The following is a 123,231-nucleotide window of genomic DNA, read 5'->3' on the forward strand; positions in this document are numbered from 1 at the left end:
TAGGACCACGATTCATATCTTGGGACTCACTTCACTATCTTGGCTTCTCTGTTTTGAATACATCAGCCCTACCCATTCCGATCCAGACGCACTGCTCTGTGTGCTAGCAATCAGATTCTAGTAAAGGGGAGGCTTTCAAAAACTTCCAGGGACAGAACTGATTTAAAGATAGTTAAAATCACATGTTTACGGATCTGTTATTCTAACTAATAATAATATTTGGCCAAGAGACGAGGGATGAGGACCAGTTATTCCAAAAGCAGAGCTGACCATCAACTACCCGGGGGGGGGGGGGGGTTTCTCTGGAAGATGCTAGCATTGTCCAGAAGATCTTGTGGTGGTTTGGTGAACAGGAGACTGCATATTGCATTTACAGATTCTGTGGAAAGATTCTGCGTTTTCGGCATTTCAAGCAGAAATACGGAGTGCCTCTAAATTTCGTCTGACAGAAACATTATGCCTGAATTCGTGTATCCCAAAACAAGAACAAACCTAAAGGAAGACTACCACAAACCTCTAACCTCAGCAAAACCCTGTATCCCGAGGGAAGGAAAAATCAGCAAGAGGAAAATACCAGGTTTGTCTAGAAATCTGAGGACCTGACAAAGGCACAGCCTACCATAAACTTAATTGCTCACAGAGCAAGCAGGAAAGTGAAAAATATACCATGAACATCTGTTGTTTGTGAATGAGGGGGGTTGAGTCAAGTAAGATTAGCCACATAAAATATCAGCCTCATAGCATTTCCCAGGGAAACACCTCACGCATTCAAAAGATCAGCAAAGGGACTACAGCGCACTTTGTTTTTAAAGAATGCCCAGTTCGATTATTGATTAAAAAAAAAAGACGTTCACAAATGTGAAAAGAACATGGGATGTCATGTTCTCACTACGTGTAACACGGGGTTTGTTTCATGATGATGGAATTCAAAAGCTGAGATTTTTTAAAAAATTCAATTAGCCAACATATAGTACATCATTTGTTTTTTTTTTTTTTTAAGATTTTTTATTTATTTATTCATGAGAGACAGAGAGATTGAGAGAGAGGCAGAGGGAGAAGCAGGCTCCCAAGGAGCAGGGAGCCCGATGCGGGACTCGATCCCAGGACGCTGGGATCATGACCTGAGCCGAAGGCAGACGCTTAACCATCTGAGCCACCCAGGTGCCCCATTTGTTTTTTTGATGTAGAAAAATTGGGATTTTATTTAACGTTGGACAATATAATAAAATTTTAAATAGTTCCAAAAGAGGCATTGAGGGCTATTCGTTCAATTGAATCATTAAAACCCTTAAGCCTTTGAAGGGTATGTAGGTACGAGCTAAGGTGATCCGAACACTCGTTCTGCTTGCAAAGTAGAAACATTGGCGTGTGAGGATTAGTCTACAGAATTTACTCTAAGAAAAAAAACCTGAGAGCCTCTGGTGCCTGAACGTTTGCGTCTTTGGGTTATGTACTACAATGTCCTCAACATAAGTCTCATTACAAATGACTCTGTGGGTTACCAGAGCAAACATACACATCACTCCATAGTCGTGCTCGCAGTCCTCTGAGCCAACTCAAAAATGCATAATGGAGAACTCGAGTCATTTCCTAGACAGAGGACCACCAGCAATAACCCTTAATAACCCAGGGTCCCCAGTGGCACATTTAAAGCAGGATTCCTAGAGCCTGCATTTCAGCAGCCACCATGGAAAGAAATAAACATTTTGGAACAGAGCTGGAAACCCTGCTGTTCGGAACTGGCTGGTTCTGCGCCAATGGTTTCTCATCTCAACGAGCGGCAGCTGTCAAAGCCACTCTGCGGGGACGTCTTTTTGAAAGTTCTTAAAGATCTTAATTGTGACCGTCCCCTCCGGCTCCAAATAAGATTCTTCTCGCTCACTTGTCAGATTATTTGGGAGCACTCAATTTCACGATCATCCAACAGAACGGAGTGGAGAATAGCCCCCTCTAATGAGCTGGATGAAAGGAATCACCAGAGAGAGGGCCAGCGAGGTGTGCTGGGAAAGAGAACCGGTCCTCCCGACAAAACGGGGCTCAAAGGACAGGGTGCTGCGACCTTGTGCGGGTGAGATCATATCTCCAGGAAAACGGGCGAGGTCGCGTCTATCAGTCATACGTCTGTGACCATACCATAAGATTCTCAGTGGATCTACTCAGCCTGCCTCTTTGAAAAATATCTTTTTATGAAAATAAGCACGAGTCAGTAAAGGGATTGGGCCGTTTTCACACCTCCGCATAAAACCCAACTGCAAAAATTCTTATGTGGAATGATTTTGAGTCTACTCCAGCCTTTGGCGTGGTGATATGATATTCTGCACGTAGTATACACACACGCATTTGTACACACACATACGGAGACGGCTGGTGAGATTCAGTGGGGCATTAGGTGCAGTGGAGAGAACCTTGGACTCGCTATCAGAAAGCCCCAGTTCTGACGCCTGCTGGGCCACTGGCTGGCTGGGTGACTTGGGACCCACAAGACAAGATTAGAAGACAAATTCTCTCTGAGGCTGTGAACTAAGTGTGCCTCTTGCCAGAGACATTCCCAGAGAAGGCAAGGCTGGAAGACGAAAGGAAGAACGTGCCCCAGATAAATTGCAATGAGTCGTTGCAAAGGCTGTTCTTCTTTTATTCAGAATGCTTGTTTTAATGTACATCCTTGGTTTTTAAAAATGTAATAAGCTGTCCTGAGATATGGTGGGGGGGAAGAAAATTCTACTGTGCAAAGAGAAAGAGGATCCTGTGGGTGCGTGGAGCCGGGGGGCACCTGCTAGAGCATGCTGGGAAGGGCCCGGCTCTGCTCCAGAGATTCCCGGCCAGGCCATCCATTGTGCAGGCCCCTGTTGTCGGGGGGATATCCCCAAAGCATGGCGCTCAGACTGTCCATTCCTCTCTTCATAAGAAGCTCCAAGATCTCCCTGCTTAACACAGAAAGACCAAGCCCTCACCCTGGTGTCCAAGGCTCCCTGCATTAAGGCCTCCACCCACCGGCTAGGACACTGGCCACGCCCCGCCTGGCCCACCTCCACCCTGCCTCTGATCCTCCGCCCCTCAGCTCCGCCCCCACGCACACCCCCCACACCACCTTCCTCACTCAGCTCAGATGCCATTTTCATTAAATTCTTTACCAAAGGGGTTGGAGGAAAGGGGAAGGGAGGGAGATGAGAGCCACAGAGAGATGGGCCAGCGCTCGATGGCTTTAGCAAGGCAAAGGCAAGCGTATGCAGGGCTTGAGTCTGAAAACCCACATTGTTAAAATTCTTGAACAGTGGCACAGACAGCCTAATAAAGTGGTGAAAGTTCTGCCACTGAGGTGTTAGAACAGAGGCTGAGTGACCATTTGCCCAGGCTGTCACATAGAGAATTCCCATGCTGGGCGGGGGGTTAGAGTGGATGATCCCATGTCCCCTTCCATGATCCTAAACCGCGTTGTGGCCATGGGTTCAAAACCGCTAGGTTTCAAGTTAGAGACAAGTTTTGCTTAAGGTCCATTTGAGGTTTTCTAATCTCACCTACTTGGTTTTAATTTTTCTTTTAAAAAATCAGACCCAGGGGGCGCGCCTGGCTGGCTCATTTGGCAGAGCACATGACTCTTGTTCTGCGCGTTGTGAGTTCAAGCCCCGAGTTGGGTATAGAACTTACTTTTTAAAAAATCAGATAATCAGGTGCCTGAGTGGCTCTGGTTAAGCGTCTGCCTTTGGCTCAGGTCATGATCCCACGGTCCTGGGATCGAGTCCCCCTCGGGACTCCCTGCTCACTGGAGAGCTTGCTTCTCCCTCTCCCTCTGCCTGCCACTCCCCCTGCTTATTCTCTCTCTCTCTCCCTCTCTCTCTGTCAGATAAATAAAGAAAATCTTTTTTAAAAATCAGATACAACACTTTATGAAAAAGTGGAAAGGAATGAAGAAAATAGCAAAAAGCAAAGATGTCAGAGTCCGCATAGGGATAGGTGTAAACCCTTGCAGTAGGCAAGTTGCAGTACCACCAACCTCTCATTGTCCTCATCTGTGAAGTGGGCTGGTAATGGAACTGTCCTGAGTGGTTATTATGAGTATATGAGCTGGTGCCTATAAATCAGTGAGTAGTACATGGCACATCATAAGCATGCAATCGGGTTTATTAATATTAACCTCATTACCATTATTGAAGTGCTTTGCAGTCCCAAGCACAAGGAAAGTGTTCAGTAAATAAAAGCTACTGATATTATAATACATTAAGCTTATATATTAAGTAACACTCATTTCAAAAGATTCATTTTAGATTCACTTTAGAGCAAATCTTTAAAGACATAATTCCAAAAGCAGAATTTGGTAACCAACCCCCAGCCCCGTTCTTAACTGCAATTATCATTTTATATATGAGGAAACTAAGACTCAAAGAGATTCCATCACTTGCCCAAAGTCACACAGTGGAGGAGCTGGGACTGGGCCACACCTTTCATCTCCAAGCTCATTTTCCTTCCATGAATGATATGGACACAAATAAAACAAGTTGGAAGCGTGGTGGTGTGCCAACAGTTCATCTCCTCACCCCACGGAGAAGTGTGTTTCTTCCTCCACCTGCCGACCATCCCTAAGTCATTTATTCCCCTTATGCGAAAAAGAAAAGAAATCTCTTCTGCATGTAATGAAGGATCTCCTCCAGTTAAATATGGCAATCCGAATACAGGCAGTGGATTAGCCAGGATGCATTAGCAGATGAACATTTGCAATCGGTTTTGCTAATTGCAAACACTAACTTTGAACCCCTGTTATGAGAAATGTTATCACCCCTAAGATAGAATTCCATTCTTTCATTTGGAGACCTGTGTTACAAAAAAAAAATTGTATTCTACTGTTATTATAGTCAACATTTTATCAATAAAAATGTTATGGAAATTTCTTTTCTCTCTTGTTATATGGGTACCTACATGTTAACCTCCGTTTTGCCTCATGATGAAGAAGCCTAAAATATTTACTGTCGGGCTTATGAAATAGGTTTGTCCACCTCTACTATAAAGGGAGGAATGCAATTTTCTCATAACAATGGAACCAGAGCTCAGCTGGTGAGGACAGGAGCCTGGGACGATGTGGGAAAACTGAGTCAGCATTAGCTAACTTTTGTTTGTTTTGTTTGTTCCCTTTGAGAACCTGCCAACGACATAAGATGGATCTTCTCAACAGAAATGCACATTGACACAAAACATTCCAGAACCCCAGTTTCTTCCAAGAGCCCTAACTGCTCCCTGTGGACCTCCAAGTGTCCAAGAACCTAAGCTAAGAGCTTCAAAGGGGAGGGAAGGAAGAAAGAGAGGGAAGGAGGGAGAAAGAAAGAGAGAAATTTAGGTGGAAACCTCTATGAATAGCAAAGGTGTGAGTGACTGAGTCTCCTTTAGCGTGAACTCCCTCCCCTCTTGCCTTGAATACTCTTTCCCAGCACAAATGAAACCGAAGGAATAATTAGGTGAGGCGCGAAGTGGTGTTGAGGCCCAGGAGCCGACACAGGATTTCCTCTATAAAGGGTAGGAGAGGCATAGGCAAGTGCTGAAAGCCAGAGCTGAGGAGGCCACAGTTCGACAGCTGTAGGAAGCCATGAGCTGCCCCCAGCCCCACTATCCCACAGTCCTAGAGCGCCTTGGCTCTATCAACCTCCTGCCCATGCAGCCCCCAGAGCAGTGTTATGCCCGGGCCACTACCCTCAGATTCCCCCAAGGGCTGGGCTGAGGCCAGCCTCCCAATGGCAAGTTTGGCAGCCCAACCAGAGAGTGGCAGCCCTAAGTGAAGGCGACCCTGCCCGTGGACCCCAGCTGCAGAGGTCCCAAGTAGAAACGCCCGTGGCTGTGATCCCAACCAAAACCACCTCGTCATTTCTGATGTCCTTTGCAGTGTGGAGCTTGGAGGCAAACAGACTCAGTCTAACTATCCTGAGAGACCGGTCTACATGATGGGGGTCCAAGGCAGTGCTCACTTGATCTCTAGCACCATTACTGGGAGGTATTTGTGGGAAATAAAGCTGAGTGGCATCTGGGCATCTCCAAGGATCCATCAGGAAGTAAAGGGACAGTGCTCTTATCTTCTTATCTTCAGAGGTGGGATTCTGGGCTGTCAGCCTGAGAGACAAAATGCATTTTGGTGCCAGTTGTGTACTTGAGCTTTGACTGATCCCATGTGCGGACTTTCCTAGGTCTGGAGAGCAGCGTCTTTCCCTTTGCAGCACTGACGGGAGATCCCAGATCTATACCTTCACCAGGGTCTTGTCTCTGAGCCTCTGTGTCCACTTTTCTGCCTGAGACCTCAGCAGAGAGCAGTGCATGTGCTAAGAGTCTGTCCCCTGAAGGACTGAATACTAAGACTCTTCCAAAGTCCAGGGAAGACAGATAAGACCTCTGTCCACAAACAGGGAGAAAAGTACATGCTCGGAAGGACACCTAAGGAACGTTCCTTTGGCTGGCTGCCTGGGGGGGTATAGGGGAATGGACCCTATGGATTGTCGACCTAGGTACTTTGTTATTTTTTCAAATATTACCTATTTTTAAAATCTTTGAAACCTAAAAAATAAATAAAAAGTAAGTAAAATAAAATAAAACATTTGGGGGGGAATCTGGTTTAGCTAATTTTAAGAATGCTTTGGAAGAATGCTTGTAGGAACTGGTGTCAATTTAAGAAAGGTGTCCAGAGACAAGGTAACCCCTGACCCTTGTTAACAGTTTTGCATTGATAATTTCAAGGTGATTTCTGTACCTACTGCCATTTCCTCAGTTATCAGATAGATGGCAAGCTTCCTGAGAAGAGAAGATTCCTCTTTGTACCTCTCGTGTGACCTGGCCCGGTTTCTTGCAGAGAGGGCCCATTAAAAAATATTAGGTTCCATTTGGGAATAAATATTAATAAATATTCACTTGAGTGTCACCTTTGTGTACAGCAGATGGGAGCAGGGGGTCTTCCCTCCTCTTCCATATCCCTCTCTCTCAGCCTAGAGACCTTGTTCCTTTTAGTATTACTAGTGAGATCTAATTTCCAATAAGGGCCATCAGTGGTGCCTAGAGATCGAGTGGCCAGGGTCATTCAATAATGATTTGTCCCCTTGTCCTCCAAAAAGGAATCCAATGCTTGAGTGCAAGCCCATGTCCCTACCACCACCCATCAGAGCAGTGAGCTACCATGTGGCCAAAGCTCTCTGCGTACTTTTATTTGGATTTTTTTTTTCCCAGAAGACACATGTGTTTTTCATGCAATAATCTTAATAAATGCAACTGGGCTCCATTTCTTGGCTTCGAGGTAATGAAAATTAATTACCATACTTTACAAGTAATAGTTTCCACTCACAGCACTCCTGTAGAAGTAAATATATCATAAATAGTTACTATTATACCAATGGCTGGTGGATTGGGCAGCCTGTCGTCCATAAATCCTTTTTCAACAGACATGTTATTTCTTTTGGGGGAACAAACAGATTTGTTTTAGATCAGAGAGTCAACTGACAGATGGCCTTTGTAAAAACACACCATTTGTATAAATAAATTACAGTTTTACTATGGTATTCTGCTTTTGTGGATTTGGAAAATCTGTGCCCCCATTCTCTAGAATGGGTCTAAATTGCAAAGAGCAATTTTGTTTGGGTGTGGGTCCACATTGCATAGATGTCCCAACACAGATGTTAAGGTCCAATCTCTCTAGATGCATGCTGCCACTTCCCATCACAATCGTGGCAAAGAGCTCTGCCTGGAGGTAAGGGGATGGTCTCCCAGAGGAGCTCTGGCACCGAACACAGCAACATCCCAACTGGCACACTCCCCTTAGCTCCGGGTTCTGTTTCCATTAATAATGCCACCCTGCACCTTCTCTTCCTAACCACAACTTTGCATCATCAGGGCTGATAACATATTTCTCTTAAAAACCTGCAACATTTAATTTTCTTTTACAGGACAGTTCATCATCGGTTAAATGCTAAACATTTGGTAGAGTCCTTTAAAATCCAAATCACCCCTAACTCTGAGCCTACTGCAGTAGCCGTCATCACCCATCTCATAACATAGTCACACATAACACACACACCAAATGTTTATAAATTTATAGAGAGATGTGTGTACATAGAGACTCATCTACACACACACACACACACACACACTCACTCACTCACTCATATAAATCCCCTTCTCCCGGAACCAAATGGCCAGGGCTTAGCATCAAAAAGGACATATTTTGTTGCTGTTTTAAAAAACCTGGACTATTAAGATGTTCTTTTTGTGAGGAGACGAAGATGTTCATTTTAACCAGCACTACTAAGAATAGGCTTTGTTGGCATAATAAGTGTCTATGTGTTTCTTTAAAGACATCAATCCCTTTCATAAGTGATTAAGATCCTAAAGCCACCAGTTTTGATTAAGGAAATCAAATGTTTAATTAACTGTTAATCAAATGTTCACTATTCAAAATATAACACCAGGGAAGACTTTGCATATTTCTAGCTAATAAAAAATTTTAATTCAGATTGCCTAGTATTTTTCAGGTTCTAGGGTACATTTAAAAGCTGTGTTCATTTCCTAGAATGGTGGGGTACTTTTTAGCCTGGTGCTTTGTCTGCACTCATAACCTCAGGCCTCCGAGTTGCTATTTCGAGTTATGCCAGTTGGTGCCTTGATGGAATTAATAGAGCATCTAGAATTGCCTAACTTATATTCAAAGAAGAGCTTAAACCAATGATTTCCATCTGTTTTTATGCTACTCCCTGGGAATCTCAAGTTACTTCAAAGGGGATCAGAAATTCTCAAATGAAATTAATCTGGATATATAAATCTTATACACATAATACACATACACTCACGTAGGCCAGATATAAATATGTACCCACATGATACAGTCCTTCTGGAAGAGGCGAGGGTCAAGAAATTAATAGGGTAATTGCATACCAAGATCTCAGAAGGGTAAAATGATCACAAATTATAATAGGTGTCATGAACTAGATTAGAACAAATCATGGAAAATAAACATCCACTCAATTCACATAAATTGGGATCATAAGAAAATAAAACTGGGGGGCCAAAATCGATGAAGCTATCTTTAAAATAGATGATTTTGTGAACGAATGACTAGTAGGCTCCACAGAATATGAATCTAGTTGCACGGCTGGTTCTTTTTTTTTTCCCCCATCTCTAAATCATGTTACATGACTCCCTACGTGGAGAAGCAGTTCATCCTGCATCTCAATAAAATGTTTGCTAGACATCCTTGTCGCTGATGGAGTCAACTCACAATCAACCCGTTTATTCATAATGTTATCCATACATACAGGTCGGAGTTTAAGAAAATGTTTTCAGTGCAGTGGTAATCAACCGAACCTCCTGAAATTAGGTTTTTCGCTGATTCCTCGAGGATATGTATTGGGAATGGTCAAGGGACTTTCCATCCTGTGACCAATCACAAAAGTTCTTTGCCTAAAGTGAATGCACACACCCCTCGCACCAGATTAGCAGAGGGATTAAGAACCTGATACCACCACTTTCTAACTCCATAACTTTAGGCAAGTTTTGCATACACTCTCTGCCTCAGTTTCTCCATCCGTACAGAGAAGGAAATAGTGCCCAACCCATAGAGTTGTTGTGAGGATTAAATGAATTAGTAAGGGTGAAAGTATGGTGCACTCTGGAAAAATTCGTAAGTGTAAACTCTCGTTATTACTATTTATTATTCCCCTTGTCTGAGATTCCCTGAGCTAGAGGCCACTGCAGAACTTACAATTACTGATGAATTTCTAATAATGTTGACCATTTTAAATGTATTTTAACTACACAATATTATCTGGCTTAGGTTTTTGTTCATGTGTCAAATGTCCACTAAAAAATATGTATAATTTAACTAGATCTGCATATTAGGTTGCTTATTTGTCCCCTATACATCCTCTGAAGTTTGGAGTCGGGGGAAACCACTTTAGGCTGGGTATCCGTAAGTGCACTGGAGTTTCACCCACGTGGCCTTGACTAAGTCACCTGACGCACCTGAATATCAAATTTCTTCCTATAACATAAAAGCAGGTGAACTCTATGATCTCTTCTATTCAAGGAACAAGAAGAGCCTTATGAAGCTGACACCCCCTCGACTCCCTGAGTTGTGACTACATCATCTATTGGAAGAAAACAACCAGTAGGAAATGGGAGAATGCTGACCAGTAAATACTTAGACCAGCCTTTGTGTAAGATAGCACATAACAAAATGCTAGGATGAAATGAGTTACATAAAATGCACATAAAAATGACCACATGTACCATTTTTATTGCAAAGTTACAGGGAGAATGTGAATCTAATATATATTGATGAATTATTCAACTATAGCTCAGTCAGCCTGGCTGAGTGGGTCACAGGGTAGGAGTTATTTTTCAAACACTCCCATACAGCTCCTGAACCCTTTTGAATGTTGGCCTGGAAGTTATTTCTGACCAAGAATGGACACCAGAAATCTATATAAGAAGGGAGATAGGCACTTCCTCTAGAACGGGAAAGTCGAAATCATTTGAGATGCCCCAAGGGATCATTTGAAACCCTTTAAATATATGTCTCAGGAAAAGAGAACTTTATCCTGACTAGATTTCTGACCTGGAGAGTACCTTCAAAGACAAAGAACAGTGAGGTCATACACAGAGAGGGTAAAAGGGATAGGAAGAAGAGTGAAGGAAGTCTCCATAAACTGAGACCACTGTGTCCAGGAGAGTTTGAGAAGCCATATGAGCTTTAAACAAACGGAGATTTGTTTATACCTTTCTGATACATGCATGATCTTTTGGGAAGTCGATAGATTTCTCAGCAAAACACTTGTTCAAAATGCATATGGTCTCAAGCGCTATCTACTAATTCCATCAACAGCCCCCACCGACTAGTGTAAATCCAGAGAGCAGCTGGGCATTTGGGTTCTTTCCCACTCAGACAATTGGAGGCTCTCAGTCACCCCAATATTCCCCACTGCCTAAACATTTACAGGTTTATAGGGGCAAATGTACACAATATTACCAAATGGGAAAGGCTCTGAAAAGAAGGCTCTGAAAAGCACCCATTTGACCAATGCTGGAGAACTGTGTTTTCCTGTCGGTTTCTCTTTTTTAAAGAGGTCAAAATTTTGCCTCTCACAATCCTTTGACTCACCCATGAGAAACCAGAGGAAGCATGGATGGCCCATAGCAAGTGAACATTTCTCCCAGCAATAAACACATTCCTTTGACTCACCCCCAGCCATGGAGCCCCGGGCTTGCATCTCCAGTTACAAAGGACAGCCCTGGCTTCCAGTAGAACAGAGCTACTTCTAATCCCATGATCACACCTGATATTGTCCGCCACATCCCTATAACAATACATTTCCCGGAAACTAACATTTGGTCCTTAAGACAATAGCCCCGTGCCAATCTCAATACCTGCTTCGATATTACAAATTAACACACGGGAAAGCAACCGAATTAAAAATTATGTCCACGCGCACAGTCTCACCCACCAAAACATACATCTGCGAATATTATGCAACGCTGGAATCTAAACTGGTCTGAATTTATAAAAAGCCAACAGGCATGGATACACACTCTCAGTTCTCGTGGCCGTGGCCACCCTATGCAACAGCCCCAGTGGCAGACACGAATGTTCCTGTACAGTTATTTGTTATTATTTGAGGACACGAGACCATCGAAGGGGGCCGTTTGGGGCTTTCACCTTCTAAGGCTCTGCCCAGAACTGCCCGGTGATGAACGCCCACGCCGTCTTCTTCCACCAAAGGTGGATCCTGCTATCGGGAGCCTCCGGATCGTGACCGTAGTGCTTCTGTCTGCGGCTCTGGGGAAAGCCTCATCTTAGCAAGTGGCCCTCAGCGCATCCGGCTGATCCGCCCGCGACGCGGAGGCCGCGCGGTTTCATCATTAATGCTCCTGAAGGACAATAGCTCATCAAGCCCCACCGAAAGCCCCGGACCCGTCGCGGAGCCTGGGCTGGCGGGGGATGAGGCTGAGCGACTCCTCCTAGAGGTGGTTATGTGGAGAAGGAGCAATCCCTTCTCCCTCCTCCTCCTCCCCCCGCTACTATCCGCGGCCCGGAGAACTGCCGCTTGCCGCCATTGACAAGCACCGATAGAACCCAAAGAAAGGCAAAGAGTCCTGCCCGGCACCGGCGCCGCGCGGGCCGAACCTGCGCCCCGGGAGCGGCGCGCCGAGGGCACCGGGCGCCCGGAGCAGGCGGCGCAGCACCAGGTGAGCCCGCCATGGCGATGGCATTATTGTTCGGGGGGCTCCGGGGGCTGGAGACAAAACGCGCCGCGGGGGCAGTGCCGGGGCCGGAGAGAACCCCTGCCTCTCCCGCCGCCCGGCCGCTGCGGGCGCACCCCGATAGCCGACCCTCCCCGCAAAAGAAAGACAGAAGAATTAATAAATCAAGCTGCCCAACTTGCTTCCTCGCGAAATAAAGGCGGGGGGCGGGGGGGTGCGAAAGAAGCGGTAAAATTGCCGCGGCCGGCGAGGAGTGGGGGGCATCCTGGGCGAGGAGGGAGGAGGCGGCGGGATGCGGGGTCCAGCGGCGGGCCGCGGCGAGGCCCGCCCGGGAGGGAGCCGAGGGCTCCCGGGATGCAGAGTTCGGGGCGCCGGAGCGGAGGAGGGAGGCGCCCGGCGGCCGCGGGGACTGCTCCGGGGCGGTGGGCCGCTCGAGGGGCGGGGGGGGGCCTCCGAGGGTGCGGGGCTGCGCGCCGGCCCGCTCGGGGCTGACAATGGAAGGGGCGCGGGGGCGCGGGCCGGAGGGAAGGGGCCGGGGGCCGGGGGCCGGGGGCCGGGGGCGGGCCGCGCCGCGGAAGGTCAGGCCGGGGACGCGGGCGGCGGGGGCGAGGCCGGGAGCTGCTGCGCGTAAGCCGGGCGCCGCGAGCCCCGTGAGCCCCGTGAGCTCCCGGCCGGCGCGGAGGAGGGCTCGGGGCCGGGCACTCCCCTCCGGTTCCCTTTCCGGGGCGCCCGGTGCCGCCGCGCGCGCTGCGTTTTCCCGGGGAAATGGCGGCCCCTCCGCCGCTCGCTTGGGCAGTCCCCGCTTCCCGCTTTGCGCGGGAAAAAAATATATGATAATAATAATAATAATAATAATAAAAGGAAAAAAGGGGATAAAAGTAAAGTGGCCGCGATGAAGGCAAGGGCTGCGGCGGGCGCCAGACGGCGCGCGAGGCGCGTGCGGGGCGCGGCGGGCGGGACCGGCCCTGCCTCCCCGGCTCGCAGCCCGCTCTCCCCGAGCACCCGCTTCCAGCCTCGCCCGCCGCCGAAATCGCGCCGGTCGGTGTCCTTCCCCGCCTTGCCTCATGGGGGCGCCCTCCGCTCCTGCCCTCTTTGTTCCTCCCAACAATGGCCAAAGGACCCTGAGCCCCCAAAAGGCCAAACGCGCCTCCCTCTCCGGGAGTTTCCAGTCGCTGATGGCTGCGGCCGCGACCTGGGCCACCGCGGGCTTGATTTCGGCCCGGTCACTGCTGGGATTTAGTGGCAACGGTCCCACGGTGCGCGAAGGGGTGAAAAGGGCCAGAAGATGCGAGCTGAGAAACGAAAGCGCGGGTCCCTGGGTGTCTGGGGCGGTGCAGCCCCGACGGTAAAGGGGGTCCCGGTATTCCAGCGGTGCAGGTGAACTGCGGTGCCCGTCCAGCCCAGGGGAGTTCCAGACAGGGCCCGCGCCTACGCCCCCCACTGCCCTGGAGGCGGTCAGTCCACCCTAGCAAACGGTTTCCTCACTTTTCTCATTTGTGTTTGTGTCGAAATACAACTGTACCCGACCTGGGCTGCACGGTTGAAACGGTTCAATAGGCGAGAGATGCAGAAACGTTATCAAGAGTGAAATGCGCCTCGGTTTGTGCGGTTTCTTATCTAGCGACACGCAATTCTCAATTTGTTCATATTTAACTGAAAGTTATCTCTAGCCCCTTTGGAAAACTCCTTTTTTTCAAATGAGTGTTCAGACGGCAAGATTTGGAACCACGCTCATGGATTTTTAGAATCGCTTTAGCCCAAGATTATCATATAAATAAATATAGGCTCTGCCTGGAGGAAAAGTTTATCTTGCATCCAGTAATTCACACCTCTAAAACCTCCCTTTCCTGGATCCAAATTGAAAATACATTTATTTCCAGTTCTCCACTCCAGTTCTGCTAGCCTGTCACAGGTCTTCCTCACCTGGATCCATTTATTGCCGGGGTTTGGACATTATTAATGGTTTCCTCTATTTCAAAACTCTGTAAAAGAATTTCCCTCCTTGGATCCAGAATGTTCCAAAGAGTCTGACCTTACTCCCTCCCCATCCCATCTTCTATCTAGTTGCCAGGGATTCTGAGGCTTTTCCCAGTGGGTGGGACACCTTGCTAGCTATTGTCTGAGACAGCCAGGTCTGTTTTCACTGCCTCCTACCAGCAGAGCAGGAGGGAATCCCGTTTTCCGCAGGCAACTTTAGATGAAAGATATCTGTAACTTGTCCAGGGGGAAGGATGTACAAAAATCCAACCAACTTTTTTAAAAACGTTTTTCATTCTTAAGAAATCGCCTAAAAGATGCGTTCTGGGTAAACGCTTTTTTTTTTTTTTTTTTTTTTTGCACAGAGATGAGCAAAGATTGTGGTTGGAGATCACTCCACAAGTATTTACTGAGAACCAATTATTAAACACCTCTGTTTGGGGCGGGGGGTGGGGGAATGCACATATGGGAAAGTCATGGGCCCTGCTCTCAGAGAGCTTACATTCCAAGCCTAGGAGATAAAATATATATGCAGGTAAGACAAGGTAAAAAGTGATTAATCTTGGCAAGCTGAGTGGGAAACCGGGTACTTTCTTACACTGCTAACAGGTGTGTAAATTGGTACAGCCAATTTGGAGGGCACTGTTAAAATTAATAATGTGCACACTCTGTGACCCAGCAGTTCCATTTCTTGGTATGTATCCTAGGGAAACAGGCACGCGTATGCTCAGATTAGGTAATTCCCTCCCATTGTAGAGTTTTGGTAGTTTTGAAACTGAAAGCAACCTAATGGCCATCATTGGGAATGGCTAAATAAAATCCGGTACATCTATCTTCTGGATAAATTAGGCAACAGTTAAAAAGAATGAAGTAAGCCTGTATATAGTGAGACAGAAAGGTCACCAAGACATATTATTAATGAAAAAGGCAATTGCAGAACAATACATACTGTATGGTACTATTTATGTTAAAAAAAAAAACAGAATAATACTATGCATTTCTGTAAGTAAAAATGCACACATAAATAGATAGGAAGGGTATAAAGACACCCACTGAAAGAGACAAGCACTGGAGGAATTGTCAAGGAAGAGTTTAGTCATACAATTATTCATACCCATCTGTAACCATTGTTACAACATTTGAAATTTTACAATTTGAATTAATTTCTGTATTACTTGCATAACTAAATACAATGAAGAAGTTACAAGTGATTGATAATGTGTAATAACAGCCGCAATAAAATGCTACAACAATTTTTAAAGGGAGAATAGAATTTTAATCTGGAAGAGAGCTGGGAGTAGGCTTCAACAGAGAACGCAGGAGGATTGGAGGAGAAGGGGAGAGGGTCCAAGGTAGGCGCAAAGAAGCCTGACCACACAGAGCTCCTCCTCTTTCTTCAACGTCATCGCGTCATCATCACGTAAATTCCCTCGCTAGGCTGAGGTCGGCCTGGGCTGCTGAGGTTCAAGTTGAGCGAACTGAACAAACAGTTTACAATTTGTTTGATCGCTATGCTTCTGTGAATATCTTAAATTAGATTTAGAAGAGAAAAAAAAAAATGAGCCAGTAGAGGACATAACTTCTAACAACGATACTGGAAAGTAGTATTTTAAAAAGGAAGATCGTGAAAGCTTCAGGATGGAGGGTTTTTGTTTTTTTTTTCTCCTGGGTGCACACTGGAATGTATATTGGGAATTAAGTTGGAGGGAAAGATGAGTGTTTGAGAGGATAATTCATTTCTCTTCCCCCCCAAAAAGTCACAAAAGGAGCCCCCCAAATGCTTTTGAAACAAATAGTTAAGGGGCACCTGGCTGGCTCAGTCGGTAGAGCATGCAACTCTTGATCTCAGGGTCATGAATCCAAGTCCCACACGGGGCGTGGATCCTACAAAAGAAGGAAGGAAGGAAGGAAGGACGAAAGGAGGGAGGGAAGGAAGGAAGGAAATATTTAAGGCTGGTTTCCCTTATTCACTCATTCAAGGAACATTTACTGAAGGTCCAATGTGTACTAAATAACACTGCCAGGTATAACCGAGTGCAGGAAAAACAGCCCCAGACCAGGGTTCCAGAAGTGGGGGTGAGGGGGCTGGTGGTAGGTCTGGTCTCTCTCACATGGACTGTGTGGTCATGGACCAGCTGTTTACTGACCACCGCCCCTCCCATGCCACACCTTCTATGGTGGCTAAAATCAGGAGGGGGCACTAAAAATACTTGATCCCTCTAGTCCCTTTCAGTCTTAGATCATGACTTTATGAAATCCTAGGATTCTAACCATGTGATGATTGTGAATTTCCAGACACATGGAATTTGGGGAATACGGGATTAGACGAGGAGGGGCCCCAAAGTGCCCTGCCTTGGAAAAAACAAAAGTACTCACTGTCTTGAAGTTCTCAGTAGATTGGGTAGCTCTGGGAGTTTCCCCAGGGTGGAAATTTCATCACCACCCCTTTACATAAGCTCCTAGGAAGATGTTGCTGAGCTCAAGCCTCGTGGTGTAGCACACCCAGCACTACGGTATTGTCATAGTTGCTTTTGAAATAGAGGGGAAATGCCAGGCTGCACTCCATGAAAATCGTCCTCTGGAACCGTTTTCTTCTGTGGAAATAAGTCACGATGGCTAATGTTTATTAAACGCCTTACGGCCTGCCAGGCACTGTTCCAGACACATTCTGTGTATTCACCCCTTCCGTTCTTCCAACAGCGCAATAGGTAGCTACTATTATTAGATCCATCTCACGGAAAAGAAAAGAGAGGTCAAGTGGGGCCCACAGCTGGAGGTAGACTTGGGACGGCAACCCAGGCACCCTCACTCTGCAGCCCACATCCTCCCCTCCCTGGGGTGAGAACAAGCGGCTGCTGCCATCCCAGCGATTCTCAGATTATGTTCATTATGCAAAGTCTTATTTTAAAAACTTCTCTGCATCACCATTTTACCTGCCTCTGTCCGATGAAAGATAAAGATTATCCGATTGAGCCGCACAACACTGTACTTTAAACTGTCTTGTCACAAAGTATTAAATAAGATAAATTTGGTGGTTTCTCTGAAGCCCTTGCTGTTCATTTATCCATCCCACCATCCATCATACTTTGCCCGATTTATTTGACTGGCGTTGCCAATTTGGACTTGGAATGGAGTAAGTAATTCAAGTCAGAATTCTTATGCTTTGACAGAAGTGTGTGTGGAAATCCGCGTCGGACCACCAGCCCCAGCACAGGGACGTTCGCTCCAGCTCATTCCGGGAACGCCAGAATTAGCTATGGCGACAATATTGTTTAACCCAAAATTGCAACACACGATCTGATCAGAGATCTGGGGCTTGTTTCTGGATAAAAGAGGCAGTCCTGATGATATAGTTTGGATGCTTAGATTTGGGGTGTTTCCATAACAACTGGACAAAAACATAACAAAGTAAAATCAAACTGATCCTGGGAAACCCAGGCCCTGCGTTTACTGGCCTGGCCCTAATAACGGCATATATTATGCGACGTGTATTTTGTGCTGCTTTCACTATTCAATAAAGCCATTAAAATTAAATAGTGGTAGTAGAATATGAAAAGGCAAATTCCAATAGCTTTTATAATATACAACATAAACTTTTAGATCAGATGATAATTCACAGGGTCCCCCACCAGTATGCTAAACTTGCAAATCGACCAGTCTTCCAGAATTTCCTTGCCGTGCTAACCAACTCCAGCGTTCTCCCCTTGCTCCAAAACTGGATTTCACCCCCGCTGCTCTTCAGTGAACACTGTAGATTATTGTCTTGGGGTGGAGAAGAGGCAGTTCCGGAACAAAGCAAAGTAGAATTTTCAAGTCTGGTTTTTCTTTTCTACAATTATTGTGGATGACAAGATAGTCACTTCAAAGGGAAGATCATCTGGATATGACTTCATTCTACCGGGTTGTTCCATGTCTGTGGATGTAACAGAGAGGGGTCAGAAGGAGGGACCTTTTGAGCATCTTCATAGAATAGGAGCATCTTTCAGGGCGGAAAGGACCTCACAGGTCAGCAGGTGTAATGGCTGTCATTTCTCAGAGGCCCAAAGCAGGAAAGGTGGGAACCCAGCCATCAAGGTTCTCAGGCACATCCCAACTCCATCCAGGACTGCTCCCCTTCCTTCCATCTGTTTTATATGTTGGAGCTCCTGAAAGATTGTTCTTTTTTGTTTGTTTGTTTGTTTGTTTGTTTGAGCAAAGTTGGCGGGGTTGGGGGGGGAGGTGTTGAAAAATCAGTGGGTTTGGCTAAGGGCCACAGGTGGTGGGTGCAAGACTGGACCCCCCACCCCCTCACACACACACCCCTCCCCACTCTGGTCCCCTGTACCTCCCATCTGCCATTGTGCTGCACCCTCAAGGTCTAGCAGCTTCCACCCATAGATGGAAAGGCACCTCATGGCTGCCCTCACCTGGTGCAGCGATACAGACTGCCAAGACCCAGTCCCCTGCAGCCATAACCAGGGAAGGGCGCTGCGTATCACCAGCATAGAACACGGCCACAGCCGTGGGGGAGCCACAGCCCCCCCAAGTCCCACTGCGCCCACATTGCAGCCGCTGCCTTAGGACTGACAGTAAGGAAAACAGGGTGGGAGGTACAAGCAAGGGAGGGATGGAGGAAGAGGGCTTCCGGGGCAGCTGCCTCTGCCTTGAGCACCCACAGCCCCCCCCTTCCCCATGTACTCAGGGGCCCAGCAGTCATCGATGTCTCTGGAAGCCGCTGGTGGATCAGGCAGCGCGGGGGGCTACAGTCTACTTGCTGTCCGGTACTGGTAACACTCACTCCCAGCCCCAAAGCAAACTCCCGCATCTCCTCACCCCTCACCTGAGAAGCTCATCTTGGCTCAAAGTCGATCCCCTGCTCAGAGAAGCAAGAGGCCACCGTTGATAACAATAAACCTCACTACTAATTTGAAACTGTTCGATTTTAAAGCAACAGGACAACTTGCCCACTTTCTGTTTGTCAATTCCCAAGAGCAAAAAGATAAGAGACCGGGCTGGACCCAGTAAAGCGTTTGTTTTTTATTTTGTTTTCCATGAATAAATAGATTCAGGAAGACAATTTTCTTCCGGGCTGCATGACTAAGATCCAATAAGAATAAAAGTTATTTTTATTCATTCACTTATATTCATTTCTCATCCAGCCGATACCATAGGTAGCCAAATATACTTACATTAGACAATGGCAGGCTAATAACGAAGAGACTAAATATATATCAACGACTTGTCCTTTTGTCTTTTTTAAAAAGAAACTTGAGCTCACGTTTAACAAAGGTAACAAAACCTGTTAAAAGTCACTGAATAGCGCCCTGGCAGCATATACCCTAAATCCACGCCCTATCTGCGCGCCCCCATGCTCTGCTCTCCTCTCCCCGTCCCCTCTAGAAGGAGTTGGGCACACATGCTCTAACTCTGGATTATAAAGAATGCACTGGCAGTTGACTTCCTCCTAGATTATTCCAGGACATGACTTGAAAGACTTTTTAAAAAGGGAATGATTTGGGGTGCCTGGGTGGCTCAGTCAGTTAGGCGACTGCCTTCGGCTCAGGTCATGATCCCAGGGTCCTGGGATCGAGTCCCACATCGGGCTCCCTGCTCAGTGGGGAGCCTGCTTCTCCCTCTCCCACTCCCTCTGCTTGTGTTCCCTGTCTCGCTGTGTCTCTCTCTGTCAAATAAATAAATAAAATCTTTAAAAAAAAAAAGGGAATGATTTGTAACCCAATAGTATAATTTAAATAAATTGGGTTAATGCTTGGTTCTAACGTTCACGGTTGGTTAATTTAGTTAATTTGATCCGTGTGTCATTTTGATGAAATTGCATTTGATATAGCTCTTTACATTATAAATTGTTAATGTGCTCTAACATATATGACGATAAAATTATTGACTCTTCTCATTCACTTAAAGATGGCCTTGGATGAAAACGGTTTGGAAAGTATTACTTGTGCAATAATGATTTGCCCTTGGACTTCATAAATGGAAATGTAATGGAGCAGGTGATTTAGCTAGTGTTACTGAGAATGGTTTTTACAGCTACAAAATAATACTATTATTATTTTAATACAGTACATAGTAGGGTAACACATAACACACCAAAATACATTAGAATTCTATTAGGTGTGAGGCTAAGAGGGTTTTTTTTTAATGTCCTTTAAAAATATATTTTTACATATAGTTAATACATTTGTATTGAATTCCCTTATGTCCTACCGAATTTTATTTCATCTCATTTTATTCTCCCAAAGGAGAGTTTTGAACTGACAGAGTGAAGATGCTTCATTGCGGTGTCTACTTCATTTTTCATAAATATTTACAATATGAGATATTCCAAAGCACGATACTACAGATTAGAGAAATATCATGGGGATGAAAAAATGAATACATCTCAGCAATTTTAAAACAGTACTTAAAGTTAAAAAAAAAATCATTCCCATCGTTAAAAAGCTACAAGACCTCTTATTTCCAGTTTTAAAGTAATATATAGATGAAAGCATTTTGATTCATATACTTTTTTATGGAGACTCACTCTTCTGCTCACTTATTCAACAGAAACTTCGGGAGAATCTTCTAGGAGCCAAGGCTTGTGCTAGTGCAGGGACAGAACAAGGTCCCAGACTTGCTGATGTCCAGGGGTCAGGCGCCTCTCCCCTGCCACCCCCAGGGGCCCGCCTCACTAAAGAAGAGGCAGCTGGACCCCTGCTCTGCCTCAGATTTTTCCACCCCCCGGGAGCAGCCTGCAGGCAGATGGGGGGCCGAAGCCCGCCCTGTGAGCATTTGCTGCTCCCCGTCACTCCCTCCCTACAGCCCCTGATCTGTATACTTCTGAAGAGAACAAGCTCGAAAGAGTACTTTAAAATAAGCTGTCTTGTAATTCCAGATCCTTTGTCAAGGTGGTTCTTCAGCCCAGCCAACCCTCACCTGTGACACGCGGCCCACAGTGACTGTTCCCAATCTCAAATGACTGCTCTCTCTTTTTAAAAGCCGCTTTGCGGCAGCTTAACAGCAGAAAAATGGTCATTGAAATCAGGATTGCTGGCGGCTCCTAATGGACCGTCTTGCGGATTGGCTAGAGTGTCATATTCCTCACCAGTTTACATGTAATACAAATTTCAAGAAGTTGTTTGAGGCAGAAAAAAAATGGGTTCCTCTTGATCAGCTCTTTATGCTTGAGAAAGAACGTATTTAAATTAAAGGAAATACTGGTCCAAAGAAACCAGACTATTTTGTCTCTTCATGAAGGCAGGCAGTCAGTGTGTTAAGCAAAGTTTGCTGTTTCCCACCAAAAGCAATTCATTCAATAAGGGCAAATGCTTGGGATTTTTCTTTTCTTTCTTCTCCTCCCTTCTGGGATTACAGTATAATTATAAATATTGTTTATAGGAATCCCATATGCTACAGTCGGGCAAATACAGACACACTGAATTTGATTCGGTTATGCTAAGGGGTCTTACATAATCTCTTGATATGAAATTTTATATTCCTCAATTATCTCAAGACCAATGACTCACCTGGTGATGAAAGTGATCTAAATTTTTCAATATGACATTATTACTCAATTATAAAACAGTTGAGCTTTCTCTCCTTACCCGCATACTCCCTCCTAGGCTGATTCCCGAATGATGTTTGCTAAGATGTTAAGTTAAAATGACACCTTCCATTTCCAGTTCTACATGATGGACAGAGCGCAGGTGCTTTCCCTCTCTTGGAGGCCCCAAAATAATGGTAAAGAATTTCAAGGAAAATAAACACCAAACAACAAAGGGGCAGGGGGCTGGTGTGGGTCTTCAGCAGGTGGGAGATTTCAACAAGTTTCTGGAAGACTGAAAGTGCCTCGGGCCATGCAGACAGTGTCGCACGGGAGGCCATGGGTGAGAGTAAAGGCAAGAGGGAGCTGCACTGCAGGTGGGCAGGGTGAGAGATGGGGGCTTGCTGAGAGTCTGTTTCCAGAACGACCAGCTGAATGGGTCCCTCTCCCTCCCCTCCTCCCAGTAGAGTTTCTGGCAATCGCGCATTTATCCCCCCAACTAACAATCTGAGGTTTCCTCTCTAAAGAAATTGAACAACTATGTGGGGCGCCTGGGTGGCTCAGTTGGTTAAGCGTCCAACTAGATTTCGGCTCAGGTCGTGGTCTCAGGGTCCCGAGATCGAGCCCTGCGTCGGGCTCTGCACTGAGCATGGAGCCTGCTTGAGATTCTCTCTCCTTCTCCTTCTGCCCCTCCCCCGCCAAAATAAATAAATTTGTTTATTTAAAAAAAGAAATCTGTTAAGGCTTATTTTTTTAAAAAGAGAGAAATTGAACAACTACAGGGCAGGTCTAGAATTTCTAGGACGCCTGCAGCTCCACAAAGTAATGCTTTCTCATTCTGGCATTTGGGGGCTCTCAGTCCCTGACTGGGCGCGCAGGCCATGTCTGCTGTATGGCAGGCCCTAGGCACGCACCCAGAGGTCCCAGGCAGGATCCATGCCTAGCTGACAACAGCTGAGGAAAGCTTTTCTATCTGCCTGTAATGATCAGCCTGTCTTTCATTCTTAAACATGAAGCCATGACCAGAGCTCACCAGACATTGAAGGAAAGCTGACATGAAAGAGAAAGATGAAAATAAATACATGGGATGACCGACCAAATCAAATAATTTCCAGAACAGACGATCACGTAGACACACCCTAACTAGTCTCAGAGAGACTTGAAGACATGGTGCACTCATAAAAGAAGGGGCTGGTGTGAAAAAGGAACAACCAGAGAAGAAGAAAGAGCTCTTGGAAATGAATAATATGATTGCCAAAATTAGATGTTAAGAGGCCTGAAAAAAAAATGGAAGGAAAAAGATGAGAGACTTGGAGGAGCAATCCGGGAGATCCAACCTCTGGTTTACAGGCATTCCAGTAAGAGAAGGGACCGGCAGGAGGAATAAAGAGATGGGGCGGAATGATCAAGTCTGTAACAGGAAATGCCCGGAGTTATTAAAGACACTAGTCTTCTGATTGATTTAACAGGCTTATCGCCAAGTGCTGAGCAGGGTGAATGGGGTTGAGGAAGATCCACACCTAGATACATCCTTGTGAAATTTTAGAACAGAAAGAGACAATCTAAAAGCTTGGGGGGTCGGGGGCACCACACTTATCTGTAACACTGGATGAAAAAAAACAATGGATTGATGGTTTCAAAATGTTGAAGCAAAATGATTTTGATGCTAAAAATTATATTCCCTACCAAATGATCATCCAAAGATCATTCAGTAAAGACAGTCCCATATATGTAAGAAACCAAAGTGTAGGGATGCCTGGGTGGCTCAGTCAGTGAAGCGTCTGCCTTCGGCTCAGGTCATGATCCCAGGGTCCTGGGATTGAGTTCCACACTGGGCTCCTTGCTCAGCAGGGAGCCTGCTTCTCCCGCTGCCTGCCCTTCCCCCTACTTGTTCTCTCTCTCTGACAAATAAATAAATAAAATCTTAAAAAAAAAAAAAAAAGAAAGAAAAGAAAGAAACCAAAGTGTCCTTCTCTGTACTGTCTCTGAAGAATGACAGGAGGCTGACCCCAAGCAAACAAGGCAGTAAACTGAGAAGGAGGAGCAGTTGGGTGAGGGATGAGCCAGGAAGACAAGTCCCAGGATGACCACTGGGTGAAGCAACCGTTCCAAACTGGAGCATGAGGTCAGAGGTCAGAAGACTTCAGGATAAAAGTCTCTGGGAAGAAAGTGGCCCCTGCAAAGAACGATGACCGAGAAGCTGGGTGATTTTTAGAATATGGCAAAGCCACACTTCTCTTTTGTCATCGAGAACAAAGGAAAGCACAGTTGACCCTCGTTATTCACGGATTCCGTATTAGGGAGTCTGCCTGCTTGCTAAACTTTATTTGTCATCCCCAAATCCATGCTTTTTCAGTCTTGCAAAGACACACTCAGGGCAGCAAAACATTTGAGCCGAATCACTCACCTTCCCCGCTGAGTTCTACCGAGGCTGGCCTTCCTCTTTCATCTCTCACTCAGTAAATTCGTGCCCTTTCCATGGCCTGTTTAGTGCCATGGTTTGCACATCTATGTGCTTTCCATGGGTGATTCCACTGTTCAAAATGGCCCCAGGCATCGTCCTGAAGTGCCGTCTAGTGTTCCTGAGCACAAGAAGGCTGCAAATAAATGTGCCTTCTGGAGGAAATGCGTGTGTTAGAGGAGGTTCGTTCAAGTTTAAGTGATAGTCCCTAATTCCCGTGAGTTCAATGTTGATGAATCAACAATACATATTATATAAGGTGTCTTTAAACAGAAATACACATAAAACAAGGTTGTGTATTGATTCTGTTGATGAAAAAGTGGTGACCAGAGGCTCGCGGCCACCTAACCCTGTTTCCCCTAGGAGCCGTGTTCACTATTCACTAGTTCGGTGTTCCCGGCTGCTACTGCCCTCCTCCCCGAGCCTACAGGGATTCGGAACTTGGGGGCGGCGGGGAGCCGTGTAAGAAAGACAGGATCTAAACGTGAAGCCAAGTGAAATGTGGAATGATTTTTGAACAACACGTTTTCAGAACAAAGCGAATCCACTCGTTGATACTGAGACACGAGGCGCCCGGGGCCGGACCACAGAAAGCAAATGAGAGCCAGCACCCACTCGATTCTGAAGGGCAAGTCTTTACAAAGTCTTAATCATATAAATGCTGCCTATGAGCATTTCATTTTCAAAATCAGCCTAGAGCCAAAATGAAGATTTCACTGTGATTCTGGAACCAAACATAAAGGTTGTGCATGGGACAACAGCGGCAGGGAGGGCAGAGGTAGGAATGGGGAGGGGAGGCAGGGAGTGGAGGGTCAGGGAGAGATCAAGGTGCACAGCCCCATCCTACATTACAGTGGCTCAGGAGGGAACACCTGAAGTTGGGGCAGTCAGAGCTTGAACTGTGTTATTTAAAGTGCCCAAGGTAGGGGCGCCTGGGTGGCTTAGTCAGTTAAGGGTCCGGCTTGATTTCTGCTCAGGTCCTGATCTCACGGGCATGGAATCGAGCCCCAAGTCAAGCCCCGAATCGGGCTCTGCGCTCAGCATGGAGTCTGCTTGTCCCTCTCCCTCTGCTCCTTTCCCCCCTGCTCATGCTCTCTCTCTCTCTCTCATTCTCTCTGTCTCAAATAAATAAATAAAATCTTAAAAAAAAAAAAGTATAAACACTAGAGCTTGGGAGGTGACCACCAGAACTAAAATTATAAAACTGTTACAGAATAACTTCTGGAAGTGAGATTGGGGTAGAAAGAGTGGGGTGGGAGACCATTGCTTTTCATTTTATGCATTTCTTTACCTTTTTGCTTTATATTACTTTGTGCAAATATTACTTAGATTTAAAGATAAAATAAACTCAAAATTTTATTTTAGATTTTATTTTTAAGTCATCTATCTCCACACGCAGTGTGGAGTTCGAACTCACAACTTCGGGATCAAGAATCACACGCTCTACTGACTGAGCCAGCCAGGCACCCCTAAACTCAAAATTTTAAATAACTTGTTTAACTTTTTTGTTTTCCTTGCTTCAGAGTGACCTTGAGCAAGGCATAATTATGTTTCAGCCTGTTGGTGATGGGCCCTAACAGAGAAGTTCCCAGACTTTCTCAGTTCACAGAGAAATTAGTGTCTCCACCATTTTTCCTCCAAGCGCCTAGGCCAGAAGAAATGCCTATCAGTTCTATTTATGAAGTGGTGACGTCCGAACAACTTAGTATTTATATCCTAACAATTAAGAGCTACTTGAAAAAAAAAACTAATACATGAATAAGAAGAAAAAAGAATATTTGTATCCCGTTCTTAAATAGCCACAATGAATTACAAGTAGGGTGCGTGCACCTGTTGAGCACTGCACAACTTCTCAAACCTTAGGATCAGGTTGGACACTGCCACTCTCATTTTCTGTTCCACATTGATTTCTCCCTGGCTTTTGCTTTAATCACAGCAGCAACCAAAAACTCAGCTTTGTAGGATATGGAATCATGAGAAAGAAGATAGTACAATCTGTCATGAACCCCTGGTAGGAACACTTCGACCTGGTAGTTGCAGGGTCCGACAGAGGTTGAGTATTACTCTATTTCCCTTGAAAGCTTAAACATTTGCTGACTTGTCCCAGGGTACCTTAGTGCACAGTTTGGGAACAATGTCTCTAGCATCTATTTGAAATTTTGTCATGGTCTATCTTGCAACTTCATTGGAAAATATTTGAGGACAAGGGCTGTGTATATTCCACAACTAATGTAGTTTCTTGTTCAATAATAAATGCTTCATAAATACTATCTTTCATTGAATTGATGATGTCATAGATTGGAAGATGCATACTGATTTCTAGAGATAGTAAAATGTAAAAAAAAAAAGCATCATAAAATCAATGAAATACAGTAGTTATTTGAATAGGCTGACATGAGTTTATTGCCCGTGTCTGAGTCAACGCCACAATTTAATATTTATCCTTGTGATATCTGTAAAATCTAGCTCATCAGTGTCCTTATGGGCTTATAAGCCCATCATAGGAATAAATCCTAAAACAACGGAGTCTGAATGTGCCTTCTGCCCAGCGCACACAAAACCAGTTTTGTTCTTCCAACTGTGCTTTTGGAGGGAAAGGGAAATGAGCAGGCAGCAAGGCATGCTCTGGCCTTCTTCCCCGAGTCCCCACTGTTAGCATGCTGAAAACTCTCCTCTTTGCTTTGCAAGTAATCACGAGACTTTATATCTTGGTTTTTCTAGGTCTCTCCGAGATGAAAGGACAGATATATTGCAGATCTAGGTTATCTCTGGTCTGGTTCCCAATTCCTCTTAAGGACTCCAAGATACCCCAGGATTGGCCTGGAGGGTGGGGCGGGTAGAGCTTGGCCACATGCAGCCTCCAGGGGGCGCCCACGTGGCGCCTGTAACCACTGGGAGAGCTTCAGCCATATTCTTGTCTTCAAACTTGTAAACAAACATAATGTACTGTAGTCCTTAGCTTTGCCTAATTAGAGAAGAAATTGTTTTAGAGCAGAAGGTAAATAAATATAAACATTTAAGTATTAGTCTGATGGAAACACATTTCACATTGCCATAGTTCTTTTCTCTTTAAACGAGTGGCCCTCCACAGAGATTCGGAGATTCACAGGAAGTAGATAAAAACCCGTTCAGGTTTTTAACTCCTGACTTCCCAAGACTGGATAGAGTCAGGGAAAGGGTGTCCTTTCCTTAGGGGTTACAATGTCTCACTGCTCCAGGCAGAGTCCAGCACAGATTGGGGGCAGGGGTGGTCTGTAAAAGCAGGGTCTTCTCTGGAGCAATGGTGGGTGCCAAGCACTTCCTTCCACCTGTGGGGTCCAGTAGGTGTGACATGTCAGCTCCGTCAGCATCCTCTGAATCCTTAGGGATTCCTGGCTGTGGTCTGATTCTTACAATGTCCGGTTCCTCCCAGCGTCGGGGCCCAGGAGTTGGGTGCCCCGCTGCTTAAGCTCAGCGCAGTGTCTACAAAGATGGGTTCCCCAGGCACGGTCTCCCACTGAGACCTCAGACGGAGCCACGTCCCCAGCTCTAAGGCCCTAACCTGGAGGAAAGCCTGGAAGCCAAAAAAGAAAGTCTGGTTACAAAACGCTATGCGTGGGGTGATCCCTACATTTTACACTGTGCAGCTAGCATGCTCCTCTATTTGATCTGACCCTGGTTTTCCCTACTTGTCTGTTTTATCTTCATGAGTATTTTAGGCATCAGTCCCTTACAGTCACCTGTTTTTAGGGAAATTTGTGACTCCTCTTGGCTGACATTGGGGGAATCTCTAGGTAGCTTTATCCTGCATACTTAGCCACTCTCTGATTATTTTCGTTTGAGAAAAATATGGCAGGGTGGGGAGGAATGAGTGGGTCCTGGCCCTGTGGTATTTGTGCCCTGTGCGTCGTTCTGTCTCTCGGTATGAGAGATCATGACCATCTAGCGTGCACAGTATCCACAGGACAAGTCCATTCTGTGATGCACTTTTCAGGTGGTTTCCTTGGCAACCAGACCTACTAATCTTCCCCCTCCCCCAACTTACCCGTAACTGCAAAAAGCACATAATTGGCTTAGTGGAGTCACCAATACTAATACATCTTTATGAACCTGTACAAGCTCTCAACTCTTCGGAATTCATTTCCTAAAGGGACTAAAGCTTCTTTACCAGAACCATTTGAAAGTGCATTTCACGAACATTGGGGTGTTTAAGGCCGGAATGACCTTCGGGATCAATGAGTCACCTCCCCATCTTACAGATGAGGCCCACACTAATGACACACAGAGCTCGCCCAGCTAGTTATGTAGAAGCAGGACCTGGCCCGAGGCTTCTTGTTCCCGATCCTGGGGACTTTCCACTGTACCAGGAGCCACCTCCATTTTGGACACCACCACCGGCTAACAAACCTGTCATGTAGCGCTCTCTGGGGACAGGACCAGTTCACATTGCTTAATGAATCCCCTGTGCCCTGGGTCAGTGATGACCAACAGCAGGTACTGCAGACATTGGCGGATGCCTGACCTCAGTTTCCTTAATGTAAAAAGATGGTTAGGACCTTAATATTGCAGTCACTTCCTTCCTCCAAGGGAGGACGTCTGAGTGGCTTTGCTGAGAGGTAGCAGCCTGGGACAGCGGAAGCACAGAAAATGTGGAAGTTTTAAAAAGGGTGATATTGTTTGATCTCTGTGCCTTTCTATGAAAGAGACAATATTCTAAGGCTATTTGCTCCTCTTTGCTTGTACTTAACTTTGATGAATACCTTCATCTTTTGATGGCAAAACGACTCATAAAATAGGAGTATAGTAAGTACATATGAGCATATAAAAATAATTTATGTGAAGTATGTAATAAAATGCCTCAAACGCACATTATTCACCTCGGGGATAAGAAGATGTCGAGGATGGGGTTGGTTGCCAAATCCATAGTGTTTATATAAAACTCTTCCGTCGTAAAGGGTAATCAGCTACTTTAGGAATCCGAACTTTCTGTTCATTTTTCCATCCAGATTAAATAAATCCCAGCTTCGTGTCTTTCCTATCAGCCGTGCTTCTGTGTCACACTTTCTTCCATCATATTTTTCCCCACTTTCTTGGGCCTTTTCATGGCCACCTTGGCTGTTGGTAAACTGGGCTAGCTAGTGTGTGAGACAGGCAGGCTCCGCAACAGAACCAGTCTCAATTTCTTTTTAACTTTCTTATTTATTTTGCATTCCCAAACGAAAAAGCCAGTGAAAATGACATTGCCCTTGGAGCAGAGAACTTTGATTCATTAACGCATTTCCTAGAAATTTTGTTTCCTTTTTTTTTCGCCCTTTGGTCATGCCTGTTTGTCCTGTCTCATTTGCTTTTACTTATTCTGGAATATATCCCATCTTTCGGTCACAATACTCCCTCAACCAATGGGTGAAGCTCTATCATGATTCTCTGAATGAGCTTTTCGGAAGTATATAATTATCTTATCTTCCTACAGAAGATAGCTTCCTGAAATAACAATGAGCTATAGGCGTGTCTCTCGGTGCATTGTACTTGAAGTCTCCTCTTCAGGCTGATTCTGAAGTTTCTCCCCCAAATCAGCCTGGACTCCTCATTCCAAGGAGCAAAAGCTTTGGCTGCTTTGTAGCTCTTAATTTGCTAGGTTTGGTTACTCTGCATTAGCATGTTTAATAAACTGCATCTTCTGACGTATTTCTGTTTTTAAGAAGGCTATACGATTGGAGAATTTAGAAAAGCACTTCCATCCGAGAAACGCACAGCCCCTCTGAGTCATCGGTCAGAGCTAACCATGACAGGCATTGCCCTATTAACTATTAGCTAAGTCCTCTGAAGTCAGGAATCCTATTCATTCTCTTGCTGCTGCTATAATAAATTAGCCCCAATTTAAGGGTTAAAGCAATACAAATTTATTACCTGACAGTTCTGGAGGTCGGAAGGTGAAAATCAAGTTCTCTGGGCTAAAGTGAAGGAGTTGGCAGGGCTGGTTCCTTCTGGAGGCTCTGAGGGGAGAATCCATTGCTTCTCCTGTTACACCTCTTCCTACTCGCTCATCTCCTGCCCCCTCCTAAAAGAACCTTTGCAGTTATACTGGGCCCACCCAAATACTCCAGGATAATCTCCCCATCTCAGGATCCTCGACTTCATCATATCTTCAAAGTCTCTTTTGCCATATGCAGGGGTTCTGGGCATCTTTGGGGCCATTGTCCTGCAGACAACAGCACCATGACCCCTTTCTCTAGTGACTTTCTTTGGCCTCTCCCCTTGAGGTCGGGCTGACTCAGCAGGGTGGGGAGATGTTTGCAGGGTGGCTGCCGATGCCCTGTGAAGGCCCCATGCCCAGCTCCCAGCCCTCAGTGGCCTGTGGTGACAGCCAGGTCTCAGCTGCCTCCCCAGGACCACCAAATGTGTCACGCGGTGTCCTGGTGCCCCATCACCATTCCCCAAATGCTTGCCGACCCACCTTCCTCACCCTGCCTTCTTTCCTTCTCAGCATCGTGTTAGTGCCGGGAGGCCTCCGTGTCAGCAAGCTGAGAGGGAAACTGAGGCAAGATGTCGGGCCGGAGCGGGAAGAAGAAAATGTCCAAGCTGTCCCGTTCAGCCAGGGCCGGTGTCATCTTCCCCGTGGGGAGGTTGATGCGTTACCTGAAGAAAGGGACCTTCAAGTACCGGATCAGCGTGGGTGCTCCCGTCTACATGGCGGCAGTCATCGAGTACCTGGCAGGTAACGTGTCACCCCTCCCCGCTCCCCGCCCCTGCCACCCCAGGACAGGGAGGATCGCTTCCCTCAGCAGCTGGCTCGAGGCTCCTGGGGGTGCTAATGGGGTTTCCACTTGCCTGCTTGGCTAAGATTCATTCTGCAGCCTTTAGAGGAGAGCATAATGACAGGTAATCAACATGGAAAGAAGAGAAAGTGCCATCAAATGGCTTTTCTAGACCAGCCGTGGAAAAGGTGTGTCTTGCTTTAGGCTAACACAGCCCGTAAAAGTCTAGGTTCCCGCAGAAGAGAAACTCCAGGGAAGATTGGGGGTGGAGGATGCGGGGTGCTACTCATTTTGTAACAGGGGGTCTTCACTTTGCTTCGAGGTCCTGATTGAGTGTTGGGTGTCCTGGTGTATAGGAACTAGGGCTTGTTGTCCGTAAATAGTGTGGACCCCACATCAGAACCAGCTCCAGCCAGGTCCATGAAGCCCATAATGTTCTAGTTGCACTCTCCTTTGTGTACAATGGTCCATGAGAAATAATTTCCCATATTGGTTGTTAACATTGTTTTTTTACTAAGATGAGATTTTTGCTGTGTGTGGTCTTTATATATTTGAGTAACTTCCTGTTTAGCTTTCTTTTTTTTTTTTTTTTCTTTTATTTGATAGAAAAAGAGAGAGAACACAAGCAGGGGAAGAGGGGCAGTGGCAGGCAGAGGGAGAGGGAGAAGCAGGCTTCCCGCTGAGCAGGGAGCTCGATGCGGGGCTCGATCCCAGGACCCTGGGATCATGACCTGAGCCAAAGGCAGCCGCTTAACCGACTGAGCCTCCCAGGCGCCCCTAGCTTTCTTTTTTTTTTTTTAAGATTTATTTCTCTAAATAAAGAGAGAGAGTGCACAAGTGGGGGGAGGGGCAGAGGGAGAGAGAGAAGCCTCAAGCAGACACCCCGCTGAGCGCAGAGCCCAACACGGGGCTCAATCTCGATGAGATCATGACCTGAGCCAAAACCAAGAGTTGGACACTTAACCAACTGAGCCACCCAGGCAACCCCCCCACCGTTTAGCTTTCTTATTGTTGGTCTGTCACAGTTAAACAAAAACCATACTTCAAAATTTCAAGGACGCTTTTAAAAGATATAAAAATATATAAAATATTTATAAATAAAATATATAAAAATAAAAATATGAATAAGTAAGTGTGATTAGTTCCTTGACGGGTCATTTTAACCATGAGCAACAATGTCTTTGACTCTGCCCAAGGTTAACAAATCCCCCAGGTGCCAGGTTTAAATCCCTTGGGCAGTCCTCTGGGCAAAGCAAACCTCCCCAAACTATCTCCCCCAGAAACCGAGCCCCCTGTAGCCACAGCATGAGCACCCATGGGTGTGGCAACGCTGGGCCCAGTTTCTGGCCCCAGGTCCCTCTTCCCCTCCTGCTTCTCCCTAAAGAGCAATCTCTTCCTGCTCTTTGATGCTCGATCCTTTTCTGCCCCCTTGGTACCCCATCTGTCACCAAGCAATGTTAGCAATGAAAGGTTTGCTTTGATCCACCCGTGGAAGCCTTCTCTCCCTGGAGCTTCCTCAGGCAGACCTTGGCATCTTAAGCCTGTCCCTTATTGTGAAATGAAAGGCTTGTCCCTGGGCTAAAAGGTTTTCACTGGCACCCTTTAGGAGGTTGGAGAGAAGGGGGAGAGGGCTCCGTAAGTTGGTCCAATCAAGTGTGAGAGAGCAGTGTTTTCAAAGCGCCAACCATCCCGGGGATCTTGTTGACAAGGTCTGGAGTGGGGCCTGAGACCCGGCCTTTCTAATGCGCTCCCAGCAGATGCTGATGCTGGTCCAGGGACCGCTTGGAGGAGCGAGACTCTAGCCAGGCTTGTAGCAGCAACAGCCTAAACGCTTGAGGATGCTTGTTTAAAAGACAGGATCCTGGCTGCACCCCCCTCGCAACCTCCACCCCACATACACACCCTGTGGTCTGATTCCCTGGGTCTGGAATGGGACCTGGGAATCTGATGGAAAAATCTGCCGGCTCAGAGAAGGAAAGGTGAACGAAGCTTTAAAACTACCTGTTAGGTGCATATCACCCAGTGAGACTGGGAGACACGGAGTAACCAGAGATCCTATAGCCTCCAAGCAGGGAGTGGGGGTTCCCTGAGGACGTTGGACCCTAAGCCGCGTACTTCCACTACACTACATTGCCCCATTATAATGTTGGTATACTCAAACAATAGTTAAGTATATCCCTTGCCCCCACTCGGTGAAGGTCTAAACTTGGTGCATAACAGAACAAACTTTGGCCTTTTGAATCACTGGCATCTCTGTAGTCTATGGTTCCGATAAAAGCTGATGTTTTCCTGTTCATTCATTTAACAAATACTTGTTAAGCATCAACATGTCAGTGTACACAGCAATTCCTTAGACTCTTCCCCGGTATTAGAATCAGACCACTGATATGATTTTTAACTTATCTCGGATTAGAGCCACCGGACCCCATAGCAATGCATACTAAAGCCCCGACGGCACACTCTGGACTTGGAGCCAGCACATCTTTAAAGACTTATAATATCCCCCAAAGTAGAACCAATTTTTCAAATTGATTACTCATCATTCTCCATTCACTCAACAATCTTTTGTTGAACACTTCCTATATGCCCGGTGCTCTCGATGCTGAGGCTACAGCACAGACCAAACAGCCAGGAATCCCTGCCCTCGAGCAGGTGCATTCTGGGGAGGAGAAGCAGCAAACAAATAAGTGAAGTGTGTGTAGTTCTCAGATGGTGACAAGAGCTAGGGGACAAACAAAGCCAGGAAGGAGAGAGAGATGTTCGGGAATGGGGAGGCGAGCGGGGTGTGTGAATTGCGCTAGCGAGTCAGGGGCCCCGCTGGGTGCGGGGCAGGGAGTGGGCATGCGCGTGTCTGCGGCCGGCGCTCCAGGCAGGTGGAAGGCGGGTGCAGGGATTTGGAGGAGCACCAGTGGGCTGGACGCTGGGGCCGAGGGAGGGGCTTGGCCTGTAGAGGAGGCCCGAGGAGAATGGGCGGGTGGGGGAGCAGAGCTTGCAGTGGGAGTTCTGGAGGGTTTCTAGCGGAGGTGGAAGTGATGTGACCCTGTGGGGAGAGGGTACCAGGGCGGAAGCAGGGTAAGTAGCAAGAAGGCTCTTGCAGAGATCCAGTGAGTGGGCAGCGAAGGTACCGAGAGGCGGTCAGAGTACCAGTATATTGTGAAGGCAAAGCCAACAGGGTTTGCCAATGTGTTGGACATGAACTAGGAGAGAGGATGAGCACCTGGAAGGAGGCCTTTGCCGTTAACGCTGCGTCCCCGGGGCCAGTCCCAACAGCCAGCAGGGTCCTGGGCCAAGAGGAGGAGGTGAGGTGGGTCCTCTGAAGCCCAGGCCTATTTTCTGTGTCCCTTCCTTCCCTTCCTGTCAGTTTAAATCTGGTGTATCGGTTTACCAGCTCTGTTACCTAGGGCTAATTCCTGAACCTCTCTGAGTTTCAGGTGTTTCCAGACCTAACTCATTTAACTCCATTCATGAACTAACATATATAAAATGCCCGGTGCATAGGATACACTCAATAAATGGTCATTCTTCTGCTGTCCCTTCTGTTAAGAGCTGATGAAATCATTCAGGGCAAAGATAATGACCAACTCCATTAACGTGTTATATTTTGGGGCTGTACTTCATTTTACTGAAACAAAAAGTTTTAAGCCAAAAGAATGAATCATCATTAGTAGAATTGCAGGCCATTGTTGAGTAAGTAAAAGGGGGTGGTTGTTACTTTTGGGGTGGGGTGGTGGCCATCAATTGATTTTGTTTATGAAAGGAGGTTCAAAGCATGAGAGCGTCCTGTCACCCTTGAAATGACCGTCAACATTCATGACACAAATCTTAACTGAGCTTCTCCTTCGGATCAGGCCTTGAAGATGCAGAAGAAAACAGAGAGACTGGGTCCTGCCTCGGAAGGCAGGGCTTGCTGACCAGCTGGGCTGAGGAGCATTAAGCACAGCACAATAAGTTGGCATGCATGCTGGGCAGGGAAGTGACGAGAGCTTTGGAAAGCGTGTGTGAGGTGGGATGCAGGGGGCTGCCTCTTGTAAAGTAAGAGTTGTTAGGACCAAAACCAGGTTCGCAACCCTGGTTTTTCTTACATTGATTGGTTTAAAATCCTGAGGACTAGGCTTACCTCCAGAGATTCTGGGGGTATGTTTTAGGCATCAGGATTTTTTTAAAGCTCCCCCAAGTTATTTTGGTGGCAGGCAGGGTGGAGAATTAGTAGGCATTAGTAGATTCTGATGGGGGATTGAGCTAGGGGGAGATTTTCAGATGGGGTAGAAACGAGGGTGAAGACCCGAAGTTTAGAGGAAGTGTGTGGTCCCTTCCAGAACCTGGAGGAGGTTCTTACCTGGAGCAGAGCTGGGAAATGGGAGGGGGTAAGAGACGAGATGGGTAATGGGTAGGCGGATCCTTGAGGGCCGTGATGAAAATGTATATGTTATGCACACACATGTACACATGGGTATAGAAAGGAGGAGGGAGCATCTGGGAGACATCACTTGGGCTTTAGGTGAACGGTTGGTAGGAAGCAAGATCAGAATCCAGGAAACCATTGGGGGCTGTTTTTGTGTCACTTCTGAGAATTGATAGTGGCCAGGACAGGGGTATGCAGAGGGGATGATGAGAAGAAATGGACAAATTGGAGAGATAGGTGGGGGGCTAGAGTCAGCTCTGCTCAGTGATGGATTGGATGGGGGGAAGGGCATCAAAGAAGGCATGAATCTTTGAGGCTTGGGCTGGCTACTTTCTTCAAGCCAAGCTGCTATGGGTTGAGGAGTGGAGATGGGGACTCCACTCTAAGAGGACTGGCCAAGGGGACGAGAAGAGGAAAGTAGTTGGTCCATGAGAATGGTACCTGTCGCTGAAGCAGGAAACAATGGGGGCGAAACAGGGTGCAGGGTGAGGGGCTCAGCGGGGGGCCCATAGGTTTCGGGTCTCTGCAAGGTGCCCTGGAGGACAAATTCTGGCTCTGCCACTTATCAGCTGAGGACTATGAGGTGTGTCGTTTTACCCTCATAGTGTCATGGTGAAGACGACATAAGACAATGCACGAAAGGGGCTTAGCACTGCTTGGGGTACATGGTAGCAACTCACCCCTGGGGCTAGTGCTGTTATTGAGTGAAGCCCTATTGCGCATGTCTGGAAGTACAGATGGGGGCATCGTGGTCAGACTGCAGTAAAGGCCGGCTGAGCAAGTGAGGCCACCCAGAGAGAGTGCGGTGACAAGATTGGGGAGCCTGGGACCAGCCGGAGCAGCACCCACGTTGCACGGGTTTCTGGGCCAAGTAGGGGGGAGCATGGCGAGGGAGGCTGAGGAGGGCAGCAGAGTTAGGGAGGAATGACTCACAGGAGAGTCAGTGTCTGGGAAACCAAGGAAAGGTAGCCATCAGTAGGGATGCCAATAAAACCAGACAAGGACAACAGATCTAGCCACCTCAAGGTCATGGTGACCCTGATGGGGATGGTGTGGGTGATCCAAGCCAAACTGCAGTGGGTTGAGGAGCTGGATGGGACAGGGGACAAAGGGGGTGGGGACTCTTTTAGGGAGTTTGGCTCAGAAGAGGGGAAGAGAGAGGTTGACAGCTGGTGATGTGGCAGGTGGGAGAGGGTGTGACATGGAAGAGGCTTGAGCCTGGGGTCTTCACATTCAATCTTCAGCTTCCCTAACCAAACCTGAACTTCAGCATTTCCTTCCTTTATGAATGTGGGCAATAAACCACAGTGGCATGTCAACAACACCTGGGGCTTTTTGACCAATTGAAATCACTGATGTTTTCTTATTACAGTCACCTTGTTACAGATATATAGAAATATCATTTATATTTCTTACTTCAAAATCACAGTAGTTATTAGACCTGCCACTAGATCTTGTTACTTAATGTGTTAATAAAGAAGCACAGATTTTTTAATACTTTGGAAATTACATTTCAGTATCATTGGTTTTCTTTGTCATCCTATGTATTTTATTTTATGCATTTAAAAGTTTATCCTGACACTCATTAGGTTGGTTATTAAAAGAATTACAATTGTTGATGAGGAGGTAGAGAATTTCAACCCTTGTGCATTGCTGGTAGGAAGGTAAACTGGTGTAGTTGCTGTGGAAAACAGTGTGTGGTTCCTCAAAAAGTTAAACAGAGAGTTCAGCCAAGAAATCAAAGAAGAAATAAACAAGTACATGGAAACAAATGAAAATGAAAACACAACTGTTCAAAATCTTTGGGATGCAGCAAAAGTGGTCCTAAGAGGAAAGTTCATAGCAATACAGGCCTAACGCAAGAAACAAGAAAAATCTCAAATAAACAGCCTAACCTTACACCTACAGGAACTAGAAAAAGAAGAACAAACAAAACCCAAAACTAGCAGAAGGAAGGAAATAATAAAGATTAGAGCATAAATAAATGACAGAGAAACTAAAAAAACTATAGAACAGATCAATGAAACCAGGAGCTGGTTCTTCAAAAAGATCAACAAAATTGATAAACCTCTAGCCAGACTCATTTAAAAAGAGCTAGAGAGAAGACTCCCATAAAGAAAATCACAAATGAGAGGAAAAATACCAACTAACACTACAGAAAGACAAAGGATTATAAGAGAGTATTATCAAAAACTATATGTTGGGGCGCCTTGGTGGCTCAGTTGTTAAGCGTCTGCCTTCAGCTCAGGTCATGATCCCAGGGTCCTGGGATCAAGCCCCGCATCAGGGTCCCTGCTCAGGGACTCCCTCTGCCTGTTGCTTGTGTTCCCTCTCTCGCTGTCTCTCTCTGTTAAATAAATTTTAAAAATAAAATAAACTATATGCCAACAAATTGGACAACCTAGAAGAAATGGATAAATTCCTAGAAACCTATAACCTTCCAAAACTGAAGCAGGAAGAAATAGAAAGTTGGAACAGAACAGTTGCCAGCAAAGAAATTGAAGCAATAATGAAAAAACTCCCAGCAAACAAAGTCCAGGACCAGACGGCTTCACAGGCAAATTCTACCAAACATGTAAGGAAGAGTTAATACTATTCTTCTCAAACTATTCCAGAAAATATAAGAGGAAAGAAAACTTCCAGATTCATTCTGTGAGGCCAGCATTACCCTGACACCAAAACCAGATAAAGACACCACAAAAAAAGAGAACTACAGGCCAATATCTCTGGTGAACATAGATGCAAAATTCTTTAACAAAATACTAGCAAACTGTATTCGCCATGATCAAGTGGGATTTATTCCCAGGATGCAAGGGTGGTTCAATATTTACAAATCAATCAGTGTGATACATTGCATCAGTAAGAGAAAGGATAAGAACCATATGACCATTTCAATAGATGCATAAGGAGCGTTTGATAAAGTATAACATCCATTCATGATAAAAACCCTCAAAGAAGTCGGTTTGGAGGGAACATACCTCACTATAATAAAAAGCTTTATATGAAAAATCCACAGCAAACATCATACTCAATGGGGAAAAACTGAGAGGTTTTCCTCTATGGTCAGGTATAAGGCAAGTATGTCCACTCACCACTTTTATTCAACATAGTAGTGGAAGTCCTAGATATAGCAATCAGACAACAAAAAGAAATAAAGGGCATCCAAATTGGTCTGGAAGAAGTAAAACTATTTGCACTATTTGCAGACAACATGACATCTATATAGAAAACCCTAAAGACCCCACAAAAAAAACTACTAGAACTGATAAATGAATTCAGTAAGGTCGCAGCATACAAAATCAATGTACAGAAATCTGTTGCATTTCTATACACTAATAATGAAGCAGCAGGAAGAGAAATTAAGAAAACAATGCCATTTACAACTGCACCAAAAATCATAAAGTACCTAGGAATAAACCTAACCAAAGAGGTGAAAGACCTGTATTCTGAAAACTATAAAACATTGATGAAAGAAATTGAAGATAACAAAAAGAAATGGATTGGAAGAACAAGTATTGTCAAAATGTCCATACTACCCAGAGCAATCTATAGCTTTTATGCAATCCCTGTCAAATACCAACAGCATTTTTCACAGAACTGGAGCAAACAACCCTAAAATTTGTATGGAACCACAGAAGACCCTGAATAGTCAAAGCAATCTTGAAAAAGAAAAACAAAACTGGAGGCATCACAATTCCAGACTTCAAGTTATACTACAAAACTGTAGTCATCAAAACAGCATGGGACTGGCAGGAAAATAGACACAAAGATCAATGGAGCAGAGTAGAAAACCCAGAAATGAACCCAGAATTATATGGTCAATGTTTGACAAAGCAGGAAAGAATATCCGATGGGAAAAAAGATGGTCTCTTCAACAAATAGTGTTGGGAGGACTGGACAGCTACCTGCAAAAGAATGTAACTGGACCACTTCTTACACCATACCCAAAAATAAACTTTAAATGGATTAAAGACCTAAATGTAAGACCTGAAACCATAAAAATCCTTGAAGAGAGCACAGGCAATAACTTCTCTAAAATTGGCCATAGCAACATTTTTCTAGATATGTCTCCTGAGGCAGGGAAAATAAAAGCAAAATTAAACTATTGGGACCACATCAAAATAAAAAGCTTGTGGGGCACCTGGGTAGATCAGTCGGTTGAGTGTCTGACTCTTGATTTCGGACCAGGTCATGATCTCAGGGCCCCAAGATGGAGCCCCATGTCGGCTCCATGTTCCACCGGGAGTCTGCTTGAGATTCTCTCTCCCTCCCCTCTAGCCCTCCCCCACCCTGTGCACTTGTGTGCACACTCTCTCTCTTTCTAAAATAAATAAATCTTTTAAAATAAAATAAAATAAAATAAAAGCTTCTGCACAGCAAAGGAAACAATCAATAAAACTAAAAGAGAACCTACTAAATGGGGGAAGATATTTGCAAATGACATATCTGATAAAGGGTTAGTATCGAAAATATATTTTAGGGGCACCTGGGTGACTCAGTCGTTGAGCATCTCTGCCTTTGGCTCAAGTCATGATCCCAGGGTCCTGGGATCGAGTCCCGCATCGGGCTCCCTGCTCAGCGGGAAGCCTGCTTCTCCCTCCCCCACTCCCCCTGCTGGTGTTCCCTCTCTCGCTGTGTCTCTCTCTGTCAAATAAATAAATAAAATCTAAGAAAAAAAAAGAAAATATATTTTAAAAAACTTATACAACTCAACACTCAAAAAACGAATAATCCAATTTAAAAATGGACAGAAGACATGAGTAGACATTTCCCCAAAGAAGACATCCAGACGGCCAATGGACACATGAAAATATGCTCAACATCACTCATCATCAGGGAGATATAAATCAAAACCACAATGAGATATCACCTCACAATCAAAAACACAAGAAACAACAGGTGTTGGCCAGGATGTGGAGAAAAGGAACACTTGTACACTGTTGGTGGGAATGCAAACTGGTGCAGCCAGTCTGGAAACTAGTATGGAGATTCCTCAAAAATTAAAAAAGAACTACTCTACAATCCAACAATCGCACTACTGGGTATTTACCAAAAAAAATACAAAAACATGAATTCAAAGGGATACATGCACCCCTATGTTTATTGCAGCATCATTTACAATAGCTAAATTATGGAAGCAACCCAAGATATCTATTGATAGATGAATGGTTAAAGAAGGGAATAGTACTCAGCCATCAAAAAGAATGAAATCTTGCTATTTGCAATGTTGTGGATGGAGCTAGAGAGTATTATGCTAAGCCAAATAAGTCAGTCAGAGAAAGACAAATACCATATAATTTCACTCGTATGTGGAATTTAGGAAACAAAACAAATGAACAAAAGAAAAAAAAGAGAGAGACAAGCCAAGAGTCACTCTTTTTTTAATTTTTTTAAAAGATTTTATTTATTTATTTGACAGAGACAGACAAAGCGAGAGCAGGAACACAAGCAGGGGGAGTGGAAGAGGAAGAAGCAGGCTTCCTGCTGAGCAGGGAGCCCAATGCAGGACTTGATCCCAGGACCCTGGGACCATGACCTGAGCCGAAGGCAGACACTTAACGACTGAGCCACTCAGGCGCCCCAAGAATAAGAGTCTTAACTACAGAGAACACACTGATGGTTACCAGAAGGGAGGTGGGTGGGGGGATGGGTGAAATAGGTGATGGGGATTAAGGAATGCACTTGTTGTGATGAGCATCGGGTGTTGTATGGAAGTGTTGAATCACTATATTGTACACCTGAAGCTAATACTACACTCTGTTAACTATATTGGAATTAAAGATAAAATGCTTAAGTTAAAAAAAAAAAGTTAAACGTGGAATTATCATATGACCCAGCAATTCCACTCCTGGGTATATGCCCGCCCAAAAGAATTGAAATCAGAGACTTAAACAGATACTTATACACAAATACTCATACGGCATTATACACAGTAGCCAAAAAATGGGAACAACCCAAGTGTCCATCAACAGATGAATGGTAAACAAAACGTGGTCTGTCCATGCAATGGAATGTTACTCAGCCCTAAAAAGGAAGGAAGTTCCGAAACCTGCTCCATGTGGCTGAGCCTTGAAGACTTTCTGCAAAATGAGATCGAAATACGCAGACATAACAAGACAACTTTTACACGATTCCACTGTGATGCAGTGAAATTTATAGAGACAGAGCATGGAGAGGCGGTTGTAGGGGCCGAGGGGGATGGGCATTATAGGTAATGGGCACGGAGCTTCCATTTAGGATGCGGAAGTGCTGGAGATGGATGGTGGGGACGGTTGCACAATACTGGGAATGTAATTGATGCCACTGAGTTATTTACTTAGAAATGGTAAATTTCATGTTCTGTATATTTTATCACAATTTTAAAAAACCCTTTATCCTGAGAAGCGGTCCATAGGCCTCACCAGACTACCAAAGGAGTTCCTGGCACCAACAAAGGTGCAGCATCCCTGGCAGAGGGAGAGAAGCTAGAGATGCTGGAGACAAGTGGCCCATTGGGGAATTGGGGACCCTGGGGCCTCTGGAGCTGGGTGGAGGTTCTGGTTGAAGGGGGTAGGTCCCTCCTCTGGCTTCCAGAAGGAGAGGAGCCCATATAGGCACAACAGCCTCTGGCCGACACCCTCCTACACGCACAGAGCATCACCTTCACTGTCTCCTCATAAAACAGCTGATGTTCTGGGACCCGCCGGGCCTGTGTGGGTGATTTCCTGTGGCCAGCTTACGTCTCCCCTCAGATTCATGACTGTGGGCTCTGAAGGTCCTGTCTCCTCACTCGGTGCCTTGGAAAGGGGACCTGGAGTCACAGGCATGGCCAGTAAGAGGAGGCTGGGGGCTACTTTGCTAAAAAAGAAAGTCGCACAAATTTTCAGCTACTCTGGGGGAGAGAGAGCAGTCTGCCTTGCGTGATCTCTCCGGACTGGGCCCGGGTTCACACATCACCACGATGTTAGAGCCATGCAGTGTTTCTAGTCCCAAGAAAGGGGGAGGAGGTTGTACAACCTGGTGGCAGATGCATGCTGAACTGCTCATCTAGAATGTCCCTTCCACCTGAGACAGCCTCAAGCCTCCCAGAATGGACATCACATTCATACTTCAGTTTGTCAATCTGTAAGTGTTGGTCCAGTTCACATCTCGAATAAAAGTGAGGGAAGATGGACTGAAAAAGCAAACCCCCAATTCTGGAAAATAGTTTTGTATTTACCAACAGTAGATATAACATAAATGTAAGATGTTGAAAATGAATAATTTAAATCATTTTTGTAGTGAGGAAACGTTCTGTAACATATTTTTAATTGATAGGACAAATAGGTTTTTTAAAAAGCTTGAATTTCAAGTCATCTTCAGTCATTGTGTCACATAGAAACCCATCATTTACATCATTTCCAGACAATCGGGTCTCTCCATTTAACAGCAAGCATTTCTTTATCTACTAATTTTCATTTATTACATTTATGTTTTGAAAAGATCACTTTGGCATCCAGGGCCGCATGTACGGTTGTGCAGGTTGTACACTGTGCAAGGACCCGCAGCAAAGGGAATATCACTCCACTCATAGACCTCCAAGATTTATATATTTATTATGAGCACTGCCAGCAGATGGCAGTAAAGGGTGTTATTCTAACGAAATCAGGGAAGTAAAGTATCTGGCAGAAGGGTCATCTAATTTGTACAGAGGTGCCTATGGGCCAGCAGTGGCCTTGTTGGCATGGATCTGGAGGAAGACAAAAATGGGGGTGGGGAAACCATTTGGACAGCCATGACAACTATCTGGGCTCAAAGAGAAGAGGGCCTCAACTCAGGTAATGGCAGCAGGTGCGGAGAAGAGGGGCAAATGTGTGTGACTCGTGAGGCCAAGAGGAGGTGAGATGGGGAAGGGGAGGGAAGGATTCCCAGGTCTCTGGGAGGAGCTGTGTGTGGATAGAGCTGCCACCCCCAAGGAAATGATTTGGATTTGGGGACGTGGTGAGTTCGATTTACCTGTGGAACACCCAAGGGAGGCTGTCCAGGTGACGTCACATCAGGACTGGAGGTGCGGATCTGGTGGCATGGGCATGTGGGAAGCTAGAGCCGTGAATGGATGGGGTTTCCCTGGAAGACTGCATGGCCTGGGCAGACCAGGAGGCCCAGACAGACCCCTGGGGGCACCATCACCTCATGGGCAAATGGGCAAGGAAGAAGGGGTTGAGGAAGGAGACAGCCTTGAAGGTGTGGCCACTCTGTGCCCTCTGTCCCAGCCCGACAGTTACTGCACTATTTCCCATCTCCTGTGGGCTGGGGTATCCAATGTTGGTTTAGACTGTGGACAAAATGAGAGGACCCAACTCTTCCAAGATTATGTGCATGATGAGCTTTCCACCATATTCTCTTTTGGCTACAGAAATCATTTTTTTTACGACCAGATTCTAAGCTGTATTTCAGATGGTTCTTATTGCTGGAAGTGTGACTTCCGAGAATATAGTAGTCTATAGACTTCCATGGAAGTCTCCACCACTTAACAGGATAATAATCTTCTCACAAAATTTTCAGCAAAACAAATTTGTGCTGTATACATCATTTTTCCTACTGACTGCCAATAGAAGGATACTTATGTTCTCAAGATCAATAAAATCACTCAAGAATGTAACAAACATTTATAGTTCGTGTGAATATATTGGTCATAATAACACTTGAAAATATTAATAATAATTAATGCTATTTCAGACATTTAAACCATGAAGTCCTTGTCCCAAGGAATGGTCAGACCAAATATCCAACAGGGAAGTCCTTGGTCTAGATTTTCAGCTGTGTATTATTAAGAAGTTTTTCTCTTTCTAGAGCAAAAGTCTACCTCTGCTTTTGCACTAGAGCACAGAATCAAGGTTTTTCTCTCCTCTAACTGATTTGGGAAGGGCTAGTACGGGAGCCCAGTGGCATGCTGGCCAAGCCGAGCCTGTGTGCCCCGCACGGGACTGCCCACTGCATCACTCGCTCAGTCTCTGGCCAGGCTGCCTTGGATTCCGGCGGGCTGTCCATCTGTGAATCCAATGTCCATGCATCTGTCTGTCTGTCAAGCTGAAAATAACCCGACCTCAGGCACTTCCTGAAGGCTCCAAGTCTGTAGGGCTTCCCATTTAGCCCAGCCTCTCATGCTGATAGCTAATTTGCGGAACTTGGCAGGACGCTTAAGGTCCTCTAAGTGCGGGTGACATGGCTAGGAAAGTGGTAGTCCGAGGTGCTAAATTAAATTCTGTTGCTCAGAAGCTTAAAAGTGGGAGGCTCCTTGACACCCCCATCCAATCTAGAAAAAAGGGTGAGAGGAGTGCTCCTTCCTCCCAGGTGTGGGGCCCCCAAGATGAGCAGGTGCAGGCAACTCTTTTTTATTGTGCACAATGGGGAGCTGTACGTTTTAACCTAGAGTCGAAAAAGCCAGCCTATTAGTGAAAGCTTTATAACTACATTTCTTTGTGATGGGTACCCTTCTTGTAAGGGAAAGAAAGGGTTGGGCAGCAGCTTGAATGCAGCCAACCAGATGACCTAATAGGGCATGAATTTCAAATACTCTATCCCATTGTCCCAACAGATGTGCTCATACTTCTCAAACTACAGTCCCCCAGCCTTTGATTCCAAAAACACGACCACCGTATAAATGGATTGTTGGTAAACACGATATTCATTGCTTAATAACCTGGAAAAGATATTGTGAGAATGAATTTGCAGTGATTTAGCACTTTTCATTATGGAAATTCTATATAAATATTTAACTCTAATGCATATTTTATTCTAATTTTTTGTTAATCACATTTGCTTAGTTAATATGGCATACTTATGCAGTTTTTTTATTGCCATAGATTTTTATGAGTGATGGCAATTTCATGTGCTATTTATTTGAAATTAGGTTGATTGTAAAGACTCACACAGAATTGCCTGTTAATTTTAGAGCTTGGTATTTATGCCGTTGTACCAGCAAATTCTCCCAACACACACACACACACACACACACACACACTTTGCCACCACATTATCAGTGAGACAGCACATGGGCACATTGCCTCTAGCTTTCTAAGGGAAGGAATTTTTCTTGGAAGCCTCATTAATACTTTTGAAGGTGGACAAATTTGATTAGCAGAACATCCCTCTGAAATTGAGGAAGAAAGAGACAGAGGAGGAGGGGAAAGCAAATAGATGGCATGAACCAATTCTATAGATTTTTTTTTTAATTTTGACTAAAAATTTTGATGACACGTAAGATAGTTTTAGGAAAATTCTTCTTTATCAGCCCTTTTACGTTTATCAAATGACATATTTGTTAAAGTCAGATCCTGAGGGATATGTGGAAACCCCCCAAATCCCAAATCCCTTCCTTCCTTCCGAATTCACTTTCCGGGTTAAGCATTTCCTCACCCCACAATTTAGTTCTTCCCATCCACTTTCCTTTAGGACAGGAGGGACCTGGGGCATTAAGTGAAGAGGAAAAGGAGATTCTGGAAGGTGTCCCATTGGGCACCAAAGACAGACTCTGCCTACATCACTGTTCTCTTCAGAGATGGCCCTGCTCTCCTAAGACTGGAAGAGACACAGGTCTTGTGTTAGGGCTCCGTATTGGTCAGCATGAACTCCTGCTCACTGTGGCTTACACGGGAGAGTTTGCTTCTCTCTCATACAAAAGAAGTTTACAGCAGACAGTCCAGGAGTAAGGACAGGCCAGTCAGGAGCCTCCACCGTCATGAGAGACTCCAGTTCCTTCTATCTTGTTGTTCTTCCTCTGGGCCGAATTCCAGCCATCACGTCCTCAGCCGGCCAGCAGAAAGGGAAGGAGGGCACAGTCCTGCCACTGATGGACACTTCCCAGAAGTGTCGTACAGGAGGACACCTGCCTTTCATTGGCCAGAATCTAGTCACGTGACCACAGTTATCAATAAGGCAGGTTGGGAAATACCCTTTCCTCCTGTGATGATGGGCTCAACAAAAAACTCAGAGGTCCAAACGCTAAGGAAGGTGGGGGAGAATTAATGTCGAGGGCTGCTAGAAGACTGCCACAGGATCATAGACCCAGTCTTGCTAAACCATCCTCCTCGTCTGTAACCTGAGTTCTCTCCAGCTTTCTGGATTTCTTTCCAGGCCCCGGCATTAAAACTCACAAACGAATCAATGTGATTACATTCAAAGACCATTTCCAAAGAAAAGCTCTAGAAAGCGCAGACCCCATGCTGTGATTGCCTATTAACTCCCCATTGTGATTTCAGCGGAAATTCTAGAACTGGCTGGGAATGCTGCAAGGGACAACAAGAAGGCCCGGATAGCTCCGAGACACATCCTGCTGGCAGTGGCCAATGACGAGGAACTCAATCAGGTACGTCTGTCTGAAACATCTCGACCAGCCACAGAATGGGTTTGCCGGACACATGACCGCATGTGGACCCGGTTGGCTATGAATCATTCTGCTACAATTCCCAAGCATATTAATACAAAAAAAATTATTCAGATAGTGTAAGAGAAGAACCAATTCTGCTAGCTCTATCATTCAGATAGAAAATTGCTTCTGGAATAGACCTGCTATCTACTCTGAGTCTTGCTGGACCTTCTTTTCCTCTCTAGAAGCGAGCTCTTTGTGTGGCTGGGGAAGGTGCAGTGCAGAGATGTTATTCACGGTTTCTTCACCCGAATTTTATTGATGATTTATTCTGATGAGGGTAGGAGAAGCTTCTTCATAGCATAGAATTAATTCCCAAGTGTTGTGAATGCCTCCCGCAGGGTAGGGGGGATATAAGAGGAGGGTATAAGAATTTTTATTCTAATCTCTTTCTTCTCAAATTGTGTGTGGTAAAGAATCAGTTCTTATTTCCAGTCCATCATGGACTGGTAATTTCCAAAAATACAATAAAAACTAATTGCCAGAAAAAATTTTAAAAACAAATACATACAAGCCACAATTCTTGGCTATTTGATCCAATAGATATACAATACCTCTGCCAGCTTGCTCTACAAGTTTCTGGACTCTTCCTTGCCATTTCTGTATTTCTCTTGCCCCGGACAGTAACTGCCTGTCCGTGGACCAGCCCACACTTGGAGCACCTGAGCTGCTTCGGGACGTGCCCACCTCACTAATGTAGTAGCACATGTCGATTATGTACAAAATAAACATTAATGGAGACGCACATGGCCAAACATACTTTACTGATGGAATGCGTGATCACAAGAGTGTGGAGACCACTGGTCTGTTGTTAACTGGGTCTAGCCCTAGCATGGACCTTTGAACCCAGTTTTGTCAAGCTGTGCTCCCCACCTGGGAAGCTCTGTAGCCTCTGTTCTGTCTGGAATCCCACAGCCCCAGCAACATCCCTGGCTGCAGCCTCTCTATCCTTTCATCGTGCCTTACTCGTTTTGCTTTCTGTACGAGACCATGGGACGCCTTGCTCCCTACAGAGACACACTCTACTGGTGAAACAGGAAAGCCAATTAAACCACCCATCATGCAGTGCCTCTGGGAAAGCAAAGACCAGATTTAACACTTGTTTTGCCATCAGTTAGAACTGTATGAAATCCAGAACCAGCAAGCTCTTTGCTGCCTGAGTTCACACATTTCTCTTTCTAGCTGCTAAAAGGAGTGACCATCGCCAGTGGAGGTGTCCTGCCCAGAATTCATCCCGAACTGCTGGCCAAAAAGCGAGGGACCAAAGGCAAGTCAGAAACTATCCTCTCCCCTCCCCCAGAGAAAAGGGGAAGAAAGGCGGCGTCAGGCAAGAAGGGAGGCAAGAAATCCAAGGCTGCCAAGCCACGGACGTCCAAAAAGGTGAGCCTGGGTTGCCTGTGTGAGCCAGGGACTCTCAGAGAACAGGAGAAGTTTGAACGATCAGAAGATGAGGGTGTAGTGAGCATTGCTGACGGGCTGGGGACTCTCTCAGCTGGGAGAAAATGGCAAAGGGCCTCTGGGACGAGAGCTTAAACCACCAAACAGGGTCTACTAGAGGTTTCCAAACCCAAAGCGTGGGTGGTCTTCACATTGCCAGATGCTTCCCCTGCTCCCATCAAAATCTTAAGTGAGAGATGATAGCCTGGAGCTCTTCATTTCTCTTTAGAGCTCAGCATTGCACACAAAAACGTCTCTGTCTCCCAGACTTGTGTCTCCTGTAGACAGTCCCCTGGGTCCAGCCAGTGGGATGTGGATAGCCTGATGTGCTAGATAACCACAGCTCGGAGATGCCATTTGCAGGGTAAGACTTTCATATGCGGCCCCGTACGATAACCACTAGCCACATGTGGCTCTTTGAATTGGAATTCATTAAAACTAAATCAGATTAAAAATTCAGTTCCTTGGTTGCATTACCCACATTTCAAGTGCTCACTAGGCATAAGACATTTCCACGATCGCAGAAAGTTCTACTGGACAACATTGCTTCAGGGGTTGTCAAATTTCCATTCCACAGACCTCCGTGATAACACAAAAGATTTGTAAGAGTCCACTCCACTGCCTCTGTGCCCCAGGGAGATCCTGGGGAGAAGGGGGGTCGAACAGTGGGCTAGGAGTGACCCTGCTTGGTTCTGATGTTTGCCATCATAAGCTGCGGGCATTGCAGAGGACAAGAATAACATATCTGTGTCCAGGTTTGAGTGAGGAATATAGGTACCTGTGAAACTCTTTAACACTCTTTCTTTTGGGCGGCACCCTTTTTTTCTCCCTCGTATTGCTGTCCCTTGCTTCCCTCCATCAAGTACAGCAGAGCAGTAACACCTAACCACTTCCTTTCACATCCAAGGTGGTGGTAGCCATAGGAAGAACTTAATAATGCCACTTGGGGCTTTTTCTGGGTTATTTCCCATCTGTCCTTCTGATTTCTACCAACAGTCCAAACCAAAGGACAGCGACAAAGAAGGAACTTCAAATTCCACCTCTGAAGATGGGCCAGGGGATGGATTCACCATTCTGTCTTCTAAGAGCCTTGTTCTAGGGCAGAAGGTAATAAAGACCACTGTAATGTGCTGTCATAAAAATGCTTTTGCACTTTTATAACCTCCTGTTTGCAAGCAACCATGCTTCCTTCATCCCTTTCTCCCCTAAAAAGACTTTCACTCTGGTCTTAAATTATTCACATTTAGACTAAAGAGCTTTGACAGGGTCTACATTGTGAGTGTCAACAAGCTCTTTAGTGCCGAGAAGTATTCATGCTGACATCGGTCAGACAAAGGTAAGGTTAGAGAACCTTCCTGGCCAGGCGAAAGAATAGCATCATTGCCGGGAACTCCCCATGCCCCACTCATTCCTGGGCCCCCCCAAAACATCCTTCGCTAACTTTCTCAAACAGCTCTGGGAGGCCAGCCTGACATGGTTCGATGTGATTTATCAGAGAAAGAAAATAGAGATATATGTTTCCTGAACATCCCGGGTGTTAGAAATGAATTATTTGCCAATAATTCAGTCTGCTTGCCTTTCTAGATTGCAGAAAGAAAACAAACAGGGCTATACGTTTGAATAGTCTGCAGCAGCCCAGACAGACATGCAAATAATTCATTCCCACTAGCATAAAGTTTACGGAACAGACCATTTATCTACCATGTCAAACGGGGCCGAAGTAAGACACACACAGGAAAACAGTCAGTGAGTCTCATCTCGGGTAGCGGAATGTTTGCAGCCTGGTAATAGGACCCACCCCTACTGAAGCAAATGGGAAGAACGTGTTAGGGAAGAGCGTACATGGAGCAGGTTCCTCATTTTTCACTGATGAACACAGGGAAACAAAGAGGTGGGATTGAGGTCCCCTCTGGGGGCTGGCCACAGTTGCATGACGATTAGCTTTCTCTCCCTTACCTAGGGGAACGTGGCTGTCGTGCTCACAGGGGAGGCTATGGAAAATGCTCTGCATTCCACTCAGCTGTGAGCACCTAGGGCAGCATTTCACAAGTGTAGCCCCAAGAACGTGGTCCCCCAAAGGCAAGGTGGCCCGACGTAGGCAGGTCGGAATCCCAGAGCCCATCATGTGTCTCGAGCAAGGTCCATCGGCCGCACGCCCCTGCCCTCAGAGGTCTGGGTTGCTCCAGGAAGAATGCGGGGTGCTGAGGGGAGGGTGGAGATCCAGCCCGGGCTTCCCTCCTAGGAGACGCTCCGACCGTGTGTCACCCCACACCAAGGGCCCAGGGCCTGGGAGATGGAGGCGCAGCTCTAGGGAAAGGAAGAAGAGGGGAGGGCCCGAGTCACAGTGAAAATTAAATCCACTGAGCTCTGAAGAGCCCGCCGAAGACCAAACACCTGGCAAACTTGACAGTCACTCAATGCCACAGCCCTATGTGTGGACATGCGCTATAAATAACTGAGAGAATTAACAAATGGGAGGTAAAATGTGAAGATTTTTTTCATTGAATCTGATCTTCCCCACCCTCTCCATCTTTCCTTCCTGACGCAGCTGTCCCTGACTCAGAGTGACATCAGCCATATTGGCTCCATGAGAGTGGAGGGCATTGTCCACCCAACCACAGCCGAAATTGACCTCAAGGAAGATATAGGTAAGGTCCTGAGACTTGGGTAGAGGTGCCAGAGAATCACCCACTGCTTGGGCAAGTCCTTCTGAAGTGGGTCATTGTCGACCAAATACCCTCTGCTGGGGGGACCGTGTCACACTCTGCATGTCACCGAACAGCATTACTAGAAAATAACGAATTTTCTTTTTAATCTGCATACATTTCTGAAATGTGTATTGAGGTGCTCTATAAAAACAGATCATTCGTGCACACCTTGATGACTTTTCCTCTAAGTGAACACAGCTGTGTAACGGGCACCTTGATCACGGGGCAGAACCTCCCCGGCACCCCAGAATTCCCCCTTCCTGCCCCGTCCCAGTCCCCATTCCCTCCAAGCGTCGCCCCTGTTCTGTCTGCTCACGGCACAGATGGCTGTCCTCTGCTTTGGATTTTATATAAAAGAAATCATGCAGTGCGTCTTCTTTTGTGTCTTTTGCCCAACTTTGTACCGTGAGATCCACGCGTACTGTTGAGCGTGGCAGGAGTTGGTTCATCTTCTTGGCCGTGTAGTATTCCACCGTGGGAACATACGGCAGTGTGCCCACCATTCCACCACTGGTACCATTCGCATAGCTTCCAGTTTGGGCCACGATGAGTAGTGTGGCTGTAAACATTGCTGTACGTGTTTTGGGTGAACCTCCACATTTATTTTGAGCTTAAAAATTAAGAACACCTTTGGTAAAAAGGAAACGGACACTGGGACGAAGTTGTCTGTAAAGCTATCCGTTGAGTCACTTTACCGAGGGACCCTGCCACCTACCTCACGGGTAGTGGAGGGAGCTGCCCCGGGCTGGGTGGAGGAACCTGGGAGGGCAAGCTATCAAGGGCATTAGACATGATAGCACATTGGATGGTCACCATCTTATCCTTTTTTTCTAAGACAGAAGTGCCTTAAACTTGCATTGAAAAAGTAAAGTGAGCAAAGAAAGAAAGGGCTTTGTCCCTGGGGTTCCAGGCTTGTTTCGGAGGTCAGGATTTAAGGCAGATGGTAGCAGCTCAGCCTCAGGGGGCAGCACCAGGGACCCCAAGACTCTGGGCAGCCTCGGGTTTCCCCTGTGACATCAGAGGCCACTTGATTTGCTGAAAAGGAGATAGGACAGCCTCGGGGGTGAGGGCGGGTGAACCACAATGCGGAGAAACAGGACTTCTCTTGCACACAGAAACAGTGAAAATTTCTTCTTCGTTCTTCAGACCCAGCCCCGGTCCTACCACCTGCCCTGAACCCCCCTTCCCCTCTGGAAAGATGCCCCCCACCAGTAGCCTTAGCCTTAAGCTCTGTTTTGACGTGTATCCAGCTTCTCGAAAAAAAACGAGTAGCAGTGTGTTACTTTATCATTTCTATAGTTGGCAGTTTTATATCAGGAAAGTAATCATGATTTTTTTATTTTTTTAAATGGCAGCGGGGTGATAGGGTAGAAAGAACACCGGTACTGGAGCAAAAACTCAGGCCCAGATCCCAGCAGTAAGGCTTCTGGAGTCAGGATGGGTCTGTGTCCCGGATTTTACAAATCACCTCCTAGCTGTGTGACTCTAGGCAGGTTTCTTAAGCTCTCTGAACCTCAGTTCCCTCCCCTGTAGGTGACGGTAGCAATAACGCCTGTGTTATAGGGGTGCTGTGAAGAGTAAACAGGGTCACACACAGATGAGGCCCAGCACAGGGCTGAGCTCACCAGCATTTGATAAATGCTCGTCTTTTTTACTGTTGCTGTGCTGTTTAGAAGGGGTCCCTCCCGTCATGATTCCATTTTCTACGACCATCACCCAAACTAATCATTCCCTGTAGATGAGGCCCTGACTTACTCTTTTTTTTAAAAGATTGTATTTATTTACTTAGAGAGCATGCCCATGCACGTTGAGGGGTGGGGAGAGGGAGAGGGAGAGAGAGAATCCCAAGCCGACTCCACACCGAGTGTAGAGCCCAATGCAGGGCTCAATCTCACAACTCCGAGATCGCGACCTGAACCGAAATCAAGAGTCGGACACTTAACCGACTGCACCAGCCAGGCGCCCCTTTGATTTATGTGTTACTAAAGAAAAGTTCGAGCTTACACAGAAATAGCAGCAGAGACTGACAAAACCCTACCCCTCTGTTATCATAGTATCAACCCACGACCAAGGCTGCTTCGGTGCCAACCCACCCCACAACCCCCCAGACCTCACACCGTCGAATCCGTGGATGTGTCAGAATGATAAGGGCTAGCTTTTGGACAACATCACAATACCATTATCACAACTGGAAAAAATCATGTCATCAAATACCAGTCACCGTTCAAACTTCAATCATGTCATTAATATCAACTTATTTTTTTTTAAAGATTTTATTTATTTATTTGAGAGAGAGAGAATGAGAGAGCGCAAGCACATGAGAGGGGGGAGGGTCAGAGGGAGAAGCAGACTCCCCACTGAGCAGGGAGCCCAATGCGGGACTCGATCCAGGGACTCCAGGATCATGACCTGAGCCGAAGGCAGTCGCTTTAACCAACTGAGCCCAATATCAACTTATTTTTTTAATGTGCTTGATTCGGGATCCAAATAAGTCCACATATTGCAATTGGTTGATCAGTCTCTTATAACCTATAGGTTCCTCTTTCATATCTTTTCCTCCTTTCTCTGTCTTTTTTTTTTTTTTTTTTCCAATTTATTTTGTTGAGGAAGCTGGGCCGTTTGTCCTGTAGGGTTTCCCAAGTCTGGATTGTACTGACTTCATCCTCCTGATGCCGTTAAACATGTTTCTTCTCTGTTTTTCTTATAAATCGGTAGTTGGATCTAGAGTCTCAATGAGATTCAGGCTCAAATTTTTTTGGCAAGACTATTTGGTCTTGGTGATGGAATGTTCTTCCATCAGGAGGCACGTGACGCCCGGTTGTCTCTCACTGACGCTCCTTGTCTAGGCTTGTCCGTTCATTGGGGGTGGCGTGGGGTGGGGGCCGTATCCTAATTCCAGCCCTCCTTCCTTTTTTCACTGGAATGCTCCCACAGGGAGAAAGTCCCCCTCATCAACATTTCAGGTTGCGTTATTCTTGGTAGTCTTCAGGGAAGAGGGTGGGCTCGCCTTGCCCTTCACACACTCCCACTTGGCCCCTTACGCCTACTTCCCCTGCTGCACGGCGTGAACAGGGCTGTCGGCTGTGGTTCCTGGCCTTCTCCGGGCTTCTGTGACCCAGCAGATCAGCACCGGCCAGGAGTCTGAGGGCCAGAAAGGAGACTTGAAGGCCCGAGATGAGCATTTCCAAATGATGTCACTGAACCCCAAGCACATTCATGAAGAGATGCCCTCACCTTCCCAACCCCAGGGGACGGTGGCTGCTGGAATAGACATGATGCACAGTAATCCGCACGCCATCCTGTGGCTCTCCAAAGACGCTTGAGTGTCCCGGTGGGGAGTGGGGAAGCCCCAGGGAAGCCCCTCAACCGAATATTAACCACCATCATAATAACTCTGAAGAGAGAGAGCTGAGACTGGCCCCAGACACCAGATCACCAAATCCATTAGAAGATGAAAACATGTGGGGGGATAGGCCTCATCCCCCACCCAAGAGTGGCAGCCGTCTAGTGTAGACACGGCGCCCATATGCCATCTCAGAGGCAAGAGGAGCCCCGGTGTGCGGACGTGGGCTTCCTGCTGGTGTCCTGCCATCCCTTGGGGGTTCCTCTTGGCCTCTGTGGAAACACGACCCCGAAATATCGAGTAGAGGATTGTCCTAACGTCAGAGACTCAAGGGATCTCCCAGCAGGAAGGTCCTTAGAGTTTAGCCTCTCAAATCTACATTTTTCTGTTGAAAACCACAGCCCAGTTTGGAGGAACGCCCTTGCAGGCTGCCCTGGGCCTGTGTCTGTCCTTTGACTGCAAGACTTACCACACACAGGTGGTGAGCTGGAGTAAGCCTCCCGAGCTCTCCACCCCGAGGTTCCTGCCGAGTCATCTGTCACCGTGGGCTTGGGCCAGGCTTAGGACCTGGTGACAAGAGACAGGCTGCAGGGTCTGTGAGAAGGCACTGCCTTCAAATCACCAAGACACTGAATTTAGCCAACCCAGTGGGGGGACTGAACCCAGAGATCAGAACACTGGAGCCCCAATTTTTTTTAAAACTCACCTTTAGTACAGCATAGGGAATAACATAGGCAATGGTATAACGGCGCGGAACGGTCCAAGACGGTGGATCCCCTGGCGGTGAGCACAGCGTAACGTGTAGACTTGTCCGAGCACTGTGTGGTATGCCTGAAACCCATGTAACCTCGTGTGTCCACTGTACTTCCATTTTGTAAAAATCACCTTTAGGATTCATGTCTTGAGACTGCTTATGAGCACATCACTCCCTCAAAGGTCCCTTAAAAGAGTTTGCTAGAGGGGCACCTGATTGGCTCAGTCGGTTGAGCATCTGACTCTTGATTTCAGCTCAGAGGGGCACCTGATTGGCTCAGTCGGTTGAGCATCTGACTCTTGATTTCAGCTCAGGCCATGATCTCAGGGTTGTGAGATCGAGTCCTGCATCGGGTTCCAAGCTCAGTGAGGTGTCTGCTTGAGATTCTCTCTCTCCCTCTCCCTCTGCCCTTTGCCCACTTGCATGCAAGCAAGCTCTCTCTAAAATAAATAAGTAAAATCTTAAAAGAGAGAGAGTTTGCTAGAATCCGAGTCCTGTGGGACAGAAGCCTAGAGACCCCGGCCAGCAGTGACCACGGGCAACCAGGATTCCCACTGCGAAGTGTGATTCCTACTTTCTCAGTGTGGTTGAGGGGTTGGTTCTCTGGCCTACTAAAACTATGTGGAACAGTGTAGCTAATGACTTTGGAAAGGACAACAGCAATGGCTTCCCTTGTTCTCCGCAGGGAAGGCCTTGGAAAAGGCCGGCGGCAAAGAGTTCTTGGAAACAGTAAAGGAGCTTCGTAAATCCCAAGGCCCTTTGGAAGTTGCTGAAGGTAAGCGTCGCCTCGGGCCCGTGTTCCCAACACAGCCTCACCCCCCTCCCCGCCAGCGTCACTCGCTTCATGCAGTGTGCCGAGCAAAATACACCGCAGCCTAGATGAGACCCACCTGTGCTTCTCCCAGAGAACTTGAGCAGGCCTTTGTATACCAATTCACACACCCTGGGGATGACAAAGTGTCTGGGTAGTTCAAGTCAGTTTGCACACGATCAGCCAGAGATAAAGCTATTGGGTAACTTACACTCATCATGGGATTCCACCATCACCACTGCCGGGATCCGGAGCGCTCCTGTCACCTCCGGTGAACACCCCTCCCTCCTCCCCCCGCCCCTGGCCACCACCAGTCCGCCTTCTGCCTCTGTGGATTTGTCTGGTCAGGACATTGCACGTAAGCAGAATCCTAGGCTTTGTGACCTTTGGTGCCTGGCTTCCTTCACTTCGTATAATCATTTCAAGGTCCATCCATGTTGTAGATGCCTTAGTGCTTCATTCCTTTTGATGGCTAATAGTCCATTTTGTTTGTGCATTCACCAGTGGGGTTGTTTCCACCTTGGGCTATTGCGAATAGAGTGGCTATGAATATTTGCGCATAAGTTTTTCAAGGCTTTTTTTTTTTTTTAAGATTTTATTTACTTGACAGAGAGAGGCACAGCAAGAGAGGGAACACAAGCAGGTGGAGTGGAAGAGGGAGAAGCAGGCCTCCCGCGGAGCAGGGAGCCCGATGTGGGGCTCGATCCCAGGACCCTGGGACCATGACCTGAGCCGAAGGCAGACGCTTACCGACTGAGCCACCCAGGCGCCCCTGATTTTTTCTTTCTTTTTTTTTTTTAATATTTTTATTTATTTATTTGACAGAGAGAGACACAGCGAGAGAGGGAACACAAGCAGGGGGAGTGGGAGAGGGAGAAGCAGGCTTCCTGCGGAGCAGGGAGCCCGATGCGGGGCTCGATCCCAGGACCCTGGGACCATGACCTGAGCCGAAGGCAGACGCTCAACGACTGAGCCCCCCAGGGGCCCATCGAGGCTTTTGAGTAATTTGTTGGCAGGTGGCTCCAACTTCAGGTCTATGTCCTCCCCATAGGCACACACACCACCTCACATGGAGTTGGTGCCAAGTGCTGCCCAGATGCCAGGGCTCTAGAGACAATGAAACCCACCCCTGCCCTCAAGCACGGGACTGTCCAGGAGGAGAGATAGACAGCAGAAGGGCACAGGGTGGGAGCCCCTCCCTCTCCTCAGGGGAGCTCGGGAGGCTCCAGTGAAGATGTAAGACCCGCCTGGGGGCAGGGACACTGTGGGCAGTAAGGCTATCGTGTGTGAGAAGGCCCAGGTCATGAGCCAGCATGGGGCCAGCAGCAGGCAGGAGATCCTATATAAACAAGAGGGGCGCCTTGGAGAGTTTAAGCTGGGGACTGTTGTGCTCAGATCTGATTGCTAGAAAAGTAACGGGGTTTCCAGTCGAGAGAAAACATGAGTCCACACTTTATGATCTGCACATCCCACTCCCCATACAGATAGCAATGACAGAATTTCACATGTAAAGCTGGGAGACAGAGCCGCACTGAGAGATAAGACAAACGCACGTGCGGGGAGGGACAGAAGGGCGGCAGGCCGCGGTGGCAGGACAGGTCAAAGCCAGCAGTGGGGCCAATCCCCAGGGTCCCGGCTTCTCTGCAGAACAGCCCAGACTCCAGGCCCCGGGACACTGTGCCCCTGGTGTGCCCCTGTACACGATCAGAGTCAAGCCCGTCATGCCCGCGGCCTCCTGTGTTTATGCGGACCAACTTCACGCACGTGCGCGTCAGCCCGCACCAGCCGGCGCTGGGAAGGCAGCTGACACAGGGGTACACAAAGGGTGTCCTCCCGCCCACCCTGGCGAGTGCAGCCGTAAGTTCTCCAACACCGGACTTCTCAGAGACTAGGTGGGCGTCATATTATTTCAAATCAATCTTTCAAACCAACTGCACACACTGCTCTGGAATGCAACAGACACCCATTTGTGTTACAAACACTGTTCCTAGCGGCCATGCCTGCCCAAACCACCCCAGGCTCCCAGAGCAAGGCCGGGACCCTCGCCACACCCGGTCCCTTGAGGGACACAGAGCCCCAGCTCCGCAAGGAGGGTGGCGTAGGGCAGCGGCGCTCGGCTGCGGCCACCACGGCCCCGGGCAGCGGGAGAATGGCCAGTGGATCCAACTGGACTGCTCGGGACCGGCCTGGGGGCCTAGAAAGGAGTATGAACTGGAACAATGAGACGAGGCTGGCATTACTGAGCTGCACAGCCCGTTTTGAACCCCTGCTCCTGAGGGGGGGCTCCTCAGGTATGTCGAGGCAACCAGAAGACAGTCCCTGGCCGTGGGGGGGGGGGGTCGGGGTGCGACCGAGGAGCGCAGCGCTTCTCCATTTACAGAGGGCCCTAAAGCACTCATGCGCACAAGTCCTGCACCAGACCCACCGAGCCGGGCCCTGGGGCCGGGTGCGGGCGGCAGGGCCTCCCTGTCTATTTGCGGAAAGTGCTGCAGTCCTTTCCTACCACCGCTGTGACGAGTCAGTGTTACTAACACTACAGAGCGGCTGCTGGGCTGGGCCAGGCCTGGCTCCTGGCCGTGTCGCTCCACGCTATGCTCTGTCCCCCCATCACCTGCTCCTACCTTTCACCTTCCTGCCCGCCCCCCTCTGCCCCTCTTAGAAGGACCCAGGTGATTACATTTAGGGCTCGCCCCCATAATCCCAGATAATCCCCCCATCTCAAGAGCCTTCACTAAATCACTTCTGCAAAGCCCCTCTTGCCATGTAAGGCAACGCTCCCAGGTTCCAGGGATCTGGACGTGGACATCCGGGGGAGGCCACTCCTCAGTCGTCAGAGAGGATTCTGATGGGTGCCTCTCACTGGGAACCATGGTCACTAGGTAGCCGAACCCGGCGGCGAGGCGGCGGGGCATGTGAGAGCCGCTAACGCATTCGTCTGGGGTGCCCACTGGCCCCAGCAAGCCCGACAGGGCTCCCGCTCTCCAGCAGACGTCCAGTCGCATCAGAGGTGCCCAGCCAGCTCCTCTCGCGTCCCCGTCCGCACACATCTGAGAGGCTTCCGTGAGGTCCGGCCTCAGCCCCTGACTGAAGGGGAAGGTGTGGGGACTAAACCGCAGTGTTTCTCTCCTGTCCCAGCCGCTGTCAGCCAATCCAGCGGACTTGCCGCCAAATTTGTCATCCACTGTCACATCCCTCAGTGGGGCTCCGACAAATGTGAAGAACAGCTTGAAGAGACCATCAAAAACTGCCTGTCGGCGGCAGAGGACAAGAAGCTCAAGTCCGTGGCGTTCCCACCGTTCCCCAGCGGCAGGTAAGACGCGCTCCTCCAGGCGGGCGGGGGAGGCCGGGAGTCTCGGAAACACAGAGAAAGGCAGTGTTGGAGAGGAGCGGGGGGCAGAGCTTCTCCGAGAGGCTGCCATGGTCAGTGCCCACATCCCCGGCGGCTGCCCCTGTCAAAACACGTGATCAGAAAACCCCAGGCTCGGGGCTCAGCCGGTTAGGCATCCGAGCCTGGATCTCGGCTCAGGTCATGACCCCAGGGTTGGTCGGGAGCCTCGCCTTGGGTTCCACGCGGTTGAGGAGCCCACTTAAAAAGAAAAGGAAACACCAGGCTCAAAGGCCTTGCTAGTCCAAGTGGGGTCCGTGGCCCGGCCTCGGTGACTCGGCTGTGTTAGAATGTTGGAGTACAGAATCCCAAACCCCCCCACCCCAGCACTCCCGCCTCCGAAGGCCCAGGGGTCGTGTGGTGCTGGGGTGGAGGGGAAGAGGGCCTGGAGGCTGAGGCCCTCACAGACACGCCCAGAGAATGACAGGCTCTCACCAGGGCTCTGCTCTGGGAGTTAGGAGAAGCGATGGTTCTGCTTGTCAGGGACCCCGGCTGAGGGCAAGAGCCACAGCAGGCGGGGAAGGAGGTTGTCTGTCCTCACAGGTTGCCTGTCCTCTCCCGTCACACTCGTACTTAAAGCGAGCTATCGCTTCCATTCTGAACACGCTGTCTCTTAAGAGGTGCCCCTCTGCAACATAGATAGGGCTTACACACTAAAGATGTTCTCGCAGGGGGAGGCTCCGAGGGGAATCGTGAGGCCTAGCTTCCTGCTGTCATCCCACCTCAAGCTGAGCGAGCAGCGCAGGGTCTCCGCAGCCTGGCCCAGAGGCACCGCGGGCTGAGTTCTTCGTGGAGCCGGGACCACGTGTCCTGGTGGGTGCTGAGCTGGGACACTGCATGCGAGCGAGAATTCCTGTCAGGCAGGCTCGTCCCGCCCCCGCCCAAGGGGCCTCGGTGGCCGACCCCAGAGGACTACGCTGGCTGTGTCCCCGGAGGCGGATGCCATGGCCCAGCCCCCTGACCCTGCCCAGAGTCCCCCACACTCAGATCACAGCGGCACGTCCCTGTGGGTCGGTGGGAGGGGCACTCAGCGCTCACAAAGGAGTTAGGAGACGCACTTTTGAGCGTACATTTTTCCCCTTTCACCAACAACCTGACACCCTACAGAGGTTTCGAGGGAGCTGTGCGTTTTTGAACACCAGCGATTTCAGATGCTGAGCTGGTCGTGGTTTTAAAGCCCGGCTCGACTTGAGGCAGGTGACAGTGATTCACCCGAGCACAAGTGCGGCTCAGCGGGCAGCCCCATGACTTGGGCTGAACGCAGCGTGCCTGTCCGAGCCAGCATGGCTCGCGTAAAGCAGGGCCTGCCTGCCCCCTCCCAGGCTGCCCCTCCGCCTCAGGGCAAAGGAGGTGGCCCCGCCTGCCCGCAGTGACCCCATGAGACAGAACCAAAAGGCCTGGTGCCGAGATCAGAAGGCACCACGCTGCCCCCGCTCTGGGCTGAGGGCCCAGTCACCCCGTGGGTCCTGGGAACCCAAGTGACATCAGCTCTTCTTTTCCTCTGGCACAGAAACTGCTTCCCCAAACAGACGGCCGCCCAGGTGACCCTCAAAGCCATCTCGGCCCACTTTGACGACTCGAGCGCGTCCTCGCTGAAGAATGTCTACTTCCTGCTCTTTGACAGTGAGAGCATTGGCATCTACGTGCAGGAGATGGCCAAGCTCGACACCAAGTAGCCGCCCGCCCGGCCGGCCGCACTGGTCCTCGGAGCAGGATCCAAGTCACGGGAGTGGGGCTTTCTTTTTTAAAAGGAGAGAGGAAGGGTGACGGCAGGGGAGTGGAGGGCAGTTGGCAGGGCAGCGGGTCACGGGGGCCGCGGGAGCGGGGCCTGCCCACGGAAGGAGCCCTCTGCCTTTTCTATTCTCGTTTAAAAGAGCCTCCGTCTGTAATTAACCAGGTCTCCACGAGGGGTTTCTTTCCATGTGTTTTCTTCCTGTTGTTTTAGAACTTTTTTAAAAGACAGACTTCGTTTTAGATTTATAGCATTGACTTTTACACACACACAAAAAAAATCCTTTCAAAATTCTTAAAACCTTGTTTCTCCTTTTTGCAAGGGAAGAGGGCGTAAAAGTGACTTGGGCTTTTGTTGGCTGTGATCGGTGGCGGCGAGAAGAAAATGAGAAAGGCGTCTCACTGGTGCTTTCCTTTTCTGTTTTTAGTGCCCCCCCCCCCATGACATCTGTATCTACTCCTAAAAAGATTTTGCTTCAGGCTTTTGTTTTGTTTTGTTTTTTAAAGAAAAAGAAAATGAAAGGAAAAAAAACAGAAGATCCAGTGTCTTTTCTTACAACACCATAGTCTTTTATTGCAACATTTTCCTCAGTTTAGAAAACTGTGTCCCCACGAGTGGACACTTGTAAAATGTTATAAACAGAACAAGACCTGTCACACACAGGCTGAGACGCCCACCCTGCTAGGCCCCAGGTCAGACAGCACGGGATGGTCTGTGCTCTTGCTTCCAGAAGGGGAGCCTGGTTGGCCTTGGTCCACAGGAAGGGAGTCCTGGGTGAAGCCTCCGGCAGGGCAGCCATCCTACGGGAGAGAGGCACAGGTCTCACATAGGCCTAGGGAACAAATGGAACTGACCTGGACCACAGCCCAGGCAGGGAGGACTGAGAACCCCAGTGAGGCGGGGGTCCCAGGACTCTGGCCAAGGACCCAGAGGTCACCATCAAAAGTGAGCAGGGCCTGCATTTATTCGGATGAAATCACCAACCACTTCCACTATGGAGATTTAACCTATGTCTTCCAAAATAGACTCCCTCCGATGGAAGTCCTCTCCCAGATAGAGTCATTTATGTACCTAAACACAGACAGTGGCAGGCTGGGCCCCCCCAAGTGTCCCTGGGGTTGGCCAGGAAACCAGAAGCGCAGAACCCCAGAGGTTCCCACAGGGTCCCCCGCCCCCAGCATCAGCTGGAGTTTTGTCCCTTACAAAATCGGCTGAGACAGCAGCCTAGAAGCACACAGGGGTTCACCGGGAAGCCCCCCTCTGCTCCCTGAATGTGAGCCCAATGGCAACCCACCCAAGGGTCCTGTTAGCTCAGCTGCCTCTCCTTAACTTCTCCAGCGGCTGGCAGGCAGGCCAGGCTTCAGTCTTAACCCACTAGCTTTGTAAAAACTCACTCTCGGTTAGGACGGGCTAACTGGGAGGGGAGTCTATCTAATTCTTCCTTCTTAAATGTAACCTATGGTATATAATCAGGACCTAGAAAAGGAAATATAGAAAGTCTTGTGAAAATGAAAGACTGTAGGGACTAAAAGTTTGAAATTAGGCTCCTATTAACAACCTGAGTATTGCAGAATGCATGAGCTTTCCCTCCCAGGATGGGACGGGAGAGGCTCAGGATGCAGGCCATTTCTACCCCAGCTCCCCTTCCTTAGCTGGTCTCACCGTGCATGCTCCCCTTCCTGCCCTAACAGACAACATGCCAGCCACCAGAAGACTCTGCTCTCTCCTGCTCTGAGAGCCCTGAACCCCAACACATGTGCATGCCCACACATGCGCACACACACAAACATGCACGCACACGCACGAGGAGCCTGGGGTAGAGAAGGCCGCTATACCCTCCCCAGGACCAAGTGAACCCTCAGCCAGCACAGCTGCAGGCCAAACTCTCCAAACCCAGAAAGAATCCTCTAGGAGGTGTCTTTTTTCCAATGGCTCTCTCTCTCCCTCTCCCGGTTTTGGCTTTCTGTAAGTTGTGTGTCTGATCAGTACATCCCTGGTGTCTTACTCCAGGAAAAGGGCGTCTGCCCTTTGGCATTCATCAGGCGGGTACCACCCGTCAAGCACTCTGTCCCCCCAGCAGTACCTTGTCTCCCGCCCCGCTCCAGCTCAAGGTGGAGACTGCCGCATGGTCTTCCAGCTTGAGGAGACGAACAGGTCCCGGCTCTTGGCCAGCCGAACCATGAGCCGCCCCACGTAGAAGCCACTGATCTGGCCCACGCCGTCGTTTCTCCCCATGGCCAGGAGGAACGTCAGCGCCCCTGTGGAGCAGACACGTGCGCACAAATCAGACCCCCGCTCGCCATCCGTGGGCCTGCAAGTCCCAGGGCCCAAACCCTCCCGGGGCCTCCTGTGTGAGGACAGGGAAATGCGTAAGACTTTCGGGGAGACAGGCGAGGCCCTGAGGTACGCGGGGCTTCCTTACCTGGCTTGTAGGCCTTGAGGGGCCTCTGCTTCATGGAGTTGACGATGTTGGCCACGGCAACGCCGGCATGCAGGCCGGCGTGATAGGCCATCTTGGGCTCCTTCACGTCTGCACAGTCGCCGATGGCGTAGACGTGGCTGCAGCCCTCCACCTGGAGATGCTCGTTCACTCGGAGCGCGCCATTGCTGGCCAGGTGACTCTCTGCCGGGCAAAGCCAACCCAGAAACCCCGTCACGTGGCCGGGAGAACACGGAGAAGACACCCGTCTGGGGCTGGGTAAGCCACCCTCCAAAGGCACAGCTCCAGAGGCACACATCCACCTCATTTAGTTCTGCCTCAGTCCCCACCTCAGAACTCTTCCTGCAAAGTCAAGGTGACTGTTCCGGGATGGAAACCGGTAGCACGTGCCGTTTTCTACAACACGCACGACCCTGTAAAGTCACTGCCTGACAGGGACTGTGCTGCGCCGCTGCCAAGTCTTGAATTTCCCTTTGAACAGGGAGCAGGTTTTTTAAGTCAATGCAGGGCTCTAGTAAATGATAAACTTTTTAAGGGACTTAAAAGAATTATTTTTGAAAATATAACATTAAGACAAAGGGGTGTAAAATTCTGGGATCTCTGGCCATTATAGGCGCTCGATCCCACCCCCACGCACGGCCTGGACTAGCTTCCTTCTTCTGGGACCCGCCAGTTCTTTCCCGCAGGACCCACACAGGTGCTCCTCGTCCAGGAGGGTGCTACGGAGTAAACGATAGCGACCTGGGGACACAGCAATCATGGGGCCTGAGGAAGAGTCACAGAGTCTCCAGCTCACCCACGGAGGCCAGGACTCCGCCCCCCGCCCCCAGCCTCCAGTTAGCTGGGGAGTTCACTATTGAACCTGAGGCCACATTATTTCCTCTACTCCCCAAATGGTCATTCCAAGCTCAGTGGCCAAAGGTCTGGATCAGGGTCTGGGGAGAAAAGCACACCTGTGAATAAACAGTAAAAAGCCTGACTCAGGAATTTTGTCTCCTTCATGTTCACAAAAAGTGAAACAATTTATCTTTCCTTCGCTCTGAAACCTGTTCCCAGCTCTCACCACGAGGGGGCGGGCTCCGATTTTTGAAAGACTGGTCACTTGGGCCACCTTGGCCTAAGTCATGGCCAAAATGCAGGAAGGCATAGCAAGAGTCGACCCAGGCCTGAATGTAAAGTTTGATGTCACCATTCAGAAGAGACCTGAGCTGTTGGGAAGGAGCAGGGAGGAAGGCAGGGCAACGCTGATTCCAGCGGAGAGAGGCCTGCAGGGCCTGCGGCGGCCGCACAGTAAGGAGGCGGCCTGGGGAGCGGGCCCTGGCTCCTGCTTACCGAATGCACTGTAGTAGGCCGAGCTGTTGATCTTAATACCGTTGCAGACGATCACCAAGTTGGTGGCCACCTCTGTGCCTTTGTCCGTGTGCACCTGGATGCACTCTCGATACTCATTAAAAGGCAGATCCTCCAGGTTGCTCACCCGCTCACCTGTCAAGTGAGATCCATGAGCGGGAGGCCGGCAGGGGTGGGCACAGCATCAAGGGGCCCAACAAAGCGATCCTTCCCTCCTGCCTTCCTCCCCGCCCCTCTGCCAGTCCACCCTGCTGCCCCAAGAAGCACAAGGTGGCCATCCGACCCCCACAGAGGATCCAAAGGGAGGAAAGTCCCCAGAAGCAGTGTGGGAAAGTGAAGCTGGATTTCTCAAGAAGTTCTGGGAAAAGCAATTTGAAGGGGACTTCAACCACACATCCTGGAATGTCAGCCACACCACCCTAACCAGGCAGCAAGACCCTCCAGGTGCACCGCCGACTAAGGGGAAAGCAAGAAAAGTCCAGAAGCTCGCCCACACTCTGCACTGCCCCAGAGTAAAGGTGGTCCCAGTATTGCACGGCCAGGTACAAGGAGACCAAGAGCCGGGAGGGGTCTGCACAGAGCAGACACGTCACCCCTCCCTGTGGAAAGCGCAGAGGCTGAGCCCCGCGAAGTGTGCCGGTCAAGGCACCAGGGTTAGGGACCCACTGTCTAGACAAGCTGGGTGGTGCTCTCCCCTCCTGCTCTCCACAAAGCTCACACTCCTCAAACAAAAAATACAAACCAAAAAAGAAAAAAAAGCCCAGTCTACCACAGAGACGTCATAATTCAGGTCAAATCCTTGAGGTGATTTTTTTAAAGCACTCAGCGAAGTGGTCCCACCTCCGCCGGACAGTGTGCCGCCTCCTGGCCTGGGGGTGCCGTGAGTACCAGGGCCTCTGCCCAGTCTGCAGACAGGCACACCCCCCAGCTGGACAAGGCTCAAATGCTCAAGCCCAGGACCCAGAGGGCCCTCGAGCTGGGGCAGTGAGCCTCTGAGCCCGATCTCGCTGGGCCAGGGGGAGGGGTAGGCAGGGGGGCGGGGGGGGGGCACGTACTCAGCAGCAGCTGCACGCCTTTCTGGAGCAGGATCTCCTTCGCTTCCTGCCGGACGCAGGGCAGGATCTCCTTGTCGGCAAGGGCCACTTGGGAGTGGATGAGAGTGACCTGGACAAGCGACCACGGGGCAGAGAAGGAGCCACTGAGTCTTACAAAGAGAGGCTCACAAACGCGTCGGTCTCTCTCCCCCACCTCCTCCCCACCCACCGGTTTACTGAGGCCCCAGAGAAGTCATCTGCCCAATGCCGGAACCAGGTAAGGCGAGCTGGGCTGGAGCCCACATCTGGTCAGAGACTGTCTCAGAAGGAGCCAGCGCTCCACAGTCCACAGCCACCCACCCCAGAGCCGCGGGGGGATTATTTCCAAGCATCTCGGGCACTGATGATTACAGTCTATACATAAGCCATGGCCATTCTGGCCGCAAGTCAGGCTGGCGTTCACATTACGGCCAGCTCTAACACTGGCACTCCCAGCACGTCTCCTTGCCGTCTGGGTTAGCACCGGGAAGCGGGGGCAGCCTGGCACGAGGCTCAAAGCTCGGGCTTTAAAGCCAGACTGTCGGAGCTAAAGTCTCCTCTCAGATACTCACTCGGACACCCCCCAAAGAGTCCGTCAAACAGGGATCCAGTGCCACCCACAGGCAATTAGGCAATTTGTGGCGATAAATTGAGAAAACATGTAGAAAGCACCTAACTCAGCACATACTGAGTCCTGAATGAAGGGTGGACACTATTACTTGTATCTGTCCATAGATATATGCAAGTCCTACTGAGTGGCTTACAACTTCAGCCTGGTCTTCACCCCATACACCCAAATTTAAAAACTTTTACATCAATTACTCATAATAATGTCCAATACTTTGTCAGAGAACAGCCATATAATTAAATTAGCCCACACTGATCTTTTCAAAACCAATCTGCCTTTCCCTCGGGAGAAAGAACCAGACACGGTGTCCATGGGGTTCTCAGAAGCCGGTCTAGCATCAGCTGCAAGCAAGCTCTTGCCTCAAGGACCCATAATTACCGCTCATTACTCGGCCCTCTGCCGAGCCTCTACCTCCTGTGGATGGCCTCTTTCTCTCCAGGGCTCTGGGCAGGTCCTCCATCCCCCCATCATTCAAGGGGCGCTCCTGCCACGGGCGCTGGCCAGTCCTTCCCCCGCACGGGCAGTGAGGGGGCTGCACGGCAGGGACCCCCCTGCAGCTACTCAGGCCAAGGGCTACCGTCTTGTGAAGACCAAAAGGCCGCCGCTTGCCCCAGACAAAACGCCACCTGCGGGTGTCTCTGACCAGGCCAGCTGCCACCAAACAGAGGGAATCAAAGTCTATGTTTATGTCTCAAGAAGCTGAACACCGCAGGGGACGCGAGCTCACCTTCTGTAAGGTAGCCCTCCTGGGCTCACTGCCCCTGGTTGGACCGGAGGGCAGGCCCCCTCCCTGAATGAGGACCGGCCCCAGCTCTGCGGGACATCAGGGGACTCCCCACTGCAGAGAGTGGGGCCCCGGAAGCACACGATCCCACTCCGCGATCGTGGAGCGCCGCCGCCCGGGCCCCAAGCCAATCCCCCATGCTCCTTGCACAGAGACGCCGGGCTCTGGGAGTCCAAAGGCAAGGCCGTGTGCCCACCTCCTTCTCGGGGAATTCGGTCTTAACCTCCGCTGCCATCTCCACTCCGGCAGAGCCGCCTCCCACCACCACCACCGACTGTGAGCGCTGGACCTGGAGCGGAAGGAAGCGTGAAACGCACCCTCAGACCCAGCCTGTCCTGTGGCTCGGCCAGGGTGGGGGCTCCTTGGCCAAAGAAGAGTCCCGATTTGGGGTCCAAACGTGCTTCCTCGGGGCCAGGTCATGCTGGGCGTCTCCCAGCATGTTCTCGCTTGCCCACCATTCCACCATTCAGGTGACCACGGCCCAGGTCTGTCTGAGTTCATAGCCAGGATCCTAACCTCCACACTCACATCCGTTCATGACGGTGCAAGAGGCTCCCCAGGCTTCTCAGAAGCTTGGCAGGGTGGGCAGGACCTGGCCATAGTCACGCAGCTGCACTCGCCGTGGGATCCTTCTCTGGGGCTCCACTCCCCATCTTTCAGCAGTGCCAGACCCTGCCCACCCCTCACTGAAAACTGCTTGAGGTCACGGATCCACGCCCGCTCCGTAAAACACAAAGGCCTGTGCAAACAGGACCCCAAGAGAGACAAGTCAGGGATACACCAGTCACTACATGAGGCCTGGGGTGCTCCTATCCAGACTTCGAGGAGAGACAAAGGTCCCCACCAGGGAGTCTCTTCCTACTAACTCTCCATCTCCATGGCTGCGCCCGGGGGTCTCCTTGCTGCCGCCCCACATGTCCCCATAGCGGTTCCCCTCTCGCGGGGCCCCGCCTGACCCTCGCGGCCCACCCCATCCCCCACCCCCCACCCCCAGGCCAAGAGGCCGCTCACCTGCTTCACCATGTCCTCGTAGGCCTGGATAGCAGCCTCCCGGCTGGAAACCTGATTAAACTTGCCCGGAAAGAGCCCGGTGCTGCCAGTGGCCAGGATAAGGTGTGAGAAGGACAGGGCCTGTGGGGGGCGGGAGAAAGGAGGTGAGGGCAGGCTTGGGCTTCTGCCTGCGATCGGGCCCACCGGGCAAGCAGCACCAGCGGGGGAGAGGCCTGGGCACACCGCGGCCACCCTCCTCTGAAAGGAGCAAAACCATCATGCTGAGCAGGCCAAGAGGAAGCACTAGAACCCGGGCCATACCTAAGGGAGCAGCGCGCCCGTCCTGCCGGGGCCGCCACACGCAGGACTGGGAGGGGTGTGCTTCCACGGCGGCGGGCAGGCCGGGCAGGGCAGGCTGCAGTGCGGACAGCAGAACTCTTAGCCTCCTGTGTGCGGTCCGTTAGGAACCTCCTAGGTATTTCCCAAGAAACTTCCCCTGCTCCCACAAAAAAAGGGAGGGAGGAAGGGAGGGAGGGAAATTCTGTTTGGAGCCTAAATATAGAAAGTTGGCAAAATCAGCACTGCTTTGGTGGGAGGGGGAGCGGAGGGGCTGTAGGCCTTCAGCCCCTTCTCCGTGGGGGCCCAAGATGCCCTCATGATCCCTCCTAGGGCTCTGGAAAGCACTGCCCAAAGCACAGGACAAGGAGACTCGGTCATCTTTCCAACTGAGAGATTCCTCAGCCCTAAAACTAATTCAAGGAAGACAGATTCGCACGAAGTCACTGAGGACAGAAATTGTGTCCCCTAGGGCCAGGCTGGAGGCGGCCCTTACCATGATATATGGCAGCTCCCTGATGGATCCCCAGTCACTGCAGGGGTATGCCAGGCTCTGGGCTCTTCCCAGGGCTGGGGAATGCCGAGATGAGTGAAAGCCTCTCTGCCCCAGTGAGCTCCCAGTCCAGGGGATGTGGGATCATGTGTGCGCCTAGCCTTTGATTCCACATAGCAGGGAGGGCCCCCACAGGCCGGCGGGGCTGGGGCCTGGTCTGGGACACTAGCTTTCAGAGTGTAGACTCTGGGGTGAAACTGTCTGGGTTCAAATCCTGGCTGAGTCTCTTACCAGCTGTGGGATCTTCAGCAAGCCATTTAACCTCTCTGTAAAAAGGCTATACCACCTCCCCCACGGAGTCATGGTGGGCATGAAATGAAACTAAGTAAGGCTTGGGGTGCCTGCATGGCTCAGTCATTGGGCGTCTGCCTTCAGCTCAGGTCATGATCTCAGGGTCCTGGGATTGAGCCCCTCATCGGGCTCCCTGCTTGGTGGGAAGCCTGCTTCTCCCTCTCCCACTCCCCCTGCTTGTGTTCCCTCTCTCGCTGTGTCTTTCTCTGTCAAATAAATAATTAAAATCTTTAAAAGAAAAAAGAAAGAAAGAAACTAAGTAAGGCTAAGACAGTGCCTGGCGTATAGGAAAGGCTCAGGAAAAGTCTGCTAGGGCCAGGCCTTTGCTTATGAGGAATCTGCTATCCGGCCAGCACCATGTGGGGGCTATTGATGACTCTCCACCCTTGAGAACATCCAGGTCTCATCCCACCGGCAGCTGCGGCCCCCTGGGGCCTCCTGAAGCCAGCTGAGGATCAGGTCAGCCCCCACCATGCTCACCTCACCATCCTCGAGCAGCACCGTCTGATTCTGCAGGTCTATCTCTATGACCAGCCCCTGCCGGAAGTTTTCCTTGAAGGTCACGGAGTAGGAAATGAATGTCTTTTTGGCAAACCCTGGGGAATGGGTGCAGAGGAGGTCAGAGAGTAAAACTGGGCTGCCTGCGGGAAGCCAGAATAACTCAAAACCTTTCCTGAGGGGTAACCTTGGCCAAAGAGCTGAGCCAGTGGTATTGTGGACATACCACCGCCCCCGACAGCGCCCGCCTGGGCCTCACCAGGTCCCCGGAAGCTCCAGCTCTTACTTCTACAGCCTTGATACGGTAGCTGCTTAAGGCCAGCGACCTAAAGAATCTCCAGAATTTCTCTAAAGGTGGAATTTAGGCCTTGCCCTAAGTGGCAAAAACCACCCCCACACCCACAGTGGTGACAAGACTACTCTCACAAAGAAAGCCCCAGAAGAGAGTCCATTACCACTTTCCACGGAGGCCCGGAGGGCTGCCACATTGTGATGGAAGCAGTCCTTCATGTCCACCAGCATGAAGGGGATGTTCAGAGCCTGCAGCTGGCTGGCAGCAGCTATCCCACCAAAGCCCCCACCCACGATCACCACGCGCACAGCTCCCACGTCCACGGACACCTGGGACCCCATCTCGAACCAGGCACTGCTGGGATAGGAGAAACCACATCAGAATCAGGGGGCTCAGGTGCTGGGCGGGGGCGGGGGGGACACAGCAAGAGAGGCCTCAAATGACAAGACTTGATCTTTTAATTTATTATTTATTTTTATTTTTTGTAAACTCTACACCCAACGTGGGGCTCAAACTCATAACCCCAAGATCAGGAGTCACATTCTACTGACTGAGCCAGCCAGGTGCCTCATGACTTAATCTTTTAAATTATATAACTGTCTATTAAGGAAATTCCAATTTTGTAATGTGTGAATTAAATTCCAAAGGAACAAGGTGTACCCTAATTCTACCCCATTGCCCAACCACCAGTTCCCTTTTCGGAGGCATCCGCGATTACCCCGTGTACATGAATCCCTCCAGATAGTCTGTGCACCTACAATGTTACTTTTTGCACACATCAAACAAATTGTTGTGTATTTTTTTCATTCAATATATTTGTTCCCTCGACAACGTGCATTAACTGGGTTCCTGCTTTCTGGCATGCTCTGTGCCGTGGACATGCCGTAATCACGGACGGACAGAGATGCGGTCTCTGCCGGTATAAAGGCAGGACCTGCAGGCTCGCGGGGCCGGGTGGCCGAGGCTGATGATGGGAGCTGTGCAGTAACAAGAGGCAGGGGTGCGTACCGGTGGGGAACCAGCAGGCACACTGGGCAGACACTGGACTCCGCCCGGTGCGCAGACCACCACCTTGAGCCCTAGGTTGAAGGAGATCAATTAGCAGGTTATGCCGAGCAACCCGCAAAACAGGATGTGGTACGATGAACGTCATGACAGTAGGGTGGGGAAGAGGGGCCTGCGGTGGGCAGGTCAGTCCGCTGAGCATTCCTGGGATAGGGGAGGTGCACCTGAGCCACGTCCCCCAGGAGAGGGGGGAGAAAGCAATGTCTGCCGGTAAGAAAGAAGGTGGGGGAGAAGCACTGATCACGCAGGTTCCAGTCAGAGGGAGTGGGGTGCCGGGTCCTACCTGATGCCTGCAACAGGGGAGTGGTCACCTGCAAGAGCGTCTGCAGAGGCCAGAAGCCAGATCTGCAGACCAAGTGTGCCCCAGGCTCATGCTCACACGGGGACTGCGGCAGCCTGACCAGTTCCTGGCAAACTGAGAACCAACTTTGGTTGAACCCCTAAGGAGCTAAAATTCGAGAACCACTGCCTGGCCCCGAACTGGACACTGAAGGATGGCTGAGGCAGAGGACAGCATTGGGCTGGGTCACTAGACGCTGAACTGCTGAGCACAAAGGAAAAAGACAGGAGCAGTTTGCCTGTGCTTTCCTAGCTAGTCTGGGAGGCTGCCCACCACCAGGCTCAGCCTCCCGAGGGCCTGGGTCATCTGGTACATCCCAGACTCTGCCTCTAGGGAGGGCGGAGGGGCTGGCCCGGGGCTGCAGCGAAGGGCCCTGTCCCCAGCCCAGCTTAGCCCCAGAGAAGGTCACTCATGGTGCAGGCCTCAGGGCTCGCTGGGGTGGGAGCCCCGCTGCCTGAGGAGCTGAGACCCTGAGAGCATCCTGCGGAGAGATGCTGGCTCAAGGGCAACAGGCAATCAAACCTCCTCCTGGCCTGTGCCAGGCTTCAGGGAGAGGCAGGAATAATCCAGGCTGCCGGAGAGCAATGCTAAGGAAAGAAACAAAAGCTTCCCCTGCACAGAAAGCAGCAAGAGAAGCTGATAGCTGCTGTGGGCTTCAGGGAGGGGATGTTCAGGGCGAGGGGCAGGGATGCAGAGAGGGGGAGGGCAAGGAAATAAGAAATTGAACTTAAACTTTTTTTTTTAATTTTACTTATTTAGGGGCGCCTGGGTGGCTCAGTTGGTTAAGTGTTCGCCCTCAGCTCAGGTCATGATCTCAGGGTCCTGGGATGGAGCCCCGCATTGGGGCTCCCTGCTCAGTGGGGAGCCTGCTTCTCCCTCTCCCTCCCTCCGCTCGTGCTCGCTTGCTCTCTCTTGCTCACTCTCTCTCTCAAATAAATAATAAATAAAATATTTAAAAAAAAAAGGATTTTACTTATTTATTTGAGGGAGAGTGAGAGAAAGAGAACACAGAGGGAGAGAGCAGAAAAGGAGAGGGACAAGCAGACACCCCTCCCCGCTGAGCAGGGAGACCAACACAGGGCTCAATCCCAGGACCCCGAGATCATGACCTGGGCCAAAGGCAGACGCTTAACCGACTAAATCACCCAGGTGCCCCAGAAATTGAACCCCAACCTGGAAGGTCAACCTTGAAGGACAGACAGCATGTTCCAGTCCATCTGGGACCCTCTCAGACAGCACTACAGGGAAGGGAAGGCTACTACTCTGTTCTATATCATCTGTGTGGCCTGGGGCACAACGCTTCCCCTCTCTGGACCACGATTTACCCCCTGTAATGGGGGGGGACACACTGAGATGTCCTTGCACACGTAAGTTTCCAGGACATGGTGACCCCCCAAGGTGGCCCCCAGATCTTCCCCCACTTACAGAGGCAGCTTATGGACCTCCAGGAACCGTTCTCATTGGTATTCAAAGACCCACTGTTTCTGGGCGCCTGGGTGGCTCAGTTGGTTAGGCGACTGCCTTCGGCTCAGGTCATGATCCTGGAGTCCCGGGATCGAGTCCCGCATCGGGCTCCCTGCTTGGCGGGGAGTCTGCTTCTCCTTCTGACCCTCCCCCCTCTCATGCTCTCTCTCTATCTCATTCTCTCTCTCAAATAAATAAATAAAATCTTAAAAAAAAAAAAAAAAAGACCCACTGTTTCATTTCTCCCCTGGGGGAGAGAGAACCTGGGGATGGGGCAGGGTGGAGGGGGTGGAGATTTGGCAGAGGAAATTAGAAGAGATTTAACTTTGTTTCTCATTAGCTAAATGGTCCCCAGTTCATTGAGGCTTGTACATTCTACCCATTTTACAAATGAGGAAACTGAGTCCTCAGCAGGGCTCTGACCAAGACAAGTCCCCAGGAGTGCCACTTTCACGGCTCCAGGCCTTCAGAAAGGTAGTCCAGAGCTGGTCCCCTGAGTGTTCATCAGGCTGAATCTGCCAATTGGGCCAGAAAGAGAATATTTCCTGGGGCCAGGACCCAAGGGGGCCTAGGGACCCAGCCAGAAGTCAGGAGAGGACCCCAGGAGCTGAGCAGAGCCTGTGAATGTGGAGGGCTATGGAAGAGGTGCATTTCACCTGCCCCCTTCAACACACGCCTCTGTGCTAGCAGCCTGAAAGGAGGTTGGGGAGAACCCAGAGAACTCTGTTTCCAAGTTGGCTGGGCACGGGCACTAGAGAGGATACACAGCTTGCTGGGGAGACAGGGTCCACCATGGGTCAGGTCACACCAGACTACCAGGGCAGCTCAAGGAGGAGCCCTGAAAAAGAGTGGAACCAGGGGCCTTCACCACTGAAGGCAAAGCTTAGGCCATAAAATCCAGTGGCAGGAAGGGAGGGGTTGGGAGTTCAGGGAATGAGGTGGGGAGGCCAGGAGGGCAGGTGGCAGGGGCCAGCAGACCCATGTCACACTGCCAGGCCTATTCTCAGGCCTACCCCCAGGCCGTAACCACCAGGGTCTCCTTCCCAGTGAAGAAAGCCCCACGACCCCAGCATAGGCCTGACGGACAGTGGGTTGGCCAAAGGAGTTGAATCCCTGCTCCCTCAGCCCCCAGGGATCATCAGCTGGCTTCCCCAAAGTGCTAACCCTGGCCTCAGCTAACCCCTCCATGAAAGCAAACTGCTTCTCCGGACTCCCAGTGGCGGGACTGGGGCCTGAGGGCAGAGCCAGGCCCCTAAGGGGCTACCATAGCTGGGCCAGGGGAGGGGAGGTGCTTTTACACTCCAAGCTGCCTGAGGCCTCTCCTGGAATCTGTCCCTCTCTCCCCTCTACTAGCCTCTGAGGCTCCCACTTGGGGAATGGGGGCTGGCAGCTCTCCAGCCCATTCCACCCTTCCTTCTCAGCAGCCTCCCCTGCCCAAGGCTCTTGGACACACCAACGCTCCCTTGGCTTTTCCAGTGCCAAGTCTTGCCTGGCCCTGAGGACAGCCAGACTCTGCTAGGCCACAACTACTTGGGGACACCGAATCCTGGGCTTAAGCCATAGACCTGCGTTCCCAGCTACATACCCTAAAGGCGCTCTCTGTCAAATAAATACACAAAATCTTAAAAAAAAAAAAAAAAGCCTAATCCCACTGTGTACAATCGGACACAGACACCCAGCTCCACAGACACATAGACACATAATGATTCCATCGGCTAGCATTCATTGTGCTTTTATCCATACCTCTGTGCTGAACAGCTGTGGATTTTTGTCCCCATCTTGGAAACCAGTTTAATAATTTGTCCAAGTTCCACCCTCAACACTCTGACCGGAACTGCACTCCAAACCAAAACGCTAATAGTGGTCACCAGGTGATATTTTTACTTTCCTCTTTAAGCTTTTGTTTTGTTTTGTTTTTGTATTGCTTGAAAATTTTTAACTGAGTATGTCCTTTTTATAGAAATAATAAAGGTTTAAAACCAGGGCAGGCCTCCTACCATCTATTTTTATAAGCTGAGATATTCCTATATTACACTAGTTGAAAGTATACAATCCAGCAGTTGCTAGTACATTCATAAAGTTGTGCAACCATCACCACAATCTAATCCCAGAACATGTTCATCACTCACCCAAAATAACCTCTTACATTAGCAATCACTCCCCGTGCCCTTCTCCCTCCAGTCCTTGGCAACCACTCATCTCTGTCTCTACAGATTCACCTGCTCCCTACCTTTTGCGTCTGGCCTCCTTCCCTTAGCATAACGTTTCCAAGATTCATCTAAACTGCAGCATATATCAGTATTCTTTCTTTCTTATAGCTAACATTCCATCGTATGGAGATACCACATTTTGTTTATCCATCCATCAGTTGGGTTGTTCCCACCTTTTGGCTGTTATGAATAATGCTCCTATGAACATCTGTGTACAAGTTTTCGTGTGGACGTTTGTTTTTAATTCTCTTGAGTGTATACGCCTAGGTGTGGGATAGCTAGGTCCTATGGTAACTCTAGATTTAACTTCTTCAGGAACTGCCAGACCTGTCACCTGATTTTGAACTGAACATCAAGCCAGAGAGAGTGACCCCAGAGAATCTTAACTACATCAGTCTAGACTCAGAACGTTAGCATAAAAGAAGATCCAAGAGAACAAATCCTAATTGTCCAGCAACTCTTATGGAATGCTACCTTTGCCACCTCCCCAATACACACACACACACACACACACACACACAATCTGGTTTACACTTGTATTTTCTCAGTAAATCCTGTTTTCTCTGCCAAAGACACCAGCCTGACTCCAGGAGGGTTCTTCTCCAATAATACAAGCAAGGGCCTGTTAGGAACCTACTGAGAAGTGAGGAAGTTACATTTGTGCCAAAGCTGTTAAAAGGTCATGCCTCAGAAGACATAAGAACCATGTGGGCTCTAACCAAAGCGAGGACATGGCCCCAGCATTGCTTCACAGAGATGACAAATAAAACACGCAGTTTTTGAGTCATGACAGTTACACCAAGGGTAGATTTCCACAGCCATGCTTCCAAGTGGCTGTCTGAGTGAGGGGGCCACTGGAGTGTGACTCACCCTGAACGTCCCCTCGCCATCTTGGGGAGGGGGAGGGACAGGCAGCCACACTCACGGGTCAGGGAAGAGGGGGGCAGGCTGAGAGTTGGCATTCCATGGCCAGCCCTCCAGGGGATGCACACTGAATATACCCCAAAAAAGACTGATTTCTGAAGGAAGACAAAGCCTGAAGAGGGAGCCGCTCTGGGCAGATTCATTCAGGTGGCACATACACACTCACAGGGAAAACCAAGACCCTGGAACTTGGACACTCTACTGGGAGCAAGTCACTTGTGGTTCCCTCAACACCCTGACAAGAGTCTGCTCCCCACCTGTGTCTGGACCCTGGCTTTCTTATCTCACCACCAAAGACCAGTCTGGCCCTGGAGGACAGCGGCTCAGGCCAGCTCCACCCGGTACCCGCTAAGTAGTCCTGAACAAGACCAGGCCCAAGTCTCCTCCCTGAGGTGGAAGCCCTCCAGATGCTGGCTTCGGCCCAGTGCTCCTTGGAGGGCTCCTCTCTAGGAGCAAGGGTGAGGGCAGGGCGGCCTGAGAGTCTGGGGTGCTAGAGTGGTCATGCACACTTATACACACCAGCCTGAGCAGGCCTCCCTGATATTTTACTTATTTTACCTGCTGGCCTTCGAACCCAAGGTACGAGCTAGCTGCCACACCTGAAAGCCCTTTCCCAAACTGTCTGACCCTCTGCCCTGTGCCCGGCCCTCGGAGGGATCATCAGCTCCCCAGGGCCTCTCCCCTTCCCACCCTGACTGTACATCCAAAGGTCAGAGGGGCTCTTCCTGGAGGGGAAAGGCAGGTGTGTTTACTGGGGGGGGGGGGGGGAGGGGGGGAAGCGCCCCACATCAGCCACTAGAAGCAGCTCCGGGTGGACTTCAGGCTTCCTGGCCTTCCCCAGCCCCGCCAGAGTTAGTTCAGGACCACTGGCCTTGGTCCCCTTGGAACCTGGGGCTGCATGGGGAGAGAAGCGGACCTCCTAGCGCACCCGAGTCGGTGGGCACTCGGGTAAGCCCAGGTATTGCCCCCCTACAAACGGGGGCTTTCCTCCTGCCCGGTAACACTAGTTTCCACCCAGGGGTGACCCTCGAGCACTCCCAGGGTGGGGGCGTGAGGGAGGGGCCGCCCGTCTTACCCGGGATGACTTCGCGAAAGTTTCGAGGGGCGGATGGGGAGGGGGCGAGTTTGCCCTACCCTCGCCGTGACTAAACCTCCCAGTTTTCGTGTGCTGGGGGAACTGGGGTGAAGCAGGCCTGGGCCCGGTTACCCCGCACGACCGCCCTCCTCCGCGAGGGCCCCAACGCCGGCGCACCGACCTCCGACGCCGTCCGCCGCGTCTTCCAGGCCCGGCGACACCCCTCCAGGCGTATGCGGGGCCGAGCGGGCGCAGGGACGCGGGGCCCCTAGAGCCCGCCCCGTGCGCCACCCCGCCGGGCCGCCCCCGCCCCGGCCGCTCCGCCCTCGCCGCGTGCCCCGGGCTCCTCCCGCCGGACGGGGGCGTGGCTCGGCGCGCGCCCGCCCCCCCGGCACCGCCCCCGGCAGCCCCAGAAGGCGCCTCGAGCACTGCGGCCGTGCACCCGACCCCCCGCCCCGGCACCGGCCCCCGGAGGGCGACCCGGACACTGCGGCCGGGCACACGACCCCCTCCCTCCCCGGCACCGCCCCCCGGAGGGCGCCCGGGGCACTGCGGCCGCGCACCTGCCCCGGCCGTCCCCGCCCGCGAGAGCCCTAGCAACCAGGAACGCCTTCCGGGTGCCTCCGGCTTCCGCCGCCTTTCGGCCAGGCCCCTCGGAAGCTGCGGGAGCTCGGCGCGGCCCCGGGGCACTGGCGGAGCCACCTCCGGCGGCGGATCACCGGCCTCCGGCTGCACGCATGTAAGTGCCAATCCGGGAGACCGCGCCGGGCACCCCGCTGTAAGCCGGCACTGTGCCGGGTGCGGGGGGAGGGCCGGGGGGCAGGATGGAGAGCCAAACAGGCGCGGGTCGCGGTGTCCAGTCCGGGGTAAACACACAAAACTTGTATCGCTAACCGCAGTACCAAAGACCGGGGTTGCGCAAAGGAAGCGTGCCAAGGCCCCTCTCCATGGATGAGAAGGGGTGGGCCCCGGGGAGGAGAGAGGCAGCTGTGCTCTGGGGCTGCAAAGACCCAGAGGCAGGACAAAGAGCTGAGAGGGGGCGTTGCAGAGGCGGCCACGGGACAGAGTGGCCCCGCGTGGACAGGGTGTGCAGACCCCCAGGCCCTGGTGGAGATTGGCTGTGTCATCCCCAGGGCAATGGGATGCTACTGCAGGGCTTTAGGCAGAAGAGTGACAGATCTGACTTATGTTCTCTAGCGAAAGGATGGGGAAGTGGCAGGGCTGCCTGAAATTGGGGAACTAGTTAGGAGGGCAGTCCTGGAGACAAAGGAGCTTGACTGGGATCTGGAGAGAAACGGACCGCTGCAAGCTACAACCCTGCAGTAGGATGTAGCCAATTTGGTGATGGATGAGCCATCTTCATCTATTTAATGCAAATATTAGCACCTACCCTAAGAGTTGTGGAAAAGATCCCATGAGATCATCTATGTGAAGTGTTTAGCTTGGTGCCTGGCCCACAGCAGCAACCCCCACACAGCAGCCCTTTCTTACAGCTGTTTCATGTGGGCACATAGCCTGCCCAAGGCTACACAGTGTGTCAGCAACTTCAGGCTCCCAGCCCAACGCTCTTTCGAGTACTGCCCTCCATCTTCTCGGTTTTCACAAATATTCACAGCAGTGTGAACTGTTCTGTACCTTTTCCAAAACCTGTGGCCAAGGACCTTGTATCCCCTGGTATACCCCTGGTAAGGGGAGGGTTGTGATCAATGCCACCTAGAAGACGTTGGTGCCCAGAACCATCCTGAGCTGGAGGGAAGCTGGTGTCCTCCGGTAAGTGCCCTACTCACGTTATCAGCCCACACAGTCCAGGCTTCTTTGGAATCCTTGCCTCTACTACTATCCCGGCTGGCATCCTGCCCCCTGAATTTGGGCCAAAGAAGGGGATTCAATCAGAGGTATGGGAGTCTCTACCTCCTTCTCTCTGCCCCTGGGGCCACAGGAAAGCAACCCCTCGGAGGGCTCATGCCTTCAAGGAACCTTCAGAGAACCACAGCGTGGATGCCCCAAGCCTTACATTTTTCCTGGCCTTTGCAAACTTCCAAATAGCTTTTATCTCCTCTTTTCCGTCCTGACACCCCTAGGGAAAAGTAGGGCTGAGGTTTCAACTCTGACACCAAAGAGGACAGCAAGCATATTTGACCCGCTCTGGGGGCAGAGATGCTTTGCTGGACTGTGGATCCCCAGCACCTGGCTCCCTAGGAGTTTGCTAATGTTTGTGTAAATGAATGATTTTTTTAACAATTAAGGTATAATTCGCAAACCATAAAATTCCCTCTTTTAGAGTGTACAGTTCAGTGGTGTTACACTGTGCAACCATCACCACTATCTAACTCCAGGACATTTTATCATTCCAAAAAGATACCCCATACTCAATTCCCCAGGCCATTCACCCCACACCACTCCTTTCTTCCCACCCAACAGGGCCCAGAGCTGTGGGACTGAAAATCAGAGCTCCCTGCCTAAATTTTGTCTGTGAATTTGCAAGGGCCAGAACTGGTAGGAAGGTATGGTTTGGATGCCGAAACCCTGGCAGGTGTATGAAACTTTAGTGATTAGTAGGAATGGTGGGCAGATTGTTTAACATCACAGAACCTAAGAGAAGGAAGCATTGCGGGCTCTCAGCCACGATGAGCCCACGTTTCCTGACAGACCACAGGTGGCTTTACAGCCAGGTCCCAGGGCTGGGGGGAGCTCCAAGGTACTGGAGTCAATTCAGGGGCCAGGAGAAACTGAGACAGTACCCCCACTCGAGGAAGAGGCAACCCTTAACTCTGGCGAGCCTGGTTAAGCACTTTCCTTTTCCTCCTGTACTTCCAGCTACATGCATAAGCCTCAAAGGACAGGGGGAATCTCCCTGTTTCCTCTTCTCTGCTCCCAAATGTGGTTTGCTTATAGTGCTTCCATCTAGGGAAAGACTGTATTCACGAGGGTAGGTTCTACTGCTGGGCCAAGTAGACCCTCGAATCGAATGGCTCAAATACAACAGATGGGCATTTCTTGCTGGGTATCAGTACCAGGCCAATGGACTGGTTCATGAAGCTGCCCCCTGCACACAGTCATCCTGGAACTAGCCAGCCAGAGGGCATCTTTAACAAGTGGCTTCCAATGTCTCTTTCAGAAGTTGCCTCCATTCCCATAAAGGGGAGGGGGTGAGAGTGCAGAGGTTGTTATAGCCAGGCCTGGAAGGGCTACCCCTCCCTTCTGCTCTCACTCGGGGAGCTGGAACTCCCGGACAGCCACTGAGAGAGGGGCCAGGAAATGCAGTCTAGCCCATACCCAGGAGGAAGAGGGACGCTGGTAAGCTGGGTCCCAGCCTCCCTGGTTTTCTCCCTGTGCCTCTGCTTGTCTCTTCTCGGCCCCCTGGCAGGCTCCTGCTCTGCCTCTGTCCTGTCAACACTGGCAGCCCCAGGCCCTTCACTGCACCCACAGCTTCAGCTGGCAGCACCCACAGCCTCATGGACAAAGCAAACAGCTGTGCGGGGCTCCTGCCAGCCCAGGAACCCACCTCTGCAGGCGCGGCCCCAGCCATAGCAAGGCACGAGATGATGGGCCCAATCAGACATCTGGTCTCTGGGGCATTTCTTGAGGGAATTTGAAAATGGGGCATGTGATAAGGAGAGCTAGAGATCAAAGGGCATGGACAGAAGGGCCAGAATGTGGTTTGCCAGATGCAAACTGTGCTTACAAGGAAGGAAAGACCCTGTGTGCAGAGGAGGCCAGAAGAGGGGGAATAAAGCAGAGAGGATGCCGAGTCCTCAGGCATCCCTAGTGGCCCCTAGAGCCTCCCCAGGTCAAGGAGGTTTCTGGCACCTGTCCACGAGGTTCTGAGCACTGAACCTATTTTTATTTAGGTAACAGAAGTGAGTCTTTGTTCCTAAGATCCAGCTTGGCAGGGTCCGCCAGCTCTCCACAGAGGTCATTCTATGGTGTGGGGGTCCTACTGGGAAGCATCTGCCCAGCCAGGGACATTTCCCACCCCGCCCCTTGCTTCTGGCTGGGGCCAAGTTCTTGCAGAAGGCTGAAAGACCGTGAACAGGAGTGATATGCATCACTTCTGGTCTGATGCAGTTAAGAAGCAAGGGTGGCTTCCTTCCCTGTTCCTAATTGATATGGGAAATGAAGGCAGAAGAAAAATTATTAAATTTCCTTACTAACTACAGCCCATTGACAAGTCCTTGAAATAGGCAGTGACCTTCCTCTAGGGACTCAACTGCCTCGATGTTAATACTTTGCTAAGGGCAAAAGGCAATCCTATCCCAACCCCCCGCCCCAGATCCTGTAAGTCTACTTTAACATATAAAAATTCCTTTAGAAATTTCTTTTATCTCTAAACCCCCCAGATATGTGTTGGCAATCACCCCCCCACCCCCGGCAGGTAAATGGCCCACCGATATACATCTGAAGGGCCTCATGACTCAGGTTTTATTAGACAGTAATAAAAGACCTTTTCCCAACAATAGCTAGCCCTCTCAAGGTCCTGGAAACCTTGCTTCCAAATTCCTTAGAGACTCACACTATCCCTAACCCCCTCCCAACTTGAAAGTATATAATGGGCCGCTCCTCATGACCCCGGTACAGCTATTTCTGCCCATGAGTCCTGTCCCCGTGCTATAATAAAACCACCTTTTTGGGGCACCTGGGTGGCTCAGATGGTTAAGCGTCTGCCTTCGGCTCAGGTCATGATCCCAGGGTCCTGGAATCTAGCCCCATGTCGGGCTCCCTGCTCCTTGGGAGCCTGCTTCTCCCTCTGCCTCTCTCTCTCTGTCTCTCATGAATAAATAAATAAAATCTTTAAAAAAAATAAAAAATAAAAAAATAAAACCACCTTTTTGTACCAAAGACGTCTCAAGAATTCTTTCTTGGCCATCGGCTTTGAACCCTAATGTCTTTCCTACATCACCAAAGAAGTAAAAAAAAAAAAAAAAAAAAAAAATCACTGGGTAGGCTTGTGGGGAGTGGTAATGGTGGCCCGCGTGAGAAGAGCAGCAGAGCATGATGGCAGAGGCAGCCCAAGGGGGTCAGAAGATTGGCCACATGCAGGGGATGGAGCAAACAAGTAAATAAACTGAGGATAAGGGCATGTGTTTCTCACCGACAGGAGGGAAAACAAATAGGAAGACGGGAAAGTGAGAATGAACCTCATGGCAGTTAATACAAATCCGTACTCTTGGTGGTGACTCAAGGCTTACCGCATACAGAGACAGAAACAAATATAGATGTAGGGTCTACTGAGAGGGCCCAGGAGCAGCTACACCTCAGAACAATAAGCACACCTTGTACCTAGATCTTGGCTTCAGAACACCATTTTCCGGTAATCAGAACCCTGGAGAAATGTCTGGTTCCAGGAAAAGTATAAGGCAAACCCAGAACATTTTTGTTTTGAAGGCAGTGCTCAAAGAACGATGAGGAGATGCCAAAAGAAGGAACAGAGAAGCTAATCTGAAGGAGCTCCCACCAGCCAACAGACAATTTCGGCCTCAAAGTAAATAGACAAAAGCAATAGACAATTTCAGCATCAAAATAAATAATGACAATAATAGATTATAATCCACTGAAGAAAATATGAATCCATGAGTCCAAACAGATACAATTAAACCAATGGAAATTTCAGAAAGCTCTTACAACAGAATGCCAGCTAATAACTGTAGGAGGAATAATGAAAATAAAGAATGACCGTTTCACAATGATTAAAGTTATCCAGCCAAGAGACATAATGGGTGATAAACATCGTGGGTGAAAGTGGGATAAAGAACAGTGTATTTATATTGTCTCAAAGTGATTCCACACAAAATAGTTACTAATTACAAAGCGGGGCGGGGGGAACCCACCTTTACAGCAGAGAAACCTAGCACCATCTTACTCAAATGATCAACATTATCATCTGTAATAGGACAAATAAACATCATGTGCCACTCAGTAGGTCACAATAAAAAGACGACATCATTAATGTGATATCCTAGCCGAAGATGCATATTCTGAATCTAATCAGGAGGAAGCTTGGACAAACTCAGGCTAAGGCACATTCTCTGCTACCTTTAGGAAGGTCAAGGACATCAGGCTCCAGGAAAGACTGAGGAACAGCTCCAAGCAAAGGGGGATCAAAGCCATGGTGAGTGGGTATAACTCAGGATCCCAAATCAGACCTTTCTGTTACAAAGAACATCACAGGGGCATTTGTCAAAAGTGGAATGAGGTGGGGCGCCTGGGTGGCTCAGTTGGTTAAGCGACTGCCTTCGGCTCAGGTCATGATCCTGGAGTCCCGGGATCAAGTCCCGCATAGAGCTCCCTGCTCAGCAGGGAGTCTGCTTCTCCCTCTGACCCTCCTCCCTCTCATGCTCTCTGTCTCTCATTCTCTCTGTCGCAAATAAATAAAATCTTAAAAAAAAAAAAAAGTGGAATGGGGTGTCTGGGGTAAGGGTGTCTGGGGATTCTTGCAACTTTTCTGCATGTTGAAATTGTTTCAAAATAAAATTATTTTTTGAAAAGCAGGAATGGGGGCACCTAGGTGGCTCAGTCGGTTAAGCGTCTGCCTTTGGCTCAGATCATGATCTCAGGGTCCTGGGATCGAGCCCCGAGTTGGGTTCCCTCTTCAGCGGAGAGTAGGCTTCTCCCTCTCCCTCTGCCTCTCCCCCTGCTCATGCTCTCTCAAATAAATAAACAAAATCCTTAAAAAATTAAAAATTTAAAAAAAAAAGAAGCAGGACTATCTCCTGTCTCTTCCCCCACCCACCCGCCAGTTGCAAAAGACATAGCAAAGGACTCTGCGGTCCCAGATCCAGTTACGGAACCACCAGAGGGAAGGAGCCTCGGTCCCTCGCCCACTCCTGCATAAGAGCCCGGCTTCCCCTCCTGGTCGGTCGGTCTGCTACTTTGGACTTGACATAAACTTCCATTGTCCGAAGCCGCTGAGCTGGGGGAGGGGGGGATCCCTTCCTGCTTTATCCTGACTCATCCACTTACTCAACAGCCCGCTGTACTTCTCCACTTGAGGTCTCACACACACCCCAAGGAAACATCTTGCCCCAAAACTCGTTAGCCATATTGTCCTCATCAGAAACGCAGGTGCATCTGCCCTTTCTCTCAAGCGTTGCCCCGCCTCCTGTGCCATCGCCTGGTCTTCTCCACCCATCCTGCTTCAGCTGTCTTCTCCCCGGCCTGGCCCCGTGGGGCCGGTCCCTCAGCCCGCCATCCTGCTCCTTTCGAATTCCCCTCCACTTAGCACTGCCAGAACACACATGGGCTCACACTTCCTCTTCCCGGTTCCTACTGCTCTCCACCTGGAACACGCTGCCTGTTTCCAGGCCATTCAGTGCATACCTACTCTCCTCTCAGGGTTCAGCTCCTAAGACACCTTGAGGAGGCCTTGCCTGATCCCCCCTCCCTAAGGCCTTAGGACACAGCCTTCCCTCTGAGTGGACAGAGCTGCCCTGCCCATCGCACTCATGGGCTGACACACCAGACTCCCCAGAATGCCAAGCTCCTTGGTACCCCCTGGAAGAAATGTTCCCCTCCCACTCCCAGCCACCTGCCTCAGCCCTGACCCCCTGCTGCCCGCCATTACTTTACTATGGGGTTTCTCTAGAGCTAGCTTTGCCCTCTGGACCATTCCGAGGCTATAAAGGGGAGAACAATCGTCACAGGAGTTTTTGGTCACCGAGTTGGCACTCAACAGATAGATGTCGGAAACAAAGTACTCCCAGTGATTCTCTCAGCTTAGAATTAGTCCCCCACTTGCACCCCACCATGACACTCAACCTGTCAATGACCTCGCAGTCATTTTTCAAGAGTGGACGGGGGTACGCAGTGCATGTTCTTGACTTCCAGGGCTGGTCTTAGCTCATTGGGACTGCCGTGGTCTCATTCATAACTTTGAACTCCCCAACCCACGCCCAGGGCCTGGTACAGGCCTGGACACAGCTGGATGCTCTGGAAGCACTTACCGCCAGGCCAAGACCACCACCTTCCGGGGGCTGCGAGCCCCACGCAGTGCTGACTGGCACCATGACCCGAGGCCAGGCCCAGTCTGGCACGAGAGTATCCCACGGGCTCACACCCCCACCGAGAAAGCAGGACAGAAAAGGTGTATTTCTGTGCCTGGTGGTTTCCTATTCCCAATTCAACTTTTGAAACAGAGAAGAAGGAAAAAGAACCTGATATATAGAAGTAGTTTCTCCCAGACATTCTCTTTATTCCCAACCCCCCACGAGACACATTCTACCCCGTGAGATCCCTGAGGCCCATTTTATGGGCTGGAAAGTAAAGGCACTGTGTCAGAGTGCTCCTGGAGGTCAGCGACACCCGACTCAGGAAGACCCACGAATCCTAACCTTCAGGGACTCCACCTAGAGATGTAACAAGCCAGAAAGACGTCCTTATCCTCTTGTCTTTGGTCTTCAGAGCAGGCCTCTCTGCTGAGGGTTTCTGAGGAAGCTCCTGCCCCGTGGAGCAGCCACTCCGTGGCCAGTGGCCATCAGGAGACGGGGCAGATGCAAAGCCGGGGCTGGGACCGCCTTCCAGCCTGCGCCCGGCTGTCAGGACCAGGGCTGTGTGCACTGACGTGGGGCTCCCCCGAAGGAGAAATAATACAGCCGACCGTAGTGCCGGCGGGCAGACAGACGTAAGGGCTCCAAAGGGCACCCCGGGGCAGGCTGCCAGGCTGGAGACCCGTGCGGCCCAGGGGAAGTGCGGTCCCGAATGCGGGGCCGAACAAGGTGGGGGGAAGGGGCGGCGGCCCAGCCGGCCTGTGTCAGGATCCTGAGGCCGCTACCCTGGGCGCTTGCTGCGGCCACATGTGGTGGCTCTTCTCGCCACAGGACCGACGCAGCCTCAGAGCTTGCTCCGCGGGGCCCCCGTCAGGGGCTGCCGCAGCCGCCACACCACCCTCACGGGCTCCGCGGCGCCGTCCAGCTCCCGGAGGCCGCCCAGGCCCCCCGTCCGCCTGTACCACTGCAGGGCCGGCTGCAGCACCGTGATGGGGATGCTGAAGTTCAGGTGAGGGTAGGTGGCCCCTGTGTCATTGTCCCGGGTGTTGCTGGCCACGATGCCTGTTGAGGAGTCAAAGAGGAAAGGGGGTATGAGCCAGGGGACAGACGGGCGGGGGCTGAGGCCCATCTCCGGCCCGGAGGCCCTAGGAGCGCTGGGGGCTTGAAGGCCCCTCCTAGTGTCAGACGCCCAGCTTCCCTCCTGGCCTCTGGCCCCCCTGCAGCCCCGTGCCCCTTCCCGCATCTACTTTCCCCTTCATGCCCCTAATACGCAGTGTCTCACTGGCTTTGCTACTGTCCTCTCCAACCAGTGTCGGCTCTGTGGGCTCTGCCCACCCAGGCTCCCCAGGACCCGCAGCACGGCGCGTGGCCCGGGCCAGCGCTCACCAGGTCCTTGCTGCCTGAACGAATAAACGAATCTCGCTGCATGTGGGCATCTGTGCGTACACGTGTGCACACGGGGATGTGCTTTTTTAGGCAGTTTCAGACTTACAGGGGCCTTGCCAAAATAGTAGAGGTCCCTGCCTGCCCTTTGTCCAGCTTCTCCTCATGTCACCGTAAAACAGTGATCAAAACCAGGACAGTAATGTTGGAGCAACACTAGTGACTGAGACACAGGACGCATTCAGATGCGGCCAGTGATTCCACGATGCTTTCTCTGTTCCCGGATCCCATCCGGGGCCCCGTCGTGTCTCCCGAGGGTTCTCCAGGCTGCACCAGTTCCAGTCTTGCCCTGTCGTTCATGGCCTTGACACTTGGAACAGCACAGGTCCGCTGTTCTCTAGAATGTCCCTCAGACCGGGGTCACCCGGTGTTTTCTCACGGTAAGCGTGAGGTTCGGCGTGCTTGGGAATAGCATCCCGTGCCCTTTTCCGGGCGGCCTATCAGGAGGTGGATGACGTCTGTAAGCGTTTGTGATGCTAGCGAACCTTGACCACTTGGCCACCGTGCTATCTGCCAGGCTGCTCTGTTGTGGGCTTACTACTTTCCCTCTTGTAAGTACGAACTCTTAGGATGGCGCAAAGATCTCATTTCTACTTTCCATTCATCAGTGGCTCCCGTCCGCAGCAATTCCTTCTGTGGTTGTCCACTTCCCTCATGTCTTCTGCACTTAGAAACGAATTCTCCTGTAAGGAGCAGCCACCACTTGTCTCCGTTTGAGAGCGTCCTTGGTTACTTACGTCAGTGTGGACTCGGCCGTTCCCTGTGTTATCACGGGTATGACAGCCACTGGCTCTGCAGCTCAGCTCGTCCTCCTAGGAGCTCCTCCAAGTCGCCTCTGCTTTCTCTGCTCATTTGCTGTACCTTCCATTTTGTTGCTGGCATTTCCTTCCCCTCCGGCACCACAAGGTGCTCGGGGTTCGTCCCGAATGTTCCCTGCCCAAGCCCCGGAATGAGTCACTTCCTGGTGCCTCTTATTAAAGAAACCATGATCTGGGCTCTCGGTGTGCTCACTGCAAGTGGGGTGTCACTGCCTCTGGCCTCTCTCAGTGCACAGAGCTAGATTTTATACACACACACATCTATACTTATCTCTACACCCACTTCTCTGTATATGCACATACTGGCTCTAAGCATATTACCAATGAATCACTAACTGCACTCCAGGGGTTAGGAGAAGAAAGCAGTTGCCCTAAGAAACTTGGGAACACAGGGTTTTGCTGGGACATGTGAAGGCTCCAGACAAAGAGAACCATACACACTTAAACGCTATACTCTACTTGATAAATCTGAGCCTCGCAAGGGTGTGAGGTAGGGATTCTGCAAGTACTTTATTTGTGTCCCACAGCTGAAGAAATAAGGGAATTCCACTCCTGCCAGCAAGAGCAAGGCAAGCTTTCTCACCATGTCAGAAGTAAGGGAAGGGGACGCATCGCGTGAGCCGTGGCGGGGAGTGCAGTTGGAGGTATCCACGTGCACTTGCAGTTGGCTTATTTTTTTTTAATGGACAGACTGTTTTATTTTTTTTAACCAGAATTAGTTACCAAAACCTTAAAATGGAAAGATTTAACAACCACATATTTAAAAAAAAAAAAAAGGGGGTCACAGTTGCTAGTGAACAGCTGAGGAATCGGGCAGTGTTAGGCCCACAATCCTGTGTCAGGAGGCAGCAGCGTGCTGGAGTGGAGTGCTGTTCACCCCGGGTCATCCCTGACCCTCTACTCCCTACTGTCTTCACTCCCTCATTCATTCACTTGGCCTGTGACTCTTAGACTAATCCAACTGCTGAGTTTCACAGATCCAATGAGATTAGGTGACTTACCTGAGGTGGCGTGCTGGCAGAGAAGGAACGGGGATGCAGATCTCTCCCCTCCCTGCTCAGCATCTGTCTCTCTCCACTCTAAGAGCACAAGTACCCGAAAACCTTGGCTCACTACCTCTTGGGCATCAGGCCCACCATCTTCCCAAGCCCAGGGTGGCTCCTGGGGCGGGACGCCCAGCACTCACTAGATGGGACCGAGGCTCTGGCAAGGGGAATGCTGGGAGAGGGCCACGGAGCTGCTTACCCAGGAGGTTTCCTGTGCAGGGGGAGAAGAGGGGTCCGCCGCTGGAGCCGCCATGCACGGCACATGTGGTCTGGAGCATCACCGCTGCGTCATCCACCCGCACCACAGCTGACAGGATGCCTGAGGTCACCGAGGGCCCGCAAGCCTGGCCAAAGACGCCAAAGCCCACCACACTGACAGCTTCGCCTGCCCGGGAAGAAAGGAGGGTGAAGGTGGGGAGTCGCCTCTGTCTGACAGGACTCACACACTCCCCAACCTGCTCCCTGCCCTCTCGGAAGTTCCAAACCTTCTCTGCCCTTCAGGCTCCTGCCTCCAGGAAGTCTGCCCCAGGTCCCCACGGGAAGAGGCCAGGACGTCCACTGAGCTCCCAGCACCTGCTCACCACTTGTTCTTGGCATCAGGTTGTTCTCCGGCCCTCATTTCCTGGACCGGGGAGTTACTTTTCAGGGTCCTTGGCACCCAGACCCGTGCTCAATAAATGTTTGTGTCAGTTAAGCGTCTGCCTTTGGCTTGGGTCATGATCCCGGGGTCCTGGGATTGAGCCCTGCATCGGGCTCCTTGCTCCGTGGGGAGCCTGCTTCTCCCTCTGCCTGCAGCTCCCCCTGACAAATAAATAAATAAAATCTTTTAAAAAAATGAAAATAAATAAATGTTTGTGACATTAACACCCATCTCCTCCTTGGACTAAGAAGTCTCTTGGTGAAAAAAGGTGGTAATGATGACGACCAACTACCTGCCAGTAACTTCCTTTTCCAAGTGCTCTGAATGCACAGGGGTAAATGCTTTATAGGCAACGTCTCACCCACTCCTCATAATGCCCAGGAGTAGGGAGCTTTATCCCCATTTTCCAGATGTGGAAATTGAGGCAGAGAATATGGAGTTGCCTGTCCAAGGACGCAGGGCTAGCAAGTGGCAGAAGAGATGCCAACTGAGAGAGCTCGCGGTGTGCATCCCCACAGTGAGACCTGTGGCACTCCCAAGGCAGCATGCATGCCACCGGAGCCTCAAAAGTGTAACACCGCTCTGGCCAGCCCGCAGTGTTACGAGGAGCTGCCAACCCACGCTCAGCCCCTCCACATTGCACCACTGCAGGGCCTCAGGGAAAAAGGTGTGCCTTCGCCTTCGCCAGGGATCCCACCTGCAACCTCTGCCCCTCCCCAGGACCTGGGGCATGCTGGGCCCAAGCAGGGAAGCCTCCAAGAGCCACCCTAGCCAAAGCGCTGAAACCAGGCTGATTTCACCCCAGCTTCATGCCACCCTGACTCATTACTCCAGCAGGGGTGAGGCAGGGAGCCCACCTAGAGGACTGGCCCCTGATCTAGAGGGTTAGAGTGCTCAGCGCTGACTTTGCCTCCTGAGGTCCCCCCAGACCACAGGGCCCCTTGCCCTTTACCTTCGTGGAAATGCTCAGCCGGCACTGGCAAGGGGACACCGTGTAGGTCCTTCTCCAGGCTCACTACCGCTACGTCATAGGGAGAGGTCTCCTGGGTGGCAAACACCACATGTCCCCAGATCGTGGCACTCCTAGGAGCAAGGGAAACAAAGTGACGGGCTAGCTTTCTGACTCTTTAGTGCTGGGAGGAAGCAAGGGGATGAGAGTGATTGTAGAAGCCACGGACTTGGGGGTCAACGGGCCTGGCATCAGCCCTGACAAGTGCCAGGCAGGCATCTCTGGGCACGCACTCGGCCATCCTGTGGTACTTCCAAACATGCTTCATACTTCTGTGTAAGCCCCCGGCGCCTCCGCATAGTCCTAATGCCTGACACCTGGGGAGCATTGTGGGCCAGGGCAGGTGTTAATGCTCTATGCACACCATTTTAGTTCTCACTGAAGCCTTAAGAACCAGGCACTGGTGTTATCGCCATTTTAAATGGTGCACGTGAGGGCCAGAGAGGTTGAATAACTTCCTCAAGGTCACACAGTAAGTGGCAGAAGCCAGGGCACACATTCCCAGTGTTTTCCTTCACTGCTTCATTTCGGGCAATCCTGCCAGTTGGTGAGGCAGACGTAGGATTTCGATCCTGTGTCCCTGTGTTACATAAAGGCTAGCACTTCTATAGCTCTCACTGTACGCCAGGCTCTGTTCTGAGACTTTACAGGTCAACTCAGGGAGAGACAGCAGAGACTGGCTTGCCGAGGATCACACAGGGGCTCCCCACTACACTCTGCAGGGACACCTTCCAGCAGACCACGTGGACTCCCTATAAGCAAGTGTGTGTGTCTTCCGGGCCGGGAGATTGGGCACTACACCTTCGGGAAATCCTCATTACCAGTCTTCCTTATAGAGCCATGGCTGTCCTGCTGGCTTCCAGGGGGACACCCCATGGCAAAGCCAGGCTGGGTTAACACTGGAAATTCAGGAGAGGGATTTGGAAAGGCCTGGGCTGCAAGGCTAGGCTGAGCCAGGCACAGAACCTCAGGCATTAACACCAAGGTGCAATACCACTCTGCTCCTAAGTTGAGCACCTGGGACTACCGCAGAAACAGAACGGGTACTAGAAACCCAAGCCAGGAGGCCAAGGCTGCTGTCCCTGCTGCCGGGCAAATGGAAGGAAAGGGGCCAAGAGTGCTTTCCCTGCAGAGACATAAGTGACCAAAGTCCCAACCTGGCTGCCAGGATCACCCAAAGATCATTCCAGTACATCTGTGTACACACAGATGTGCTCGGCCCCACTCCCACGTTCTAATTAGGTGGAATTCCACACATGTCATTTTTATTGGGATGGGAAGTTTCGCTTAAGATCTAAGAGAACAGGGGCGCCTGGGTGGCTCAGTTGGTTAAGCGACTGCCTTCGGCTCAGGTCATGATCCTGGAGTCCCGGGATCGAGTCCCGCATCGGGCTCCCTGCTCGGCAGGGAGTCTGCTTCTCCCTCTGACCCTCCCCCCTCTCATGTGCTCTCTCTCATTCTCTCTCTCTCAAATAAATAAATAAAAAATCTTAAAAAAAAAAAAAAAAAAAAAAGATCTAAGAGAACAATCAAGTAAGAGTAAGAGGCCCCTCTCCTGACCCCAGGAAGGCAGCATTGTGGGCCTCTGAGACCTCACGACCACTCTCAGGAGAGGGAGAACAGGGTGGCGAAGTGTCCATTCAAGGGGCCTAGTGGAGTGTGGGTGCAGGGCTAGAAGACAGAGCAGTCTTCTGCAGAGTTCAAAAGGAATTCAGGCTGGGAGGGGGTGCTCAAAGACGCCCAGTCAGGGATGCTGGGACTCACCACAGTCCCCCAGTCCAGAGTCACTTGGCATCCTGCTGCCCAAGCCCCACTCACCCCCTGCCAGGAAGGAGGCCCAGTATCCCCTACACTGGGGTTGAATGCCGAGGATGAGGGGACGGACTCAGGTCTCTATCCGCACTACACCCTCAAAGCATCAGCATGACGCCAGAAGGCCTCCATTATCCTCGGTTAGATCTGAGAGCCAGGGGGCGGGAGGCGGGCAGAGTTGGGGCAACCTTGGGGGCCTTACTTGGGGGGCGTGGTGCGCACCAGGACCCTGGCCGCCTCCCGAGGGGCCACATGCCGGCAGGTCACCACGAGGCGGGGCGCCACGACCACTCCGGAGCCCCAGACGGTGCCGCACTCCACCAGCACGGCCGCAGCTGCCCACGGGGGGCCGGGGTCTCGGAGGGGCAAGCCCCACGGGGCGCCCATCTCCGGCGGCAGGAGGGCGGCCAGGGCGTGGGTGTCAGGGCCCAGGCGGCCGAGAGCGGCTCGGGCGGCGCGCAGGAGAGGGGTGGCGGCGCAGAGCAGCGTGAGGCCCACCCACTCGCGGGCCTTCCAGCAGAGGGGCGCGGCCACGAGCGCCACGAGCGCCCCCGCGGGCCGCGCCGCGAACACGCCGCCGCCCTCGGTGCCCGGCAGGCAGCGCGCGTCGGTGAGCAGCAGCGGACCCGCTGCGTTGCTGAGCACGCCGCGGCTGAGCGTGTTGAGGAAGATGTCCGGGCAGAAGGCCCCGAACGGGGAGCCGCAGGCCAGCAGCGGCGCGCCCTTGGGCACGGCCCCGGGAGGCGCCACGGCCACGACCGGCCCGCGCTCCTCCGCCGCCGCCGCCTCCTCCTCCTCCTCCCGGTCGGGCCGCACGCGCAGCAGCGCGAACCAGCCCAGCGCTCTCAGCTGATCTTCCTCCTCCTCCTCCGACACCTCGTCGTCCGGCGCCGCGCTCGCGAAGCGCCACTGCTCGGCCGCCTCGCCCCCGAAGAGGCGCGCGAAGTGGGCCCGGAAGGCCGGGCAGCTCAGCAGCAGCAGCAGCTCGGCGGGCCGCGGGGGCTGCAGGAGCCGCCCGCCGGATCGGGCCGGCGGGCCGGGCTCCGGGCCGGCGCACTGGGGCGTGCACAGGCCCGTACGGCCCCGCTCCGCGCGGCCTGCGGGGCTCGCGGCTGCCGAACCCCACTGCACGTGCAGGCGCAGGTCGTCACCGCAACTGTCGCCGGGCAGGAAGGCGGCGCCGGCCGCGGTCAGCGCCGCGCTCCCGGCCCGCAGGAAGGGGGTGAAGATGCCCCCGTGGCACAGCACCAGGTCCGGGCAGCGGCTCAGGATCACCCCGCTGCAGCTCCACGAGCCCGCCTCGGCCTGCCCGGCCCGGGAGGCGCTCACCACGCAGCCCGCCTTCTCGGCCGCCCTCATGGAGGGCCCCCACTGCCGCGCCATGTCTTCCAGAACGGTGCACACGGGGTTTCCAGAGGAACGAGGGAGAGAGCGAGGACCCGGGTCGGGATCCACGGGTCCCACGCAGCGCCACCCAAAGCTGGAAGGGAGAGGTGCAAACACTGACTCAGGTCTTCCTCGTCGGGCCCGATTGGCTAAGCCCCAACTTGCCCGGCCCCATTGGCTGGGCTTGGGGCCGAGCCCTGATTGGCTGCCTAGGCTGACCCCGTCCCTTTCCCCGCCCTCGTTGGCTCGGGCCACCTGTGCGATCTCGGGGCCGAAGCCGTCCCGGAGGATAAGCTCAGGGAGAGGGACGGCGTGTGGTTTTACCGAGAGACCGGGCTTGGGTAAGGCGGAGTCCCTTTTCTGTTCGTTGGGCTGCAGGAAAAAATAGAAATGAGGGCCGTCGTGGCTAGACTTGCCCAGGCAGTGATAGGACCTGCGTATCTGCTCAAGTCTAAACCAGCGGTCTCTGACCCCTGGCATGCTAAGGGCAAGGAAATCCTTGGCCCCTTGGCCGAGGTAGTAATTTGAAATTTTGTAAATAAACCCTACAGCAATCCACTAGGTGGCATGCAGCTCACAGGACTACACCTAGGACCTTTTGATGCCAAAGCCCAAGACAAAACTGATGAAAACTGGGTTTGTGCAGAATAAAATTGCCCTTTAAGACTATGATGAACAGTAACCCGAAGTCAAAATTTTCAATTCTACAACCTATAGTTTCCAGTGTGCACATTTCATAACCACATATAACATTTATAACCACACCTAGGATTTATCTAGGTCGGGGGCCAAACACTTTTTCCATGAAGGGCTAGAGCCTCAGTGGTTCAGGTTTTGCGGGCCATACACTCTCTCAAATACCCAAGTGTGCAGTCGTAGCAGGGCAAAAGCTAAAGGAATGGATGGCTGTGCTCCAGTAAAACTTCCCTTTGGACACTGAAATCTGAATTTTATATGTCACAAGACAGCGTTTTTCCCCCCACAGGCCATACAAAACCAGGCAACCGCCTAGATTATTGGAGTACATATGTCAGCATTAACAAAAATTATTCAATTACTACTTAAATTACATAACTTTTCTGCCTCAATTTCCAAATAAAACTAAGCTGCTCCAACAAACCTGCTGGAGAAAGTTAAATGATGACCCATCGTAGTATGAGGTGGGACTGAGATTAGCAGTCTTCCATAGCAGGCACGGTCTTCTTTTGGTTCTGTGACACAGAAGATGCCTCGATCACAGGAAAATCTAATCATCCCAACTTCCTAGCAATTAAGAGTTTCTCTCTCTCGAGTCCCATGATACTCCCTTAAATGACGCTCAAGCCTCCAGCATGAACCGTTTGTTATGCGTCAGGTTTTTCTGCTTACAGCACATTAGAGTCCCCAGTCACAGCCAGCAGCCAAGGTGAAACCCCCTGAGTGCTGGGCTCATTGACTCAGTCTGCACTTTTCATGTTCCACTCTAACTCAAATGACACACATTATTTATAAACATAGAACCCATGGCATCATTTTAGTAACAGGGACATTAGTTTCAATCACAAGATGCCTCTAACACTTTTAATGCTTGGTCAAAAAGGACCTGTTGCATTTTGCTTCCCATTCTATTTGCCCCATTACTTTAGTTTTAGAATCTCATTTGGGTTTTCTAAAAACAAGGCTTCCTACAAACCTGGTAAATGTACAAGCACACATTTCATTCCTTTCCCTATTTTACCAAATGCAGCACTCAACTGAAGCTCTCCAATTTTGTATAAAATGATGAATGGTAAACAGCTAAACTGGACCCATTCCTTGCTAGCATGTTAATAGGAGATTTTGTTTAGAAAGTATACCACCAATCCTGGGATCACATGTTCGAAGCCTCTCAAATGGTACTAAATTTACTACTTTGAAATGCGTGAATTGCCCTAGCCTTTTTTTTCTCCCGGTAGCAAAACTTGTCTCTCATATCCTTTGTAAGTATTTCTTCCCCTAGGAAGGGAACAACTTTTGCTTCCCCACCCCCACCACACACAACAAACGTCAGGATATGTTCAAACTCAGAACCAACCAACGCAAATAAATGAAAAAATAAACGGCACAAGATAGCAAGTTTGTTTTAACTTTTTATTAAAATGCTTAGGATACAGACTGACTTTCTTTTGTAAATGACTGTTTTAACTTTTCCTGAAATAGGACATATATGCACTCTGATAAAACAGAATGAAAAATCTCAATTCATGGGAGTTCCTGTACAAAGCTCTGATCCTCCCTGTTAAGAGCCAAGCTCCTCACAGCAGCTTCTTTTGCTATCTTTTTATAGAACAGGGTTTTCTGTGGAGCAAGAAATAGATGCCAGCTGACTTTTCAATCCCCTCTTTCTCCAGTGGCCAAAATAAACCACTTTCACAAAGAGCTGAGCTGTGTAGAATCCATAGTTTTCTAGCTTGCTACGAAGTGATTAGGGACAAAGAGGAAAACACAAAAACAAAAAACAAAAAAACTAGCACTGCGATCATACTTCTCAAGTCTCTGGATAAAGAAGTATGGGTTACCTTTAGCCAAAGGAAATTAAAAAGTGTGCAAGTTAACTACCTAGTTCACTCACCATTAGCTAGATTTGTTCATTTAAGGCTTTCACCCCTTTCCAAACGAACAATTTTGTTTTAATCCAGCTATGCTTGCTAACAGAGGAAAGGCATGCTCTTCCCAGGTTTATCCTTCACTGAGCCTCTGCATTTGGTACCTGGCAGTGAGAAAGTATACTTTCCTAATAGGTCAGTACTGAAGACTAACAATGAGAAATCCACTAAAGAGTAATACTCTCACTCACCCCTGGAATATGTTATCCACACTTTCCCTACCCTCACATTAGACACAAGAATCCCACTGAATTTAGTTCAAACCTTTGCATCTTCATCACAATTTTCAGTTTTGAGGAAAACTACTTCTAATCTCGCATTAAAGAAAAAGGAAGATATCCACCCATTTTAAGAAAGGCTCTAATATTGGTTAAGATCATGAAAATCCAATTTTACACATGGCACTAAGAAAAAAGAATGCTATAAAAATGATCCTCATCACACTACTGGGCATGCTGAGGCTTTTTATACTGAGCTCTTAATGACAAGTGATGCTGGCTCAAAAAGAACAACACTACACAAAGTTCTTAAGAGTTTCCCCAGCTTATTTCTGGAACGGAGAAAGGCAATTTCATACCAAAAAAAAAAAAGGTAACCTATAAAAAGAGCTCATGACAGTCCCATAAAAAGACCAAATCCTGCAAGTGAGAATTTTAAAGCCCACTAAATGAATCTTTCCTGGATCCAAACAAATGCTACAAATGCCAGATTTTTAAGTTCTCAACTCACAGAATTAAAAGCCCTTCAACTGTTAACTGTCCTGTGTGACTCACCTATTCAGAAAATTTTCCCCTAGAAGCTGTGCAAAGTAACCGACGCACGCCTGCAGTGTAGGACAACATGGGGGATGTTCTCTTTTCATGAGGCAAAAGTCATTTTTTTAGAACTGAAAATGAAAGAGGTGCTATGGAGAGAAACAGTTTCGTAACAGTATAAAAGCAAAGACTGTCTGCAATCTGTAGCTTTGAAAGTAAAAATAATAAAATAACCACTCTGTACTGAACTCCTCCCACAGTGAACCATCTGCTCTACACATGGCGGTGAGGAATGACCCTGGCTGACCACAGGGGAAGCCTGCCGCCCCCACCAGGCCAGGCCCTGCCCGCCCCTGCTCCACCGTGCACAAGGTGGCGCCGCCTACTGCAAGGCAGTTGGAGAGACGGGGAGCTTCTCTCACTACCTGCTAACTCAACAGGAGTGAGTTCACTTGACTGAGCTCTGGCCTCCAACGTTTCTGTGCATAATTTTATGAAGAATCTAAATGCCATTCACTAGATCAAAAAGAAAAAAATAGAAAACTCTGGACCAAGTAAATTTTGAACTCAAAAAGTTAGGAGGTACACCAATTACATTAACAACACTTTCTTTAAAAAATAGAATCACTTTCTTTTGAAATCAACCACAGTGGTGAGACGTGTTTTTCTTTTCAGGCGCCCCATGATGGCACACAGCTGTACCCAGCAAATCCTGCCAGCTTCCGAGTCCCGGGATGCTGCCCTGCACCAGCACGTGGGGCAGCGTTACCTCCCGACAGTGTGGAGAAGAGCACATGTCACCACTGGGCGATGGGAGAGCTGACAGAGACTCGTGGCTTCTCAACGCCAGACACGGTTGAAGAGCTTTCCTTGTTCTATTAGAAAAGTTCATGAGGAAGCTGTGAATAGGATCAGTCCAGAGAAGTAAAACTCTTTTATTTTCACTGTCCAAACATCAGTCAATGTACTGGGAAAGCCAGCGGAAGCCCTCGCCGTAGCCTTGCCTCTTGAGCACACTGCACATGAACACTTCCATAGGGCGGGCATTCAGCTCCTTCAGGGTCACATTCCCCTAAGGGAGGCAAAACCAAGAAAGGCCTGTTAGCATCCCCATGGTGGAAAAGCTTGAAAGGGTGATCACAAATCACTCTCTTCATTCCTCAAAAGCAAATGGAAGTAGGAATTAATTATAGAAATGTGGTCAAGGCCATACAGATAACTTCCCCAGAGCCTCATGCTTTCAGCACAGTTCTATTCCCACTCTTTGTAAAGAGCCTTTACTTTTAACACACCAGCATCTGGAAAGTTATGACAGCTAACCAAGAAAAAGGCCACTAGGACCCCAGAACCAGCATGCTCTTTGATGGAGAGAAGTCCAAGACTCTTTTGAAATGACATTCTTGGGGCACCTGGGTGGCTCAGTCAGTTAAGCGTCGAACTCTTGGTTTTGGCTCAGGTCATGATCTCAGGGTCATGAGACTGAGCCCCATATAAGGCTCCTCACTCAGTGGGGAGTTGGCTCAAGATTCTCTCTCCCTCCGCCCCTCCCCCCACCACACATGCCCGCTCTTTCTCTCAAATAAATCTTAAAAAAAAAAGGGGGGGGGCGCCTGGGTGACTCAGTGGATTAAGCATCTGCCTTCGGCTCAGGCCACGATCTCAGCGTATTGGGATTGAGCACCGAGTGGGACTCCCGTGCTCAGCAGGGAATCAGCTTCTCCCTCTCCCTCTGACCCTCCCCTTGCTCATGCTCTCTCTCTGCATGCTCTCTCTCAAATAAATAAACTCTTAAAGAAAAAAAAAAAAAAGGACATTTTCATTAGCACCAGCATTCAGAAATCTACACTAATAACAAATTATATCAAGGAAATTAAGAATTCATGTTGTATAACACTCACGCAGAAGAGGGGAAACTAAATTAAAGCAAATGTTTCTACAAAGAAATAGATAATCAAGAAGAGGTAACACTAAGAAATAAGAAACCATATTAAAAAAAGTCAGAAGGTTATCAGAGACCCCAGAAAAGGTAAGTTTTTAAAACTGACTATGCCAAAACTCCAAGCTGAAAAAAACAGAATTCCTGCTTAACTACAGTTGATCTCTATTTTTTCTCTCATAAGCACTTCTGCAACAGAGTTCTCCTTCCAACTGGAGACAGCATATAACCTACTGATCTGGGAGACTCAGGTTCTATTCCTGGTTTTATCACTGACTTGGCTGTGTAGATCTGAACAAATAACGCTCAGATTTTCCTCATCTTCAAAATGGGGATCACAGCCCTACCTCTCTCAGCAAAGAACACTGAGGATAATCCAATGCTTGGGTTTCAGTGCTTGGAAAGTGATCATGAATGATCACTCGTCTTCATAACCTGAAATCTCCAGGCAAAAACAAAACTGATTTCTGGTTAAGAAGGCCTCCTTCAAAAAAGATTTCTCTGAATTAGAATCAAAAGAGAGTCAGATTCTTAATTCTCAATTCTTAAATCGGTAAGTTTGCCTTTCCTACCAATTTCTTCATCCTCATATACCTGAGGAAAATTTCATCAGGAAACAGTGAAAGAATAGGCTCCTGCCTTCTGAATGACTACAAATCACCTATGGTAAAACCAATCCTAGGCCCAGTTAAACTTTTGAAAGACAAGTAAAATCTAGATAGCAAAATATGAATGTCTCAACAGCTGTGAATTTCCTTAATATGTCCCCTGATGATTTTTCTCTTACCTTTCCTGTGGTCTGTCCATAAAGCCCAAATATCTCACGGAGTTTTTCTTCACTGATCGCATCTGTTCTGTCAATCTTGTTACCCAAGATAAGGATTGGCACATTGGATATTGTTTCATCAGTCATTAGAGCCTAAAGACAACATAAAAGAAGAGCTAGGTGAGGAATCTATGAATGCCCACCAGATCATGAAAACCACCTGGACTTTCACTTGTCTACAAAGTAACAAATGTAAAGAGAAAATCTGATCATCTTTATACCTGAGTGATGAAGTAAAAATCTTCACATTATACAACACTCTTAATATTAGGTAAGAAGCTCCTCAAAATTACCTTGACATTAGGTAAAAATCCCCTAACAGCCTCAAAACAATTGCAACTTAAGGCTGTGTCTATTTACAAGGCAGCAGAACTGCCCCAACCTTAACTGTGAGATAAATCACTCAGCCACAGACCATCCTCAGGCTATCCACTGAGCACAGTCCTAGAAGACTGAATGCTCTGGCTACAGAGCCTCAAAGATGGCGACAGGAAGTCCCTGCATATACAATGAGTGCCCAGTGTGTGCAAAGCACTATCTCAGGCACTGAGAGGGATACAAAGAGAGGTTAAGACATATCCCTGGCCTCGAGAAATCCTCACTCTATGTTCATACACATCTGTCAACAAAGCAAGGCAAGTGTATGATTGTCACGATGAATAGGGACAGAATATAAATACTAAAAGACATTCAGGGAAATCAAATGGCAGGGAAAATGGTGGACTTAAGGAAAGTCTTAACAAAGTTGAGGAACCCAAACTAAGCTCTGAAAGAAGGGCAGGTTTTGGACAGGTGGACAGAAGGAAGAATATAAGCAATGCTTTACAGTAAGAAAAGAATTCAGAAAGCCACATGGAGAATTGCCTGTCTTTATATGTTGACATACAGTAAAATAGAATGGGAAGGCATGATCAACATTATGATGCCTGTCTGAGAAGTTAGCTGCAATAGATCCTAAAGACCCCAAATCCAGAAAGTACTGAATAGAATCTGTGTGTAAAGGGCCGCCTGGGTGGCTCAGTCGAAGCGTCTGCTTTCGGCTCAGGTCATGATCTCAGGGTCCTGGGACAGAGCCCCATGTCAGGCTCCCTGCTCAGCGGGGAGTCTGCTTCTCCTTCTGCCCCTCCCACCCCCACTCTCAAATAAATAAAATCTTAAAAAAGAATCTGTGTAAAAAAACACATTGAATTCACACATAGTCTCTATGTGTGCTCGGATAAGAGACAATGACCTAGCCTAAGATGGCAGCATCCAAGGAATAGTGTAGCAGGCACTGTGGAGAAAGAAGTGAAGGGAGACTGATGTCTAGATGGTAAGACAGGTAAGAGGGGCCTGAGCTGGCACAGATTTCAAGCCTGGAAATCCAGTGCCCACTGACAGGAAAAGCTTGGAAAGAGGAGTAGAGCTGAAGGGATAAAGGGGAACATACTTTTGACCATCTTAGGTTCCAGGAAATGTTAGATAAAATCAGAGTAAGGATGTCATTCATTGATTAAATACTAACCAGATGCCTACTGTATGTCTGATGCTTTGCTAAGTGCAAGGGTTTCAAAAAGAAACAAAAGTAGGTCCCTTCTAAGTTCACAATCTGATGAAGAGACCTACAAGAAAACCAGTGAAGACCACAGACATTGATAAGGTGGCGAGTCTAAGTCCAAGAGGTCAGGGAAAGCTTCCTAAAAGAGGTCATGGCTGAACTCCGGGATCTCTGAAAGGACATTTTTTAATTTACCAGCAAAAGTGGGTGGGGGTCCGATGAGAAAGCCAGGCAGGGACAGCCACTTGTGCATACTGAAGGAAGGACAAGTTGTTCTCTATTGTTTGGAATGTAGTTCAAGGTACGCAATAAAGAGAAGAGAAGCTGGAAAAATAAACAGGAAAGATCAGGGAAGACTTTATGCAAAGTCTTTGCTATGCAAAGGATTTGTGGATTTTATCCAGAAGGTGATAGAGATCTATTAAAGGATATTAAATAGGCCAATGATAAGTCTGAAAAGTTCCTTCTAGCATTATAGAATGTGGCAGGGTGGGAGTGAAATCTACAGTCATTCACAGGATCTGGACCACATGTCCAGGTAGATGGTGGGGAATAGTTCCATTCTGGGAGACTGGAATTGGTAGGTGGAGTTCTTTAGTAGATAGTACTATGTACGAGGCTGGAGCTCAAGAGAGGTTTAAACAAGAGAAATCCATATGGGAGTCACTGGCATGTGGGTGGCAGATGAAGGAATGAGAGTAGCCTGGACTAGCCTAGCATACAGTACAGACCCTAGGGAACACCAAGATTTAAGCAGGGGAATGGGTGCTTGTGAAAGAATCTGAGAAGTATTAGCCAGAGAGAGTATACCAAACCCAAGAATGCAAATGGGAATTCAACGAAAAGAGAGAAGGCCAATGCCAAGAGGTCAAGTAAGGGAAGGAATGCCCTATACGCGATTCTACATGAGACCAGAGCTATAGATTCAAGAAACATACTCACAAACTCACAAATAACGTGGCACAGGTTCACATCGCCAGGAACAAGAATGCACAGAGACCGTCACAAATCAAATAAAAAGACGAGGTGCAGGGTGACCCAGTAAGGATTAACAAAGGCAACATGACAAGAACTGTGAAGCCAAGAAAATGCAATGTTGAGAAAGGAGAAAACCTGACAGTATCAAATGCTGCCTGTGACCCGAACTGAAGACGGAGAACAGACTGCTAACTAAGGTCTACGAAGTCATTCAGTGCGAGCGTGGGCAGGCACAGAGTGAGAACCCAGATTCAAACGCATAAAGAACCCTTAATCTCGCTCTTAAGGTTTCACTCTCCCAATGCTTCAAAAAACAGGGACCATCCATGATATGTGAAGGAAAAAGGCATTCACTCTGCTGGGGCAACAGGCACACACGGGGGAGTGTGGGAGCAAACTGGACAGTCACCCTATGATAGATATAAACAAAGTTCGTTTTCTGGAGTTCAAGCTGAGTTTCCTCAGGACACTGAAAAGCAAGAGCTTAGATTTTAAAACACTTTCTTACTGTAACTAGGACTTTCATCAAATGGTAACTGGAATGCTGAAGTATTAGCGCTACTGACCTGTATTCCTTAAAAGAAACAGAGACCAAGAAAAGAAAAAATATAATCGTACATTTAGCTCAACTTTGGATTCCATGAGGCGAGGATGATCTGCACAGTCGACCAGAAAGACAATCCCATTAATTGCTGGGAGGTAATTTTTCCAAACCCGACGTGCTAAAAGACAAAGTTTGTAGTTGCATTAATCAAAAAATAATAATACATATTTTGAAAAATGTATCTATTTTTTTTTTTTGCCCTAAAATGGGCAAACCTTGGCTAGTTTTCAATAGCATTCAATTCCATATAGATTCCCCAAGTCCTAACCATTATTAAATCAGAACAAAGGTATACACTAATGGTGTATGAACTGAATCTGATTTTTTCAATTTAAAAAATCAAGGTTTTCTGCCTGATTTTCGGAAAAAATGCAACATCTGGCAATCCCACACATACCTACCTACATGTCACTAATCAGCTGGAACTGAGTGGCAGCTACCCCTTTAGAGGAAGTCTGGGCTCTTCCATTTGGCAAAGTTTCCACCACTCCCTACTGTCTGACACTCAGTCACTCCTACTCAGTTAAATGACCTACCTCACCCCTAAAGCCAAATTCATCAAGATGCAAATTACCTGTCCACAAACCATTAGTTCCAAGTCAGTTCCTAACTAACCAATGTGTACGTGTACTGACACACCCGCTCCGTCCATCCTCAGGAGATTGGGCCTGACAGATGGTTGAAGTTGCCAGGCAATTACCTCAGTCCCCCATATTTAACCCAGGAGGCCTTATAAATTTTATTTATTTTTTTGTTTATGCCATGAAGTGATAATGGTTTGGGAAGCAATACTTTAATTGTATTATAATTTCTAAGCCATTCATTTCTACTTCTTCCCAGTTACTTTCACTGGGATGAATAACAAAGCATCTCTACATCAAACAGTTAATAATGGTTACCTCTAAAGAATGGGATGGGGAAGGAGAGGCTGGGGGAACTTCCACCTTTTACCTTCCATATTCATATGCTGAGTGTGTATTCAATTTGTTACATGGAGCCTGAACTACCTTTTTTTAAGTTATCTCTACACCCAACGTGGGGCTCGAACTCACGACCCTGAGATCAAGAGTTGCATGCGGGCGCCTGGGTGGCTCAGTTGGTTAAGCGACTGCCTTCGGCTCAGGTCATGATCCTGGAGTCCCGGGATCGAGTCCCACATTGGGCTCCCTGCTCAGCAGGGAGTCTGCTTCTCCCTCTGACCCTCCTCTGTCTCGTGCTCTCTCTCATTCTCTCTCTCGCAAATAAAAAATAAAAAAAAAAACGTTGCATGCTTTGCTGACTGAACCAGCCAGGCACCATGAGCCTGGCCTACTTTTATAAGTTAAAATTTTTAAGTTTTTTTTAAAAAAAAGGAAATCTCCAAATATATAGCATTTTAGTAATTTCTGTAAAATGGTGGCTAAGTTATTACGATAAAGTAATTCTGTTAAATAAATTTTCCTCAAACAAAACTACATGTAACATATTCCCCCCCTTCTTAATCTATCAAAACCTGAAAGCTAAATTTATCACACCAAATAATACATTAAGTCTCAGTTCAGAGGTCTAAAAACATCTTTCCTGCTGCATTCGCCAAATGGTCTCAGTTCAGTTCTTACAATTGTATTATCTCTGAATTTAAATTTGTAAACAGTTACAAATCCTTTTTTTTTTAATTTTTTTTTACAAATCCTTTTGAAAGAAGCAGAAAAGCCACCATACACCCATTCCTACCCAAATGAAAACAATACAAGCTCATTATAGAAAAAAAAAGATACAAGATCATCTATAATCCTCCACAGAAACAAACCTACTGCTAATGTTTTCCTATATATTCATTCAATCTTTTTTCTATACAGGTATTTTATGTGATTGTGATCATACTACATATGATTTTGTGGGATATAAATATTAAGAGACTAAAATAAATGTAATTATATATTAATGAAATCACTGACTATAAAATCATTTGGATCACTCCTTAGATTTTTGGTTAAACTTACTTGGCTAAAAAATTAAAATTACCAATATTCTGTTCTTTTAACTATGCTTTTAAAAAGCTGTATTAGATTCAACCTAATATAATGAATGCTCCAAAAGGAGACTTCTCAACTCAATTTAATAACAAATGAATAAATTTCATAAAATTTCAATAATTTCTTTTTCCTACTTTGCAGAATATTTATTTTCACATCTTAAAGGTTTTACTCCTAAGCCTCAAGTCTTGCCAAATGTGAAGTAAGTGTCCATCAGAAAAAGATGCCCCATTCTATGTATCTCCAAAACCCACACAAGATACCTGATAGGAATCTAGAAACCAAATGGACATGGCCTGCATTCGGCAAAAGGTACTACAAGAACAATAAGGGAGAAGGAAATGTTCTACCAACCGCTCCATATGGATAGAGTATACAAAATAGATCAGAGTGGTCACAAGTATATCACTGTATTATTTTTGCAACTTTTGACAAATTTGAACTTACTTACAAATAATAATGATTTTCTACATACTTACACTCCATTGACTAAGGGATATAAAAGAGACATGATTAAATTTGATATTGTACTAGACCTTGTTCAAGAGGAAAAATGCTATAAAGGAGATTATGGAGACAACTGACAAAAAGAGAAATATACACTACAGAGTAGATAAAAATAAAACTTCCTAGGTTTGATAACTTAGTATGTCTTACATAGAGACTAATAAATTGGGGCAAAAGGTATAAAGGAGTGGAGTTCTCTGTATTTATGCAACTTTTGACAAGTTTTACTTAACAATTTTAAGTGATAAGATCTCAATCATAATTTAATCACCACTTAAAAGGTAAAAATGTCACAAGGCTTAAAAAAAATAAAGAGGGTATAAAAAGAACCATACGTCAATACCAGTCTTCCACTGAATCATCTCTTACCTTGCTCATGCCCACCAAGATCAAAAGTTGTAAATGTCATTCCAGCAATTGTAAGCTCTTCTGATGCTGAAAAATTGTCAAAACAGAAAAAAGACATAAACTCTTCCATCCAACAAGGCCCAGCTCCCAGTACTGTAAGCCAATACACACACAAAACTTAATGAAGCTTTTACCTTGGAAAGAAAAGGATACAAGGGTGAAAACATTTCTTAAATTATTCTAAGAAGCCAAGTTTCTTTTTCTCCGAAGTGTCTACTGCTTCTCAGAAGAAGACATGGGAAATGTGTCCCCTTACAGGACTAGTGAGAATAGAGTCCCAGAGGGTTAGATTTAGGGGTATATGACCTGAGTGTCCTACAGGAATTTTTCTCAAGTGAGTGGTCTTTTGAGACCTCAAGAAATGAATCAACTGGGGATTCATCCCCAAACCGTGACAATGACCTTCAAATATCAAAAGGTCACCTGGTATTTTCAAACCTACTCGGATGTAATGTTGGAACATGTTGGCCCAATCGGTCATCTTTGAGCATGTGTAGAAGAGTGGTTTTGCCTGCATTGTCCAAACCCAAAAATACAAGTTTTCCAGATTTCTTGTAGAGTCCTAAAAAAGAAAAAAAATTTAACGTAATTTTGCTTTCTACTTACCAAAGGCTGCTTGTATTTAGATTGTTGGAGGAAATGTACAAAGTCTGAAACCTATGATATATATCGAGGAAATGGCTTTACCTAGGAACTGGAGCACACTGCTGAAGCCATTGTAGATCCATTCAAAGATGAAAGACATTATTAATGCTTACTACCTGCAGAAAATATGAAAGCAGCAAACATTAGCTTTCTGAATGCTAGTACAGCTCTGGAGAAGTTAACCCTTATTCGGTAGCCCTGATGTTTATTGTCCCATGTTTTCAGGCGTAAGAAAATAAAGGGTTCTACACCCTGGAGGGAAGTCTCCGGGGTACTCAGATCTGCACAAACTCCCGATTTTCTATCAGTTTTCAATCTATGATACTCCAAGGACTAGAAATTAAAGATATACTTTCCTCTTTTACTGTGTAACTTTCTCCTCCAGGCAGCTGCTCATTCACATTCCCTAGATACATGGCTGCTGTCGATACCAGTTAGCAAAACCTCTACGAAATCAGTCCCATCAATAATCTAGATCAAAATGTCACATCGATACACTAAGCAGAAAATAAGAATGAAAAGCATATTAACCCCTCCTTGTAAACAGCTCTAAAAAACAGTCACCAAAATCCTAATGGCTGACATAATTTGCCCTGCCCCACTTACCAATGACTATTATTTTTTTAAAGATCTATTTATTTATTTGAGAAAGAAAGAGAGCTCACAGGAGGAGGGAAGGGCAGAGGGAGCGACAGAATCTCAAGCAGACTCCCCACTGAGCAGGGAGCCCCGAGCTCATGACCCGGAGCTGAACTAAGAGTCAGAAGCTTAATTGACTGTGCCACCCAAGCGCCCCACTAATGCTATGTTTCTTAACAATACTTATTTAACCCCTCTTGCAGATTTGTGTGTTGACTTATAAAAAGAAATGATATCACTATTATGGAGAACCATGAAGAAATAAGAGAATCTTTTCATAATGTGAGTAACCAAGACCTAACCCATTTTACAAATAGGGATTTTCTTAAAATAAGAATACTTGTTCAGGGCATAGAAGTAGGTTCCTAGCCAAGTACACACACTAATTAGTACTAATATTAAGACCACTTTTCCTACTGTTTTCCATAAGCCTAGACAAAACAAAAGATGACCCAAAGCTACTGAAAGGTCTACATACACTGGTAATGAGCAAGAGGACTCTGAAAGGAGTTAAGAGGGTAAGATCTAAAGCCAGTGGTGGTGTCAAAGTTTCTCAGGTTCAGCATTTTCTGGTCACTGAACTTTTGCGTCAATATCTCAGATTTGGTGGGGAAAAAAAAAAAAGAAAGATCCCCCACTTTCACTCCTCTCCATCAGCAAGAGCATGTGAACACAAGGCTACACTAGATGTGACCAACTGCTATCAAATACAACTTCCATGAACTTTTGTTTTAAAAAGTAAACAAAAGTTTACTTTTGTTACTTTTACTAGTGACCTTAACAGGGTTATCCACAAAAACCCACCTATATTCTTTACTCAAAGAATGCTAGATAAAGAAGTTGAAAAGTTGAGGCAATACATGTTAATTTGAGGGCTCCTGGCTGGCTCAGTCAGAGGAACCTGTGACTCTTGATCTTAGGATCGTGATTTTTGAGCCCCACATTAAGGGTAGAGACTACTTAAATAAGTAACTAAATAAACTGAAACATATATATATATATAATATTTTTTCTACCCAGTGACAGAGTTTTGTTTTTTTAAGGATTTTATTTATTTATTTATTTATTTATTTATTTGAGAGAGAGGGAGAGAGAGCACAGAGGAAGAGGGAGAGGGAGAAGCAGACTCCCTCCTGAGCAGAGAGCCTGATGTGGGGCTTGATCCCAAGACCCTGATCATGACCCGAGCTGAAGGCAGATGCTCAAATCGACTGAACCACCCAGGCACCCTGAATTTTTTTTTTTTTTAAATCAGGCCTGGGCGGCTGGGTTGCTCAGTCGGTTAAGCGTCTGACTTTGGCTCAGGTCGTGACTCCAGGGTCCTGGGATTGAGTCCTGAGAGTCCTGCATTGGACTCCCTGCTGCCCCTCCCCCCTGCTTGTGGGCATGTATGCTCTCTCTCTCTCAATTAAATAAATAACATCTTTAAAAAAAAATAAGGCCTTACCTATAAACCTTAGGGACTGCCTAATGCTTATTTTCTATGGCTCTTAACATGGAAGGCCAAATGAGGCTTGGGAGTTTGGGTGAAAGTAGAGGCTAAGGCAAAAGCTTTTATAAAAAAAATACTAACTATGGGGGGGTTTTTTGCCCTTTTCAGTAATATTAAAATATATTTTGGCAGGGGCACCCAGGTGGCTCAGTCGGTTAAGCGTCTGCCTTCGGCTTGGGTCATAATCCTGGGGTCCTGGGATGGAGCCCCCCATCGGGGTCCCTGCTCAGCAGTGAGTCTGTTTCTCCCTCTCCCTCTGCCACTCCCCCTGCTTTGTACTCTCTCTCTCTCTCAAATAAATAAATAAAATCTTAATATATATTTTGGAAGAGACCAAATTTAGCATGTTAAATAATTTGGTAACTTAGTCGGGACTTTAAGAAGTTTAATGACTTAAAGACACTTACAAAGCTCCTGTTTTTAGGTTTCCTCTGTAGATAAGTAAAAGAACAATGTGCCTCTTCTCTGCAATTCCCCCAAACCAGTCATCTTTCCCTACTTTTCTCAGCCTACAACTTGGAGAAGTGAGGCTCACCTTTACAGAGAACCTCTCTTTAAGATCACTCCTACTCTGATCACTCCTTTAAAACCCACCGTTACATATTCATTTGTACTACACAGGGTTACAGTCAATACTTTATTATAGACTCTTTGTGGAGTTTTACCACATCGTTTTAGAATTCTTCCAAACTCAATGAATTCTCCAAAGGTGACAATGGGAAAACCCCCCTTTAAGGAATTTCTCATGGTAACTGAATTAGTTTGATTTTTCCAATTTATCTCCCCCTGACATTCTTGCTTTAAAAGTCCCTCCAAAATGATCTATGGAAAAGTGCCTGAAGAAACTCTTCAGGTGATGTTAAAAAAAATAATAAAAACCATTACGGACCCAAAGTGTTGCACTGTATTGCTACCCAAAGTTAAGGAAATGGCTTCGGTGGATCCTCCATCCTTAAGATCTTAGGATTTGTACCCCTCATGAGTAGTTTTACAGTTTTATACAATGCCTGCACATACATCTCATTTCAACCTCACACAAACCCTACTGGGCAGGAGTCCTTAGTTTTCAACAAGGAAAGGATGCTGACACTCCTAGGTCAGCTGCCTTAACCAAAACTGCTCAGCTAAAAAAGTGTCAGTGCCAAAACTGAAACCTTCCTTTTTAAATGCCGAAGCCAAAGCTCTTCCTGTTAATATTACATAAAATTCAAATCCAAATCACAAAACTGCTTTTAAAGAAACATAAAACTTCCTTAACCCACCAGCTAAACAGATGATAATCTTCTAAAGTTTTCTTCCTTACAACTTATCATGTCTTCTGAGTGGTATTTTAATAACTAGCATTCTATTTATTTCCTATCCTTGATCCACTCTACCACCTTATGGCATCTTGTGGCAAATTAGCGTACCCTAAAATTTAAGAACTCTAAACTACCACAAAAGCACTGCCAATGTACCCCAAACTAAAATTTGCAATGACATCAGAATGAAGTAAATAAAAAAGAGGAGCACTAGCCAATACTGACCATTAGCCAGTAATATATGCATTACTCTCTCTACATACTCATTATTTCTTACGCATACTCATTACAACTTTGAGACACCATTCCTGGGACACATCTGGGATAGCAGGCTGCTGGTTTTTAGCTAAGAAACTATGCTTAGCTGCAGGGTAAATATCAAAGGTCAAGCAAGCCCCCAGGCAGAGCACCACAGTTACCCTGTCACGACCTAAGCAGAAAGATCGAGGTAAAGGAGAAAAGACAAGAGCAAGGGAGATACTAAGAGAGACAATTTATAGTGCCAACCCTCACAAGTGCACTCCTGACCTCTAGGCTAGAATCATGAAGAAAACACTAATCTATACCAAATGCACACGAAGGAATTTTTCCACGCACTGAAGAGAGGGGAGGAAAAGAAGGTGGAAAAGAAAATACGGGGTTCGACTCAGGGCATCTGACGATAACACAGAGCTGAAAGTCAGGGAGGGGGGTCCGCACTGGACTGGGAGTCAAAGGATCCGGTTCGAACATTCCTCTTGCTATCTGCCGGGCCTTGGCCAATTCACTGCCTCGCGAGCCTTATTATTCCCCAGGATGCAAACTAAGGATAGTCATCAAGGACTCCCACCCGCCCAACGGCTGTGAGGCTCATCCGAGACGGGATGTGAAACCGTTCCGCAAACCTGAGCGCACAGTACAGACAAGAAAACTGTTATCCCGCCCAGCAGCTGCGGGACCCCCGAAGGAATGCAGATCGACCCGATACCCCAAGGGCTGTCAGGGAACGGAGCAGACCGGCCAAGTCGGCCCGTCCCCACCCAGAACCAGCCCCGAGGCCCCACAGAACCGCCTGCGTGTCACTTCCCCCCCCCACACACACACAGCAACCTCGCCTGAGCCGGCCTCCGCCCCGACCCTCCCCGCCGTCCGCCCCAGCCCCACCGGCCCCTCGGCTCCTTCCTTCGCAGCAGCTCCCCGACTCACGGCCAAGGGTCCTCCTCCGGCGGCGGCTGGCGGTTTCGACCCTCCCTCACAGCACACAGCCCAGCAGCACCCGGGACCGCCAGCTATTCGCCGGATATGCGTAACACCCCCTCCCCCGGGACTTCCGGGCGCGCGCTTGCCCCCGCCCCCTCGCAGCGTCACGGCGCTCTGAAACGCCGGGGCCGCCTACCGACGACTCGGGCCGCGGAGGGGTGGGCCTCAGGCGCGCAGAGCGATCCCGGGGGCGGGCCAGACTTGGCTCCGCCCCCTCCCGTACGGAGAGCACGACGCGCGAGACGTGGCAGCGCCGCGGCTCCGGGGGCAGGGCAGGAGCCTGGAAGTTTCGCAGTGCACCTGGACGCTCGGGATCGCCGCTTCTAGTCCGACTGCCGTCGCAGACGAGCTGGCAAAATCCGGAGCGGCGACAGGTGGCTAGGTAGGTCCTCGGACAGAAGAGTTGCCCCAACAGCCCTCCACCTAGGGTGGATCCCGGAAAGCCTTTGCTTCCAGTCACAGTTCGCTGGGATAGCCTATGTTTTGGAAGAACAGCTAATATTCATTGAGCACTTACGTTCCAGGCAGTGCAGAGTATTTTGCATGCATGCCTCCCCGTATTTGGCCTTGATTACAGCCCTTATGAAGCGGATACTGTTATTTTCCCCGTTTTGCAAATGAGAGAACCAAGGTTCAGAATAGCCCAAGCTCACAGGCTAGGAAGTGGCAGAGCAGCACGTTGGCTCCTACTCTGCCGTCCTTCCCAAGCATTTTCTCATTTAATTCTGAAGACAGCCCTACGAGATTGGTATTATTACTCTTAGTTTACAGATAGGAAAACTAAGTCAAGTGATAAGATGAATGATGTTTTTGGATAGTAAGACCCAATATCATAAACATTTCAGTTCTCCTTAAGTACAATTATAAATTTAACATAATTCCCATAAAAAAAAACTAATAGGATTAATAGGTTTTGTGTGTGTGTTTTAAACTACCCTGTTTGGGGGCGCCTGGGTCGCTCAGTCGTTGGGCGTCTGCCTTCGGCTCAGGTCATGATCCCAGCGTCCTGGGATGGAGGTCCTGGGATGGAGCCCCACATCGGGGCTCCCTGCTCAGCGGGGAGTCTGCTTGTCCCTCTGTCCCTCCCCCCTGCTCGTTCACTCTCTCTCTCTCATAAATAAATAAAATCTTTTTTTTTTAAGATTTTATTTATTTATTTGACAGAGAGAGCGAACACAAGCAGGGGGAGAAGCAGGCTTCCCGCCGAGCAGGGAACCCGATGCGGGGCTCCATGCGGGGCTCCATGCGGCGCTCGATCCCAGGACCCTGGGATCATGACCTGAGCCGAAGGCAGATGCTTATAACAGCTGAGCCACCCAGGCACCCCTAAATAAAGTCTTTAAAGAAAGCACTTTGGTACTAGTGCATGAAAAGCCAAACAAACCAATTAGAACGAAATACAGAAATAGACCCAAATATGTGCAGAAATAAGATTTAAGTGACATCTGGCAACTGCAGTAATACTCAGAGGGAGCTGGATGGACAAGCTCACTACTTTCCCCCCTCTTTTAATCCTGTGAGTCTTCTGCATTGAGTTTGAATCTTGTCCAGACACAGAAAGCCATGGTCTGACGCTCCTCCCCAGCTCTGGGTAAACCAGGAGAACTGTGTCCATAGGGCTTGGACCCCCCAGTGTGTGTACCCTGGAGGCATGGGGCTGCCCTAGCAAAAGCTGTTGCATTGGATTACTGGCCCTGTTAGAAGGCTGGCTGCAAGAGGTCGGGGTGGGGAGTCCCAAACCACAAGGATGGCTTGGGGGGCTCAGGAGGAAGGACGGAGCACATAGGAAAATTATCAGGAGAGCTGCAAACTCTCCTTACCAAGTGGGCAGCCTTGAGCAAGTTGACAGATGCCCCAGGCCACAGGGTACCCAACTCAAAAATGAGTGAAAGAAGGATGTTGTACATGTAAGCAATTTTTCCAGAGTATGTTTTCAATAAATGTTTCAATTATATGTTTAAAAATAAATACTAAAAGGGTTGAGACAATAGGTAGTCAAAAACAAAACAAAACGAAAACCTAGGGGCGCCTGGGTGGCTCAGTCAGTTAAGCATCCAACTCTTGATCTCAGCTCAGGTCTTAATCTCAGGGTCATGAGTTCAAGCCTCACGTTGGGCTCCATGCTGGGCATGGAGCCTACTTAAAAACAAACAAACAAAAATATTGCCTAAACACTTAAGCAAAACATTTAGTTGTATTTGACTGGAAGACTGTTTGAGCCCAGCCTTGCTTTCAAACATAACCATGTGTTTTCTTTTCGGGGTTTTCTATATTGATGTGTCTGGTTGTTTTGGTTTTTTTGTTTGTTTGTTTTTTGTCTGTTATGTCTTCATCAAAATAAGAAAGTAAACCTGTAATTCCTAACTGAAAAAAGAAAAGATTGACGCATTCAACTACAGAAAAATAGGAAAGTTTTATATGACTATAGGCTGACATAACAGTGATGACACCATAAACCCAAAAGACAGCAAGTTGGGAAAAAATATGCATAATCACATCACAAGTGAAAGGTTAGTATGAAAAATACTAACTTGTTAGAAAGATAGGCAAGGAGGGGCACCTTGGCGGCTCTGTCGGTTGAGCGTTTGACTCTTGGTTTGGGCTCAGGTCATAATCTGGGGTCGCGGGATCAAGCCCTGCATCGGGCTCTGTACTTGGTTCGAGTCTGCTTGGAATTCTCCCTCTCTCCCTCTCCATCTGGCCCTCCCCCTGCTGACACACACTCTCTCTCTCCAAAATAAATAAATCTCAAAAAAATTTTTAGAAATATAGGCAAAGAATAGGACCAGACAATTCACAGGAAAGAAATATAAATGGGTCTTTTAGGATAATAAACCAAAAATAGAAACAGAGGAATTTTATGTAATTATCCCCACTCTGTTCTTACTCCCCTACACATGCTCAATACTATTAGGTAGACAGGACTCAGAAGCTAAAATAGAGATTGAAAGACATGTGTCAGTCATGGCTCTCCAGAGAAACAGAACCAGTAGTATATGTATATATACACACATACATATACATATATATATGGATATGTGTGTGTGTGTGTGTATACACACATAAATACATATATATGAGGAGATTTATTAGAGGACTTGGCTGACATGGTTATGGAAGCCAAGATATCCCAGATCTGCCATCTCAAGCTGGAGAACCAGGAAAGTTGGTGGTATGATTCAGTCCAAGCCTGAAGGCCTTGGAGTGAGAATTAGGGGGCTGCTGGTGTATGCCCTGGTGTCTGAAGTCCCTAGAACCAGGAGCTCTGATGTCTGAGGGTAGGAAAGGTGGATGACCCAGCTCAAGAAGAGAGAAAGAGAATTTGCCCTTCCTTTGCATTTTTGGCCGATTTGAATCCTCAAGGGATTGGGTGATGCCCACCCACACTGGTGAGGACAGATCTCTTTACTCAGTCTACTGAATCAAATGCTAATCTCTTCCAGAAACACTCTCACAGACACACCCAGAAATATTTTGCCACCTACCTGGGCATCCCTTAGTCCAGTCAAGTTGGTATGTAAAATAAACCATCCCAGCATCTATTGGAATTGTCAACGTGGAGATAACGCGTGAGCCTGATAAATGCAGTTTTGGGGAATGGGTGCTGGACTGGAATGACCTAATGAGAGACAAGGAGAGGAAGAAATGGGGCAATGACCCTGGACAATGCCATTAGAAATGTGGCTGTGAAGGAGAGGAGAGACCGGGGATCCAAAAAGGCATAGATGATGAAAATTAATATTCTTTTCTGCTCAGTGGTAAAAACTGGAATACCATCTGTGTCAATATTTAAACGTTGGTTCAAATCTTGAGAAAATAAACATTTGACCTTTGTCATCTGGAGGATTTCATATAATGTTGATTAGAAAAATCATCCTGAAAAGCAGTCTATTTTATTTTATTTTATTTTATTTTATTTTTTTATTTTTTTATTTTTTTAGAGTGGGAAAGAGGAGGGGCAGAGGGAGAGAGAGAATATTAAGTGGGCTCAGAGCAGAGCCTGGATGCAGGGCTCAATCTCAGACCCTGAGATCATGACCTGAGCTGAAATCAAGAGTCAGACACTTCACTGACTAAGCCAAACAGGCACCCCAAAAAGCAATCTATTTTAAAATTTGAGGAGATGAAGTGTTAAAATTTCCAAATGTTTCCCCTTTGACATCATCTAGAGGCAATTAGAAAAACATTTACTTCTTAAAATAACTGTATGTTCCCCAGTTTACAAAGGAGTGGGAAAGGGCATTTAACTTGAAGTCCTTTCCTGAAATATGTTTTTATAAATTACTGTATATCTAGGTTCTAATTGACTTGGTCATTATAGTTACACAAACATAAGTTTTACCTTAGATTTCCCCCTGGCCAGGGAATCCTTCCAAAACTGAATGGGTTTTGGAGTCAGAAAAATCACTAAAAGAGAACTATTTTTTTCTATTGTATTTTTATTCCAAATAAACTCCATGTCCTTCTGAATGGTATATTACTTTCTTCATCCCTTGTTATATCCTTGTAAGAGTTGAGGAACCTGATAAGCAAAAATGCCCCTTCCCTTACTCTTTCGAAGATGACTCAGGGAAAAAAAGGCAAATCAGAGCTCCCTGGTTCTTCAGTGAAATTATCTTCAACTCCCCAAAAAACTAGATCAAGGCATATACACTGTGATGGAGATTTTCAAGCCTTTTTTGTCCTGTTTGTATTAAGAATAATGCCTTATCTTTGTACCAGTGATTTTACATAATATCATTTCATTCCAATCAAATATAGCACTCTCAAAAAGAAAACAAAAATGGGCAAAGGGCTTGAACAGATCTGTAAATGGCCAAGAAACATGAAAAGATGCCCAACATCGTTAATCATCAGATAAATGCAAATCAAACTGACATAAGATACCATCTCACCCATTAGGATGGCTAGACTGAAAAACAAAACAGAGGGGCGCCTGGGTGGCTCAGTTGGTTAAGCGGCTGCCTTTGGCTCAGGTCATGATCCCAGGGTCCTGGGATTGAGCCCCGCGTCGGGCTCCCTGCTCGGTGGAGAGTCTGCTTCTCTCTCTCCCTCTGCCTGCCTCTCTGCCTACTTGTGCTCTCTCTCTATCTCTCTGTCAAATAAATGAAATCTTTGGGAAAAAAAATTAAAAACAAAAAAACAAAACAGAAACAGAAAATAAGTGTTGGCAAGGAGGTGGAGATATCGGAACCCTTGGGCACTGCTGGTGGGATGCAAAATGGTGCGGCTACTGTAGAAAACAGCATGTGGGTAGCTCACGAAGTTGGAAATAGAATTACCAGGATGCCTGGGTGGGTCAGTCAGTTTAGCGTCTGCCTTCCACTCAGGTCATGATCTCAGGGTCCTGGGATCGAGTCCCACATCGGGCTCCTTGCTCCATGGGGAGCCTGCTTCTCCCTCTGCTTGCCGCTCCCCCTGCTTGTGCTCGCTCGCTCTCTCTCATAAATAAATAAATAAATAAAATCTTTTAAAAAAATAGAATTACTATCTGATCTAGCAATTCCATTTCTTTGGTATATATCCCAAAGAATTGAAAGCATGTCTCAAAGAGATTTTTGTACACCCATGTTCACAGGAGAATTATGAACAGTAGTCAAAAGGTGAAAGTAACCCAGGTGTCCATCAACAGATAAATGAATAAACAAAATGTGGTATGTACAAACAATGGATATTGTTCAGCCTTAAAAGGGAAGGAAATCTGGGGCGCCTGGGTGGCTCAGTTGGTTAAGCAACTGCCTTCGGCTCAGGTCATGATCCTGGAGTCCCGGGATCGAGTCCCGCATCAGACTCCATGCTCAGCGGGGAGTCTGCTTCTCCCTCTGATCCTCCCCCTCTCATGCTCTCTGTCTCCCATTCTCTCTCTCAGATAAAATAAATTAAAAAAAAAAAAAAAAGGGAAGGAAATCAGACACATGCTACAACATGAATGAACCTTGAGGACATGCTAACTGAAATAAGCTAGTCACAAAAAGGTAAATACTATATGATTCCATTTATATATGAGGTACCTGGAGTAGTCATATTCATAGAGACAGAAAATAGAATGGTAGTTGCCAGGGGCTTGGGGGAGGGGGAATAGGGAGTTGTTTAATGATTACAAAGTTTAAGTTTTGCAAGATAAAAAAAAATTCTGGAGATGTTTTCCTTAACATTGTGAATGTACTTAACATTATTGAACTGTACGCTTAAAAAATGGTTAAGATGATAAGTTTCTAAGTGGTAAAATACGTGTATTTTACCACATTTAAAAAGGTGATTTTTTTTTTAAGTTTTATTTAACTAATGTCTACACCTAATGTGGGGCTCAGACTCAGACCCGAGATCAAGAGTCGCATGCTCCTCTGACTGAGACGACCAGGTGCCTCTAAAAAAATTTTTTTTTTTTTTAAAGATTTTATTTTTATTTATTTGACAGAGAGAGACACAGCGAGAGAGGGAACACAAACGGGGAGTGGGAGAGGGAGAAGCAGACTCCCTGCCGAACAGGGAGCCCGATGCGGGACTCGATCCAGGGACTCCAGGATCATGACCTGAGCCGAAGGCAGTCGCTTAACCAACTGAGCCACCCAGGCGTCCCTAAAAAAATTTTTTTTAATGCACATGTTTCATTTGGTGCCTCCAGCGTTTTCAGAATTTGCTTGTCATCCTTGTGCAGGGGCCATGCTAATCTTCTCTGTCTTCCGTTCCAATTTTAATGTATGTGCTGCCGAAGTGAGCACGGAACCTCCCGCATCTTCAGCTTTCTGTGCCTGGTCCGTTTGGGCATCTCCATTTTCTGCAGGGTTATTCCCATCCTCGCCAGGATTGGCTTTCCCTTTTTTCTCTTTGGGTCCCTTCTTTCCCTTCTTTGAAGGACGCTTTCCAGGTGTAGGTTCTGGCTTTGGAAGAGCAGGTTTAGAGTTGGAGGCATCAGGATGAACTCATGTTTAGCTTAATACACAGATGGCTGTACATGGAAATATTTATAGATATATGTATATACACAGGTTGGTATACACACATATATTTCCTTGCTCTGTCAACTGAGAGGACCTAGAAGCAACAGCAACTCAGTAGCAGTGAGCACACCTAGTACCCAGATCTTGGCTTCTAATACCATCATTCTCCAATAAAAGGAACCAAGGCTCCTTGGAGAAATGGCTGATTCTAGGGCTGGGGCAGGGAATACACAAAAATAAAATTAAAAGGCAACCTATGGAATGGGAGAAATATTTGCCAATCATATATCCGATAAGGGATTAAAATATATAAAGAACTCATACAACTCAATAGCAAAAAACCAATCTGATTAAAAAATGGGCAGTGGATCTGAACAGACATGATTCCAAAGAAGACATACAGATGGCCAACAGGTACAACATCACTAGTCGTCAGGGAAATGTAAAACCATAATGAGATTAGTAGAATGGATTTTATCCATTTTTAGATAGATATTATCAAAAAGACAAGAGATAACAAGCGTTGGTGAGGATGTGGAGAAAAGGGCACCCTTGTACACTGTTGGTGGGAATGAAAACAATATGGAGGTTCCTCAAAAAATAAAAAACAGAACTATCATATGATCCAGCTATTCCATTTCTGGTGTATCCAAAGAAGATAAAAACACAATCTTAAAGAGATATCTGCAATCCCATGTTCACTGCAGCATTATTCACAATAGCCAAGATATGGAAACCACCTAAGTGCCCATCAATTGTTGAATGGATAAAGAAGATGTGATATGAATACACAGTGAAATATTCGTCAGCCATGAGAAAGAAGGAAATCCTGCTACTTGTGACAACATGGATGAATTGGAGATATTATGCTGAGTGAAATAAACCAGAAAAAGATAAATACTGTATGATATCACTCATATATAGAATCCAAAAGAGCCAAACTTCTAGAAACAGAGTAGAGTGGTGGTTACCAGGGGCAGAGGGGTGGGGAAATAGGGAGATACTGGTCAAAGGGTACAAACTTCCAGTTATAAGATAAATACGTTCTGGGGATCTAAGGTAGAGCATGGTGATTATAGTTAATAACACTGTATTTTATACTTGAAAGTTGCTAAGAGAGTAGATCTTAAATGTTCTCACCACAAAAAAGAAATGGTGACCATGTGAGGTGACGTGATGGAGGTGTGAGCTGACGCAGCAATGGTGATCATTTTATACTGCATAAGTATATCTCATCAACATACTGTACACCTGAAACTTACAGTGTTATCTGTCCATGTTCTCTCAACCAAACTGGGAAAAGAAAAAGATTGAAAGAGAGAGAATAAAAGGGAGAGGAAGGGAGAAATACGTGATGGTATTTATGTATTTATGCTAAATGATTACTATTTATAGGGATGTATAAAAGAACATTTTTTGAAAATGGGCTCTGGAATCAGACTGCCTGGGTTTGAATCCCGGTTCCTCCACTTAACTCATTCTGTAACTTCGGATAACTTATGTAATCTTAATATGCCTAAAATGGATAATGATAGTGTCTACCTCATTATGGTGTCTCTGGTGGCTAGTACAGATCCTGGCATATAGGATGTGTCTGATGAAGTTTGTTCAATAACTGACAGAGTGGATGAACTAATGACTTTTAGGAAGATTAAATAAGATTATATAATTTTAGTTCGCTGGCACAATCCAAACATTGATTAAAAGTTTCAGCCTTAGGATCCCTTCCTTTGCACGGGCTGTTCCGTCTGTCTGGAACACCTTTCCATCTCTTCTGTGCCTTGTTGCTCAAGACCCAGGTCAAGCAAACTCCCCCTAGTCAGCCTTTTCCAGGTGGCCCCTTCTCGTATTGTCCCTCGACTTCTTTTCTACCATTAAAGCACCTCTGAGGTTGGTTTACACTGATTTTTGTTTTTTTCATGATGGCTTTATTGAGATGTAATTCACGTATAATAAAATTCACCCATTTGCAGTGTACAATTCAGTGATGTTCAGTATGTGCATAGAGTTGGGCAGTCATCACCCCAATTTTAGAATATTTTCACCATCCCCCGAAGAAACCCCATACCCATTAGCCCCACTCCCCCTCACTCCAGCCTCTGGCAAGCACTAGTGTACTTTCTGTCCCGATGGATTTTTCTATTCTAGACTTTCATGTAATGGACTCATACAAAACATGGCCTTTGTGTCTGGCTTCTCTGACTCAGCACCATGTTTTCTAGGTTCATCCAAGTTGTAGCATGTGCCCGTAGTTCGTTCCTTTTCGTGGCTGAATAATACCTACTTCGTGGTTATACCACATTTTACTTACCCACTCATCATTTGATGGACGTTTGGGGTATTTACACTTTTTGGCTATCATGAATAATGCTGCTATGAACATAGGTACAAATTTTGTATGGACACATCTCTCTTGGTATATGCCTAGGGGTGGAATCGCTAGGTGATCTGGTAACACTATGTTGAACTTCTTGAGAAACTGCCTGTTTTCCAAGGTGGCTGCGCCATTTTGCATTCCCACCAGCAGTGTATGAGGAGGTCCAATTTCTCCATGTCTACGATCATTTTTTTAGTGTACCACCGTACCAGGGAACTTCCTGATGGCACAGAGTGTGAAATTGTGGTTTTCTGTCACCCCAGCTCTCAGCCCAGTGCCAGTCACAGAGAGAAACTTTGTCCCCACCTCTTCCCTGCTGCACAGGACTATAGCAGAGTCATAAAGACAGGATATCTGCCATGTTAAAATAGATGCTCAAGGTAGGAGTGGACTACTTTATTACACAAAATGCGGACACTGAGAAGTAAAAAGATCTGCCCGATGTCACACAGAGCCAGAGCCACAACTCAGGACTCAGGACTGGCGGCACGGAGCTCTTTCCTACCGTGCTCCACGAACTGCCTCTGAATTTACTCCAACACCAGAGGAGAATCAACTTTGGCTCCAGGGATCTGGTGCCAAAGCCCTAGGATGGAAGCCACAGATAGCAAATTGCCCTGCAATAGCATGTTTCTCTTCAAAATGCCTGGAAAGCCCACATTCAAAAACCACAGCATGTCTGTGTCTTTGAACCTATGAGTAACCTTGTGATTATTCACCCTCCAGTACAATTGAAGCTGCACGTCCCTGCGCAGAGTCTGCGCTGTGGCTTTAGGGCCCCTGGGCACAGGCTGCGTCCCCGGGGGCTGCCGGAGCCTCCGTGTGGAAGGCCATGCGTCACTCCACGATGGTGCCCTCTCAGACCCTCTGTGGAAGCGGGCAGGCACCAGCTGCTGGCTATCAACTGGAGTTGTACAACGACGCCGTCATGTTTCTGTCTGCAAAGGCGTTCCGAGAAGCATCAGGGTGTTCCTGAACTCCCGCTATGGACTCAGTGCTGTGCTGAGTGACAAGGCATAAACGTGGCCTCTGCCTATGAGGAGCTGGCAGGCTGTTTAGGGATCCCAGCTCCGTGCTCGCCATGTATTTTAACGAGCTAGGAGGAGAGACAGGGATGCTAGGGAGGTAGACCTGAAGCAGGAATGCGGGACAGCAATGCCATTGGCCTCGACAGGGAGGGAGCAGAGGGGCAGGCCAGGGCAGGATGGCCCCAGGTGCACGGGGCCAGCAGTGAGGAGCCGCACGCCCCGCTGGAACATCCACACTACTGCTCTAAGGTGGAGGTGCGGGTATCAGCTGGAAGAGGCCTTCCGGGGCACTGAGGTCAAGCCCCTTATTTCCCAAGAATGGAAGTTGTGCATGGAAGGTGACCCAGCCCGTGAGTCTCTTGAGACCCCCTGACAAAGTGCAGCCAGTATTATGTGGCTTGCCAGGTGAAAGAGGAGACCAGCTTGGCACTGGGGAGAGCCATGGGGCTGGGATGGTGTCACATTCCCAGCTCTTGGCAAAGGGCTGGGCCCAAGGCGCTTAGAGGCCTCAGGCAGGTCACGTGGCCTCCCTAGTTCCATGTTGCGAGGGAATTAAATGTGATGAAGTATATAAAGCATATAGAACAGGGCCTGATACTTATTTCGTAAGTACTCACAAATGGGAGCTATTTTAAAAAAAATTTTTTAAAGTAATCTCTGCACCCAATGTGGGGCTCAAACTCACAACCCTGAGATCAAGACACATGCTCTATTGATTGAGCCAGCCAGGTGCCCCCCAGATGGGAGCAATTTTTGTTGCTACTGTTGCTGTTGTAATTGTTTGCTGATTATCGCACGCTGATTGTATTACAACTTGCCGAGAACTCTTTCGCTAATTTGGGAGATTTATGACTAGAGCAATGGTTTCAAACATCGAGGTATGTTAGAATTACCTGAGGGGAACTGGTTCAAAATTAGATTTCAGGGCCTAGCCCCTCCCAGTTCTAATTCAGTAGGAGATATATATATATATATATATATATAGGAGATACATATATATATGTGTGTGTGTGCGTATGTGTATATATATATGTATATATATATATAATAAATATAAAGTGTTGTCTGTATCTACCATGTTATCTATATATGTTATCTGTCATATATAATATGTATATTATATATATTGTATGTATTTACTTATTTTTTATAACTATCTCAGGTGATTCAGTGCTGGTGGCTCAAGGACCACAGGGAGAGAGGCTGCCTTGCGGACCCTGCTTCTTCCACGCTTATCTCTACGTTCCCACCCCCTGAGATAATCCTTGTTAACTGTGGTTGGTTTTGTTTGTTTCCAGAAATTGTCTATGCCCTTACAAGCATATCCTCTAATACATCTCTTTTCCCCCATGCTCACTTTGTGAAAAACACAAATAGGATCACAGGATAGAGCGGGGATTGGCAAATGTTTTCAGTAACATGTCGAACAGTAAATATTTTCGGCTTTGCTGGCCCTGTGGTCTCTGTCCCAACTACCAACTGCCCATTGTAGCTTGAAGGCAGCCACAACAATTCGCAAATGAATGGGCGCGGCTGTGCTCCAGGGCCGCTTCGGTTGCCAGCCGGGCAGCAGGCGGGATTTGGCCTGCCAGCCACAGTTGGCCGCTACAGAGTACAACTATCACTCGGATACTCGGAGTATCTTTTCCCTGTCAGCCCATGCAGTGACTTTATTCTTTAACTGCTACGTGGTACTGAGAACATATTTAGCCACTTCTCAACTGGACAATTAGATATTTTTCCAGGTTTTGCTGCACTAAACAAAGCTTCCATACCCTGTGCGCTCGGTTGACTATTCTTTTGTCAACTGGAATGAATTCTCAGAGCAGAATTGCTGACTCAAAGGGTAAGTGTGAGTTTAAAATTTTGACAGAGACGGCCAGATTGATATCAGGCTCCTTTTTAAATTCAGATTGCCACATAACCTTGTGATTTTCATTGCTTAATCTTACTTCTGGTGAATATTTTCTGTTAGTTTAAAGGTTTTGTAATAACGAAAGGAAAGATTCCAAAGACCGACAGAGGGAACAATGAACTATGTGGCAATGGACTCCAGTTGCCAAATTCT

The 123,231-nt window shown here is 48.4% G+C and overlaps 4 protein-coding genes, 2 long non-coding RNA genes and 1 other non-coding gene across 13 annotated transcripts; 2 read left to right on the forward strand and 5 right to left on the reverse strand.

Annotated features, from left to right (window-relative positions):
- Positions 1–11,830: 11,830 nt before the first annotated feature.
- LOC123846509 (core histone macro-H2A.2) lies at positions 11,831–61,341 on the forward strand. Its single transcript, XM_045877987.3, has 9 exons — positions 11,831–12,198; positions 30,634–30,864; positions 46,526–46,632; positions 47,875–48,072; positions 49,126–49,236; positions 50,678–50,777; positions 55,620–55,709; positions 58,881–59,055; positions 60,641–61,341. Exons 2-9 carry the CDS (start codon positions 30,693–30,695, stop codon positions 60,804–60,806), a joined length of 1,119 nt encoding a protein of 372 aa, XP_045733943.1. The 5' UTR covers positions 11,831–12,198; positions 30,634–30,692; the 3' UTR covers positions 60,807–61,341.
- On the reverse strand, positions 15,534–17,256 carry LOC135364653 (uncharacterized). Its single transcript, XR_010412097.1, has 3 exons — positions 17,124–17,256; positions 16,567–16,784; positions 15,534–15,717 (listed from the first exon to the last, which is right to left on the reverse strand). It is a non-coding gene; the product is annotated as an uncharacterized LOC135364653 (long non-coding RNA).
- Positions 61,342–61,409: 68 nt separating the features above from the next.
- AIFM2 (apoptosis inducing factor mitochondria associated 2) lies at positions 61,410–77,500 on the reverse strand. Of its 5 annotated transcripts, XM_045877985.3 has the most exons (11): positions 77,357–77,470; positions 71,106–71,176; positions 70,261–70,454; positions 69,788–69,903; positions 68,149–68,268; positions 67,334–67,426; positions 65,708–65,816; positions 64,635–64,787; positions 63,285–63,485; positions 62,946–63,120; positions 61,410–61,662 (listed from the first exon to the last, which is right to left on the reverse strand). In XM_045877985.3, the coding sequence occupies exons 3-10, from the start codon at positions 70,436–70,438 to the stop codon at positions 62,969–62,971; spliced, it is 1,122 nt and encodes a 373-aa protein (XP_045733941.1). In that variant the 5' UTR covers positions 70,439–70,454; positions 71,106–71,176; positions 77,357–77,470; the 3' UTR covers positions 61,410–61,662; positions 62,946–62,968. The 5 variants fall into 5 exon arrangements, with proteins under 5 accessions (XP_045733941.1, XP_045733938.1, XP_045733936.1 ...); XM_045877982.3 differs by lacking the exon at positions 71,106–71,176 and having other exon boundaries at positions 70,261–70,451; positions 77,357–77,500; XM_045877980.3 differs by lacking the exon at positions 71,106–71,176 and having other exon boundaries at positions 77,357–77,492.
- Positions 77,501–84,841: 7,341 nt separating this feature from the next.
- TYSND1 (trypsin like peroxisomal matrix peptidase 1) lies at positions 84,842–93,443 on the reverse strand. 2 transcript variants are annotated; one of them, XM_045877988.3, is made up of 4 exons: positions 92,128–93,443; positions 90,057–90,187; positions 88,664–88,849; positions 84,842–86,219 (listed from the first exon to the last, which is right to left on the reverse strand). In XM_045877988.3, the coding sequence occupies exons 1-4, from the start codon at positions 93,306–93,308 to the stop codon at positions 86,002–86,004; spliced, it is 1,716 nt and encodes a 571-aa protein (XP_045733944.1). In that variant the 5' UTR covers positions 93,309–93,443; the 3' UTR covers positions 84,842–86,001. The 2 variants fall into 2 exon arrangements, 1 of the variants encoding a protein (XP_045733944.1); XR_008506331.2 differs by lacking the exon at positions 84,842–86,219 and adding an exon at positions 89,046–89,265 and having other exon boundaries at positions 88,712–88,849.
- A 1,963-nt stretch (positions 93,444–95,406) lies between these two features.
- On the reverse strand, positions 95,407–110,900 carry SAR1A (secretion associated Ras related GTPase 1A). Of its 2 annotated transcripts, none has more exons than XM_045877989.3 (7): positions 110,764–110,900; positions 106,189–106,262; positions 105,944–106,063; positions 105,463–105,528; positions 102,586–102,689; positions 99,414–99,545; positions 95,407–97,762 (listed from the first exon to the last, which is right to left on the reverse strand). In XM_045877989.3, exons 2-7 carry the CDS (start codon positions 106,244–106,246, stop codon positions 97,646–97,648), a joined length of 597 nt encoding a protein of 198 aa, XP_045733945.1. In that variant the 5' UTR covers positions 106,247–106,262; positions 110,764–110,900; the 3' UTR covers positions 95,407–97,645. The 2 variants fall into 2 exon arrangements, with proteins under 2 accessions (XP_045733945.1, XP_054364163.1); XM_054508188.2 differs by lacking the exon at positions 110,764–110,900 and adding an exon at positions 110,722–110,740.
- Positions 110,901–111,039: 139 nt separating this feature from the next.
- Positions 111,040–120,699, forward strand: LOC135364770 (uncharacterized). Its single transcript, XR_010412465.1, has 2 exons — positions 111,040–111,199; positions 116,687–120,699. It is a non-coding gene; the product is annotated as an uncharacterized LOC135364770 (long non-coding RNA).
- On the reverse strand, positions 117,431–117,539 carry LOC123847211 (U6 spliceosomal RNA). The gene has a single exon (XR_006791461.1). It is a non-coding gene; the product is annotated as a U6 spliceosomal RNA (small nuclear RNA).
- Positions 120,700–123,231: the final 2,532 nt, after the last annotated feature.

Source organism: Mirounga angustirostris, unplaced genomic scaffold (genome assembly GCF_029215605.1).
Source record: "Mirounga angustirostris isolate CCGP_5_RB_7025 unplaced genomic scaffold, mMirAng1.0.hap1 SCAF_6, whole genome shotgun sequence".
In the NCBI taxonomy this organism is placed as follows: domain Eukaryota; kingdom Metazoa; phylum Chordata; class Mammalia; order Carnivora; family Phocidae; genus Mirounga; species Mirounga angustirostris.

Coding starts and splice junctions, on each gene's coding strand:
- LOC123846509 (XM_045877987.3), top strand. CDS start 30,693: ATGTCGGGCCGGAGCGGGAAGAAGAAAATGTCCAAGCTGTCCCGTTCA. Junction 49,237..50,677: donor GCCTTGTTCTAGGGCAGAAG/GTAATAAAGACC, acceptor TTCCTGACGCAG/CTGTCCCTGACTCAGAGTGA. Junction 55,710..58,880: donor CCCTTTGGAAGTTGCTGAAG/GTAAGCGTCGCC, acceptor CTCCTGTCCCAG/CCGCTGTCAGCCAATCCAGC.
- AIFM2 (XM_045877982.3), bottom strand. CDS start 70,438: ATGGGGTCCCAGGTGTCCGTGGACGTGGGAGCTGTGCGCGTGGTGATC. Junction 68,269..69,787: donor TGCTGCTCGAGGATGGTGAG/GTGAGCATGGTG, acceptor CGCCCCCCACAG/GCCCTGTCCTTCTCACACCT. Junction 64,788..65,707: donor AGGCGTGCAGCTGCTGCTGA/GTACGTGCCCCC, acceptor CTCACTTGACAG/GTGAGCGGGTGAGCAACCTG.
- TYSND1 (XM_045877988.3), bottom strand. CDS start 93,308: ATGGCGCGGCAGTGGGGGCCCTCCATGAGGGCGGCCGAGAAGGCGGGC. Junction 88,850..90,056: donor GGCTGAGCATTTCCACGAAG/GTAAAGGGCAAG, acceptor CTTCCCGGGCAG/GCGAAGCTGTCAGTGTGGTG. Junction 86,220..88,663: donor CTGCACAGGAAACCTCCTGG/GTAAGCAGCTCC, acceptor ACTCCTCAACAG/GCATCGTGGCCAGCAACACC.
- SAR1A (XM_045877989.3), bottom strand. CDS start 106,246: ATGTCTTTCATCTTTGAATGGATCTACAATGGCTTCAGCAGTGTGCTC. Junction 105,529..105,943: donor TGTTCCAACATTACATCCGA/GTAGGTTTGAAA, acceptor ACAATTTTTCAG/CATCAGAAGAGCTTACAATT. Junction 97,763..99,413: donor ATGGACAGACCACAGGAAAG/GTAAGAGAAAAA, acceptor TGCCTCCCTTAG/GGGAATGTGACCCTGAAGGA.